This window comes from Dipodomys spectabilis, unplaced genomic scaffold (genome assembly GCF_019054845.1).
Source record: "Dipodomys spectabilis isolate Male_0828 unplaced genomic scaffold, ASM1905484v1 ptg000012l, whole genome shotgun sequence".
Lineage (NCBI taxonomy): Eukaryota > Metazoa > Chordata > Mammalia > Rodentia > Heteromyidae > Dipodomys > Dipodomys spectabilis.
In genome coordinates, this window is record NW_024870689.1 from 5,683,536 (window position 1) to 5,827,714 (window position 144,179).

At 40.4% G+C, this 144,179-nt stretch overlaps 1 non-coding gene and 1 pseudogene across 1 annotated transcript; one reads left to right on the plus strand and one right to left on the minus strand.

The window, feature by feature from the left end:
- Positions 1 to 34,940: 34,940 nt before the first annotated feature.
- Positions 34,941 to 109,534, minus strand: LOC122128390 (annotated as a pseudogene).
- Positions 56,143 to 56,306, plus strand: LOC122095020. The gene has a single exon (XR_006144997.1). It is a non-coding gene; the product is annotated as a U1 spliceosomal RNA (small nuclear RNA).
- Positions 109,535 to 144,179: the final 34,645 nt, after the last annotated feature.

The following is a 144,179-nucleotide window of genomic DNA, read 5'->3' on the forward strand; positions in this document are numbered from 1 at the left end:
TGCCTGTCTGCCTCTTTCTGACCTTGGATGGTGCTCCTCCTCCACACTGACCTTGCCCTTTAGCCCCCTGTCAGGGTCTACAACGAGTCCTAAATTGCCAGAGGCCTGCATTCCAGTTTTTCTTTGGGGCCCAAGTCCGGCCTGTCCAAATCTTTGGGCGCCTCCAGGGGATTCTGGATTCTGGGTCAGCATGGCCAGCTAGCATAGGGTCTCCCCTGCCTCTGGGGGGCCTCAGTCATGCGATGTCCTGTCCTTTTCCTTAGCTAGGTCTCTGGCTGCATGTCCCTCCCTGCACGCTGGCAGTGGAGTGGGGGATGGAAGTTTTCTGGTGGCTCTGGCCAACTCGAGCTTGATAGCTGACGGAAGGCCGCTCAAGCAAGGAGGATCCGGAGCTACATGTGTGGTGAGGCCAAGGTGGCTTGGAAATATCCATCAGTGTCTAGGAAATGTCAACATACCTTGTTGCAGGAAAGTCTATCTCACCCCCCCCCCCCATGCTTGGCCGCTCAGGCCCTTCTAGGCAATTTGGATGCCCAGAATACAGATGCACACACTTTAGATTCTAAGTCCAGGCAACTGGGAGATGAGAAAACAGTATGGCCAATACCTCAATGTTCTGGGGCATTAGCCTTGACCTGGCTCTGCTCCCCTTGTTGTACGTTCACTTCTTAATCCAGTGCTGGCCCCACACCGGCCACTTGTGCCAGTGCTGTGAAAGTGGCAGGAGTGGAAGTGAGATCCAGGGTGACCAAAATCTGGATTTATGGCCTAATTGGGGGTGGAGTGGGGGCAAAGGGTGTCTTAAAAAAATTGTAGAGCTGGACTCAGGGCCTAGGCACTGTCCCTGAGCTTCCATTGCTCAAAGCTAACACTCTACCGCTTGAACCACAGCTCATCTTTCATCTTTTTTAGTAGTTTAGTGGAGAGATGAGTCTCACGGACTTTCCTGCCTGGGCTGGCTTCTTATGTAGCTAGGATTGCTAGTATAAGCCATTGGGATCTGCTAAGGATGTTTTTGTGTGTGCTTTGTGTGTGTGTGTGTGTGTGTTTGTGTTTGTGTTTATGAATTTACCAGGGCTTGAACTCAGAGCCTAGGTGGTATTCTTTAGCTTGGTTACATAAGATTGGTGCTCTACCACTTGAACTACAGTACACTTCAGCTCCCAGAAGCCCCTGACTATGTGGAGAACATAAAGCTCAAACCTGATCATATTTCTTTGTCCTCAGGGAAGGGTATGATCCCTCTGAAGCCTGGAGGAGTAGGGGTGGAGTAGGAGGGGTAACTGTAGATGGGTGCTAGGCTGGTAGAGAGGTACTCTGGTTTTAGCCAAGAAGGATAGTGATGGCTCATGCTCTCATATTCCTAGCTACTCAGGAGGCTGAGATCTGGGCAAGGAGGGGCAGAAGCTGCAAGATGGCAGGGTAGGTAATGCCCACTCATCTAGGGATCACAAGAGTGCAAATCTGTCAGGCACACCTCGGGTGGGTATTGAGTTGGGCTCATGAAAGACTTGTGTGCTCACAAATCCACAGCTGGCTGGCTGCAGCTTCTAGCAGCACGTGGAGTCCCAGGGCTCAGAGCCCTTCTTTCCTCATCAGTGCTTGGGGGCAAATGAAGGTCTGCAATCATGGGCCAACTACAAAGGCGCATCTGTAGTGTTCTTTCCCTAGGTCCTGTGGCCCCATGCACGGATGGAGGGGCAGGTTCCCTGGAACTTACTGCCATGGCCCAGACCCCTCAGCCCAAGAAGGACTTAGGGAGAAACCACATGATCTGGCTTGAGAGTTTACTATGACTATGCCTCAGGACTGCCCCCAGTTCTGGCTCAGCTCATCATTACCACCTTCCTGTGTGTGTGGGTGCATCTTGGTACTAGGGCTTGAACTCAGGTCCTGGGCTCTGTCCCTCAGTTTTTTTCATTCAAGGCTAGCACTTTACCACTTGAGTCCCAGAAGAATATGTCTCACCAGGTTCACTTTTTTTTTTGCCAGTCTTGGGGCTTGAACTCAGGGTCTGGGCTTGCTTCTGAGCTTCTTTTGCTCAAGGCTAGCCACAGTGCCACTTTTGGCTTTCTCTGTTTCTATGGTACTGAGGAATAGAACCCAAGGCTTTGTGTGTGCTAGGTAAGCACTCTAATGCTAAGCCACATTCGCAACCCAAGGCTGAATTGTAACAGGAGTTATGAGGGTGGGATTTATTGGCTTACCCCATTCAGCATAGAAATCGCTGACTATGTCATATCTTTGCCGAGATTTGGGACCAGTCTGTGACTCGGCAATGAGGAATGATGAAAGAGTGAGAGCCACCAGGCCCCAGAGGTCTAGGCTCACATACTACGGAGGGATACAGAATATGGATCCAGAACCTTCGACCACTCCTACAGCCTAGGAACTCTGAGGGCTTGTCCCAGCTTGCCCAGCTTGGGTGGGCTGAGCATGAACAACCTGCTGAATGCCCATCATTCATATATCATCCATCCATAAACAGAGACATGGAGTTACTGCTGCATTTTTTTTTTTGGAGGGGGGTCAGGTCTGGGGTTGAACTATGAACCTAGGCCCTGTCCCTGAGCTCCTTTTGCTCAAGGGCAGTACTCTGCAACTTGAGTCACGATCCCACTCATATTTTTCTTGTTTTTGTTTTTGTTTTTTTCCTGTGATCTCTTAGAAATAAATGTCACCTACTTTCCTGCCCTGGCTGAATTCAAATTGGCATTCTCTACATCTCAGCCTCCTGAGGAGCTAGGATTACAGGCAGGAGCCGCTGACACCTAGCTTTCTTTTCTTATTCTTTTTTTAACCATGACAATCTGAAATCTTCACCGTGTCATTCCAATGGTTTGCATTTGAAGTAAACTACCCTGGAGCTTGATTGCTAGGACTGTCACCCACAAATGGAGGGAGATCCTGACAAACTCATTCCTATTTGTGTGAATGTTAATGAAATATTAGAAAAATAATAATTAAATTTGCAGTTAATTCATGATTCTATTTTAGAATGCCACACAAATATTATTGGATTTATATCTTCCATTCTAGCACTATGGTATGATTTCCCTAATTGAAGGATATTGACTAATTTTTAATTAATGCTTGTATAAGTATCCAACCATGATACTTCATTAAATGGTGGCATAATGTAATAACTAATAATTGGTAATTATATATATATATAATTTAATATCCTCACATTCCCTCTCTTTCAGTATATATATATATATATATATATATATATATATATATATATACACACACACACACACATATACATATACATATCTATCAATGTATATATTGGGCACTACTGTGGCTTGATCAAAGGTCTTCAGAACTTCCTGGCAGCTCAGTTTTCTGGAGGCTGGTGTGCTAAGACTGTGACCCCCATTTATGGATTGGGCATTGTAGGCCATGAGTTGAAATCCCAGCATGGCCAAAAACTTATTCGTGGAGTATGAAGCCAACTTTGACACATTTTTTTTCCTTCTGTGTGAAAGTCCTGGGTCTCAGTATAATGTATAATCCATATGCAAATATAATCTAGGTGATATGATGTAATAAATGTGTTACATGTGTAACAATACTAAATAAATAAGGGTAGTAAACGTCATACACAGTAAACCCATGTATGTAAATAGATCTCATATGTGAATATTATTTTTTCCAGTGCTGAGGCTTGAATTCAGGCCCTGGGACCTGATCTGAATTTCTTGTTTTAAGGACAATGCCACAGAATTACCCAGACCCTGAGTTCAAATCCCAGGCCTGCCAGAAAAATGGTGCAAATTCCAAGCCAGGGCCTTATTATTTATTTATTTTTTGGCCAAGCATTTAGGTCTTGGCACCTCTGCCACAGCTGACCCTGGGATCCTAGGACCCGAGTTCAAATCTTGGGGCTGGCAAAAAAAAAAATAATAAGGAGAAGGATAAAACTGAGAAGTTCAAGGAGGTGGTTTTACTATTTTTTTTCCTTTGTGTTGTGACCATCCTGGGTCTAAATGACAAGGCCCAGAAAGTGCACCTTGCATTGCTGATGTTTGGTGGGCTATTAGGGAAGCCATACCCAAAACTGGAAACTTAGGCCTGGAGGTCAAATCCCAGGACTAGCACTAATGAATGGTGGGCGGTTCTAAGAAACCCATTCTGATGATACATCCATAAAAATGGAATGTTATAAAAGTAACAATTAAATTAGTAGTTAGTGTATGATTTTCATATTATAAAATTATACACTATTATACTACATTAACTAATTTTCAATTACTACTTTATTATGTATTCAATCATGATACTTAAAAAAGGAAGGAATAATTTAGTTGCCAATTGTAGTACTATCGTATATGCAATTTCATAATATATAGACATCTCTCTTGTTTTATACATATACATCTATCTGTCTATCTATCTACCAATCTACACATTTATTTGTATATATACTTGTCACTGCTGGGGCTCAGTGTAGAGTGCTCCACTAGTACATACAAAGCCCTGGTTTCTATTCCTCACTACCACATGCACAGAAAACTTCGGAAGTCGTGCTGTCTGGCATCAAAAAAAAAAAAAAAAAGAATGTTCTGAGCACAATGATATAAGGATAGGATTGCAAATACCTCATCACAGAGCAAGCTGGGAGTCTGGTACTGACAACTGCCATCTAACCTGACTTAGCCAGAAGTAAACCACTGCAACCCAGCTAGCTCCATGGAACCAGATGCTGCTGGCTCATTCACCCCTGTCATCTAAGATACCTGGGGGCTGAGATCTGACACTGGTGGGTTTAAAACCCAGCCCTGGCAGGAAGTCTGCAAAAGTCTGAGCTGTGGCTCAAAGTTTTAGAGCTCTAGCCTTGAGCTAAAGATCTTAGGACAGTAGCCCCAACCCTTGAGTGCAATACCCATGGCTAACTCCCCCCCAAAAAACCCCACCCCTCTAAACCATTAGATGTGAACTTGGTGCAGTTTGTGACATGTTTCTGAAAGAATGGTGATACTGATGAAAACACCCTAATTCTAATGACAGCTTGTGGGATACAGCTATGTGATGAGACCTTCATGAGATGTTTTGTGCTGTCTTTCAGGGGGTGCATGCTTTTTTTTTTTAATTTAATTTTATTTTATTTGAGAACATACTGTACAGAGGGGTTACAATTACATGGGCAGGATAATGTATACATTTCTTACAAGCTTTGCAGCCTCCTCCTTTGTTTACCCTTCACCTCCCTTCCCAGCCTCCCCCCTCCCTCCCGCCCAATCATACCACCCTCCCCCACACCACACTGACATTGTAAAGCTGGTTTTGACATGACATTTTGTACTTCTCATTGTTGCAACAGGTCCACCTGAATCCTTAAACGACTTGTTTGTCCCCGTCTCCTCCACATGTTATACTGACATCAAATATAGTGAAAGCAGGGGTTACACTGTCGGGGAGGGACATACAAAGCAACAAAGAAATAATCTTATAAATGCGTTAGAAACACATGCATGAAAGAAACAAAAACATTAAAATACATATTTGAGGGTTTGTTTTCCTAACATCACATTATCTGACTTTTTCTGCTTGACTCATACATATACTAGATATTGCAAATAAGGGAAACCATGGGAACTATGTTTCTTTGGGCCTGGCTTACTTCACTTAATATAATTTTTTCCAAGCCTTTCCATTTCCTAACAAATGGGGAAATGTCATTCTTTCTGATGGAGGCATAGAATTCCATTGTGTATATATACCACATTTTCTTGATGCATTCATCTACTGAAGGGCATCTGGGTTGGCTCCATATCTTAGCTATGGTAAATAATGCTGCAATAAACATAGTTGTGCTAGTAGCTTTAGTGTGGTCTTGTTTGTGATTATTTGGGTAAATGCCCAAAAGTGGGATTGCTGGGTCATAGGGGAGTTCTATGTGAAGTCTTTTGAGGAACCTCCATACTGCTTTCCAAAATGGTTGAACAAGTTTACATTCCCACCAACAGTGAAGTAAGGTTCCTTTCTGTCCACATCCCCTCCAGCATCTGTTGTTGTTAGAGTTCTTGATTATTGCTGTTCTAACTGGAGTGAGGTGATATCTCAATGTTGTGTTGATTTGCATTTCTTTTATGGCTAGGGATGTTGAACATTTCTTCATGTGTCTATTGGCCATCCTTCTTTCTTCTTCAGAGAAGCTTCTCTTTAAGTCTTTCGCCCACTTACTTACTGGGCAGTTGTTTCTTTGAGGGTTTGTTGTTGGGTGGTTTAATTTTTTGAGTGCCAAGTATATTTTAGATATGAGACCCTTGTCCGTTGTATGTCTAGTAAAGATCTTCTCCCAATCCGTGGGCTTTCTATTGATCTTGCTAGCTATGTCATTTGCCCTGCAGAAGCTCTGCAACCTCATGCAATCCCATTTGTCCAACCTTTCTTTGATTTGCTGTGTTTCCGGGTCTCGATTCAGAAAATTTCGGCCTGAGCCAAGGAGACCCAGGGTTTCTCCTATTCCATCCTGTAATGTTTTCAGAGTGTCTGCTTTGAGTTCAAGGTCTTTGATCCATTTGGAGTTGATTCTGGTGCAGGGTGATATATAAGGATCTAGCTTTAGTTTTCTACATGTAGTTAACCAGTTTTGCCAGCACCATTTACTGAAGAGGCTGTCTGTCTTCCATTCTATTGTTTTAGCTCCCTTATCGAAGATTAGATGGCTATAGGTCTGTAGGTTCATTTCTGGGTTTTCAATTCTATTCCATTGGTCCTGAGGTCTGTTCTTATGCCAATACCAAGCTGTTTTGATTACTATGGCTTTATAGTAGAGTTTGAAATTTGGTATTGATATTCCTCCAGCAGTGTTCTTTCCGTTGAGGAGCGTTTTTGCTATTCTGGGTCTTTTATTGTTCCATATGTATTTTTGGATTGCCTCTTCTATTTCCTTGAAGAATGAGGTTGGAATTTTGGTAGGTATAGTGTTGAATTTGTAGATAGCCTTGGGAAGTATTGCCATTTTCACGATGTTAATCTTTCCAATCCAGGAGCATGGGAGGTTTTGCCATTTTTTAAGTGCTGTGTTGATTTCCTTTTTCAAGATTTTGAAGTTTTCATCATAGAGGTCCTTCACTTCTTTAGTTAAGTTAATTCCTAGGTATTTTATTTTTTGTGGGGCTATTACAAATGGAGTTGCTTTCCTAATTTCAGCCACACTTTTCTCATTGTTGGCATACAGAAAAGCCATTGATTTTTGGGGGTTAATTTTATAACCTGCTACTTTGCCAAAGTTTTGAATCAGCTTGAGTAATTTGGGAGTGGAGTCTATGGGATTCTTTAAATACAAGATCATGTCATCTGCAAAGAGGGAGAGTTTTATTTCTTCTTTCCCTATTTGGATCCCCTTTATGTCTGCATCTTGTCTTATTGCTGTAGCTAGGCATTCTAATGCTAGATTGAAGAGAAGTGGAGAGAGTGGGCATCCTTGTCTTGTTCCTGAGTTAAGAGGAAATGGCTTTAGTTTTTCACCAGTGAGTATAATGCTGGCTGTAGGTTTGTCATATACAGCCTTTATTGTATTGAGGAATGTTCCATGGATTCCTAATTTTTCCAAAACCTTCATCATAAAGGGGTGTTAGATCTTCTCGAATGCTTTTTCTGCGTCTATTGAGATAATCATGTGGTTCTTATTGTTGCTCCTGTTGATGTGATGAATAATATTAATTGATTTGCGTATATTGAACCAGCTTTGCATCCCTGAAATGAATCCTGTTTGATCGTGGTGGATGATTTTTTGGATGAATTGTTGAAGTCGGTTGGCCAAAATTTTGTTGAGAAGTTTTGCATCAATGTTCATCAAAGAAATGGGTCTATAGTTCTCTTTCTTTGATGAGTCCCTGCCTGGTTTTGGAATGAGGGTTATGATGGCTTCATAGAATGTGTTCGGTAGTGAGCTTTCTCTTTCAATTTCATTGAAGAGTTGGAGGAGAATTGGTGTGAGCTCTGCTTTGAAGGCCTTGTAAAATTCCGCTGTAAAACCATCTGGTCCTGGACTTTTCTTAGCTGGGAGGTCTCTTATGGCTGTTTCTATTTCAGTGCTTGATATGGGCCTGTTAAGATAGTTTAACTCATCTTGGCTTAGTTTTGGCATGTCAATATTTGCTAGGAAGAGGTCCATTTCTGTCAAGTTCTCAAACTTATTACCATAAAGTTTTGAGAAGTATTCCCTTATAATGTTCTGAATCTTGGTTGTTTCCGTGGTGATGTTTCCATTCTCATCTCTGAGTTTATTAATTTGGGTGTGTTCTCTTCTTTTTCTGATAAGATTTGCTAAGGGTCTGTCAATTTTGTTAAGTTTTTCGAAGAACCAACTCTTTGTTTTGTTGATTCTTTCTACAGTTTTTTTGGATTCTAATTCATTTAATTCTGATTTAATTTTGATTATTTCTTTCCGTCTACTTGATTGGGGTTTATCTTGCTGCTCTTTTTCAAGGAGGTTTAGATGTGTCATTAGATTGTTAGTTTCAGATCTCTCCAATTTGTTGATGTAGGAGCTCAGAGCTATAAACTTGCCTCTGAGTACTGCCTTTGCTTTGTCCCAGAGGAGCTGGTAATTTGTGTGTTCATTTTTGTTGAATAGCATGAACATTTGAATTTCCTTTCTAATCTCTTCCATGACCCACTCATGATTCAGCAGTGTGTTGTTCAGCCTCCATGTGATACTGGACTTTCTTTGGTGGCTTTTGGTGTTGAGTTCTAATTTTATTCCCTTGTGGTCAGAGAGAATGCAAAGTATAACTTCAATGTTTCTGAATTTAGACAAGTTTGCTTTGTGGCCTAAAATGTGGTCTATTTTAGAAAACGTTCCATGTGCTGCTGAGAAAAACGTGTATTCTGATGCTGCTGGGTGAAATGTTCGGTAGATGTCTGTTAAGTCTAGTTGATCTATGCAGCTGTTTAGATCTGCGGTTTCTCTGTTGAGTTTTTGCCGAATTGATCTATCTAGTGGGGAGAGTGGTGTGTTAAAATCCCCAACAATTAATGTCTTTGTATCTATATGGGATTTGAGGTAAAGTGGTGTTTCTTTGATAAATTTGGGTGCTACATTGTTTGGCGAATAGATATTTAGAATTGTAATATTCTCGTGAAGGAGAGATCCTTTAATTAGTATGTAGCGACCTTCTTTATCTCTTTTCACGAATTTTAATTTGAAGTCTATTTTATCTGATATTAGGATTGCAACTCCCGCCTGTTTATGGGGGCCGTTTGCTTGGTAGATTTTGTTCCAATCTTTAACATTGAAAATGTGTTTGTTTTTACGGGCAAGATGTGACTCCTGCAGGCAGCAGATAGAAGGGTCTTGTTTTTTAATCCAACTAGACAGTCTATGTCGCTTAATTGGAGAGTTCAGTCTATTAACATTAAGAGATAGGACTGAGAGGTATTTGGGAGTTCCTGCCATGTTATCTACCTTCTTGGGGGCTGCGAAAACTGGGTTCTTCCTATGGTACTTGGATTCTCAGTTTGGGTGCAGTTTCTTGGCCTTTATTGCGGTCTTGTTGGTTTTCTATGTGTAGGACATCTTTAGGGCTGGTTTGGTGGAGATGTATTGTTTCAATTTTTCTTTGCTATGGAAGGTTTTTATTTGGCCTTCAGTTATGAAGGAGAGTTTAGCTGGGTACAGTATTCTTGTTGATAGTTGTTTGTTTTTAGGGCAAGGCATACATCATTCCCGGCTCTTCTTGCTTTGATTGTCTCTGCTGAGAAATCTGAGGTGATTCTAATTGGTTTCCCTTTATAGGTGATTACCCTTTTCTCCTTGACAGCTTTAAGGATCTTTTCCTTGTTCTGAGTTGATCCTGTGTGGATTATAATGTGGCGGTGGGATGTCCTATTCTGGTCTGGTCTATTTGGGGTTCTAAAGGCTTCTTGTATCTGGACAGGCCTATCTTTTTGCATGTTTGGGAAGTTCTCTGCTAGGATCCTGTTAAACAAATTTCCTAGACCATTAACTTCTGTTTCTAGGTGCTCCTCTACACCCATTATCCTTAGATTAGGCCTTCTGATGGTGTCTTCCAGGTGTTGGATAGATCTATCATATTTCTTGGACTTGTCTTGGATGGTTGTATGTTCTTTCTCTATAATATCTAGGCTGTCTTCAATCCCTGAGATTCGATCTTCTGAATGGTCTAACCTGCTGTAAAGACTCTCTACTTTGTTTTTTATCTCTTTTCCTTCTAATTGGTCAGCTTTGATGGCTTCAAGTTCTTTGTTGAAGCTCTGTTTTAGGTCTTGTATGAATTTCTTTACTTCCTTAATTTGGTGTTCTGTGTTTGTCCTCAAATCACTTAGTTGATTGGTTATGGTTTCTTTGGGCTCCCATTCCTTCTGTTGAGTTCCATTCATCATTCCCTTTGTGGTCTCCCTGACTTCCTTCAGCTCTTTGTTAATGGATTCCATGAATGCCTTTAGTGATCTTTGTGTGTTCTCTACCTGGTCTCTCAATTCCTGTATTACTCTTTGATTAGCTTCCTCCCGTTCGTGGGATTCCTGCAGTTCTCTTTGAGTGTTCTCAGCCTGCTCACGCCATTCCTCCCTTTCTCTTTGAGTATTCTCAAGTTGTTCACGCAAATCCTGTATCAGTTTTTGAGTAGCTTCCTCATGCTTATGATATTCCTGTATAAACTTCTGGGATGCCTCCTCTCTCTCCCTATCACGCTCATACAGAGTCCTTTGTACGTTGTCAAACTTCTCGTTTATCATGTTTGCCAGCATTGTTTGTAGAGCTATTTGGGAACTCTCCTCTGGATTATTCATTATCTGTTCTAACCCCTGATTATCAAGATTGGGAATTGAGATACCCCAATTTGCCATTTTTCTTGTGTTTTTCCGGCTTACTCTGCCCATTTGAGATGAAGATAGCACCAGTTTTGTGCTAGAACACTATCTTAAGGCAACCATCAACCAAAGTTTACATTTGTACAGTCAATAGTCTACAGATACAATCTAGTTCAACAGATACATCTATTCGACATCAAACAACTATATGTTAAAGGACTTTGAACCGCAGAGAAGAATTTGGAAAACCAGAAATTATTAGGGTTGGGGAGAGATGTGGGTAAAAAATAGGAATAGATTGGTGTGGGGAGGCACAGGGAGAGTTAACTATGTTCTAATCACAATGCAGGAAATAGGTTGGGTAGGATGCAAGTAGAGAGAGAGAGAAAAAGAAGAAAGGGAAAGGGGAATGAAAAGAGACCAGAAAAAAAAATAGAAACGTAAAAATTAATGTTATTATAGAGATTAAAAGACCATCTATTTAGAGAGGAATGTGAATATGTTGAGAGAAAGGGAGGGACATAGAGGAGATGTGAAAAACTTTAAAAATATGCTTAAAATATTATATAGGTATAAAGAGGTAGTACTGCTATTAATGAATTTAAGTCTCAGAGGTTTTGAATTGAGTAATAAGTTTGTGGATTGTGTACACAATGGGGGATAGGGTCTACTAGTTAACTACGGGTTTATCTGAGGATGTGCAGGACAAGAGTTAAGTCACATAAAGAAGAACAAACGAGGAAAATGTGGAAATGATAGGAAAGTGAGAATAAAGATCAGAAGTTCAGTAGAGCTAGACAAAAAACAAAAAGATAATTAAGAATGAAAGAAAAAGAGAAGGAAGACAAGAAAAGAAAGGAAAACACACATTCACGTATTCCTAAAATAAAAATTATAAGAGGAGAAAAAAAAAAGTTACTGGAAAACAATTATTTTTTCAGAAGAGGCAAAAATTAAAGATTAATAAAAGTTTTAGAAAAGGAAAATTTTTTTTTATATATATAAGGTAACAAAAAACGAAAAAAAAAACAAAACAAAAAAAAGTAAAAAAGAAAAGAAGAAGAAGAAAAAAAAAAGTTCTTTGATTTTTTTTTGGGGGGGAGGGGTGGGAAGAGTCCTGTATCTCCCTTTTGTCTGTAACCAGAGTCTGGTTGGAGTCTCTGGTCAGCTTGAGGTCCTGTGGCTTGATTGGTTTCTTAAGTCAGTTTGTTGGAACAGGCAGAAAAATGCTCTGCTTCACCCAAGATTTTGAGATCCCCCTCCCAGGTTAGTTTACTGGGAGGGTGATCTGCTTTGAGAATCACAAAAGAGGGGGATGCAGTGATGAGGCTAGGTTCTGGGTAGAGTTGAGGCCTTTCAACAAACTGTAGCTTTTCCCTGGGGCTATTTTGTGAAAAAAAAACTCACAGCACCCAGCCTGGAGCCATCTCCAGGTTTCTGTTTTTCAATCGATTGTGATGGCTGCTCAAGGGAGGGGCAGCCTCTGGCTCTGGTTACCCAGTGAGGAGAGCCACTCCAATGGCTGGCGCCTGAGCTGGGTGACTTTTCCCTGGATGGAACTGAGTCTGTGAGGTCACTTCTCCGTTAAGTTCTTGTGACCTGCTATATGACTTGTGTTATTCCAAGTCCTGAGCTGGAGCTAGCCACTCCTCCAAGCTTTGTCGGTATCCAAGATGGAGATCACCGATGCTGGGGGGGGGAGGGGTGGCCTTCCCTCCTCTGCTCCCTGAGAAGGAGTGAGGAAATCGGGCTTCTACTCATGCCTAGTCTTGGATCCTGGGTCGTCTCTGGTCTGCAAAGTGCAGGATGCAGTTGTCCGCTCCTTGTCGGTTCTTGCTGGTGTTGAGTAGAATCCGCTTGTCCGCTGCGTCTGGCTCCTTCATCCCGGACTGTGTCTCAGGTATGCCCCCGTGGCGGTGGTCGCCACCGCGACCCTGCTGCCCAGCGGCAGCTGCTGGCAGGCGCTCAGATGTGTCTGCTTGGCTTCCCCTCTCTTGACTAACTCTCTGTCCTGTGATGGCACACTTGGTGTGATTCTCTGGCTTGGGACTGTTCATTGGAACTCTGAAACTGCTTTCTATGCAAGAGATTGTTCAGATTCCAGCTGCTCCTCCGCCACCTTCCCAGAACTCTCCACAGGGTGCATTCTTTCATCTGGTCCACAAATAAGATGATTGTGCACATAAGAAAGTTGAAGCTCAAATATGTCCCCATATCAGGGCCAAAATTAAGTATGTATTGAACTCTAATGAGTTGTCTCCTGGCTTATTTTTCTCGGTTGTGACCCTTCCCTGTTGGGCTCATGGCTAGTGCCCTATCACGTGGAACCAAGGACCCTAGGCATCTGTCATCCTGCCTACTCAGGAAGCTGAGATCTGAGGATCTGGGTTCAAAACTATCCGGGACAAAAAAGGTCCCATGAGACTATTATCTCCTACTCACCACTTAGCAACTTGAAGTGGAAGCCAGCGTTGCTGACTCGTGCCTGTTATCCTAGCTACTCAGGAGGCAGAGAGCTGAGGATCACATTCCAAACCAGCCTGGGCAGGAAATTCCTTGAGATGGTTATCTCCAGTGAACCACCAGAAAGCCTGAAGGAGTGCTGTAGCTCAAGTGGTAGAGCTTGAGCTGAAGAGCTCGGAGACATAAAAGAGGCCTGACATGGGAAGTGGCACAAATGAAGGCTTCCTGTCAAAACAGAGCACTGGGGAGGGAAAGAGCTTGGGGTACAAAGAGGCCTTTTTCTCCTGGACTTCAGAGCCCACCCACATTCATCCTCACCAATTGCCCCCAGATGAATTGCTACAATGCTGTACAGGAGTGAGGCTTTTGTTCTGCCTGTTCCAACAATGAAGCAGACTTCCTCCAGCTGCCTGGGGTGCACAGAAACACTCAGGCTACACTGGGAACAGTGAGGGGAGCCCCGGAACATGCACTGTCTTGAAAGCACTCTCTGTGCTATGAAATCATTCTATTCAAAGCAAATTTCCTAGCTGGGTGCTTTTCTTCATAGAGAATCTGGATGTTCACCAATAGAAATACATGCATACATACACAGACACATGGAGTTACTGGCTTTTTTATTGTGTGGCAGGTCCTGCGGCTTGAACTGTGAACCTAGACATTTTCCCTGTGCTCTTTTTGCTCAAGGAAGCATTTTATTGTGTCTTAAACCATGATTACTCTAGGCTGGGGTGCAGCTTTTACACCCACAGATGATCCAGGGATCCTAGGATCCGAGTTCAACTCCCAGCACTGGCAAAAAAAAAAAAAAAAAATCAAACCAACACAAATGGAGGAGGAAAAAACCAGGAAGTTTTACATAACTGTTTTACCTTTGTTTCCTTTGCACTGTGACCATCCTGGGTCTCAATGACTTGGCTTGAAAATTGAACGTGACCTTGCATGGCTGAAAGCTGGTGGGCTATTAGTGAAGCTCAACTGACACATCTAGGCCCTGAGTTGGATTCTGGGACTGGCACCTACACACTGCTGAAGATCCTAGGAAACATGTTCCTATGTATAGGAACACTAATAGGATGTTTGAAATGTGCTAACTGAATTACTAATTAGCTTGTCATTCTATAAGTTTGTATGCAATAAATACAACTCATTGATAATTTAATATTTATTAAGTCTTGTACTGTGATTAATTAATGGAGGCATAATTTTAGACCAAATAGTTGGTAGTATTAGAATATATAAAAGTAAGATATAGACATCACTTTATATAGAGTTATACACTAAAATCTACATAAATGTCTATCTGTCTCTGTATACATTTATGGATGCATATACATACGTAAATACACACACACACACTGAAATCTACACATCTATGTGTTTGTATATTGGCCACCCCTAGGGCTTGATCTCAGGTCCTCAAAGTTGCCCGACAGCTTCACTTGCATCAGACTGGTGTGCTAACATTGACTCATTCATGAAGTGGGCCTTCTAGGTCCGGAGTTCAAATAACAGAACTGCCAAAAACTTGATCCTGGTGGAAGAAGCCAATTGTCACACTTATTTTCCTTATCGGTGAAAGTCCTGGGTCTCAGGAATGATGTACAATACATAGGCAAATTTATGTCCTACGAAATAGGATGTAAAAAATGTTATATGTGTAATCATACTCACTAAAATACATAATAAATAAATAAAACAGAATAAAATGAATAACTACACTAGCTGCAATATGCAGTAAATGTGTATGTAAATATAAACCATGGATTTAAAATGTATATGAGTGCTAGGACTTGAATTCCGGCCCTGGAGACAGGTCTGACTTTCTTGTCTTCCAGCATGGTGAGCTTCCCCTCCCCCACAATGCTGCAGATTTACCCAGACCCTGAGTTCAAATCCCAGGCCTGGCAGAAAAAATGGCCTGAATTCCAAGCCAAGGAGCCTCAAAATATTTTATATATTTTTCATGTATGTATGTATGCATATATGTATGTATGTATGTATGCATTTTTATTTTGTCAAGCACAAGGCTTGAACTCAGGTCCGTCAACTCTGCCTCAGCTTCTTTTACTCTAGCCACTGGACCCACAGCGGAACCTGGGTTCCTGGGCCCCAAAGGCTGATAGGAAAAAAAATAACACAAGAAAAAAAAAACCCTGGCAACTTGCATATGGCTGAAAGTTTTACATTTGTTTTCTTTGCAAGGTGACCTTCCTGGGTCGGAATGACACAGTTGAAAAGTGTTGGTAACCTAGCATTGCTGAAGGCTGGCAGACTATCAGGGAAGCCATAGGCCAACATGCCAACATAGGCTCTGGGTGGGAAGCCCGGTCCTGACCTTATCAATGGCAGGAGATCCTAAGAGTCTTGTTCCTATTCATAGGAATACCGATGGAAGGTTATGAATTTCAAGGTTGAATTGGTTGTTCCTGAATGATACTACTATAAAATTAGAGTTATTTTAGGAGGCCGATGGAGTTTAATGAATATTTTTGGCACACTAAATGAATACTATTAATTACATGGACGCAATTATTTTGGGACAGTGGTTGATTTAATTAATAATTCATTAAGGATGAAAACAATATTAATTACATGGAGGCATAATAAGTACCCAATAATTGGTAGGAAGGTAGCATATATAACTGAATATTATATAGACATCTCTGGCACTCTATAAAGATCTATATTTATTTGTGTATTACCATCTGCATGTCAATCTGTTCTTATTTTGTCAACCCCTGGGGCTTGATCTCAGGTGCTGGGAACTACTTGTGGGCTCAATATGCACCAGGCTGGCATGCTGACATTCACCCATTCATGCATTGGGCCTTGTAGGCTGTGAGTTCAGATGTCAGCACTCACAAAAATTGAATCATGGAGTAAGAAGCCCATGGTGACACATGTTTTCCTTTTCTGTGAAAGTCTTGGATGTCAGGTGTGAAGTTTCATACATAGGCAAATCTATATCCTCTGTAATAAATGTAATAAATTTTCCATGTTTAATAACAGTCAATAAAATAAATGGCAAATAGATGCATAAAAGAAAAAATTTAGTGAATAGATACACTAAGCACAATATGGAGTCAACATATGGGGCTTGATTTCAGGGCCTGGGAACTGCCTAGGAGCTGAATTGGCTGCTGTGCTTACAATCACTCATTCATGAACTTCTAGGCCATGAATTTAGATCCCAGCACTGCCAAAAGTATAATCTTGGAGTGAGAAGCTGAGCATGACACGTTTTCTTTTTCTTTGAAAGTGCTCAGTGTCAGGTAGGATGTATAATTTGGATGCAAATCTATATGCTATGTAATAGGATGTCATAAATGTAATAAATGGCATAGGTGGAATAATTGTCACTACAATAAATGATAAAGGGTTGAATTAGTGAATCATTCTAGATTAAATTAGATGCAACAATTATAGGAAGTGTGTTAAGTTTTATTAATATTTTATTAAGCATTACCAGAATAAAAATTACATGGAGATATAATTAAATACCTAATAATAGGTAGTGACACATGATGCATAATTTAATTATATATAGACATCTGTCTCATTCTATAAAATATGTAAATATATGTATATATGTACATATATAATAAACAATAACAGGATATTGAGTAATTATTAATTAATGCTTTATTAATTGCTCAGCTGGGATGCATCATTAAATGGAGACATAATTTATTTATTTATTTATTTATTTATTTTTATTTTTATTTTTTGGTCGGTCGTGGGGCTTGAACTCTGGGCCTGGACGCTGTCCCTCAGCTCTTCAGCTCAAGGCAAGCGCTCTACCACTTGAGCTACAGCGCCACTTCCGGTTTTCTGGTGGTTTATTGGAGAGAGGAGTCTCACGGTCTTTCCTGCCCGGGCTGGCTTTGAACCGCGATCCTCAGATCTCAGCCTCCTGAGTAGCTAGGATTACAGGCATGAGCCACCAGCGCCCGGCTGGAGACATAATTTAATATCTAATAATTGGCAGTAATTCCTGCAACTACTGCTGCTTCCTTCTTGCCCTCATCACTGGCCTGTCAGTGCCAAAAAAGGCCTCCAGGAGAACCCCTGCACCCCTGCTCCAAATGTATCCTGTACTTCCAGTGACTCCTGGTGGTCAGTATGATCTACATGACCACAGAAGAGCATGAGGATAAACGTTACACACAGACATGAAGAACTAGTATGATGGCTTGACCTTCATGGCCTCTGAAAATGAAGGTTTAACCTGCATAAATTTTGCTTCACTATGAATTTTCTATTTTCACACTGAACACCATATACTTTCCTTGTGCTTCCTTTATTGGTTTTTGTCTTATTCTCTCCAAACAAGTATATTATCATGGGTTGATACCACGTCTCTGGTGATGGCATCAGCAGATCCAAGTGGAAAAGGAAGTGGGACATAGAGTACCCATCCTTTTCACAAGAGTCCACCACAGGTCAGAAGAGCAAGTATCAGGAGAGTGGGCACAGCTGCTGCTTCTCTCTCTGAAGCATGGCTCAAGTTTGGAGAGGGATTTCAGGACATCTGAAATATTGAATTATTGAAATATTGAATTATCTCCAAGACCAAAGAAACAACCACATCTAGTAATTGAGCTCACAAGTATACCATGGAGATCCAGTGAAAATGATCAATCAGATGAAGATAGGACACTGTTTAAAATACAGAGAAACAATAGGATTGGCACTATTGGCAGGAACAATTTGTGTGCAGAAGGTAGGGCCAAGGAAGATGAACTGTAGTTGATTGACTAGAAAATGGTGGCAGAGAAGAAACCAGTAAAGGCAATGAATGTGAAGATGGAGAGGGTGCCATGGGAATCTCAGATGGTGCTTCTACTGCAAGTAGTTATTCTTTGGCAAGTGATAGTAGGAAACCTGAGCTTCCTAAGGCAAGACCTGGCTTTATTGCCTAGCTGGACTAAAAGTCAAGATCCTCCTGCCTCACATTGCAGAGTTCTAGGATTACAGTCATGCATAACCACATTTCTGTTTGAAACATTTAACTTTCATGTTAGATTATTTCTTTTTCACCTGTGGCCTTTATAAGCCTGACTTGGACATTTTTGGACCTTGGCATGAACATTTGTCTGGATTATGAGGAAAGAATAATTATTCCAACAGTTTCCCATATTGAAACATCCACTCCTTGGGTACTTGTCAACTCACTGTGTTCATCTGGCCTGTGTGGAGATTGTCCATTCTGCTCTGGTCCTTAAGAGGTCTGCTAGATTCTCAGCTGTGTACCAGAAGAACACAGAGATGGAGGGTTTTAGATAGCAATGAGAAAAAAGAAATTTACTTCACTGAAACTCGGTTATTTGCCTTATTTTTGCCTGTCATATTTACCTTGCTCACAGTTTACATTCTTTTATGGTATAATGAAATAATAACATTTATTTTCCCCAGCATTTAAGTTTAATTCTTTGTTTTCATTGAGACAAACTTCTGAGAAAGAACAACTAACCTCATGCTCATTTCCACAAATGGATGTTTTTATTTTCATATTCCCTTGTAAGACAATAATTCTTGGTGTGGAAAGTTAGGAAATAGAAATAGATTAAAATTTTAAACATGATACATTTATTTGTGATGTCAGTAGGCTTTGGAATTTTAGTCACTAAAATGTGTGTGACTACTACGCTTACTCTTGCCCACTCTGGTGAGAGCATCCTTAATTACTAAGTTATTAACAAGTGAATGGATTGCCAGGCAAACCTTGAGAGTTTTTGTTTTCTTGGCAAACCATTAAACATTTCTTTAGAGGAAAAAATACCACACTATTTCTTCTCTTCATAGAGTCTACTATACTTCTGTTAATTCATCTGTAACTATTAGTATACAACTGAGTGAATTTGCTTTTGGGTTTATTGGAGCATTCTAGCAGCCACAAATAAGGGAAACCATGAAGCTTGTGTTCTCTGGGTCTGGATTACTTCCCATAATATAATGCTTTCCCAGTCTTTCCACATTATTACAAATGGTAGTGCATCATGCTCTCTGATGGATGAGTGGGATTTCTCTCTGTTTGTGTGTGTGTTTATACATACATTTATATATATGTATATATATGTACATATACACACATATATGTATATATTTATATCTATATATACATATATGTATATAAAATGTGGTATACATGTATGTAACCTCATACATACATACATACATACATACATACATACATACATACATACATATATGTGTATATATATATATATATATATATATATATGTAACCTCATACATGTATGCCACATTTTATTGATCCATTCACCATATGAGGGTTTTCTGGGTACTGGAAAGTGAGAGACATGAGCCTTATCCCTCTGTTTGTGGGAAGACATGAGCTCTTGTAGCAGCAGTACTGAGCCTTGTTACCCTTTTTTATGGCCTGAAGTGGTAAAAGCTGATCAACAATTTGTTCATTTTTGCAATTCCTGGGGCCTGAACTCAGTGCCTGTGCACTGTCCCTAAGCATTTTTTGCTTAAAGCTAACATACTAACCTTTGAGCCACAGCAACATTTCTGGCTTTTTCTGGGTATGTGGTTACTGAAGAATCAAACTCAGGGCTTCATGCATGCTAGGCAAGCACTCTACCACTATGCCACCTTCCCAGCCCAAGATTTTATTTTTTAAAAGCTAACATGTAAAAGAACCAACTACATGAACAACTGTATTACAGGAGGCGAGCTCCATGACTAGAACCATGACTTCCCTGGCCAGAAACCTGGGAGACCAGGCCTTTGCCACAAGTCTCCTGTGTGGTCAGCTTCCAACCACTGAGCATCGTTTCATTGGCCTGAAAGGAAGGAGAGTTTTGAGATGTGAAACATGATGCAAACAGACAGAGGGGGCCTCATCCCCCACTGTCAACACTGAGGATGGGTACTCACAAACCCCAGACCCTGTGGCACACATGCTAGTAGACACTAATTATGAATTGTGTGGAGTCATGATCCAATGGGCAGATGGGCTGGGCTACTATGAGAAAGGCATAACCTCTTTCAGAATCATATGGACTCCAAAAATGTGAACTAGAAAAGGTCTACTTTGTGTTTGAGATTATTGTTTTAACTTCCTTTATCTGCACTCTGTCCTCTAAAGCCAGCTCCCATGTGTGAACTCTTCATATGCAGAAAATGAGCCATAAATAAGGGCAAGTAATTGTTAATCTTATGGAAGTCAGCCAGGCATAGAATGGCTGTCTGGGGTTTCTTTTCCTCTCTGAGTTACAAAAAGTGACTTGTTCCTGAGACACAGAGCCCATGTTCTAATGGCTGAGCTATTACTGCTGGATATCACATTTCACCATGTGGATATAACTATAAGAGACAAAGCAGCCAGGACTTTGATGTTCCCAAAATTATTGCCATGCTGAGTGAGTCTGACACATGACTTCGAATGACTGCATGAAGGAAGTGGACATTCTTTTGTTTTTACAATATGTAATAGTGTATACATCGATACATGCTTATTCACTTTACACTGACTTTAATTTTGTCCCAGGTTTTCATTTTGGTTTCAGAGGAAAGTGTCTGGATTTACCATTCCAGCAACAGGCTCCCAGATGCTCATGGAGGGTGAAGAGGGGAGAATGGGTTGAAATGATGACTTCCTTCTGTGTTTCCCTGGCAGTGCTGAAAACCAGACCCAGAGATTCTGGGCTTCAGGTAAACAAGCAGTGGATAGAGTCTCCCTTCTCAAGAGATGAAATCTTCATGAAAAGTGCCCAGAGGACACTACAGTTTCCACTGTTTTTTTACTTCCACGCAGTGCACAGAGCACACGAGCAAATGCTGGAGGGCACAGGTATGGCTGACTCACCACCCTTCAAGAGAGTCAAAAAAGATGAACACAGTGGCAGGGGACCTGTTCCTCAGCAGAAAGCCTTGCAAGGTTCTGAACATCACCCTAAGTGAGGCTGGCATTTGAGCACAGTCTTGGACAGGTCATGAGCATCTGAAGAGTGTGGAATGTTCTGCTAATCCCCAGGTTGACTAAGCAGCCTCTCCTTGGGGGAAAAGGATCTACTATAAGTAAACACTTATCAGAAATCTCACTAAACCTTGTTCTTTATATTAAGTCAGTTCTTCAAGGCAGACAAGTGAGAATGGATAAAGGAGAAGGGCCCTAGGACCACTGAATTTTCCCATCTTAGAGCATCATTTTCTTTCTCAACATACAGTAGGGAAGCCACAGCCTAGTCCAGCTAGCCAATAGAAATATATTCTCAATAGTATATGCCAACATGTTGAGGTCCAGAGAACTCAGTGATAGTGGTTCCACTCTGTTCTCTCAGTAACTTCTCTTCTCTTTTTTGAGATAGGGTCTAATCTAAGTAGGACTTTGGGCTAAGCTCCCTGTGTATGCAGATCATAGGCATGTACCACCATGACTAGCCTCATTACTTCTTTTTGTTTTCTTCCCTTTGAAAGTCAGCCAATAGCTCTAACATCTCTCTCTTCCATTTACATTCTATTCACGCCCTTATCTGGTTCTCTCCATCTGGTCTAACTGGAGCCATCTGTCTCTAGCCAGCACACTGTCATGGTGGTCCATCTTCCTTCTTCCCAGCTAGCTCCATACACATCTGTTTGTTACTAGGGAGTCTTTCCTGACTTGTGCTTTTCACTTTTCCAAATGACTGGATGTGCAAGACAATAAAAGGAGTTCCTGAATTTTGCCAAGAGTGTGAATGACATGGCTGATTCAAGGCTGTTAACTATTTTCCACTTAAACACACAAGCAGTGGGCCAGGATTGGTGGCTCACACCTGTGATCTTAGCTAATAAGTAGGCTTAAATCTGGAGGATGGTGGCTCCTAGACCAGCCTAAGCAGAAAAGTCTTGAGATCCCACCTTCAAAATAATCACAAAAGAAGGGCTGGAAGTATGGCTTACGGTGAGCATACAATCTGAGCAAGAGCTATCATAGTGTAGGTCACCTTGGGCTGCTGGTAGCACAGGCCCTTTAGTCCCAGGTCTGTACTAATAACATCTCTTCAATTCCAACTTTGTGTATGAGTGTGTATGTGTACAACTTCACATACTCATGCACTTGTTGTGTACACTGATAATATTAAGTTGCACGTGCTTATGTTGCAGAGACTTCAAACCAATTTGAATCTTTCCAAACACAATGAACCATCAAGAATTCTACCACTGAAACATTCAGTACAAAGATTCCACTTCCAAAATGCCATTTGGTTAGATGGTGTTTACCTATCCATATTTACTTAGTCTTTCCTCTAGTTGACCTTCATCCTCCCATACCATTGCACCTCCACACATTCCCCCAGATTATTGTTTACAATGATCTTAACAGTTTCCTGGAAATAAAGATTCTTTAGTGGTAGAATTAGCATTTAATTGTTAGCAAGTCACCTTCTTCAGTAATAACTCACAATGAGCTTAAAGATCTACCCTTAATCAGGTAGGGATAGGTGGACACAGCATAGTAAAATGGACAAAACAGCATTTCAATGCCAGGTGGAGCACTATGGGACCTGACCCGATACCATCATGTGCTAAACATGGACCTCCAAGGTGAGGGCAGAATACCCTCTTGTACTTATGGGACTCCTGGATATCAGGAAAGTAGGAGGCTGAGACCTGAGTCCAACCCTTACTCTTCTCAAATTGCTGGCGAAGTTTCAGAAAAACTCAGTAATCTGCCCAAGGAAGGTATGCTAGGCTACAGGTGAAGAAAGACAGGAGCCTAAAACGTAGCATGCAATTTCTGAGAAGACACCTTCATACTTACTAAGAACTTATGAGCTTATAGAAATGGATTGGTTGTGGTCAGACAGTGTGGGTATGCAAGCCAAGGAGGGGACTGACCACTTCCTTACAGTATCATCCTATAGTGACAAGAAGAGGAAAATAACCCCAAATGGGACTGCACTGGTCATCTACTTGATGTCAAAGTATTAGGGCTGAACAATACTGAGTGTTAACCTGGACTGCTGGTCAGAGAGCTGGAAAAGTAGGGAGTAGGATGTGAATTGAATGATAAATAGAGGGATGAGTTGATGGAAAGAATTGTCAACTGCAACATCACATTCAGATCTACCAGAGATCTCTCATAAAGGGCCAATACAGTCAACCATGTGAACCCATTAGCACTGGTCATTCTTGTTTGCTAGCCAATCACTTTCTGACTTATCAGACATACACACACACCACAAATGGCCATGGTTTGGTGGACACAGAGGGCTAGAATATAAATGTCAGTAAATGCCTACATGTTAGCAGAGAGTATCAAGGTTTAGCCACCCTGCACTGTTCATTTCCAAGATTCTCAGCCTGTTAGGTCCTTGTGGCAAACTCAGCGCTCCAATGGGAATAGATGCTGCCTCCAGGCCTCCCTTTCGTATTCTCCAGGTCTCAGAAGTCCCCAAAAGGCTGGTCTGGAAGTGTGGGGGAATAATGCAGGCAAAGCCCAAGTGTTGGAGGCTCCAATTCATAGCAATGATAGGGTGATGCAGAGCTCTGGATTGTTTTGTGCCTCCAAGGGAAGGAGGCACTGTTGGCACATGAGTGCATCAGGGCTTCCTGATCCTCCCTGCCCAACAGCAGCTGTTCTGGATTGAGCAGCACACTGGGATGGGGTATGAGGCACCCTGGGGACAAGTACCCACCAGTAGAGGGATGGATAGGGCAGGTAAATCTACAGACAACAGTGCCAGTACTGGGGAGCTGTGCTCTTTTATCAACTTCTCCACATTTCAGTTTTCAAAAACAACTTAGACTTTAGAGTAAGTTTCAACCTATGGAAAATTTACACAAGTGTGTTTCCCTCACTGCCCTAGCTCTCCCTTGATTCACATGTCATAAAACATATTATTCAAAGTCAGAACATTTCCACTGAAGCCATATTAGTCATTAAACACAAATCCCATACCAACCTCAACATTGCCTCCTTCTGCCCTTCTCTCACTCAGGAGTCCATCTGGTCCTGCAGATCATTGCTCTCCTCCCCTTTGAGGGGCCAAAGTTCCAACCAAACCTCCATCCTTGGCCATTGTGAGGGGTTCTGCTCAGCATTTGCTGTCTTGGTAGACATAGATTGAGGGATGTCGACGGACTGTTCCTCTTTGGCAGGAGTCTACAGAGCAACAGATGCTGCAGCCATCTCAGTGAATCACACTGGGGCACCGAGGTCACCATGCTTATCCTTGTTCATGGTACTCGTGTTAGAACTCAGAGTACTGTACTTGCTAGGTAGGTGAGCTATATGCCTATTTTGTGCTGGTCATTTTTTAGTTATGGTCTTGCTTCCTATCCAGGTACATGCCTGGGCCTGGACTCACCTATTTTAAGCTTCCTGTTGTAGTGAAGTTGATATTCATTGCTAGCTGAAGAGGAGATGTCACCCAGTTTTTGGCCTGGGCTGGCCCTGAATAATGATCATCCAAATCTCAGCATCTTAAATAGTTAGGATTACACATGTGACTTCCAGCTCCAATTTGCCTTCCTTCTCAACCCTACCAACTCAGCAGTGACTGACAGCTTGCTCTCCTCAGTTACTCTTACCCTCTGGAATTTCAGAGAGGAGTCATGCATTTTCTTTTTCACTGTACTCTAATTGCTCCCAAGATTGCCTGAAATTGTACTATCTCCCCTCATTGTAGGCTCCCCAAGGAAGTGATACCCTTGGATACTGGATATTTCTACATGAGGAGGTAAACTTAGCTGTGAACCCCAAAGGGAGATCCTGTTATTTCAGCTGTGGGCTGTCAGTTCCTTCCGCAATTCCCTCAGCTACAGTCATTTTCCATGACACAATGGTCTTCCTGCACTCCCCACACTGATGGGTACAAAGACAGCATCATGCCAATTGGCCAGGTCAAACTATGGGACACTCAGTGGTGGAGCTGGAGGAGTTGCACTTGTCCCCTATCCAATCTGACATCCAGTCCCTCCCTTCAACAGAATTCAATCTCTGTGCATTCACCTCTTTGCCAACACTCTCAGTCTGTCTCTAGAACTAAGGAACAAGGTATATGTAATTGAGAAAACACAAACACAATCTCTCATCATGAATGCACCAATTTAAATAGTGAAAAAAATGAACCACAAAATTATACTGAACCCCTCTCCCCGCTTCTTTTATTTGTGCAAGTTTGCTCCCTAATTGCTCTTGTGTGTTTGTTGGGGAAGGTGTGTGGGTACGGGTGTGGGGGACATTGTGTATAATAGGATTGAACTCAGGGCCTTTGGCTCTTAACCTGGCTCTTTTTGTTCAAAGCTGGCACTCTACCATTCCAGCCACTGATCCCTAGTGGCTTTTTCCAGGCTAATTGCAATAAGAATCTCTTGGGTTTCTCTGCCTACACTGGCTTCAAACTGCAATTCTGGTATCAGCCTCCCAAAAGGCTAATATTACAGGTGTGTGTGAGCAACTAGTGCATGGTCTCCCACTGCCACTTTAAAAGGGCAGCTTTTAAAGTGAAGTAAAAGAAAATTCTTGATTGAAAACTTAGTATCAGTGTGATTTAGGTAAATCTGGAGGCTCCTCATGGGAGGAAAGGCCTACATGAACCAAGTAGGTTTGATGAAATGTCCCCAGAGAACACACAAGATACCCTGAGTGGAACAACACCCAAAGCACAGGTTCTTAGGACATTGTCTAGAATAAGTTTTTAACCAAGGTACTCACAGATGTGCCTCCTATATCCTTGGGAAAGATACCAGTAGAGCAGCCATCTGAATCCTGTCCTACGGGGGTACAGAGTGTTTGGAACCAAGCCTTTTCCTTGGTCCAAACCACATCACAAAGAGACAATATGGATGCTTCTAGTCCAATGGCTGGGCCCTTTACTGCTACAAAATTAGGCTTCTTAGACTGGATGAATGTATTCACTAAGTTTCTAAAGTTAAAAAGAATACACAGGGAACAAGTAAAAACATTGCATATGTGAGCAGATGACAAAAATATATTCTAGATTGGAAGTTGCCAAGCAGAAACTGTGCAAATCATAAAAATAGATTTCTTAAAAAGCCTCTTCCCAGAAAAGGTAGACTGTGGATCTACCTGCTGCAGGTTGTAAAGGCTTACCTACAGCCTGGATATTACACAGTTGTGGCTGCTGCCACCGATTGTAGGTGACATAGCCAGAACGGCTTTCGTATTTACAGTGGCTCTTGGCCACTCTGACTATTGCATATAGCATTTCCAACTTTTTCTCTTTGAAGACCCAAAGATCATACTGATTTTAGGGAGTTCTTTTTTTTTTTTTTTTAGGGAGTTCTTGTATCCAAGAAAAAGGAAAATTCAGAGTGAACTTGGCACTAAGATTGTCTGGTACTGACTGAAGGGTTATTGACCAAGGGATATAACCTGCCCCTGCAAGGAGACTTTACACATTGAATTGGAAACACGTATTTTCTAAGGTCTTATAAACTGGACTAAATTAACTTATGGACATGGAGATAAGCTAATTTAAGACATAAGGTTGGAAAGAAAGATCAGCAAGCATCTCAATGCCTGTATCCCATTATGTGTTGGTGGATGCTTCTGCCACAGGAAATTGGAGAGCAAAGCAGACATGGGAGAGGGTGGCCTTTGCAGGGGACAAGAACTTGCCATAAAACACAGCCAATGCTGTGCTGGAATTTGTTTTATAGGCTTTGTAGTTCCAGGGAGGTTGATGCTATACTATATAGGGAATCTGCTTCTTCCTCCCTACCATACAGCTGATTCTGTTTTCAGAGGTAGTTTCTTGTTCTGATTTCACACAGTAGATCAAAGCATAAACTTATACCTACATACATATAAAGTTATTCTTTATAGGTAGTTTGAACCTGACCATTGAACAATAACTACAACTTTTCATATACAGAGTTCTAAGCCAGGGCTTGACTGACAACAGCTATTGAAGCACTTCCTACTAGTTCCTCATCCTCTGAATACTATCAGATGGAATATAGTGCTGCATCTCCCCTCCCCCCTTCCTCTCCCCCCCCACCCTCCCTCTGCAAGTCCTGCAGTTGAACTCAGGGTCTTCTGCTTAGTTGGCTGGCACTTGGCTACTTGAATCACACTTTCAGTTCTGTTTGTACTAATCATTGGAGGCTCAATTTTAACAGACTTTTCTAATTGATCTGGTCTTAACACAAATCCTCTGGATGTATCTCAGACTTTTGAGTAGCTAGAATTACAAGTGTGAGTCAATGCTTCCAGCTAGATTATATTGTAAGGAGGGAGGTTGGGAGGTTTGTAAGGAACACAGGAGAACAGGGCTTGCAGATGCAGATTCCAGCAATTGGTGTGAGGTGTAGTCTGTTAGGTGAGGCCGACCTCATCTCAGCCTTGCCAATTGCCCCCAAGGTAAGTAATGTTTTGCATTATGCAAGAATTGATCCTTTAAAAGAACAAGCTGCACTAATATCTAAGGTTTCTAAATGAGATGGCCCAAGGCATTATTCGAAAGCTCACAATGGAGTTTAATGATAAAGCTGTGGTACATGAACACATAAGAATCAAAAACTGTCCACGATTCCATGCTTCTCCCATGATATATTTGTACATATATAAAAAATTCTCATCTCAAGCCCAAAGAAACACAGGTCCCATGGTTTCCCTTATTTGCAATGACTAGTGTATGTCTGAGACAAGCAGAAATGTTCAGAGGAGTTGATGTTAGGTGAAATGAACCCCAAGATAAGGACTCACATTTCTTTTATTTCTTGCTATTGTTTTAAACATATTTATAAGATGATTGTTTGTGGTTTTTTATGTCCCTTCTCCTCAGTATAAACCCTGTTTTCACTGTATTTGATGTTGCTATAATTTGTGGAGGGGAAGGGAAAAAACAAATTGTTTAAACAGGGATACAGGTGGACCCATTGCAACAATGAGACGTACAAGATGTTATGTCAAAAAATGAACTTTACAACTCTGGTGTGGTATGGGGAGGGAGATGGGAAGGGATGGTAAGGGGAAACAAAGGAGGAGGGAACAATGCTTGATAAGAAATGTACTCATTTGGGCTGGGAAGGTGGCTCAGTGGTACAGTGCTTGCCTTGCATGCATGAGGCCCTGGGTTTGATTCCTCAGCACCACAGAAGCAGAAATAAAAAGCTGGAAGTGGTGCTGTGGCTCAAGAGGTTGAGCGCTAGCCTTGAGGTGAAGAGCTGAGGGACAGTGACCAGGCCCAGAGCTCAGGCCCACGACCGGACTCCCCAACCCCCCAAAAAGAAATGTACTCATTACCTTGCTCATGTAATTGTAACCCCTCTGTACTACATTTTCAAGATTAAAAAAAAATTCTGGTTTCAAAGTCTTTGAGGAAAATCAATACCAGGATTTCAATAGGATTGATATATTGTTTTATAACTGGAATTTCAATTTTTGCCTGGAATGGTAATAATGTCAAATGAAATTATGTCTCTATTTCAGAGGTCCATGCTAAATTCACCAGCAGCCCTGCTCAGAGGAAGGGTGCAATGATGATGTGTAAACTCATTTGTAAACATGAGTTGAACAGAAACTCAGTTTGTTAAAACACAGCCACCCACCAAATCTTTGTAGAAATGACCTGTCAGGAGAGACCTCTCCGGTCCACAAAGCTGTACGATCATGTACTACAAAAATCCAGCGGCAGTGTGGCTAGTGGTAAGAGATCATGATGGACCTAAAGAGGAAATGTGTACAGTTTTGTTAAGTAAGTATACATGTGGTTGTGTTTGCTAGCCATGGGGCTTGAACATAGGGCCTGTGCACTGTCTTTGAGCCTCTTTGTGCTCAAGGCTAGTGTTCTACAAACTAAATCCCAACACCACTTCCAGCTTTTTCTTAGTAGTTTATTGGAGATAAGAGTCTCATGGACTTTCTTGTCTCAGCTGGCTTCAAACTGCAATCCTCAGATTTCAGCCCCCTGAGTAGCTAGGATTACAGGCATGAACCAGCAGGCTCCTGGTTTTTATACTTATCCTTTAAAACTTAAAATGAAAGCCCATAAACATTAAGAGGTGTACAATGCAGCATACACAATTTGTATTTGTTCCCATTGGATCATCTGTGAACTGAGTTAAAGGCTGTCTTAGATATGGAAGGGAAGGAAAGATTTTCCACAAAGTTAGTTTTTGAAGACATTATTATTCAATAGAATTCCTTCTGAGAAGACACTTGACAAGATCAGATGTTAGGTCAAACACTCATGGAATGGTGTAGGAATTGTCTGGGGAAACCAGGCAACAAAATTTGAATTAGGAGGTAGTGTGCTTCCTTCCTCAGCTTACTCAGCTTTATTATCTGAAGAAGAAAGGAATGAGTAGGAAGAGGTCAAGTTCTAGGGCCAGTTTATGGGTTTGTTTTGTTCTCTCTCCAAATCCTGTAAGATAGGAGTGCTGAGTAATAGCCTCTTCCTTTGGAAAGTCCCCACATTATCTCACTCTATCATGAGAGGAGACCTCACTTCTGTGGAGATAAGCTTGCTCTTGGGTCCTTCAGACACATAGTATACAGACATCAAAAGTCCAATGCTATAAAAGGAACCCAAGATACTCAGTTTTATCAATGATGTAAGGGCCATTTCATGACAATGAATCTGCAAACTGGGTATCATCAAGTCCAATCGTGGAAATAGCAGCCCTGGACAATTGACGATGTAACATGTTAGTTGATCTCCATTCTCTCTTCCATTCTGAATATTTACGACAATGAAGATCTTTGCCTCAAAAAGTTTAAGGAATTTGGGTACAGACTACTATAAACATATTACTAGTCGACAAACTAGACTACAGAAAACTCATGCCCAGACTGATGTGCTTTGCTTTGCATAGAACAGCAATAAACAGTCTGTACATTGCTTATTTTCTGGAAGGAGAGACATATGTGCTGGGGACAAAATACACTGTAACTATGAAACAAGAGGAATATCATAGGAAAAGAAAGACCCATCTCTACGGTATTTTCACAATAATAATAATAAGAAGAAGAATGAGAAGAATGAGAAGAATGAGAAGAAGAAGAAGAAGGAGAAGAAGGAGAAGAAGGAGAAGAAGGAGAAGAAGGAGAAGAAGGAGAAGAAGGAGAAGAAGGAGAAGAAGGAGAAGAAGAAGAAGAAGAAGAAGAAGAAGAAGAAGAAGAAGAAGAAGAAGAAGAAGAAGAAGAAGAAGAAGAAGAAGAAGAAGAAGAAGAAGAAGAAGAAGAAAGCCTTTGTTTCTCTGAAGGTTACAAGAAATGGGTATTTCTGCAGTTTGAACAGCAGGTGGCACTTTTAACTGCTTTACAAGTGAGTCCAGTCTGTTTGTTGTTGTTTTTGTTATTGTTGTTGCTGATTTAGCTTAGGATAGAAACCTAAGTGATATGGTGAGAGGGCACAAAATCATTTAAAATGATCTTGGAAACATTAAAAAACCTCACCAGTGAACAGATTGCAGTCTAAAAATGTACCAAAAATCAAGCCCTGAACTAGTTCTGTATGAGTGTAGCTAGCACACAGACCTTCTGTAGGTAGCTTTCCTTGTCTGGAACAACCTACTCAAGCTGTGTACAAAGGAAAAGAAACAACACTAGAACTTAAAATTTGGAAATGCCCAGTGCAAGTTGAGATGTATGCATTTCTAGAGTCTTCCTAGCACTAGGGGCTTTTGAACAACAATCTCTCCAACAACAATCTCCTTGGCCTTTGCAAGCTGCCTTTTCAGGTATTGCATAGAAAGCCCCCTTGCTGTGTGCTCTGCCACAACACTAAGACCATCAGTGTTGTAGGATGATGGGGAAACTTCTCCCAGGACAGAATGTGGCCATTGTTATGTTTAGCAAATAATTAACCTGTCAAACTGGGCACCAGTGGCCTTGACTGTAAACCTAGCTACTCAGGAGGCAGAGATATAGTATGCCAGTAAAAAACCAGCTTGGGCAGGAAAGGCCTTGAGACACTTATCTCCAAGAAACCACCAGAAAACTGGAAGTGGCACTGTGGCTCAAGTGATAGAGAGCTAGACTTGAGCTGAAGAACAGAGAGACAGCCCCTAGGCCTAAAGTTCAAGTCCCATGACCGACAAAATAAAGGAAAAAAAAGTAAAAGAAAGAAAGGGAAAAAGGAAAGAGAGAAAGAGAGAGAGAGAAAGAAAGAAAGAAAGAAAGAAAGAAAGAAAGAAAGAAAGAAAGAAAGAAAGAAAGAAAGAAAGAAAGAAAGAAAGAAAGAGAGAGAAAGAAAGAAAGAAAGAAAGAAAGAAAGAAAGAAAGAAAGAAAGAAAGAAAGAAAGAAAGAAAGAAAGAAAGAAAGAAAGAAAGAAAGAAAGAAAGAAAGAAAAAAAGAAAGAAAGAAAGAAAGAAAGAAAGAAAGGAAGAAGAAAAAGTCGAAAGAAAAAAACCTGTCATGATGAGAGATATGGCAAAGCTCCAGCCTCTGCAGATAAAGACATCCTGACCTGGGAGATGGCTCAAAAACAGAGGCACTGTTACCTTCTCCTGGTAAGAACCAAAGCTCCCACTGGAGCCCATACCATTAGAATGGAGCAGATTCGCAGCACATGCCTACAGCCCCAAGTCAGTGTGGCCAGAGTGATCAGCAGCCAAGCTTCCAAGTCCCCTTTGATTCCTGCCTCCTGGGCACATTGTGGGCCAGCTCAGAAGGAGGTTTCAGAAGAGCATAAAGAGCCATGAAGCAAAGCAGTCGTGTAGAAACACAAAGCACATGACTCTCACCTCTGGTCTTCCAGAGTTATTCTCAGATTATTTTGTGGATAAGAAGATGTGAGTGAATCATCTTGCTTCCTGAAAAATATCTCTGTATAGGTAGGCATTATTTGCCTCACACTGAAAGGCAACCACTTGTCAAAAGGCTGGTCTCATCTGTGGCCAATAAATTTCCTTTTCCCGGCCATCATCCCTTTAACAGACATCTGTATGTTGGCTGATAGCACATCCGTGAATGGAGATGTACCTGCGAAGGTTTTGAATCCATAGTGGTCCATGATGTCCTATCACCATTTCTCTCCCACTGTCATCTCAGAATTAGACCAGAAGCTGGTTGCAATCACAGCACATATCAACACAAGACTGTCAATACCTGAACCTTGTCAAAGTCTACTTCAAAAATAGCTTTCAGTTTCAATCTATGTCTGACAGAGTATCTACCCCCTACTTTTGTGGTCTAGGATATATGGAGCTATAAACTGGGAGACTTAGAGAATAAGATTAGAGAGAATGGGTCTCCTGGACAGGATCTGCTATAGGTATGACAAGTTAGAAGGAAAAAGAAACAGCATAAGGAAATATTAACATGGCGAAAGTGGTCAAAAGACATCTCTCCAATGCAAGAATGTGTTTCTGACAAACCTGTTCTTGTTGGGCCATGGTCTGGTATGATGGTGCCACTTTACACTCTGGTCCCAATAGAGTAACATACATGTCATGGCTTCTTCCTTCCATGGCCTAGGCTGACTACCAGAGGTTTATTCCCTGTTTTTACCTCTGCTTTCTAAAAGGGTACACACATCAAGGGGCTCTCTTCTTTCCCCCTACAAATATTCTACCAATGTTCCCTCATTTCACAACTCCTCATTGCCAATCTAGGTGCTGCTGTTCTATGAGTCCTAATGTATCCTCTCCTGAGCCTAACATTTGTTGCCTTTCCTCCTTTTGGTGCTGGGGACTGAACTGAGAGTCATGTGCATGCCAGGGATGTACTCTACTACTGAGCTGCATCTTCACCTCTGAACTTTGTTTATCAAACTTGTCAAGAACTCTATTAAGTATTTGATACAATTACTAAGGTACATGAGAATAAGGGAGATGCTGCACTTAGCAATTGGACAAAAATTCACCGATCTATAGGAATCACCTCCACATTAGCTTGTGTGGCAATGAATGCAGAGCTCTGGCTAGGAGAAAACGAAAGTCATGCCTGAGAAATACATGGTGGTCTACTGGTAAAATTATCAACAGGAGTTTTCTAAGGAGTGAGGCATGAGTCATTAATTATGAACCAAGAACTACTTCTTCAAAAGTGTAAAGAAATAAGCCAAAGCCACCAGAAAAGACTCATGAAAAGACTCATAAATGGGTACTTAAGAGAAAACAAAAATGTTCTTAGTCAAACACTGGTAGATAGGATGGGTGGTGCCTCCATCACAGCTTGGCCTCAATCCTTAACCCACTGAGGAATGAGAGTGCCTTGGCCAGGCCTGCCTTCAGTTCTGACCCAGCAGCCTTAGAAGATTTGGGTTCATCCAACCTGGTAAGTTCTAGGACAAGAGACCCAGGGGTATCAACACTTACTCCCTAGGACTCCCACAATGGAAGCTATTTGCACTTTGATCTCCCTGGGGCAAGGACACAAAATAACCTGCTTCTAGTCACAGATCACTCTCTGGGACAGTTTACTTTCTAATGAGTGAGACCAGCTTGGCTTAAAGATCTCTATCCCACCCCTCCCCACCCTACCCCAACCTCAGGGCTGGTAGAGGAAAACTTACGGAACTTACCATCTCCCAACTTTACTAGCAACAAGGTACTTGCACCTCACCCAGAAGTACCTTTTCCTTAGAGCTTTCTATAAGTTGCAGTATTCCCATAGCCCTGTTTCTGAAGAAAAAGGTACTCTTACAGGTTATTGGTGGCCATGGAGGAATGCTTGGCACAGACAACCTGCCTGGAGCCTCACTGAAAGAAGAGTGAAAGATTCTGGCAAAAAGAACCAGTGATTGATTTGGCCTCCAGTGAAAACAGAAGTGTTCACCCTCTTCCTGGCCATTGTAGGTTCTAAGCAATTGAGATTTCTGTTTCACTCATGTAAAGTAAACATACCCAACAGGCTAGATCCATCCATCCCTTATATCCTTACAACACCCTGTGGGCCTCAGACAGCTTTGACTGCTGGAAAAATGAACATGAGAATGGGTCATTGGGAGAGGCCATGTCTCCCCTCCTCTGTTTGACTTGGAAGTACTGTGTCAAGCAGTTCTTGATACACTATGGGATTGGTCAGCTTCTCAGCCTCTCACTCCCTCAAACAGCTAGAATCACTTCTGTACTTAAAGCTGCCAGACACCTTGAGAAACTACCCTGGCAACCAGGAACTTGCACTCATCCTGTGAGTGCTGCTTCATTGCCAACTGAACTCTAAACACAGGGATCAGTGATCCTGATACTGTTTCTGGGGAATGTGACTGAAATCCCTCTGATGGGACATGAGACAAGAACCTTTGGTTGTCTGAAGGAGAAGTAGCTTCTGGATCTAGTTTTCTTTCTCTTCAAACTGCTTTTTTGCTACTTGCATGCTTTTGAGAGATTGAAAACTATAAAACTGGGCCAGGGGGAAAAACAACAACATTGGCACTTGTCATCCTCCTCTTCAAAATAGCAGAAAAACCATGAATTTAATACTCCTCTTGAGCACCAGTCCTATATTGCTAAGATTAAATCCTTCTGGCCAAATTTATATTTCAAATACACTGAAAGAATAAAAAGGATTCTAAAGAAGAATAATGGCTCAGGGTATAAAATGTATACTTCTTTATTTATACAAATAGGGTTTTAAAACAATCATATTTAAAAGAAATCTGCATTTTTACATTCACTGTCAGTGAGTTCCTGACAGAGAAGGCTGAGCATGATGATACATAGCAAGGTCCCACTGCAGGACAACAGTAGCTCAGGAAAGCACCATTTATTTGAGAAGCAGTAGGCAGGCTCTGGCATTCCTGTTGCACTGCTAGCAATGGGAAGTCTTAAACCTCTTCTTCCACAAGACTTCTTCAAATTCCCCCTGTTCATCAGCAGTGGCATCTTTGATTTGCTGGTACTTGGACACCGGGTCATTGATGTTGCTTTCAACCTCAGTGAACTCCATCTCATCCATGCCCTCACCTGTATACCAGTGCAAGAATGCCTTGTGCTGCAACATGGCACTGAACTGCTCTGAGGTGTGCTTGAAGGGTTCCTGGATGGCCGTGTTGTTGCCAATGAATGTGGCCAACATCGTGAGGCCATGTGTGGGGATGTCACACACAAGTGTCTTCACGTTGTTGGGGATCCATTCTGTAAAGTAGCTGCTGTTCTTGTTCTGCAAGTTGAGCATCTGCTCATCCACCTCCTTCATGGACATGCGGCCTCGGAAGATGGCAGCCGCTGTCAGGTAGAAGCCATGGCGGGGATCACAGGTGACCATCGTGTTCTTGGTGTAAACATCTGCTGGGTGAGCTTGGGCACTGAGAGAGCATTGTACTGCTGGCTGGCACGGCTAGTCAGGGGTGCAAGGCCAGGCATGAAGAAGCGCAGGCAGGGCAAGGACACCGTGTTCACAGCCAGCTTGCGCAGGTCTGCATTCAGCTGGGCAGGGAAGCGCAGGCAGGTGATGACCTTGATCATGGTAGCCAACACCAGGTGGTTCAGGTCTCCATAGGTGGGCATGGGCAGCTTCAGAGTGCAAAAGCAGATGTCATACAGGGCCTTGTTGTCAATGCATAACGTTTCATCTGCATTTTCCACCAACTGGTGGACAGACAAGATGGTGTTGTAGGGTTAGGTGAGGATGATAGGGTTAGGTGGATAAAGGCTCAGCCCAGCACTGGGAACTAGAGTGTCTGGATGTTAGGGAGGAGGGGTGCCCGTTAGCCATCTCCCATGGACTATGATGACATATCAAATATGAAGTTGTCTGGTCTGAAACTCTGGCCAAATGGTTCCAATCTCACTGAGTCTAAGGTGCCAGTGTCCAACATCTTGGGCAAGGGCATGACACTGAAGGTGTTCATGATGCTGTCTGGGAACTCCTCTCGGATCTTGTTGAGAATCAGGGTGCCCATGCCTGACCTGGTGCCACCTCCCAGGGAGTAGGCCAGCTAGAAACCCTGGAGACAGACACACCTTTCTGCTCACCACTTCCAGCACTGACTCCACCAGCTCGGTTCCCTCTGTGTAGTGGCCCTTGGCCCAGTTATTGCCTGCTCTGTTCTGGCCTATCAGACACAAAGACATGATGAGACACATACTCCAGGAATAATGACTTTGCTATATGCATTGTGAAGACTATAGGCTCCTCTGAGCAACTTTGGCTATTATTTTAGATACACTGGTGAAATAAAGGAAATGTTTTCTTTTTTGGGGTCCAGTCGTGGGCTTGAACTCTGGGCCTGGGCGCTGTCCCTCAGCTCTTCAGCTCAAGGCTAGTGCTCTACCACTTAAGCCACAGCACCACTTCTGGCTTTTTTTCCTGATTATATGGTGCTGAGGAATCGAACCCAGGGCCTCATGCATGCAAGGCAAGCACGGTACTGCTGAGCCACCTTCCTAGCCCCCAGGAAATGTTTTCAATGTATCTGGGACCCTACAAATCAACCAGGTTCTAAAGAAAGTAAAGACAATGTGGAGGAAGATACATTTTAACCCAAACCACGTACTTCTAAAAATGAACAGAGCCTGGTGATGGGAAGGGGTCTTAGTGGTAGAGTGCTTGCCTCACATGCACAAGGCCCTGGGATCGATTCCTCAACACCACATAAACAGAAAAAGCCAGAAGGGATGCTGTGGTTCAAGCGGTAGAGTGCTTGCCTTGAGCTGAAGAGCTGAGGTACAGTGCTCAGGCCCAGAGTTCAAGCCCCACGACCGACCAAAAAAAATGAACAGAGCCTGCCTCAATACTGGAAAAGTACTTACTTTCACAGGAGGAACAGGAGAACAGAATGGTCAGAGGGAAGCTAAGCTGCAGGCACTTGTCTGCACCTTGCTCACACATAGCTGTGCTTTGATTTCTGGTGTCCTGAAATGGTTCCCTGTTATTGCCAGGTATTTGAAAGGGCCAGCAGCGCTGAAACCTTGTTGGAGGCGTTCCCTGCTCGCTGTTCATTCCCTTCAGAGGCTGTTTGCAGACTGGTATTTATCTGTGCTGATTGAGTGGACAGGGACATGACTCCCGTGGACTGAAATAGGTGGGTTAGGTGAGGATGATATCTAGATGAATAAAGGCTCAGGTCAGCTCTGGGAACTGGAGTGTCTGGATGTTACGAAGGAGGGGTGCCTGTTAGCCATCTTCTATGGACCATGCTGACGTACTAAATATGAAGTGTCTGGTCTGAAACTCTATGGTTCTGATCCTACTAAGTCTAAGGTGCCAGGCTCTAGGTCCACCATGATGGCCCGAGGAACATATTTGTTGCCTGTGGGAACAAGAGTTGACTTGGGCCTATACTTGACAAGGAACTTAGGAGCAGAGCTTATGATTCTAAGTGGCTCTCAGCATTCATTATAGAAATTACAGCATTTCAGACATGGAAACAGAAAAGATATCTTGAGAATGAATCACCATGCAAGAGGCTTCAGCAACTTTAAGGACGTTTGCAGTTGTCTATTTCCATGCATTTTATTCCTTTGCTTTGGGCATGGTGGCTGAAATCTCAGCTACTCAGGAGGCAAAGATGAGCATCAGGCTTTGAGTCTAATGGGGCAAAAGAAAGATGACAACACCTTTTTTTTGTTGTTGTTGTTCATGGTGGGGCTTGAACTCTGGGCCTGGGCACTGTCCCTCAGCTCTTCAGCTCAAGGCTAGCACTCTATCACTTGAGCCACAGTCCAACTTTCAGTTTTCTGAGTTGTTTATTGTAGATAAGGTTCTCAGGAACTTTCCTGCCCAGGCTGGATTTGAACGATGATTCTCATTTCTCAGCCTCCTGAGTAGCTAGGATTATTGGTGTGAGTCATCATTGCCTATCAGCAAGAAGCTTTCTCTTTTTTGTTAATTTTATTTTTATTGTAAAGGTGCTGTATAGAGGAGTTACAGTTACATGAGTAAGGAAATGAGAACATTTATTGTCGAACATTGTTACCCACTCCTTTGTTGTTCTCCCACTATCCCTTCCCTTCCCCAATTAAAAGTAGCTAGGTGCAGAGCACCAGTGGCTCATGCCTATAATCTTAGCAACTATGTAGTTGGAGATCATCACTGTTCAAAGCCAGCCTGGGCAGGAAAGTCTGTGAGACTCTTATCTCCAATAAACTGATAGAAAACCAGAAATGGCACTGTGGCTTAAGTGGTAGGGCTGCTTGTCTTGAACAGAAGAGTTGGGGCACAGTGCATAGGCCCAGAGTTTAAGTGCCACTGCCGACAAAAAAACAAACAAATAAAACAAAAGAGCCAGGTGTGGCTCTTCAGCAAGTAGATGTAGGGGAAATTCAAGTATAATGCTTTCCTGGGGAAAATACATAAAATTCATATTTCTTGTGTTATAATTTTTCAATAATTGTTATCAAATAGCACATTTCCCTGTATTCAAATACTCAGAGCAACCTTGGGCAATTACTTGCAATTTGCCATTTAACCTGATTTTTCAAAAGGGATATCAGTTAAAATGATATAAGCATGAGTTTGAGACTGCCCCCTTCCTAAACAATGACATGAAGAAAACAGGCCATCCTGCCTGATATACAGGATCTAATAAAGACACAACATAAAATACTGTTCATAGCAGTGACACAATTCCACACAACGACTCTCAACCAAGGAACCACAAGATTAAAGTCTTATATCTTACTTAAGCAATATCACCACAAAATACGAAGGTGAGGACATCCCCAAATGTAGATCTATAAAACTCAAATACATTAAATAGCTCTGTCCTTTTGTTTGCACTTTTTCATTGGTTTATTACACAGGAAAACCAATTATCTACGATTCTGTTTGTATACAATGATGTAGAATGGAAACTCTTTATATAAAATTAAATGAATTTCACATTGACAGTTACAAAAACTGACAATCTACTCTGTAGACTTCAGTAAGGTTGTTTGTATTAGGAAAGACAATATATATCACTTAAAAGCAGTGTTTACACATTATTATTGGGTTTTTCTACATCACAACAATGTTTTTTACTTTAAAAACCTTAAAAAGAATTTATTGTTGGCTAAGTATTCATATTCAAAATGCTGAAGTCCAGAAGTGTTATAGATTTCAGGGTGAGACACTTTATTTATGCTTTATGATTTGGACTATTCACATATATATTAGTGACTGAACATCCCTCTTTAAAATTTTAAAATTTTCAATTTCAAAATTTTTTTTTAGAAATTTAATCTGTATTTTAAAGAGGGCAATGCAACTGGGCTCTGGTTGCTGAAGGGTGAAATTCTAGCTACTCAAAAGTCTGAGATCTTAGGATCGCAGATTGAAGCCAGCTGGGGCAGGAAATTCTGGGAGACTCTCATTTCCAAGAAACTACCTGAAATAGTTGGTGTCATGCCACTTCCTGCGGAGTCTGCATGAGATAGCCTTAGACAAAGAGCTTTAAGGAAGCATGCCTGCAGGAAGGGGGTGTTGGTTCAAGGCTTCCCATACACTTGGCTGCACCTTTATAGCCTCTACCTTTATTCTTACTATATTCTTCTTGGCTGTACATTCATTGCTTTTATTCTCGTTTTGGCTATTTTTCTATTGATCCGTGAACAGAGCATGTTGTTTCTTTCCAGTCCAATAGAGATGACTTCTCTAAATAATAAAGACTAGGACCAAAGATTAAATGTGGGCGATGCCCCAATCAATCATCTGATGTGACGCTGCCTCCAAAAACTCCTACAACTTCACAAGCGGTTTTGCGGCTCACGCATAGTAAACATAAAAACTTAAAATTTCCAAATATGTTACAACAAGCAGAATTAATTAATTAAACTAAGCTAGAAGGAGTTATCCCAGAAGCCCAGAGAGTTCTAAAAAAAGGAACCCCTGGTAATAAAAGGAAAAGAAAGATTGAAGAGATGAAGGACAATGCCTATGCCCAGAGTTGAAGCCCCATGACAAAAAAAAAAAATCCAGGTGTGGCTAGTCAGCAAGTACAGGTAGGGGGAATTCAGTAAAAGGCTTTCCTGAGGAAATTCTCAAGTGTATACTCAAAAATTAAAACAAAATATATGGTGGAGGGGCTCAGGTGGATACAGCACTTGACTTACAAGATTGAGGCCCCAAATTCGAACTACAATACCACCCTAAGAAAGGCAGGAACTCCTTCCTTGTCATTAGTATTCCCCAGGGACCTATTCTGCCACAGTATTGGAAGCCAGACAGGAGACACTCACTAGCTGCCTCGTTGTAATATACCTCGATTCTCTGCAGCTGTAAGCTGCTGTCTACATAATAGTTGCCAGTGCAGTCAATGTTGTGCTCATCGCTTAGCATTTCCCAAAACTGAGATGGAACTAGAAGTGTATTATGGCCTAGAATGTTAACTGTCCAAACAATGGATTTTAAAATAACTATAAGAAATCCAAGTCCTGTTGACACAAATATTTTTGTAAAAAAATTAATTTTTTAAATTAAAAAAAGCACAAAAATTGATGGCATTTTAGTTTTGTTAATCTCTTTGCTATCTGGCTGAATAGAAGACATCTGGGTTCTCCTATGTTTATTCTATCTTACGGGATACCATATTCTGTTTGGATTCTATGATGAGAACCTGGCCTTATATGGACATGAAATTGCCAAAGCAGTAACTTGAAGACTCAGCTAGAAGGGTCTCCAGAACCCCAAGGGTCCTCAGAGCATACACCGACAACCACGGATTTAGAAAACACCCAACTTAAGGGAACTGAGATAGGGCATGAAAACTCAGAGAAATTTGCATTAAGGTTGATGAACTGTTCTCAATTATCTAATACTCATCAGTTGACAAAAAGGGAATCCTCTGTATCTGTCAGCTCAAAGACACTGCACTCCTTTCTTTCAAATCAGACCAAAAATGCATTAGTCTATTCCCAGGAAACTAAGTACAATGACTTGAGTCTCAGGTAAGACTAAGACATGCAAGGGATTTGAAACCACCCCAGCCTTGCTTAAAAAACCACACCCACCTGGGCCACACAAATTAGGGAAATTGGGGAAACTATCTGGGGGACTTGATTTCTAGGAGGTTAGGGACTACTATGGAGCCCCACCTACCTCAGCCTAGACATGACCACCACCACCTGCACCCTCCAACCCCGTCCTCTTCCTCCTTATCCCCCTAAATTTGAGACTAGGATCCTAGGCCAGTGTCATGCTCCCCTTTGAGCCAATCTGGTTGCCACAGTGGCTTGCCTGTATGTACACGATCTCCCTCACGGTGTAGGGCTGCAAAGCAGTTGGATGCGTGTCCTCAGCAGTGGTGTACACCGAGGAAAACAGGTAGGGCTGGGGAGCAGGAATCTGACACAGCCAACTCAGATCCCCATTTAAACCTCTGGTTGTTATGGGGCAGAGGAGATGGGGTGGACTTGATAGGCAGAGCCAGCAGGTGCTCCAACTCAGTCTGCCTACTGCTGGGTAGTCAGAGATAGCTACCTGTTATCACTTAGCCCTGGCATCCAGCTGTCAGCCTCAAGTCAATTAGCACAGCTGCCACTCTATTTGGAACCTCTTGCCACACTGCCATCCACCTCCCACCCTGACTCACAAGAGAGGCTGAACCCTGGGATCCAGGAAGCAAGAGGAGGGGCTTCCTCTACACAAGGTACTTGTGCCAGAAGCCAAGAACAAGCCTACCATCTATTTTTGATAGGAGGGCCTAGAACTGAAGGGGCACGTTCTGTTGGATTCCATGACTGATTTCCATTCTGGGAAGAGTCAGGGGCTTAGGGCCTTGCCTTCATACTCAAGTTTTCTTTTCTTTTCTCTTAAAAGCAGCTTGCTTTATTACTTAAGCCATAGGTCTACTACAGTCTACTTTTTGTTTCATTTGGCTTCTGCTCCAAGAGTGAGAACTCAGCTCCTGCTCTGTGTGTGTGTGTGTGTGTGTGTGTGTGTGTGTGTGTGTGTGTTTGGCTGGAGTTAGGCACGTTGGTGTTAGGGCTTGAAATTAAGGCCTGGTGACTCTTTCTGAGATTTTTACTATTATTGAGATTAGGTGATTACCTAAATTTCTCTTATTTCAGAATATTGTGGAATAGTGATATTTAGTTGAAGTCACAAACATACTTTAACCTTCACAATGCAAATTGTCATTATTATGGTCGATAAAGTTTGTGAATTCTATAAGCTTTGACAATACAATTCTATAAGCTTTGACAATACAATTATTTCTTCCAGGTGATATATACATTTCTTTCCTTTTGCTTATTGTAAGACGTTCTGTCTTTCATTCTCATTCCTCTCCTCTCTTTCTGAGGTTTTATTGATTTACTTAGTTAACTGAAGGGTAGATGGCTCTACTACTTGAGCCACAGCTAAACTTCTCCCTTTTTTAAGTGATTAATATGAGGCAAGAATTCCATGGGTAGTCCAGGGCAGTACAGAGAGGCTTGAAATCTGAGGATCAGAGTTCAAAGTCAGCCTGGGCAGGAAAGTCAATGAGCCTCTTATCTCCAGTCAACCTAATAGGTGGAAGATAGTAGAGCTGTAGCCTTGAGCAAAACACTTCAATTTTAAGTCCCTCGACTGAACACACTGAAGCAAGTTTCATGGACTTTCCTGTCCAGTATGGCTTTGAACCATGACCTACAGATTTCTGTTTCCTTAGCATTCAGAATTATAAGTGTGAGTCAACATTTACAAATCTTTAATTACCTCTTCTTTCACCTTTTCAGTTATTTATTATTTCTTTCTTTTTGGCATTTGTTATTAGGCACTAGCTATTATGCTGATTTTTTGTTTCCCTTGAAACTAACATGACCTACAACTTTGACCACAGGTAAACTACAGGCTGTTTTTCTTTTTTGCAGCTCTTTTTCTAGGGCTTAAACTCAGGTCACAGTGACTGAGGTTCTATTTTTTTTTAATTGAGTAGTGGTTCTTAGGTCTTGAAATTAAGTCATGATGACTTTCCTTGAGGTTTATTTATTTTTACCTTAATAGTAGCTGGTTTCACTACTTGAGCCACAGCTCAACTTTTGCATTTTTTTGTGGTTAATAGGAGATTAGAATATCAATAGAAAGTCAAGAGCATTACAGAAAGGACTGAAATCTGAGAATCATGTTTCAATGCCAGTCTTGGGCAAGAAAGTCAATGAGACAATTATCTCTAATAACCACCTAGAGGTTGGAAGAAGTAGACCTGTAGCCATGAGCAAAACATAGCAAGTTCAAGCCCCCATACTGAACACAGTAAAATATGTCTCCTGTACTTTCCTGCCTGGGCTGGCTTGAACCAAAGTCCTCAGTTTTCAGTAATCTGAGCAGGTAGAATTACAGTTTTGATTTAGAAGGCCTTAATATGCTCCCTTTCCACCTTTTCATTTATTTGATTGTCCCTTCCCCCTTTTTCAAAGTTCATGTCCTTTATTATTAGGGCCTACTCATTTATGCTCAGTATTTAATTAATTAATTTATTGATATTGTCAGTTTTGGGGCTTGAACTCAATGCCTAGGAACTGTCCATCAGGGACACAGCAGGCACACTACTATTTTCAGACATAGTGCCACTTCTACTTAGTTGGAAAAAACAGTCACCAGGGGACCTTTTAGCCGAGGCTGGCTTCCAAATGTGATTCTCAGATCCAAGCTTCCTGAGTAGCAAGGATTACAGGCATGAGCCAGAGGCACCTGGCTTGTTTTTTTTAGATCAAAACTAGCAGGCTCTATATTTAGGCCACACTACTTCACTGTCCATGAGATTTTTGGCCTTTTGTTTTTTGCTCAAAGCTAGCAGGAACAAAAACTCAACTCCTGAGGTCTTTTTTTGGCGGGGGGAGGAGGCTTGAATTCAAGGCCTAGTGACTCTCGCTGAGGGTGGTTTTGTTTTGTTTTGGGTATTTTGTTTTTCATTTCAAAGCTAGCAGGCTCTACTACTTGAGCCTCAGCTCAACTTCCGCCTCTATTTTTCTTTTAGTGGTTAATAGTAAATAAGAGTCCCATGGGAACCAAGGCACTACACAGTATCCTAAAATCTAAGGATTACAGATTAAAGCCAGCCTGGGCTAGAAAGTCCATCAGTCTCATCTCCAATTCAGCACATGATACAGGAAGTAGTATTTTTAAACTTGAGTAAAAACCCTCAAGTTCAAGCCCATGTCTAGCACACTCAAAAAGAAGTTAGTTGGACTTTCCTGCCCAGGCTGGATTCGAACTGTGATCTTTACATTTCAGCTTGGATTAAAGATATGAGTCTATATTATAAAAAACTAATTGGCTCTTTTCTTCTTCAAATACATTTATTTATTTGTTGGTTCTCTGTCTTGTTTTTAGGGCCTCACCAATCCTGCTGAAGGATAGAATGCTCTAAAACTTTAGTAACAGTTGCAATTTGGTTCATTTTTTGGTTTTGGTGGTTAGTAGGAGGTAAGTATAGACACTCCCACAAGGTCCTGACTTATACTGATTGCGGTTCATTGTCAGGAGACAAGGAAAGTTCATGAGACTCTTATCTCAAATTAACCTCCAAAAGATTGGAAATGGTCAAGCAAAAACTTGTAGATCATATCCCAGAAAGGAACACACACACACTCATACACACACACACACACACACACACACACACACACACACACACACACACAATGGGCTTTCCTGTCCTGGTTGGCTTGGAATAGTAATGCTCAATTTCAGTGTTTGGAGTAGCTAGAATTTCAAGTGTGAGCCACCAGTTTCTTGTTAATTTTTATCATTTTTAAGACTCTTTGTGCTCTCTTGCACTTTTTAAAAAAATTTATTTTGTGGTAGTCTTAGTGCTAGATCTGTTTTTCACTTACCTTTTTTAAAACTTTTTTTCTTAGCTTTTTCTTAGCTTTTTTTATGCTCAAGGTTGCTGCTCTACCACTTCAGCCACAGTTCCACTTCTTTTTGCTGATTAGTTGGGAATAGGAGGCTCATTGATTTTCCTGCCCAGGCTGGCTGTGAACCACAGTCCTCAGGTTTGAGGATACTGTGTAGTGCCCTTGGCTTCCTGTGGGAAACTTCTGTCCTATTTACCACCAGAAGATAAAGAGTGTGGGGCAGAAGTTGATCTGTGGTTCAAATAAGAGAGCCTGCTAGCTTTGAATTAAAAAAAAATACTTGGAAGTCTAATTCTGGTACTAATTGTACACTATTCAAACAAAACAAAACAAAAAAACAAAAACAACTTATGCACAGTGACCAGGTAATAAGGATTCCTAACTGATAACCTGAACTCATTTCCCAAAGCCTTTTTTAGATATATATGGTCATTTGTGTCAGCAGAGGAGAGATTAAAGAACAAGGCTTTACAGGCCAGTTACTCAGGACTTGGAAATCAGGATCCATTGGCAAAGCTTTTCAGAAAATGACTAAAAACTCACTCTTCACAATTCCAAATGGTTCTTCCCTCTGTGCAAGGGAAAGAGGGATGAGAAGGAAGAAATATGGGAACTAAGAACCCTCAAACAAGGTAAGTTATGTTAACTTTATTAGATAAAGTAAAACATAGGTGTATGGTGTGCAATCCAGAAAAGGACATGTCACCTCTGTGTGGATCCCAGTTAATTTAGTTAATCGATGGTAAGGAGTAAAACCCACTATTGTATTTATAGAAAGGAGGTACATGGCAGGCAAGTCAGTTCACTAACCTCAAGGATTTTGAACATAAAGGAGTGAAAGTGTTGACTCTGTTTGGGTAACAGGAAGGAACAGAGCTGAGGAGGACTGAGATGTGCAGACATTCCCCAAGAAAGATCTCACTGACATCAAGTCTTCAGATGCATGCTGGTTGCCAGTGGCTTATGCCTGTAATCCTACTCAGAAGGCTTAGATCTGAGGATTGTGGTTTGAAGCCATCTGGGATAAGAAAGTTTGTAAGTCCTTTATGTTTTACAACTCAAGAATATTCATATTTGTTGCTAATTGCAACCCAAGGCAGTGCAATAGGATACCAAGCTGAAGAAAATTAGAAAATACACGGACAGGTATAGAGAAAAAGAAAAAAAAAATCAATGAGGACCTGGGGTCCCAAGGCTTACTGGCACTTGGGCCCCAGGTCATACAAGCAATCATATTTATTTGGATTCACACTGGGAAGGTTACCATGGATACATGCAAAAATGAAGCTTCTATATTGCAATCAGAACCACCACAGTGAGTGAGAAACACTGGTTCCCTTTTTGTTTTGAGAAAGGAGAATGCAACCTAGAGAAAATCCAGACATTTGGTCTATTTTATCTAGCTTCCTAGGTTAAGTTGTCAATTCTTTTACCTCCCAGGCTTCAAGGCCTTTAAAGCACTATGGAAGGGGGCAATAGCTTAACACTCTCCACAGCTGTGCTTTTTTTTTAAATTGTGAAAATACCATACAGAGGAGTTACAATTACATTGACAAGATAGTGAGTACATTTCTTATCAAGCATTGTTGCCTCCTCCTTTGTTTCCCCTTACCATCCCTTCCCCTCTCAACCCCCCTTCCTTACCCCCACCCCCTACCGAAGTTGTAAAGTTCATTTTTCAACATAACATCTTATACATTTCATTGTTTTAATGGGGTCACCTGTAACCCTATTTATATATTTGTTTTTTTTTTATTGTGAAAATACCATACAGAGGAGTTACAATTGCATGGGCAAGATAATGAGTACATTTCTTATCAAGCATTGCTGCCTCCTCCTTTGTTTTCCCTTCCTATCCCTTCCCATCTCCCATCCCTCCCCATGTCGCGCCCCCCACCCCTCCCTCCAGCTCTTCCTACCTCCCCCTCAAAGTTGTAAAGTTCGCTTTTCGACATAACGTGTTGTACATCTCATTCATGCAATGGGTCCACCAGTATCCCTATTTAAACAATTTGTTTTTTTTCCTTCCTTTCCACAAATTATACCAACATCAACTACAGTGAAAGCAGGGCTAATTCCATGGGGAGGTACATACAAAGCAACAAAGAAATCATTTTATAAATATGTTGGAAACAATCTCAAGAAAGAAAAAAAAACCATTTGAATCCTTATCTTGGGGTTCATTTCACCTAACATCAACTTGTCTGACAGTTTCTGTTTGTCTCAGACATATACTAGTTATTTCAAATAAGGGAAACCATGGGACTTATATTTCTTTGGGCCTGGCTTACTTCACAGAGCTGTGTTTTAACCTTTGCATAGTCAGCTCTCAGCTTTCTGAGTACTATTCAGGTGATGTTCCAACTTCTCAAACCTTTTCCAGGTTCAACAGCTCAGCTTGAGTCTCCTACACCTATTAATATTAATAGTATGGATTACAAACAGTAAAAAGAGAAAAATAACATTATACATTTAAACAGAAATAACTGACTTCATTCATTTATACAGGACAAAAAATTTAGCACTGCTGTTTAAGTCACTAATAACACTTTTTTAAGATATACTTTCATGGCTTTCATAAAACTTCCTATATAGTCCTTAGAGTGTCTTTTTACCTCCTATTTTTATTTATTGCATTTGCATAGTAGTATATCATCCTTAAAATCATATCACCTCATAATTAAAGTTTATCTTGTAAGTAAATACTTGTGAGACTTCAATAAAATATCAAAAAAGCTGAAAGTGGAGCTGTGGCTTAAGAGCTATAGTACAAGCCTTGAGCAAAAGAGGCTCAGGGGCACTGTCCAGACCCAAAGTTGAATCTCTAGTGTCCACACATACACCCCCCCCACCCCAGACCCCACACACAATCAGATGATAATGTCTACGAAGTTCTTCCTTAGGATGATCTTGGTGATGTCATCAACTGTATCAAGTTTCTCTCTCTTACATGCCTTTGTGGTAGTAGACAGCAGAGTCACTGTAGTATAACACATGTCTAAGACCTGGCATTAGCAAAGGCTATCATGTAACATATCCAACATATAGTCCAGCTCTCTTGATGGTAGATCTGCACATCTTGGGAATTGATGGGACCCATGTATTCTTCAACTAGCTTTCCCATCCTCTGTGCCACCTGCTGCAATGATTCATTATCCACACCAAATAGGCTTTCATAACCTTTCCCTAATTATCTGAATACTGGATGCCAGAGATGTCACGGAGACACTCTGTGGCTATTCCCCTCCCTGACAGTCCATTTTACCTCCTATGCTCTCCTCACAGATGTGGGCAATGGTCTCTGAGAGACTTCGTGCCTGATCTTGGAGAGATTTAGTTTTATTGTATCCATAAGCTTTGGGAAATCATGCAGTGAAGGTCCAGGTTAGGAACATAGCTCCTCCTTCTGGAGGTTTTCCTGTATGTTCTCTTGGCCATTGAACAGAAGTGGGGTCTCTGAAAGGGAACTTATATGGTGTTCTCTGTCTGTCTTGGTCCATATAACATAGAACCACTTTCCCATCCCTTTAATGATTTAGACATGCTCCATGTGATTTGTGCTGCACTGCTCTCAATGTAGTAACAATGTAGAGGACACAACTGGATGTTGTGTGGATAGCTGTCCATACTTGGGCATGAGTCCCCTTCCAGGCAGGACCCATAACTCCATGCTGGGAAAGTGAGAGGAAGATTAGCTGGCTTATATCTGTGTAATCTGAATGACCCCAGGAGGCATTGAGGCCTCCTCTTCATGCCCATGGCCCCTCAGCATATTGATAAAGAATGACACACCATGCCCAATCATCACCAAAATGCTCACCTGGTCCTGGGCATTATCACCACCGTCTCACCCACTTCTAGCAAATTCTCTTTTTCAAGGCCTTGCCAATCCTCCTCCTTGCATTCTCAGTTAAAATACTGCTGTCCATGAATAAAGAGCAGAAGACAAGGAAACAGGTACCCTAGGGAAAGTAAATACTGGACCTCTTCCATGGTGAGAAGATAATGCAACCTGCAACTATAGAATAGCGAAGGAGTTAAGATGGTTGTGCACACAGTTTGTGCAGAAAAAATGCCAGACCTAGTATGCCCTGTTCAGAGTTTCAGTCCATAATCGTCTCTAACAAGGACATCTCAGGTACAGATAAACCAAGTTCATAGTGTCTTTCCTTCTTTTATTCTGTGCCTTTCTGGGGCTTGCACTCAGGAAATGGATATTATCCCTGTAGTTTATGTTTTTCCCCTCAAGGCTACTGCTTTACCACTGGAGCCACAACTCTACTTCTAGGTTTTTTTGTACATAATTGGAGATAAAAGTCGTATAGGCTTTCCTACCCAAGTTGGCTTCAATCACTGATCCTCAGCCTCATGAATAGCTAGGATTACAGGCTTGGCCACTGAGCCTGGCAGCAATACTCTTCCTTTTTTATTTCCTTTTCTTTTTTTTTTTTGTAAGTTATGGGCCTGAATTCTGGGCTTGGGCACTGTCCCTCATCTCTTCAGATCAAGGCTAGTGCTCTACCACTTGAGCCACAGTGTGCCTTCCAGCTTTCTTTCTGCTTATATGGTACTGAAGAATTGAATTCAGGGCCTCATGAATGCAAGGAAAGCACTCTACCATTGAGCCACCTTCCCAGACTCATCTTTCCTTTTCTTAAAAAAATATTATTAGGAATATGACGTTCAGAGGGGTAACAGTTAAGTCAGTTAAATTAAACAGTTGTCAGGTAATGAATACATTTTTTGGGGACAATTACACCCCTTCCCTTGCTCTCAGTTTATCCCTTCCACTGTGGCTTTTTTGTGGTTAACTGGAGATAAGAGTCTTCCAGACTTTGCTGCCCAGGGTGACTTTGAACCACAATCCTCAGACATCAGTCTGCTGATGTGCTAGGATTAGAGGCTTGAACTTTAAAGTCAGGATGACTGTTCTGAAGATTGTTCTATATTGCCTATGGGCTGTGGGCCTGAATGGACTTAGGCAGTGAATGCCAGGCAGGTCTGTCATCCGGAAGCATGTGTCCTACTTAAGCCTGACTGGCTCTCAGAACAGATAGGTGATGCTTTCAGAGCAAGAACCAGTGTGTACTAGCTCAACAGAAGTCCTCACTATATTTATCTCATTCAACAACTACTGGGTTGCTTATATTATCAATACTTTCTTAAGAACATTTGTATTGTAAGATTGAAGTAACTACAGATTTGTAATGGCCTAGGAATATATGTGTGTTATCAGATTTAATATCCAAACTACATAACTGCTCTGAATCATGTTTTATTTATCTTAAAGTAGTTCTTGAATAATACTCTTTATTAGTAATGATATTATTAATATAAGTATTAAAGTTCTTCAAACAAGTTTCTCTTATTAGATGAATCCTTACAGTGACATTGATATTACTTTCTTTTTTGGGGGGGGGTCCAGTCGTGGGGCCTGAACTCTGGGACTGGGCGCTGTCCCTCAGCTCTTCAGCTCAAGGCTAGTGCTCTACCACTTGAGCCATAGCGCCACTTCCAGCTTTTTTCTTATGTGGTGCTGAGGAATCAAACCCAGGGCCGCGAGCATGCAAGGCAAGTGCTCTACCACTGAGCCACCTTCCCAGCCCCAAAGATTCTTTTTTTTTTTTTTGGCTGGCCGTGGGGCTTGAACTCTGGGCCTGGGCGCTGTCCCTCAGCTCTTCAGCTCAAGGCGAGCGCTCTACCACTTAAGCTACAGCGCCACTTCTTACAGTGACATTGAAAGCATCTTCTGGAGCAGCAATGGAAAAGATACTTGGTGAATACTAAGAATGAGGGATGAGAAGTGTGAAAAACAGAACTAAGAGACTTACAAGTGTGACTGGGAAACATCTTCCACAGAGCAGAATCCCAGACTTTTGAAGGTTAGTCGGTCTGAGAATAGGTCTTCAACCAGTTCACGTGATCACATGGGTAAGTCTCAATGTTGCCACATAGATATTATTTTGATTCCTATATGAAACACTCATGTCTGATGGGGTTTCACAACACCAGATTTATGAAAGTTTGCTGTCTTTTTTCCTTCAATATTACTTCACACTTCAATATTGAGTGCATTTTTTCTTTTAAAACATGAAAATTCAACACCATCTTTTGGACTGAGGTGTTTCCTGTCTCCCTAAAAATAGCTCTGTTATTTAAGAGGCTTCCTGACAGGTTCCAGTGCCTCACTTCTTTAATACTAGCTACTCATGAGGCTGGGATTTGAAGATCAGAGTTGAAGCCTGCCATGGTAGGAGAGTCCATCAGAATCTCATCTCCAATCAATTAACAAAAAAGCCAGAAGTGGAGCTGTGGATGAAGTGATAGAGCAGCAAAAAAGGCATAAGGGCAGGTTGCACTCAGCCTCAGCCTAAGCCCCAGCCCAGCCTTCAGGCACACACACACACACACACACACACACACACATACACACACACACACACACACACACACGTGTCTTCCTGCCAGGCTTGTCCATGGGGTCCCATTAAATCGTTGGAGACCTGTCTTTAAATGGACTCACCCTTGTATTCACATTAATGTGGAAATTGGCTCTCAGTCACCTATAGATCTATTGGTTCAGGTTGTGTATTTTGCATCCCACTTCCTCTGCTTGTTTTCTGAGGTGAGTTTTGTAGCTCAAAACAGCTGTCCATACACTTCAAGATGCTGCTTATGGTCCCAGGGCCTGCATTCACACTCCAAATGGAAAAATAAAATATAACCTGAGACACTCTGCTTACTTTGAGGACCATCTATCCAGGCAAGGGCAGCTCCCTATGAATGGCATACTGGAAGCCAGGCTCAGGGTGTTCAAACAGACAGAAGCGAGGTGTGGAGGGCTTGAGTTGTTCTGAGGAAAAGCAGAGAATGGAGGAAGACAGAGAAACTGGGAAAAGACAATCTACCTTCCCATGTTTCCTTGCAGTTCCTGATCAATAGTATAACCTTTGCTAATTGTTCTGCTGTGTGTGTGTGTGTGTGTGTGTGTGTGTGTGTGTGTGTCTCCGTGAATGTTTGCATGTACACAGTAGTTCTGGGCCTTGAATTCAAGGGCTGGGCACTGGGATGTCAGGATGAATGTGAGCAAGTATATCATATGCGTGTGTGGAAGTAACTCCATCAAACCTCTCAGTGTGTGCAACTAGTATATACTAATGAAAGTGAAAAAATGATTAAGCAATGCTCAAACTCCTTCCTAAGCTATTTAGAGATAACTTTAAAAAGTATGAGAAAGCATTGTTGGTAGGGGATATGAAAACAGCTAGTTAAAACTATGGGATTATTCAAGCCAGGTCCTAGTGGCTCATACTTGTACTCCTAGATGCTCAGGAAGCTGAGAACTAAGGATCATTATTTGAAACCTGCCTAAGCTGGAAAGTTATGACACTCTATATAAGATATACTACTCAGAAAAAGCTCAAAGTGGTGCTCTGGGACTCAAGCGGTAGAGTGCCCTAAGTTCAAACCACAGGACTGGCAGAAAAAAAAGAAACAGTCCAAACTTAAGATGTCTAGGGAGTTTTAGAATAAATATCCTATAAAAACAAGTTACTATATCTTGGGGTTCATTTGTTGTTGTTGTTTTAGATTTATTATGTAAGTGTTTGGTTTCCTTTGTATATTCTTCCCCCTGTGGTATATCCCCTGTTGTCACTGTGCTTGACTTTGATACCCTGCATCTTGTAGATACATTTTTCTAATTTGGGGAGGGGAAGGGAAATAACAAAATGCTAAAACAAGGACACAGGATGACCCGTTGCAACAATGACACCCATAAGACAGTATGTTGGAAATGAACTTTACAACTTCGGGTGGGGAGGGGAGGAGTGTGGGAGGTGGGGAAGGTAAGGGATAGTGGAAGATAAACAAGGGAAGGGGTAACAATGCTTGACCAGAAATGTACTCATTGCCTTATTTATGTAACTCTAACCCCTCTATAGACTCTTTACAATAAAATAAAATTTAAAAAATGAAAAATAACTAGTTACAGCTAAAGTAGGAAAGGAAAAAAAAACCTTTCACCCACTGGCCTGTGGCAACAGTAATTAGAAATATACAGTCAGTACAAATAAATTGCAATCCCCCTACAGATTCATGCCTATGGCTACTTCACCTTCTTTGTCCCCAGGGGAAAGTCAGGAGAAATCAGTACAAGCTTCCTATCCTGTGACTACTCAATACCTGTACCAAGATTGTCATCTGTAGGATATCAGATGGAAAAAGTCAACATTCCTTCCAAAAGGGTCTCAAATGAGTCTTATAAACCATAGCCTCCTACTGTCCTGATTTAAATCTTATTTCCCTTCCCAAGCTACAAATACATATAAACTTGTGGAGGCCTCTAGAGAGATGGACAAAGACTTATAAAATATATACTATATTTCACACCTGTAGAAAACTAAAACTAGATCCTTATATAGCACCCTGCAACAGAATCAACTCCAAATGGATCGAAGACCTTGGAGTCAAAGCAGATAGCCTGAAAACATTTCAGGAAGGAAGAGGAAAACCTCTAGGTCTCCTTGGCACATGCCGAAAATTTCTTAATAAAGGCCCAGAAACACATAAAATCATAGAAAGGTTGGACAAATGGAATTGCGTGAAACTGCAGAGCTTCTGCATGGCAAAGGACATAGCTAGCAAGATCAATAGAAAGCCCAAGTACTGGGAGAAGATCTTCACTAGCCATACAATGGACAAGGGTCTCATATCTAAAATATATTTAGAACTCAAAAAATTAAATTCCCCAAAAACCAATCCTCAAAGAAACAACTGCCCCATGAATAAGTGGGCTAAAGACTTAAAGAGAAAGGTCTCTGAAGAGGAAATAGGAATGGCCAATAGACACATGAAGAATAAAAATGAAAATCAAGACAATGTTGAGATTCCACCTCACCCCAGTTAGAATGGCTATAATCAAGAACTCTAATAATAACAGATGATGGAGGGGATGTGGTCAAAAAGGAACCTTACTGCATTGTTGGTGGGAGTGTAAACTTGTTCATCCACTTTGGAAAGCAGTATGGATATTCTTCAATAGACTCCACATAGAGCTTCCCTATGACCCAGAAATCCCACTTTTGAGCATTTACCCAAATGATCGCAAACAAGGCTATATTAAAGCTACCAGCACAATTGTTTATTGCAGCATTATTTACCATAGCTAGGATATGGAACCAACCCAGGTGTCCCTCAGTAGATAAATGGATCAAGAAAATGTGACATATATATGTATATATACATATATATATATATATATATAATACACACACACACACACACACACACACACACACACACACACATACACACGTACACAATGGAATTCTATGCCTCCATTAGAATTACATCACCCCACTTGTTAGGAAATAGAAAGACTTGGAAAAAATTATATTAAGTGAAGTAGGCCAGGCCCCCCCAAAATGTAGGTCTTATAGTTTCCCTTTTTTTCAATATCTAGTATATGTCTAGGACAAGAAGAAAAAATCAAAAGCTATGTACATATGACCATATAGGATGATGTTAAGTGAAATAAACCTCAAGATAGTAACTCAAGTGCTTTTTTCTTTCTTGCTATTGTTTTTAACATATTTATAATGTACTATGTGATTTTTTTTGTTTCTCTGGTATGTTCTTCCTCCAGGGTATTACTCTGTATTCACTGTATTTGTTTCTGGTGACCTGCGTCTTATATGTACATAACAAGATGTTTAAATAAGGATACAGTTTAACCCATTGTAACAATGAGATGTACAAAACACTATGTTGAAAACAAACTTTACAACATTTGTGGTGGATGGGAGGGGTTGGGAAGGTGGGGAGGGAAGGGATGTTTGGGGAAAAAGAAAGGAGGAGGTGACAATGCTCACTAGGAAATGTGCCCACTACTTTACTCATGTAACTGTAAACCTTCTGTACAATATTTTTACACTAAAAATATTTTAAAAACAGCTTAAAGAATATATACTATGTTTCAATAAATTGAAAGAGGATTCATAAAAGGCATGTTTTGAATTTTATTTTTAAAATAAAATGAGGGCTGGGAAGGTTGCTTAGGGGTAGAGTGATTGTCATGCATGCATAAGGCCCCGAGTTCCATTACTCATCACCACATAAGTCGGAAAAAGCCAGAAGTGGTGCTGTGGCTCAAATGGTAAAGCACTATCCTTCATCTAAAGAGCTGAGGGACAGTGACCAGGCCCAGATTTCAGAGTTCAGGCCCCATGACTGACAAAATGAAAGAGAGAAAGAAAGAAAGAAAGAAAGAAAGAAAGAAAGAAAGAAAGAAAGAAAGAAAGAAAGAAAGAAAGGAAGGAAGGAAGGAAGGAAGGAAGGAAGGGAGGAAGAGAGGAAGGGAGGAAGGGAGGGAGGGAGGGAGGGAGGAAGGAAGGGAGGGAAGGAGGGAGGAAGAAAGTTGAGATAGTGTCCAGGGCCAAAGTTCAAGCCCTGAAAAAGTACCCCCTCACCAAACACAAAATCATACACAGGGCTGAGATTCAGCTTAGCAACTTACCATGCATGAGTTTTGATCCCTAAAACAAGGAAAGGGAGGGATTGGGTGAGGGAAGAGAGAGGGAGGGAGAAAAGTATAGGGAGAAATAACAGCATATAGAAAAGAGGGTAGCTCTGCATAATAAATGATATTCACTAGGGTACATGGTCAGGCAAACATTTTCTGTAAAGGAACAGAGTAAGTACATCCAGGCCTTGGGAGTCACATGATATGCCTTAAGTATTCCATTCTTCTGTGGCAGTGTGACAGGGGACACAGATAAAATGAATGCATTATAACTTTACTAACATTCACTGAAACTTGAATTCTATTTTTATTTGAAATATGGCTAGTGTAAATGTGTGTCTGAATTTTTAATTTTATGTAATTTTGCTTACTGTAAGTATTGTCACTTACAACTTTGTGGCTGGCTACTCCACTGAGTAGAACAAGTCTGGCCTCTGATGAAGTCTTAGAGCACCTCCAAAGTAATCCAGGAATACAAGCCACGGAAGTCACTCAGCTTTTTGGTAGTCACAGTAAGAAACAGTAAAATAAGAAAATAAATAAAACCTTCAATTAAAAACACCAAAGGAGCTTTAATAAAAATTCAGCAAAATTTATCTAGTATTTAAAGCTTAATCCTCAGATTTCAGCATTCTGAGTAGCTAGGATTACAAATGTGAACTACTCTCATGTGTTTGTTAGTTTTTTAAATACCAAGTCAGCCTTGTTACTTACCTGGCACTTGTTACTTACCTGGCAGGGGAGATACTATGATCATGAAGATGGTTTTCCCAGGGCCAGGCTTATCTATTGCACTTCAGATGTGCTGACCCCTGAGATTTCCCCAAATGTGGGAAATTCGACTGTATAATTTGTGGTAGTGGGGGACTGTGTTAGTTCTCTCCACTGGATAGATAGATAGATAGATAGATAGATAGATAGATAGATAGATAGATAGATAGATAGATAGATAGATAGATAGATAGATAGCATTGTATTTTATATTGGCCTCATCTGCTTTCCTGCACTCAGCAGTCACTTGGTCCTAAGGACTACTATAAAGGATGAGGTACCTCTAGGACTACTTTGTAGTTGCTAGGAACTACAAGGAGTAGGGAAATCAGCTACAACTCACCATGAGAAAATAAATGAGGAAGTTGGGTGCAGGTGGCTTACACATGTAATCCTGAGATCTGAGGATTGCAGTTCAAAGCCAGCCCATATAGGAAAGCTCATGAGATTCTTATCCTCAATTAACCACCAGAAAACCAGAAGTGGGCTCTGGCTCAAGTGGTAGAGCACTTCACTTGAGCTGATGAGCTCAGGGACAGTACCCAGAGTTCAAGTCCTATGACTTACAAATAAAAAGAAAGAAAACAAATGAGTGACCAGAGCCAATGGCTCATACCTGTAATTCTAGCTAGTTAGAAGGCTGAGATCTGAGGATCAAGGTTCAACACCAGCCTAGGAAGGAAAATCTATGAGATTCTTATTTCCAATTAACCACTGAAAACCGTAAGTGACAATGTAACTCAAAATGGTAGAGCACTATCCTTGAGCACAAAAGATCAGGGACAGGATCCAGGACCTGAGTTCAAGCCCCACAACCGACCAAAAAACAAAAAAAAAGGAATGAGAAGCCACCTTAATGAAATAGCTAGGCAAGTACAATATACAGAATAACTCCTCCCTTCCTTCTTTTCTTCCTTCTATTCCTTCACATCCTTTCCCCCTTTCTATCCTAGAACTTAAACTCAGGGCCTCATGCATTTTAGGTAGGTACTTTACCAGATGAGCCATACACCTGCTTTTTTTGGCTTTAGTTATTTTTCTTTCTTTCTTTCTTTTTTTTTGGGGGGGGAGTCCAGTCGTGGAGCCTGAACTCTGGGCCTGGGCACTGTCCCTCAACTCTTCACTTGAGCCACAGCGCCACTTCTGGCTTTTTTCTTTTTGCTTATGTGGTGCTGAGGAATCGAACCCAGGGCCTCAGGCATGCAAGGCAAGCACTCTACCACTGACCACCTTCCCAGCCCTCATTTTTCTTTTGTTGGTTATGTAACTTGAACTCTGTGCCTGGGTGTTGTCCCTGAGTTCTTCAGCCCAAGGTGAAGGCTCTATTGTTTGAGCCACAGTACCACTTCTGGTTTTCTAGTGGTTTATTGGAGATATGAGTCTCACTGGGCTGCCTGGCCTGGCTTTGATCTGTGATCTTCAGATTTCAGCCTCCTGCGTGGCTAAGATTACAGGCATGAGCCACCTGCGCCTGGCTTGGCTTTAGCTATTTTTGTGGTAGGGTTTTATGTCTATGACCAGACCAGCATGGACCATAATCCTTCTTTTTACCCTTTCTGAGTAGATGAAATAAGAAGCACAATGCATTGGGTTCAATATTGATTGAGATCCAATATTTTGAATGCTTTTCCTGGGCTAACATCAAATCATAATCCTCTCTGTATCTGTCAAGACCCAGCAGCTAGCATTACAAGTGTGAGCTCCCATCCCTGGCTCAAATTTCTGATGACTAAAACATCTGAACAGAGTTTTAATAATTTTAAATGTTGAATTTGGGGGCAATCTGTGCTCTTACTTGCCTAGTTGCAAATTGCACCAAAAATTCCAAATATTAACTTTTGATTTCCTAGAGTACATTAAATAAGCAGATAAACTTTAAAAAGCAATTAACTAAAGAAAAAAGCTAAACAGAATACATCCTTACCATTGTAACTTTGGACTAACACCTTGTCAATCATTGCTTCCATCATAGGTTTTTGTCTGGGCAGTATATGCCATACACGGATCATCCCACCCCCAAGGTTGTGGGCTAAACAGCCTATATCCACAGGAGTGAAAGCCAGGCTCTAGGCAAACACACCAAAGGAAGGCAGGGTCCAGCAGCATTGTACGTGGCAATGTCCCAACATATGACCCAAAGTTTTAGGGCAGCTTAAATAAAGCTTTTTCCTTAGGAATAATACTGTATTAAGGCATACCTCTTCTTCTGGGTTTATCACTGCTTAATTGGAGACAAGTCTCATGGACTTTCTGCTTGGGCTGGCCTGAAATCATGTTCCTCAGATCTCAGCCTCCTAAGCAGCAAGGATTATAGGCATGAGCTACCAATGTCTAAATTGATTATTCCTTTAATAAAAATCAAAATGGCTACAGTATGGTTTAACAGAGAGCTTGAATCCTTTTCTGAGCCTTATAAATTTTCTGACTAGAAGCAGAATGACAAACTGACATATGGGAAACATTGTACCATATTAAACCATTTTTCAGAAGAGTATCTGGCTCATCAATTTGGCTCTTGTCCTCCTATTCTAATGTTGACTTTTCTGCCCGGGCTGGATTCAAAACACAATCCTTACATCTCAGCCTCTTGAGTAAGATTATAGGCATGAGCCACCTGTCCCTGGCACCATCCACATTTCTGTACAAGTGAATAAAACTCAGTGATATAGTGTCTACCTCTTTAACCCAAAGCAGGTAAGAAACCAAAATTGAATTTGAAATTCAGTTGAATATGAGTCTATATTCTTAACAACAGGGTTGTAAATTATTTGGTCTTTGCACAAGTCTCTTAGTAGATACAGCGCACATGTCATGATTTTTCTATTTCAAATGGTCCATGAGAGATAGCTCGGCATGGTATGGTAAGCCTGTAATTCCATCACTTGGGAAGCTGAAGCAGAAGCAAAATAAGTTCAAGGCCATCTTGGCTATGTAGTGAGATGCCATTTCAAAAGGGCAGGAAGTAAATGGCTCCTGATTATATAAGCCTTGGCAATTACTTTCCCATCTTCTGTGTCTACAAAGAGAAGCCTAAGACTCCAAGGCCAAACAGAAAACATGACCCAAAGACTAACACAAAACAACTGGATACCAGCTGTGTCGACTCATTCTTGGGCCAATAGAGTGTCAACCAAAGGCACTCTTGAACAGTTGAGTCTATGTCCCCTCCTCTTCTCTTCAGAAAGGGTCATTTCAAAATCATCATTCCTAGAAATTAAAAGACATCAGTGATATTAGGATTTCCATTCCAGCATATTTACAAGTCAGTGAACACTTAAGACATTGGCAACTATACAATTAAGTGACTAGCAAGTGGAACATGGTACATGAAGACACTAATAGTTCATAGTATATGGTCTGTGAATTAGAACTTATTAAATTTGCTACCATAGCTGCAGCAGGTGGAGTAACACTTGGGGGAGGCAGCAGCAACCTTGGCTCCAGCCCCTTGACCTCCGGAGTGCATCATGGAACCTAGCAGCCCTTCACAAAGGCTGGGAGAGAAGAGAGCTGCCATGGAATGCTAGGATCATGCCTCTGGTGTGGCATGCGACCATCACCTCACTTCTGCTTCCTGGCTAGATGAATAGGGGCCGCATGCCTGTGTCACCTCACTCCTGCTTCTGGTCTGGGTGGGTAGGAGCCGTGTGCCTGCACCACCTCACTCCCACTTCCAGTCTGGGTGAGTGTGGGCTGCATGCCTATTTCACCTCACTCCTGCTTCCACTCTAGGTGAGTGGGGGCCACGTGCCTGTTTCGCCTCACTCCTGCTTCTGGTCTGCATGAGTGGGGGAGTAAGGGCCATGCTGCCTGTGTCACCTCACGACAGCCTCCGGTCTGGGTGGGTAGGGGCCATGTCCTTGCATCACCTCACTACTGCTTCCTGGCTGGATAAGTCTGGGCTTGGTGCCCTTGTCACCTTACTCTGTCTTCCGGTCTTGGTGAGTGGGGGCTGCTTGCCTGTGTCACCTCACTCCTGATTCCAGTCTGGGTGAATAAGGAAGTAGGGGCCATGTGCCTGTACCAACTCAATCTTGCTTCCGGTCTGGGTTGGTCTGACTGGCTGTGAGCTAATTACTATGTCCAGATGCTGTTTACCAGCCCACGCCAGACGTTAGACTTTTCCAGTTCTCATAACAAAGCATGACATTAATGGATTAGGATGGCACCTTGCTAGGTTTGAGAACCATGTTATTAAATTGTGTGTGTTTGCATGTGCACTGGTCTTGGGCCTTGAACTCAGGGCCTGAGGTCTATCCCTGAGGTATTTGATCAAGGTAGAGCTCTACTTCTTGAGCCACAACTCAACATATGGCATTTTTTTGTGGTTAATTGGGACTAAAAGTCTCCCAGATTTTCCTATCTGGGCTGGCCTTGAACCACTATCCTCATATCTCAGACTTTTCAGTAGCTAGGATTTACAGGTGTGAGCTACTGGTGCCTCTGTATTTGCTTGATTACCATCGAGAGAGACCTGTGCTTGGTAAGTGTTCTGGAGGAAAAAGAATTGAACTCTTCCAATGAGCAAAGGTGAAAATACTCAGATTCTAGCCCGGCATTGGTGGATCAGGCCTCTAATTCTACCAATTCAGGAATGTGAAATCTGAGAATTGCAGTTAGAAATCAGTGTGTGGAGGACAGAGTTCTTGAGACTCTTTATCTCCAACAAACTATCACAAACCTGGAAGTGGCACTGTATCTAAGTGGTAGAGCACCAACCTTGAGGGAAAATGCACACAGACAGCACTCAGGCCATGAGTTCAAGTCCAAAGACCACAAAAAAAAAAACAAGAAAAAGTTGGGTTCTTCAGTAGAAGTTTATCATTATATATATCTCTTTCCCATTACATTTAGATCTGTCATAGATGTATGAATCTTAGGGGAATAAGAAACTTGGCTAAAAAATATAGTAAGCATTGTGTGTGTGTGTGTGTGTGTGTGTGTGTGTGTGTGTGTGTGTGTGTGTGTGTGTGTTCTGTGTGTGTGTGTTTGCCAGTCCTGAGGCTTGAACCTAGGACATTAATCTCTTGATTGGCTTCCTTCCATCAAGGCTGGTACTCTGCGACTTGGTACACAGTCCTACTCCCAGATTTTGAATTGTTAATTGGAGATAACAGTTTTACACACTTTTCTGCCTGTGGTGGCCAATTTTGGAATGTGATTATTTTGAATCATGCTGTAAAAAATGTGTGTGCAAATAGCTGTACTATAAGGCTGACTTACATTTCTTCAGGTGTATATGTAGGATTTCTTGTGTGGAACTTCCACACTGATTTCTGTTGGGGCTGCAATGATTCACTTAATTGCCATCATTGTGTAGGGTATCTTTCCCCACCTCCTTGCAAGTATTTCTGTTTTCTTTTTTAATAGGCATTCTGATTAGGCAGACATGAACTTCAACATAGATTTGATTTGCATTTCCTTGATTACTAACGGTGTTGAATATTTTCAGGTATTCCTTAGACACCTACATCAGTTTTGGGGAACTATCTAGTCAATTCACTTGCCTATTTATTGATTAGATTATTTGTTCTTAGGGTGTTTCATTTTTTGTCTATATATTCTAGATATTAGGATTTCTTCTGTTACTCAAAAGGCAGGAGTTTAGGCTTATTTTACTTAATCTTAACAAAAGATGCCTGTGAGCTTCAAATTATTTAAATGATGATTGATTTAAAAATGAGAAGGATGTGGCTCACAGAATAGAGTGTCTGTCAACATGTACAAGTTCTGAACTCAGAGTACAGTGTCTACAAAAAAAGAGATTCTATTATTTTAGAACAATAAAAGCTAATAAGCTACATTTTCTCAAAATATGTAATTCTAAATATTTCACTATTCTTCGTGGTAAAACTATTGCAAATTTTAGCACAAAATAATAATTTTAGGTTCTATTTTTTCCTTGGTAATCATTCAAGCCAGCAAAACTGAAGAAAATACAAGTTTGGCTAGGTGCTGATGTCTCATGTCTGTATTCCTATCTACTCAGGAGGCTGGGACATGAAGATTGCAGTTCAAAGCCAGCCTGTGCAGGAAACTCCATGAAGCTTATCTACAAATAACCACCAGAAAACTAGAAGTTGTGCTGTGGCTCGAGTGCTAGAGTGCTTTCCTTGAGCTGAATAGCTAAGGGACTGCCCCTCGGCCCAGAGTTCAAGCCCCACGACTGACAAAAAACAACAAAAAAACAACTTTGTATAAAGAGTAGAATCTCCAAGTTTTTATTCAAGTTTTTTAATTCTTGTGGCAAATGTTTTCATTGGATAGAAAGTGGACAGATTATATGTCATTGTGATAAACTTGCTACTATGTGGTTGCTTTTCTCCCATTTATAATTTCATCCATCTAACATTGTTGAAGATGAAAAATCCATCAAGGACAAGACATACTATTTGGAAAAACTGGTAAGTTGAAATGACTATTACTTTCTAGTTTGGCAAAGAAGCTGTGATTTTCCTTCCCTCCCCAGGATTTGAACAATGAAAAAAAAATTGTCTTGGTTTTTCCAAAAAGTGAGGAATACAGCTCATATTCAAATAATTAGAAGATAATGAAATGAATGTTTAGGATACATAATATGCTTAATTTTGAACCTTCCTCTCAAGAAACTTCCAAGAAACTTAGCACACATTGGTTAGATATTGATATCAAAGAGCCCACTGCAGGTACTTCATACCTATAATTGTCTACTCAGAAGGATGAGATCTGGGATTGAGATTGGTGCCAGCATGGATGAAGTCCCCTGCTGTTAGATCATATGTCTCTTCCTCCCATCCTCAATGTGAAGTTGTCTCCCCAGATTACCATCTTTCTGATTCATTGATATTATCATTGGGATTTCTGGTTTTCTCCTTCAGCATGAAATGTGCATGGAGAAAGCCATTTATAGCTGCATTCACATGTTTCTCCAGTTGCCTACGGCTTAGTAGCTTTGTGTAGAGATGAGCCTTAGTGCTTAGTACTCTTGTATAGAGGTGAGCCTGCTCTGCTCATGTAATATCAGAATTCAGTCAGGAAAACTCATCAAGCTGTGGTCTTGTAGTTAATAGTCATTTCTTCTAATTATTTTTTTCCTCCTTGTGTATCTAAGTCCACATAAGGGTGAGATCAGTGGCTGACACCTATCCGTTGTGATGGAAAAAGAGGTTGTGACATCATAGAAGTTATTGTGAAGCTGCAGGATGACCCCACCATGAAAGCACCCAAAATGGCAGGTTCCCACATTCACGAATACATTAAACAAACCGTCATTCACTCTCTGCTAGGTTTAGACTCAGCGTTTCCCTTTCCTATTTAAATTAAAGAAAAATTCAAGACATGCCTTTTTTGATTTGTCATTGAATTATTGATATGTCCCTCCAAACAAAAGAAATAAGAATGCCATTTAATGGAATGTAAATGTAAGGCATGGAAAAAAACAACATAAAAGTTCCTAGGGAAAACATCAAAAGTGGCAGCTGCTACAAAAGTTGGTTCTTAAAACCAACTGGTGTCTCACACCAGTATTCCTAGTATAATATAAGTTAATGAAAGTTTTCTTTTTGTGCCAGTCCAAGGGTTTGAACTTGAGACCTGGGCTCTGAGTTTTTTGCTCAAGTCTAGCAATTTACTACTTCAGTAATATCTTCACTTCTAGTACATTTGGTAGTGTAGTGGAGATAAGAATTTCCAAGATTTTTCTGCCTGTGCTGGCTTCAAACTGTGATCCTCGATGTCAGCCTCCTGAGTAAGATAACAGGCATGAGCCACCAGCTAAAAGTTACTTTTGTGAGATATAAAAATTTACTTATGTAAGATATAAAAAGCAATATAAACAAATGAAACATTAGAACAAAACTGGAACAAGTTATATAGAAGACATAAAAAGACCAACACCAAAGCCCCAAGTTAAAGCCTAAGGATCACCACAAAAGAAATAAAGAAGTGTAGAAGAAAAGTAATAGACAGTGACAGAGTTTTAAATTAATCAATCACAGGTGGCTTACACATGTTATATTAACTACATAGGGGACTGAAGTCAGAAAATACCATTTAAAAGGCAAGCCCAAGCAGGGAAACCCATTGGCCATTTTTCTGTGTGTGCCAGTCATGAGAGTTGAATTTGTTCTACTTTATTCAAGGCTGGAGTTCTATCAATCTCAGCTTTTTGGTGGGATCACTACCGGCTAACTGGAGATAAAGAGAATCATGGAATTTCCTTTGCAGGCTGGCTTCAAAACTGTGATCCTCAGATTTCAGCTTCCTGAGGTATTCTGTGCATTGCATGAGACTCTTATCTCCAATGAACCACCAAAAAAATAAAGAAAAGAACAAAAAAATACAGCTGGAGGTTGAGCTGTGGCTCCAATGGCAGAAATGAGACTGATTTCTGGGACAGCACCCACATCTTGAGATAAGCTTCAGGACCAGTACAAACAAGAATAAAATAAATAAATGAAAAGAAAGGTAGAAGAAGAAAAGGGAGAGCAAATTTCAGAGGATAAAATAAAAACTGAGGTAGCTTACACTTGTTATTAAAGTTACTCAAGGGTCACACATCTGAGACTCAGTGTTCAAGGCCAGCCAAGGCAAGTGAGTCCATGGACTCATCTCTAATTAGTCAACTACAGTTTTTTAAAAAATCCACAAATTGTGCTGTGGCTCACGTATTAGCATGCTAGTATTAAAAATGTACTGGGACGGGGCTGGGAAGTTGCCTCAGTAGTAGAGTGCTGCCTTGCATGCATGAGGCCCTGGGTTCAATTCCTCAGCAACAAATAAGAAAAAAAGCCAGAAGTGGCACTGTGGAACAAGTGGTAGGGCTCCAGCCTCAAGCTGAAGAGTTGAGAGACAGTGCCCAAGCCCAGAGTTCAGGCCCCATGACTGGCAAAAATAAAAAGTACTGGGACAATACCCAGGCTCTGATTTATAGCCCTAAGCCCAGCATACATATAGAAATAAAAAATAGAAATTAAAAAATGTATTGGAAAATCCAATTAAATTTTCCAAATGAGCCATGAGTTTTTGTTTCATGTGTATAATCCTAGAAACTAAGATAGATGAAATCTGAGGATTATGGTGTCTCATCATCAAATCACCAACAAAACAAACAAACAAGAAAACAGAAGTGAGGCTGTGATTGGAGTTGTAAGGCACCAGCCTTGAGTGAGAAAGCTACAAAACAGTGCCCTGAGTGCCTCAGAGATCCAGCCTCTGGATCACAAAAAAAAAGATAAGAAAAATAGAACCCAGCGCTGGTGACTCATGCCTGTAATTCTAGAACCTCAGGAGGCAGAAATATGGGGATCCAGTGTAAAGACCAAACTTAGCAAGAAAGCCCAGAAGACAGTTCTTTGTGGCACATCCTAGGGCTGGAACTGTACTACTCCCAGATTTGTGGCAGTTAATTGGAGGTAAGGATCTTAGACTTTCTGCTCAGCGTGGCTTTGAAGCATGATGGTCAGACTTCAGCCTCCTGAAACAGGCCAAGCCTTGCATGAGTTCTAGCTCCAGGACCATCACCCACAAAATAATGAAATGAATAAATGTAAAGAAGGGTAGAAGAAGAACCAATAACCGAGGCTTCAATGAGCCAATCAGCCAATCATTGGTGGCTCATAACTGTAATTCTAGTTACTCAGGAGGCTAAAATATGAGGATAATATTTAAAGACCAGACCAATTAGGAAAGTCCATAAGACACGTGTGTGTGTGTGTGTGTGTGTGTGTGTGTGTGTGTGTGTGTGTGTGTGTGTGTCTATATGTCTGTGTGAGAGTCCTGTTGCTTGAACTTGTACTGTTTTTCTCAAGGCTCTATTATTCTCAGCTTTTTAGTTGTTATAATTGGAGATATCATGGACTTTCCTGTCCAGGCTGGTACAAACGTTGATCCTCAGATTTCAGCCTCATGAATGTGGACTGGCTCTACTCATTTCTAATTAACCACCAAAACAGAAAAAAAAAAAAACCCTGGAATTGAGCTGTGGTCAACTGGCAGAACTGGGCAATAGTATCTGGTACAGCACTCAGACCCTGAGTTCAAGCTGCAGGACAAACACAGAAGAAATAAAAGAAAAGGAGGATAGAAGTACAAAACCTCTATCAGTGATAGAGGTTGAAATGAATCAAACATTGGTTGCTCACACATGTTATACGAGGTACTCAGGAGGATGAAATCTAAGGATCACAGTTCATGACCAGCCAAGGCAGGAGAGTCCATGAGACTCATGAGACTCATCTATCTAATTTGCCACCAAAAATAAGCTACAAGCTGTACTTTGGCTCATGCGGTTGAGTGGTAGTCTTAAACAGTAAGCTTGGAACAGCACCTAAGCACTAAGTTGAAATCCTAGACACATATTTTAAAAAACAAAAAAAAAAACCACAAACTAAAAATGATGGGAAAAAAGAAAGCCAGTTTCAAAATGAGCATTGGTTTTGGTTCATATGTGTATTCCTAGCTATTCAAGGTTCAAAGCTAGACTGGGCAAGAAAGTACATGAGACTCTTATACCCAACTACCCAGTGTAGATATCATTGTAGTTGTAAAACATTGTATTTGTTGAAAAAGCTAAAAAAAAAATTGTTTATTGATCCAGGGATCAATTCCTGGTGCTAAAAAAATGTAGGAGAAGAGAAGAAAGGCCAATTGTAAATTGAAACATAAGCCTGGTGCTTGTTGATCGTGGGGGCAGAAATCTGAGGATCAACTTTCTTTTTTTCTTTTTCTTTTTTTTTTTGGGTCCAGACGTGGGGCCTGAACTCTGGGCCTGGGCACTGTCCCTTAGCTCTTCAGCTCAAGGCTAGTGCTCTACCACTTGAGCCACAGCGCCACTTCTGGCTTTTTTCTTTTTGCTTATGTGGTGCTGAGGAATTGAACCCAGGGCTTCATGCATGCAAGGCAAGCGCTCTACCTCTGAGCCATCTTCCCAACCCCTGAGGATCAACTTTCAAGGCCAGGTCAAGAAGCAAAATCCAGGAAACTTTGGGTGTATGTGTGTGTGTGTGTGTATGTTTGTTTGTGTGTGTGTGTGTTTGTATTTGTGATGTGTGTGTTTGTGTACCATACTTTGCTAGTACCCTAGCATTATCAGATTTTGGGTGGTGAATTGGAGATAAGAGTGTCATCGATTTTCTGCCCAGGCTAGCTTTGAAACGTGGTCCTCAGATTTCAGCCACCTAATTCAGCTGGAATTTGAGCTATGACTTAAGTGGCAGAACTGGGAAAATATTTTCTGGGACTCCACCTAAACCCTGAGTTGAAGCCCCAGGACATGCACAGAAGAAATAAAGAGTAGAAGTAACCAAGGAAGAGTGAGTGACAAAGGCTTAAATGAATCAAGCATTGGTGGCTCATACATGTTCTACTAGCTATACAAGTGGCTAAAATCTGAGGATGATGGTTTATGTCCAGCCCTGGCAGGAGAGTCCATGAAAATCTTGTCTGTAATTAATCACCCTCCCCAAAAAAGGGACAAAAAGTTATAGTGTGTCTCATGTAATAGAGGACAGCCTTGAATAAAAACTTCTGGGACAGAATATGAGCCCCAATTTGTAGACCCAGTAACAACACACACATGCAAAAAAAGAGTAAACAACAGTAGATAGTGGAAAGCACATGTTAAAGTTTTAAAATGACACAAGGGTTGTTGGTCCTGTGTATAATCCTAACTCCACAAGAGGCTGACATCTGAGGATTGTGATATCAAGTCAGCCTGGGCATAAACGTGCTTGAGATGCTTATCCAAGCTACCTAGCACAAAGCCCTGAGCTGAAGCTGAGGTGATAAAGTAGCAGCCTTTGTTTAAAAAGCTAAGAAATAGTCCCCAGAGCCAGAGGTCAAGCTGTAGGACCACTAAAAATTACAAATAAAAACAATAAATAAAAAGGACAGTGGAAGAAGAGAGACTGAAATCTGAGGATCAGAGTTCAAAGCTAACACAAGCAAGAAAATCCATGAGACTTTGTGTGTGTGCATCTCGGTGCCATCCTGCAGCTTGTGTGTGCCATCCTTGAACTTGTGCTGGTTTGTTCAAGGATAGAGTTCTACCACTCCCAACTATTCAGTGGTTAATTGGAGGTCATAGTCTCATGGACTTTCCTTCCCAGGCTAGCTTGATTTATGCTAGGCTTTGTCTCAGACTCTTATCTCCAATTAATTGTCAAAAATAAAAGAAAAAAAAACCTGGGAATTGAGTTATGGCTCAAGTGGCAGAATTGGGCAATCAGTTTCTAGGACAGCAACCAAGCACTGAGTTCAAGCCCCAGGACAATCACAGAAGAATTAAAGGAGGGTAGAAGTGCAGAAGGAAGATCCAATGACAGAGTTCAATGACAGATCCAATGACATTGGTAGCTCACTGATGTTCTATCAGCTACTCAGGAGAATGAAAGCCTAGGATCACAGTTGAAGGCTAGCCCAGGTAGGAGAATCCCTGAGATTCTTATGTCTCACTTGTCACCAAAAATATGCCACTAGCTGTGCTCTAGCACATGTGGTAGAGTGCTAGTCTTAAACAGAAAGCTCTGGGACAGCACACAGACCCTGGTGCTGATGCCCTAGCACAGACACTTACAAAGAAAAGAAAAAAAAGCACAAATTATAAAAGATGGGAGAATGAGAAAATTATAGTTTCAAAATGAGTCATGAGTTATTGGTTTATGTGTGTATTCCTAGCTACTCAGAAAGATGAAATATGAGGATCACCGCTAAAAGCCAGCCTGGGCAGGAAAGTGATTGAAATTCTTTTCTCCCACTACCCAGTAAAAGCTGGAAATGAAGGTGTGATAGTAGTTGTAAAGTACTGAAATTTCATGAAAAAAAACTGGGAAATAGTTCCCTGGTCCATAATTCAGCCCAAAGTCGACCAAAAACAAAACTGAAAGAAGAGGAGAAATGACCATTTGAGATTTGAAAATAAGCCTGGGGCTGGTGGTTCCTGCTTATTATTTTAGCTATTCATGGAGCTGAAGTCTGAAGATACATTTTAAGACCAGTCCAAACAGGAAAGTCCATGGGGCTTTTTTACTGTGTGCCTAGGGCTTGAATTTGAGTATTTAGTTGATGCAAATAGTCTCATGGACTTTCCTATCCAGGATAGCTTCAACTTCAATCCTCAGATTTCTGCCTCCTGTGTCTTGCTGGGCTTTACATGATACTCTTATCTCCAATTAACCACCAAAAGGAAGAAAAATAAAACCTGGTGATTGAGCTGTGGCTTCAATGGCAGAAATGAGAAAATAATTTCTGGGACAGCACCCAGATCTTGATATTAACTTCAGGACCAACATACACACAAACAATAAAATAAATAATTGCAGAAAAGTTAGGAGAATAAATGACCAATTCCAGAGCTTAAAATGAGCCAAGCATAGGTGGCACACATCTGTGATGGTAGCCACACGGGAGGCTCAAATCTGAGGATCACAGTTGAAAGCCAGCCCCGGTAGGAGAATTCATTGACTCAAATCTAAGTAGCTACTTAAAACAAAACAAAAACTAATAGCCACAAGTTATGCTGTGGTTCATGTCTTAGTGTGCTAGTCTTGAATAAAAACTTCTGGGACTGCAACTGGGCTGATTTTTAGACCCAGGACCAGCATACACAAGAAAATAAAAATACAAATAGAAAGGTGTAAGAATGGCTGGGAATGTGGCTTAGTGACAGAGTGCTTGCCTACCATGTTTTAATCCCTGGATTTGTATCCTCAGTACCTCATAAATAAAAAAGGCTAGCAGTGGCACAGTGGCTCAAGTAGTAGAGTTCTTACCTTGAGTAACAGAAGTTCAAGGACAGTGCCCAAGGCCTGAGTTCAAGCCCCAGGATTAGGAAAAAGAACCCCCCCCCCCCCCCCCCGTGAGAAAATCCAATTAAATTTTCAAAATGATCCATGTAAGAATGTTTGGTCAATATGTGTAAAAAAATCCTACTGACTCATAAGAATGAAATCTGAAGGTTGTTGTTCATAGCCAGCCTGGACAGGGAAGTGCATAAGTCTCCAACTAACCAGCAAAAAACGCCAGAAATAAAGCTGTGGTTGTAGTTGTAAAGCACCAGCCTTGAAAGAATAACTTATTGAAACAGTGCCCTGGCTCAGAGATTCAGCCTCAGGATCACAATAAGAAAATTAAATGCTTGGAAGTAGAGAACCAAGAACTGTTGGCTCATGTCTGTAATTCTAGAAATGCAGGAGACTGAAATATAAGATCCTGTGTAAAGGCAAACCCAATCAAGAAATTACAGTAAACTGTTTTATGTGTGGTGGCCACACTGGGGATAAGTTTTTGTTGATTGAAGGGAGATAAGAGCTTCATGGACTTTCCTGCTCAGGCTGCTTTCAAACCATGATGGACAGATTTCAGCCTTCTGAATTAGGCCAGGCCTTGCATGAGTTCGAGCTCCAGCACCAACACACACAAAAGGAGTGAAATAAATGAAAAGAAGGGTAGAAGAAGAGAAGAAAGACCAAGTAACAGAGGTTTTGATGAGACAATCATTGGTGGCTCATGTCTGTAATTCTATATACTCAGGCTGACATATGAGGGTACTCTTTAAAGTGCAGCTCAGGTATAGGTGTTCATAAGATACGTGTGTGTGTGGGGGGGGGGGGGGGTTTGCCAGTCCTGGTGCTTGAACTTGCACTATTTTGCTCAATGGTCTACAACTCTCAGACTTTAGTGGTTAGTTGGAGATAGGAGTGTCATGAACTCTCCTAAATTTTCAGCCTCCTGAAATTGGCCTAGCTCTATATGATTCTTTTCTCTCCAATTAACCTCCCCTCAAAAGCCAAATGTTATGGTTGGTCCCATGTATGCCATGAGACAACATCTGAGCTTCAATTTCTACTCCCAGGACAAGCAAAAATGGAAAAAGAAAAAGAAAAAAAGGTGGAAGCAAGCACATATTAAAGTTTTAAAATGACCCAAATGTTGATGGCCATGTGTGTAATCCTTACTACACAAGAGGCTGATAACTGAGCATTGAAGAGTCAAGTCAGCTTAGGAAGGAACGTGCTTGACATTCTTATCTCTAGCCACATGGCACAAAGCCTTGAGCTGTGGATGAGGTGGTAAAGCACCAGCCTTGAGTTTAAAAGCTAACATATAGGCCTTAGAGTCAGAGGTCAAGCTACAGGACCAATAAAATTTTCAAAGGAGAGAGGATGAAGAGAGGCTGAAATCTGAGAGCTTGGGCCAAAGCTGGCCCATGCAAGAAAGTCCATGAAGCTTTCTCTGTATGTGCATTTGTGTGCTATCTTGTGGCTTGAACTTATGTTGTTTTGTTCAAGGACAGAGCTCTACCACTCTCAGGTTTTCATTGATTAATTGGAGCTAAGAGTCTCATGGGCTTTCCTGCCCTGGTTGGCTTTGAACCATGATCCTCAGAATTCAGCCCACTGATTCATGCTAGGCTTTGCATAAAACTCATCTCCTATTAACTACCAAGAAGTAAAAAAAACAAAAGCCTGGAGTTGAGCTGTGACCAAAGATGCAAACTGGGCAATCACTTTCTAGTACAGCACCCAGGGCTTTAGGTCAAGCACGAAGACAAAACAAGTATAGCCACAAATTATAGTTTGGCCCATGTGGTAAGCTACTAGTCTTGAAATAAATCTCTGGCATTGTATCAGGCCCTGATTTGTAGTCCCAGGACTAGAACATATGCAACAATAAAAGCAAGGAAAATTTTAAAAATAAAAGTGAATAAAACATATTAATATTTTTAATTGATCAATGGGTTTGTGGTTCATATGTATAATCAGAGCACCTCAGGAAGCTGAAATCTGAGGATCATGGTTTGAAGCCAGACTACCCAGAAAAGTACATTTGAAACTTATGTCAATAAACCAAAAAAAGCTAGAAGTGGAGCTGTAGTTGAAGTTGTAAAACATGATCCTTGAGTCAGAAAGCTAAGAAACAGAAGGGCACTGCTGGTTCTAGCCTGTAATCCTACTACACAGGAGGCTGAGATATGAAGATCATGGGTCAAAGCCAGCCTGGTCAGGAAAGTTCATGAGACTCTTATCTGCAGTTAAACACCAGAAAACCTGAAGTGACTCTGTGGGTAAACTGGTAGAGCATTTGCCTTAAGCTGAAGAGCACAAAGATAGCACCCAAGCTGAGAGTTCAACCCCTACCTCCCTTCAAAATAACTAAGAAGCAGCAATGTGGCCCAAAGATCAAGTCTACTGGACAAAATTTAAAAAAGTATTGAGGTTGAAGGCAAGAAAGAGATGGTTAAAAATAGTAAAATAAGCCAGGTACCAGTGGCACACGCCTGTAATCCTAGCTACTCAGGAGGTTGATATTTGAGGAACAGTTCCAAGCCACCCTGGGCAGGAAAGTCCGTGAGACTCTTAACTCCAATAAACCACCAGAAAACTGGAAGTGGTTCTATGGCTCAAGCGGTAGAGTGCTTGCCTTGAGCTGAAGTGCGCTGGGACAGCACCTAAGCCCAGAGTTTAAGCCCCATGAACGACCAAAAAAAATTAATAAGTCAGCAGTTGGTTTCTCATGCCTGTTAATTCTAACTACCCAGGAGGCTGAAATCTAAGGGCTGTAGTTCAAAGCCAGCCCAAGCAAGAAAGTCCATGAGACTTGTTTGTGTAATTACCAGTATTAGGGCTTGAACTTGCCCTGTTTTACTCAAGGCTAGAGTTCTACTACCCACCGCTTTTTGGTGATTAATTGGAGATAAGAATCTCAGACTTTGCTGCTCAGACTGACTTCAAACCAAGATCCTCAGATTTCATCCTCCTTAGTTGTGCTGGGCTTTGCATGAGACTTTTCAAAAGAATGAATCTGGAAGTTGATCTGTGGTTCAATTGGCAGAACAGAGAAAAATCTCTGAGAGAGTGGCCACTCCCTATATGCAGAAAAAAAAATGCTACAAGCTTTCAAAAATAAATAAAAGTAGTTGTAATATAGAAAAAATAAAAAAAAGTTTAATATGATATAAAGAAAAGCTATGTTTTTTTTAATGTGGCAAATGAGAACATAGTACAAAGTTTCAAAATGACATACTGAGAGTAAGGGAAAAAGGAAAATTTTTAAAAATCATGTAAATATTAAATACAAGCTGACATGACCAAAATATAATGTGATCAAAAGCTTATCTCTCTTTTATCTCTCACTGGTAATTGCTTACAAATAATTATCCCTCCAGTTTCAGCAGATACCACAGTGATTTAGACATGACCTCTCTATGAAGCCTTAACTGTGTAAGGATCTTCCTGCTTTAGCCTCTTGAGTTAATACTGCAAGCATTGCTCTCATTTTAATATATGAGGTTTCCTTTAAAACTCAGAATTAATATTCAAATAATGGATTTTCTGTAATGAATGACTAAACATCAGAGATCCACCAGAGATCCTCTGAGGAATACAATCAAAACAGTAGAAAAGCACCTACCACTCAAGGTAGGTAACAGAAGGAAGATTTAGCGTTTTTTTTGGATGTGCTGGGGGTTGAACGTAGGGCTTCATGCTTGCTAGGCAGGTATAAAATTCAGTGACATTAATTATATCCACACTGCTTTGTAACCATTACCTCTATTTGTGAACTATCTTTTCGATACTGATGGAATCCACACAATCATTGAGTAATAATCACCCCAATGACCTGCCCCAGAAATTTTAATCTTCCAGTTTCTCTTATGAAATGGTTTAGTCAATATGTTTCACATAAATAGTAGATTATTTTTGGTGTCCATCCATGACAGACATATATTAAATTGCAGCTTTTCTGTGGATGTCATAATCCATTTATGCATACCTCATATTTTATAAACCTGTTCATCTGATAGACACTCTAGGTATTTCCAACTTCTGACTATTGTAAATGTTGCTGTTATCATTGGCATATGAGCTATTAGTTTTTCTTTTCAGTTCTTTTGGTTATGCAATGAGCAATGGGATTGCTGGGTAATGTGGTCATGCTATGTTCTGTTAGAAGAATGTGTCAAATTCTACCATAATTGTTATATCACTTTTCATTACCACAGAAATGTAAAAATGGTCAATACAATACACAAGAGTATTTCAAATCTTCCACAGCTGTGCCCTAAAGGATCATTTTTCTTACTTTTTACTTGTTTTTATTTAGGTCATGCAGGCCTGGAACTGTGAAGCATTGTCTAGAGCTGAAGTGAGAACAATACCAAATGCCACTTACCTAGCCTCCAAAAAAATTTAATCTGGTAGTCATTTTTTTCTAGAGATAAATTTTAGTGATTATTTGCATTTTTTACTCTTTTAAAATAAGATTTTGAATTTTAAAATGACTTATATAAATGTAACATCTCTGTGTACCTTCTTTTTAATAAGAAGAAAAATTATATTTACAAAAAATATAAAAGGACAAAATAAGCTTCCCAGCAGGAAAATACATTACAATCACAGTCTGATTCTGACCCAAGCAAAATAATACAATAAGAACTCATCTAAAGTAAAATGAAGTACAGGGGCTGGGGACAGGGGTCAAAGGGTAGAGCACTTGCTTGCCCAGCACCAGCCTCTGAATCAAAACCACAGTACTGCCAAGGGATAAAATAAAGTATTAAACTTAAGGAAACATGCAAATAATAGTATGAGGGATAATATAGATGTACACACCTGTAATCCCAACACTTGGGATACTAGGCAGGAGAATTATGAAGTTAAGATCAGACTTGGCTATATAATGAGACTGCAAAGAATAAAATAAATCAAACTATATTTTTAAAGACTAGGGTGTATTTCAAGTGTAATTCAAGTAGTTTTGAATGTGCAAGGAACTGATACAATGCACAAAAATTACATGCTTTGATAACTACAACGTTCAGTTACACTGCAGTATAAGGTACCCCTTGGCTGGAATCTCTCCTGAGGAAACCTAAGGCAGTTGATGCATCTGTCTTCTTGGCTGGACTGAGGGTGTTGCTGGACAAAATGTTTTGATCTCCATTCTTGAATCCCACTTACAACTCTTTTTTAGTAGACCACCTACAAATCTCTCCCATCTCAATAACAGGGTCTTCTGTGTTTCAAGTGAAGTTATCTTTGATATCTCTTAGGGCTCTCCTCCCCTTTGTCTGGAACTGCTCTGTTCTTAGGCCCACATTCAATAGCTTGTTCTGAGAAGAGTGGTAGTTATTTTGCTAGCCTCCTCTATCCACTGCCATTTCCTCCTCAAATTAGTCTTTGGTATCAGTATGAGTCTGCACAGAGGGTAGAGCCAGTCTGGGCTGGCTTTGAACCGTGATCCTCAGATCTCAGCCTCCTGAATAGCTAGGTGTGAGCCACTGGCACCCAGCCATCATTTCTTTTTTCCAGGAAAATTTAGGGGGATTGAATAGCACAGCAGCACATATATTTGATAGCAACTGCCCCAGGGTGAACCAGATGCTCAGACCAAACCGCTGACCTTGATATTACCTTTGGTATCCAACAAGATGTTGTTGGACTTAAGGTCTTGGTGTGTGATTCTATTCTAGTGTGGGTAGTGAACAGCACTACCCACACTAGTGTGTGAAGAGCCTCTTGGTTTCATCCTCAAATAGGTTGCAGAATTTTCAGATCCAACCCAGGTGGTATCCTCTACTGACCAGTTCCATGATGAAATACACATAGTCTTCCTTCTCCATCACCTGGTACAACCTCATGATGTGTTTGTGCCATACCGTCTTAAAAATGTCCACCTCATTCTTTAACTGATGACTGGAGAACTCTCCTTTCAGGAGTATTTTAACTGCCACTGCCATGTGTGTGAGGTGAGGATGGGCCAGCTTCACTTGTCCATTAGTACCATGGTCAATGAGCTCTTTCATCTGGTATTGTTTGATGATCTCCTCCTTCAAAGATCTGGAGGATGATTCTTTGTATTCTTCCATGCTTCTGCTATGGTGGCAGGCAGCAAGTCTACCTAAAATTAACTGAATAAAATAATGAAAAACCCAGAAAAAGTAAAAATAAATACTAAAATCCAAATAACAACTCACCCCCCAGCCAAAAATATCATGGATTTAGCTTTGAGACAGTCCAGTGGGTCACCAATCAAGAGCTCCTAAAGGTGTTAACTGACATAGGTTGGAGTATAGTGGCTTCCTATATATCCTGCATGACCTCTCAAAATGGAGCTATCACAGCCCAGCATAGTGACATCATAGAGGAAATGGACCAATCAGAGTCTGGGCCAGTGAGGTCAGAGAAAAAGTGGACCAATCATAGCTTGCCAGCATTGCTACTGTAGCTCATAGGCTTCAAAGACTGTGGCTAAGGACTCCATGTGGGCTTGAGGTTGCTCTGGTCATATTATGCCATTCCTGAAACCACTAGGACAGTACTCAAAGTCCTCTGACCTTATAGAAAACTCCTGAATCTCATAAATTGCTTCTGTGGAGACACTAACCAATAGCCTCCATTCTTGATGCCCACCTTATCCTATATCTTGTTCCACCAATGAAATGGCAAAAAGGCCTCTGCCTTCTCAAGGACAGCTGTCCTACAACTTGCTCCTGAGGGGACAAGGTCCAGAATATCTGAGCCACAATCCTCACAATTCACCTTCCTGAGTAGTTAGGATTATATGCCTGAGCCATCGTTAGGTACTTAGCTCATCGCTCACATTTGGAGGAAGTATATATATTTGTTAGAAAGGTTGGTATTAGATATGTCCTTTAGCACCTTAAATTTGTTGCCCTTGCTGTCTAATAGTTAATCTAGTGTTGGATGAGAAATTTGTCATAATATCATTGAAGATCACTTGTGTGTGATGAGTTGTGTCTCTGTGCTTTGGGAGATATTCTGTCTTTGACTGTTTAATTAGAATGGGTCTTAGTGTGGACCTGTGTAATTATGTTAATTGACTTCTTTAAGCTGCTAGATTCCTGCATAGAAGGGTTCATGCTTTCAATCAAATTTGGGATGGTTTTGGTAATTATTCCTTCAAATACTATGTATTTTTTTCTCCCTGTATGTTATATACACACACACACACACACACACACACACACATTATACATACAATACATATTCACATTGCGTATGTGAATACACATGTATATGCCTACATATTTATATTATATATACATTTATATACATATTTTTTTTCACATGACATCCTCTTTTGTGATTGTTTATGGAGGAAGTCTAGATTGATCCCAGCTACTCCATCAGAGTTAGAGTTAGAAGTTTTCCATTTTATTTCTTGGTGAAAATTTTCTCAGCAAGGATATTTAAACTGGTACAAATCAGAGCTAGCCTCTCTCTCTCTTTCTCTCTCTCTCTGATTTCCTGCCTGTCAGGTCTCTGAGCACAGGACCATGGCTTACCAAGTTCTTCTAGTGTGTGCTGTGATCTTCTAGTGTGTCCACTGTCATGTTGTGCTTCAAAGGCCACCACGCCTGCACCTGGAAGAGGAGCTGTTCCAAAGTCAGCCTACACAGGTGTGCCTGCCTCTTTCTTTATGTCAAAGCCCCCATAGCTACTGGGGTGGACAGAGTAGATGCCAATGTGCCAGGACTGCTGACTGCTGACTGTGGGCGACTCAAGCACAGCCTTTTTTACCCAAGTCAGAGGTCTGCGTTGGATCCTGGGGGCATTGCCCTGTTAGTGACTGTGCTAGGAGCAAGGCTGTGCACTGCAGAAGCCTCACTGTGGCCTGACTTCTGGGGAACAACATATGTCAAAGGCTTCTCTGGGCTCTTTTCAGAATACATGGGCATGTTCAGGAAGCAGAAGCTGACTCAAGGGGCCCCTAAACACAGGGTGGGCAATGGACCTTGGAGGAACAGGGCTATCCAGTTTGGCAGGGGGACAGGTGATGAGCCTGTATTAGTAGACTGCCGGCTTCCTAATGAAAAGTTAGACTTTCTTGCTACCCAGAAATATCCCCCTAAAACTGGATGCACCAGAGAGTCCCATGCTGGTGAGGGGCAAAATCCCAAAGACCAAAGTAGACAGACCAGGAGTACATGGTGCTCTTGGTGGGCAATTCAACGCTGGCACTGGCAGGAGGAGCTGCGGGTTCCCTAACACTGCATGTCCAGGGAAGCCAGAGCTCAAGCAGACACCAGGATTGGCTAGCTGTACACTAGACAGGCTGGAAGGTGAAACCTTGCTGGATAGCTTTGCAGAGTCTGCAACTTGAGGCACCTGAAGGCACAAGAAGCTGCCTAGCATCTACTCAGACAAAGAACTTGGGGACAGCAGCTTTCCCAACTTGGAAATGAGTGTTCAGCTCACTAGAGGATGCTTGGTCAGTTTGGGTCTGGGAGGAATGGCAGGCCTGCTGCTGGATGGAGCAGATGCCCCTTCCAAGGCTTCTGGGGAAAGGGGAGCTCCTCAAAATGGGCTCATGGGAAGGCTGGTGTGTCTTTCCCAAAGAGAGCACCTCCAGCTTGTTTGGCTGTTTGCTTGGGTAGGGAGTCGCCCCTAGGGGACAGTGATATTAGGAGACAGTGTTTGTGAGATTATCCCCAAATGAAACAAACCCCTGAGGGAGCAAAAGAGTAAGGATTGCTGAACTGCCCACAGAAGGTGGAGTTGAGGTCATGGCTGCTTCTGTCTTGAAGGACCCTGAGGCTTTGTCACCAGAGGACAAATGAGTGGACACTGGCATGGAGCCTGATAATTTTAGGAAAATTATCAGAGAGCCCTACTTAGCTTGCATGTCACTCAGCAGGACTAATACTGGGTGGGGAGTTTGGGCTGTTGTCGGGAGCCCTAAAGGGAGTCTTTCTGCATGATAGGCTTGACTATCTCACTGGAACATCTCGAGGCTGTTTACAGAATCTGGTCTTTTCATCCTGCCCCAAACAAACACCAGGTAGCTGCTAACGACCACCTTTTCACACTGCCCTAAGCAAACATCCTGCAGCTGCTACCGCCAATGAAAAAGCTTCCTTATTCTAAGCATATAAATACCCCTGTGTGAAAAATAAAAATTTGCATCTTGATCAGAATCCTTGTCTTGCTGTCATTCTTCGTGTCTCTTGTCCCTTCATTCCTTCTTGCTTAGGTTCATTGCCCTCCTTGAAGTCCTGCGGGTGGGGATAGGCTGTAAAACTGGGTATTACAGCTTGTTCTTTTTGAAAGGCTGAGGACTCCTTCTGGCAGCGGTTAGAACTTTATGAGGTCTGAGAACATTATGTGATTAGGTGTGGTCCTCTGAGCTTCATCTTTGGGCTGTTATAGGGCTGAGCCCTCCCTCCCTGCTGTCCTGGTGCTCTCAGGATGTGGGCTGGTGTCTGGCGGGTAGAAAAGGGCAGTGTGTTTACCCCCTGACACTCACTGTGAAGAACTATAGTTGGCAGGGAGGATTGTGCCATTGGGAGGTCTGTATGTTCTTTGAGTAAGGGAATCTACACACCTCAGAGCACATCTTGACTTTCTCTCTGAACATTTGTTTTTCTTTTTTTTGGAATAGTAGTCTCTGAAATGCCTAAGAGTTCTAAGGCTCCAGAAGCTTTCTTGATTTCCAGACATGTCCCGGGCTTGTTCTTTTTCATCTTACACAGCTCTAACTTCCTCCTTTAGTCGTGGTCTACTGAGCCCTTTGGCTCTGGCATAAATGAGAAAAGACAGGCAGGGCTGTCTTGTTGCTAAGGAAAAACAGACAGGGCTGTCTTGTTACATAGTTTCATTTTATTCTCCAATGTTGGTAAATAAAGCCATCAGATTGGACTTCAGGAGCTGCCCAAGATCATTGCTCCATCCTTTTTCCCTGCTCTTACCATACTGCCTTTCCATTTAAATTTATTTTCATTTTCAATTTTTGTATTGGTGATTGAATTTAGGGCTTCAATAAGCCAAGCATAGTTATGTGAACCTAAAAGCTTAGCTTTTGGGGAGGCTGAGACTGCAAAAGTTGTGTTTTCAGATCAACCCAGGCAGAATTCTTTGAGACCTCATCTGAACAGAAGAAGCTGTGTACAGGGGTGTGCACCTCTCATCCCAGCAGTGATGGGAGAGGAAAGTGGGAGGACTGAAATCCAGTTGCACACCTGAGCAGGTAATGAGACCCTGTCTCAAAAACAGCAAAAATTATACAAGTGTGGCTCAATACTACAGTGTGTATCTGGAAAACATGAGGCCCTGAGTTCAAACCTCAGTACCATAAAAGGAAGACAACCAGTTATGTTTGGAAAGCTTATTAAAAGTAGTCTTTTTAAAAAAATGTATTTTGATATTGGGTTTGAACTCTGGGCATTGACATTTTACCTTAGTGAAAATTTTCACATAAGACTGAACTTTGTTTTTTTGGGATACAGTTGACCCAGTGTAACAATAAGATGTACAAAACACTAAGTTGAAAATGAACTTTACAACTTTGGTGGGGGTGGGATGGGAAGGGTATTTTGTGGAGGTGGGAGGGAAGGTAGGGTAGGGAGAAAACAAAGGAGGAGGTAACAATGATCAATAGGAAATGTACTCAGTACCTTGCTCATGTAAATGTAACCCCTCTGTCCAGCATTTTTACAATAAAAATGTACAAAAAGAGACTAATCTTATACTATTGAGCCACAGCTCCACTTCTAGCTTTTCGTGTGTGTGTGTGTGTGTGTGTGTGTGTGTGTGTGTGTGTGTGTGTGTGTGTGTCTGTGTGTCTGTGTCTGTGTGTCTGTGTGCCAGTATTAGGCTTGAACTCCAGGACTGGGCACTGTCCTTGAGCGCTTTTGTTCAAGGGTAGTACTGTACCACTTGGCCCACAACTCTCCTACTGGCTTTTTGTGGTGAAGGTGATAAAAAGTTTTGTGGACTGTTCTTGCCCCGGCAAGCTTTGAACGGAGATCCTCTGCTCTCAAACTCCTGAATGGCTAGGGTTATGGGTGTGAATCAGCAGTATATGGTAGGAGAAGTGTTCTTAAGCAGAAATAATGTGGATGTGCTGACCTTGTGCAATTTGGTGGCATGCTTTTTTTCTTAGAAAGGAATTCCTTTACTGGGAGGCCAGAGGTTACCCTGGAAGCTAGGAAGGCAGAGGAAATGCAATCTCCTATCTCCAGAGGGACCTTTGGTATGATGGTTGTAAGACCATCATCTTCCTTTATCAGAGCAGATATCTATGCTAACCTGAAGGTAACATTGTTTTCTTCATCAGCTTTGTCTTGGTTGCATTAAATAAGAAAATTACTTGATAACTCTCACCAAAGTTCACCAGAGAGAGGGGGGAATGAAGCTTTAAAGTGAGGCATTAGATACTACACGAATATACCAGAGGGGGCAAGGAGAAATGAGAGTTCATAAATACAGATTTTTATTTAAACAAAATAGGGAGACGACATGAATATATGTCAGTACTGGACAAGTGTGCTCAAAGCTTTCTAATAAACTAGCATTTAAAGGAAGTATTTTTGTGATGCAGGACTGCTCATATTACCTATGTAGATTGTCTAATCCCTTCACTATCTTCCCAAGGGAAGATACTGTCCCTCCAGCTCAGAGCAGAGCATCTAAGATAACATCTAGCAGTGGAAGATCATTCAAACAGCTGGTGAAGTGTGGACAAGCTGCTCTAATCCTGTTTCCACACAAATCTAGCCTTTGCTGTATAGAGTTCACAGATCAGGGGAGATGCTTGAGAATACTGATGGACCCACAAGTGTGTGTGTGTGTGTGTGTGTGTGTGTGTGTGTGTGTGTGTGGGTGTGTGTGTGTGTGACAGTACTCATATGCCAGCATGGGGCTTCTTTTGGTCTCACAGGTGTTTACTCCTTCTTCCCCAAGTCTACTGAAAAGATTTGTCTTTCACTGCCTGAAATGCAGCAGAGGAGGAAATGATACCCGAATTCTCAACTGGTAGATCAGATGGGTCCTTCTATGTGCTCTGATTTATACTAATGCTAGTGTTAATACTAACCCATGCCTGGGAATATTAGCTGACACTTTTTGTGTATTTTGGCACTAGTTTTTTTTACATGGATTAAGCAAAAAATTCTCATAAGAATATCAGGACATAGTGTTAAGTATAACATTCTGTATACATACAAACACACATACTTGGCAGCAGTCTTCATTATGTAAAGTGGACCACGAACTGTAGAGAAGTTCAATGAATGCCTCTCAGGGACCAGATCCTACAGTCAGCACTTTGGAGCAGGGACTCACAGGAGTTTGACAAACAAGTTGGAGAAAAGATGATGTGGATCACATGCCATTGTTGGCTACTGGCCTGATCTGGAGGGATGCAGGTTTTGCTATCCTAGCACTGTCCCCCATGGCCCGGCCTGGCCTGGCCTCACCCCAACCCCATCTAATCTTTGGCACAGGAAGGACAGTTTTGTCCTTTTGGCCATACGTTCATCTGACACATAAGGTTGGCTCCATAGAATTTCCAGAGGACAGCAGGAAGATATTTAGAAGATACATTAACTGAGGTCAAAAGGGCAAAGACTTACTGTAGGTCTCACATTTGGCTAATAGTGGGGGTTTTTGACTCCTTGATTCTCACAATGCTCCCTTAGAAAAATAATCTTGTAGATTGGAAAACAAAGAGGCAATTTAAAAAATCTATATGTAATGTTAATTTTTATTCTTGAATTACTAAAATGCATGCAGAACCTGTCAATTCAAGAAGCACAAAATGGCAGATAGTGTGAGCTTTACCCCTGTCCCTCTACTGTGGCTCTCTTGTTCCAACCTGGGGTGACCACTGCTACTAGTTAGTTAGGAATTCCTACATCTAAAGTAAATGTTCACAAAAGGAGACTTATTGTCCACAGCTACCAGAGGTCCACCAAACTGCTAGCTTAGAACAAGGCCAAATTTCCTTTCACACTATAGAGATTGAAACTTCTACACTCAGGTTCATAGCCCTGAGCCAAGTCTGTGCTGGAACCACATGACTGAAGGTGATAGCTCCTAATTCACCAAGGAAGAAATCTTCAATAGCTGGAAGTCCGCTCTCTGCCTTTCCCAATAGGTCACAGTATCAGCTATGAGGACTAAGGAGTTACACAGGATTTTCAGAGATTACTAGACATTGGGGCTTAACTTTTGTAATGGCAAGTTTTGCTTCAGATCAAATACTGGGCCTGCACAACAGCAGCAGCTCAAGTGGAAGTGATGTCCAGAACTTGTGTAAATGTCTCAGAACATTTGAATTTTTTTTTTTTTTTTACAGAATTGTCTTTTTTCCTACAATCCACAACTGTGGCCAACTGGGGGCTTTCTTACAGATAGCTGACAGAAGATACAACACTGGATCTAGTTTATACCTCTTTCTACAGACTTGTTCTGGAATATGACTGTTGCAGTCTTAGATTTACAAGTCCACTTTCTATCCCTCTCTCTTTCCCCACACTCTCTGTCCTTCAGTGGACAATTCAAATGTAACTTGTTGAAAAAGAATCTTGGAAAATTGTCTTAACGTTAAACAGTAGTGTCCACCTTTCAAGTCTGCCAATATTGTTAACCCAGCTGGAGAATAAGCAAGATAAAAAGTAAATGCACAAACAGATGCATACACCGACACACACACGTACAGCAGATAGTCACATACATACACAGAGACACAAAAATACCCCACAGGACATATAAACCTTGTTCTCTTAATAATTTAAATAGACAAAAATATGTGATTCAGGTAGGAAATCACTAGGGTGGGTGTACACCTGTGTGCACGCGCGAGCACACACTCTCTCATACACACACATACCCCCCACACACACACTGGAGCTTGAACACAGGATATGTGTAATGTCCCTGAGATTTTGTAATGAAAGCTGCCACTTTACCCATTTGAATCACAGCTCTACTTTGGCTTTTTGATGGCCAATTGGATATAAGAAACACACTGACTTTTCTGCCCAAGTTGGCTTCAAACCACAATACTCACATCTCAGCCTCCAGACTGGTTGAACAATTTATATTCTCACTAACAGTGATAGAGCTCCCTTTGGCCACATCCATGACATCATTTGTTGCTAATCACTTTAAAAAACATTTTTATTGGCCTTCCTTACTGGGGTGAGGTGGAATTACAGTGTTGTTTTGGTTTACATTACTTATATGTTCAGATTTGTTGAACATTTCTTCATGTATCAATTGGCCATTCTTACTTCTTCTGAGAAGTCTCTCTTTAGGGCATTACTTCATTTAGTAATGGGGTGTAATTGGGGTGTTATTTGAGGGTTTCTTGGGGGCTAATTTTTTGTGCTCTATGTATATTTTTTCTATTAGGCCTTCGTCTGATGCAAAGCTCAAAAAATTCTTCTCCCATTCAGTGGGTTTTCTATTTAGCTTGTTATGTCCTTTACCAGGCAGAAACGTTTAAGTTTCATCCAATACTATTTATCTAGTCTTTCTTTGATTTGTTGTAATTCTGGATCTTTACTTAGAAAGTTTGGACCTGTGTTCTAGGAGCCATGGTGATTCCCCTGCCACTTCTTGTAATTGTTTCATGGTGTCTGGCCTTATATTGATGGCTTGGGATATATGGACAGCATTAATTTGATCTTCTTACAATTCCTTGGTTCACAGAGACTGTAAAGTGGTACCCTTTCTAAGTAAGATGAGGTGGTTCCTGGTGGTTTGGAAGGAGGATGGCTTCCCAGAAGTGTGAATATGGAAATCATAAGTGGGAAGCTCAGGCATTATTATAGTAATTACATATTTATTTATAAGTACATTGAATCCCGATCAATGACACTTTTCTCATCATCTCCCCCATCCCTGAAACTCAATTCCTTCCCTTCAATTTTCCTAGTTTCATTGGATATGCATTGAAAAATATGACTTCATTCACCTGCTCCCCACTTTTGAATTTTCAGTTTCTTCATACTCATTTTATTGTACTGTTAGTTTTTCCAATTAATTACAACATTTAAAGTCTTTCTTACATTTACTGTACTTCGTGCAATATGTTTATGTATATGTGCACAAAACCTTTATGTGTTTACTTGTATATTTAAAAAGTGGACCTATCTTCCACATGTGAGAGAAAACATGCATCCTGACTTCACAAAAATTTTTCCAGGTCTATCCACTACTTTACAAATGATGTAAAAATCTAATCTAAGAGTAAAAATCCTCTGTGTATATATACCATATTTTCTTGATCCATTCATTTATTGAAGGCATTTGTGCTATATCTATACCTTGACAATAAACTGTTATATGGGTGGCCTTCCTTTATCCTGATTTGTAGTCCTTTGGGTAAATGCCCCAAACTGGTATTCTGGACCACAGGGTAGTCCTAGTTTGTTTGTTTGATTTTTAGTGTGGTTCAACAAGTTCACATTCCCACCAGCCCTGTTTTATGTTCCTTTGCCTGCACATCTGTGACAAACACTTAAGCCACAGCATTACTTCCAGCTTTTTCTGTTTAAGTGGCACTGTGGAATCAAATTCAAGCCTTCATAAATGTTAGGCAAGCACACTACCTCTAAGCCACATTCCAAGCCCTTGGGTTATCTTTTAAATGCCATTTTTTATCATGAGTTTTCCACTGTCTTGCTCATTCTGGCTTTGTACAGTGATCCTCAGATCTCAGCTTCCTAAATACCTATGATTACAAACAATGAGCCACTGGTGCCTGGCAAGTGGTGATTTTTAACCTACTTTTAATTTTCCTCATTAATGGAAGAGCTGATTAGGTAACATGAAGAAAGGAGAAAGCCAGAGGCAAAAGCAAAGTAGTGGATACTAGAAAAGGACAAAAAAGTGTTACAAAATTGGCAAAATGAAGTAAAGGTTGCAATTTATTTAACAATAGAAGACCAATGTTGCTTTTTTATTTTACAAACATCCAGTGGTTGCATACTGCTGGTACATTCCATTAACAGTAGGAGAATGAGGGGACATACAAAATGTTTACTACATTTGAACTTTTCTGTATACTAAACTTATGCCAACACAATTTATTGTAAAAAATGCCAAAAAGGCCAGGTGTGATAACATATGCATGTAATCTCAACTCTTAGGAGGCTAAATTGGAGGATTGAAAGTTGTTATATAGGTTATACCAAAAGTACGTCTCAAAAATAAAAGAAAGGGAAAGGAAAAAGATGAAAGGGAGAATAAACAACTCCAACCAAATATTTCATGGGCAATTGTGTCAAAGAAAATACCTTCTTTTTTTCCTTATTGTTAGGTGTCAAACCCGGAAAATTGCCCATTGTAAACAAGTTTTTTACTACTTGAGTATGCCTCGAGCCTTTTTATTCATATGGTGTTTTTTAATTTGTTTGGTTGGTAGTTTTCATTTCTTTTTTGTTTTTTTTTTCTTTTTATTTATTTTTTGTGAGGATAGGCCATGCTTAGCTCAGGTTAGTCTTCTACTTGTGATCCTCCTGTTTTTACCTCCTGAATAGCTGGAATAATTGGTATATGCCACCTCACCCAATATATCTCTTATTTGACTACTGCAAAAATTTTTATTTTTTATTTTTTAAAATTTTATTTTATTTTATTTGAGAACATACTGTACAGAGGGGTTACAATTACATGGGCAGGATAATGCATACATTTCTTACCAAGCATTGCAGCCTACTCCTTTGTTTACCCTTCACCTCCCTTCCCAGCCTCCCCCCTCCCCCCTACCCAATCCTTCCCCCCTCCCCCCCCCCCACACCGACATTGTAAAGCTCGTTTTTGACATGACATTTTGTACTTCTCATTGTTGCAACAGGTCCACCTGAATCCTTAAACGACTTGTTTGTCCCCATCTCCTCCACAAGTTATGCTGACATCAAATATAGTGAAAGCGGGGGTTATACTGTGGGGGAGGGACATACAAGCAACAAAGAAATAATCTTATAAATGCATTAGAAACACATGCATGAGAGAAAAAAACATTAAAATACATATTTAAGGGTTCGTTTTCCTAACATCACATTATCTGACCTTTTCCGCTTGACTCATACATATACTATATATCTCTTATTTGACTACTGCAGAAATTTTTAAAAAGAAGAAACACCTCCTAATTAACTTTATAATCCCCATGACAAAATGAGAATGTATTTATAGTAATTTTATTCATGAAGAGAAAGGCAAAAAACCCTAAGCAAAAGAAAATATGTATCAGAAATGAAAGACCATTTACATTTATCCTTTTTCCCTCTTTCCTATGCGTGTGTTTTCCTGAAGATTTAACACTGGATTTACACATGGTAATCAAGTTATTCTAACACCAAGCTGCAACCCTACTTACATAGTTAAAATTTAGAAAACCTAATGCAATTTATCATACTGAGTAACAAAGAAATCCCATATATTCATCTGAACAGATGATGACACAAAAGTATTTAATATTTTAATATTTCTGAAAACTCTGAAACTGAAGGAAAATAGCTTTAGCTTATGTAGAATATCTATCAAACACACACACTGTTTTTTAAAAATTAGCTGAGGTATTTCTGATGCAATCAAGAGATAAATTTGTTTTCAGTGATGGAATTCGATGACACATTTGATGTTTTAACGAAGAAGAAGAAGAAGAAGAAGAAGAAGAAGAAGAAGAAGAAGAAGAAGAAGAAGAAGAAGAAGAAGAAGAAGAAGAAGAAGAAGAAAGAAGAAGAAGAAGATCACAATGGAAAGAAAACACTGTAATTTGTGAGCAAGATGACATGGTAGTCTACATAAAAATTCAAACATGTTTACAGGTATACACCAAGAACTATTCAGTAAGTTGGTTTAACATGAAGTCAACCAATGAAGAAATAAAATCTATGCAAGGAATTTGTAGCTGAGTGGTAGAATATTTGCCTATTATCTGTGAAGGGTCCTTGATAAATCTCCTGCAAAATTGGAAACAGACCAAAAATTTAAAAACATAATACACGAAGGACAATAAAGCACAGGGTTTGGGGCAGGTAAGTGGTTTACTTCCAAAATAGAAGTAGCAGCAGATGATTTTGGTGGTACGTACTTGGAATCCAAACTTCCATTTCTTTGGTGGTTCAAATGTTCAAGACCAGTCAGCTAAAAAAAGCACAACAAATAAACAGGAGGAGGAGGAGGACCATGAAAGAAGAAAAAAATAGAGATCTGAAACAAATTAAACTTCATCTGGATGGTGGAAAGAAGTCTGTCAACTATATTGTTTTCTTTAAAATAAGTTTCTAGCCTTTCTACCATATGAGGACGCAGCAAAAAGTGAGCACATTAAACCTGGTGAAGCTGACCTCTCTGTATCTTGAATTTTCTAGGTTCTAGATCTTGTCCTTCAGAATGTCTGTTTACTACAAATACCTTGCTCTAAGCTATTGGGACCTGGAGTTTTGTTATAGCATCACAATGGCATTGAAACACCCAGATATATCTCTTTCTCTAAAGGATGTACTCTTTCTCTAGCTGTAGGAAAGACTGATGGATTTGGCAGTCGGAGAATTCAAGCTGAGGACCTCCAATTTGCTAGGAAGGGGTTCAACCACATAAGCCCCTACTCCATCCCTTGTCCTTCACTTTGAACATATCAACACAATAACTTATGGATTTCAAGGTTTCTGCTGTAAACTATCTGATAAGAAACTATCATGGGGTATGATGATGCTCTCTTTTCTCTCACTCCTATAGATGTTAGTAACCCACTCCATGGTGCTGTATGGAATAGGGAATTTTGCTACATTATCAGAAGATTCTGAAACGATACCACTATTTTTTTTTTATACCAGGCACTCCAGGTATAAAAAAAAGTCATTGAATATCTTGAGTAAATTGAAGAGGTTTTTAAAAGCCAAAAGTTAGAGCAGCTTTTCAGATTATAAATGCCATGTAGCATCCTACTGGATTTAATTTATAAGTAAGAAAATAGCAGCTTCCATGACCCACCTAAGCCAAAAACGTTCTTGGTCTTAGTTTCTTTGCATTTTAATGTAAATGAAAAAAGTGCCAGTTTATTGATGTATAAGAGGACTCTTAGCATTACATATTTAAATAGTTGTCAAAATTCACTGAGTTGAATAGAAAACATGCTTAATTTATATTAAAGTTGTAATGTGTTGTCATTAATACATGGATGTATTGTATTAGTAAATACTGAAAAGGAAAAACTTATTTCTACAGAGGATTCATCTTGGCAATAGTCATTTTATAGGAGGCTAATACTACTTACCTTCAAAAATATCTGGATCCACTTTAGTGAGAGTTTCCCAGTTGGACACTGTCATGCACCCCTTTCTCCTAGAAATACATAGGAATCTACTTTGTTATTTGAGTGTTGGAGCAAGCTCCAAAACCTACACATGTGGTGAATGGAAGCCACTGGTGGGTATGTGTTTGGTTCTTGCATATGGCCAGGGATCTAGCAGGATCAGGCCTAAGGAAATGGGTTGTACTCAAGGACAAAGTCTACTGGCTGATGTCCCCCTGGGAGCAAACACTAGGACCTGGCAGCCACCAAGGACAGAAGGCATTGGCTGATTCCCTTGTACTTCTTGCAACACTGCAATGGCAGCAGCAGTGGCATCCTATTCTACCCTCGCATCCCTGTGGAAACCTTGGCAGTAGTCCTCCAGGCTCAAGACCAAAAGAGCCAGTTGGCTCATGCCAAGCTGTGATTGATCTATTGCAGCCATTGTGAACAGTCTCTGCAATCTATTACAGTGCTGGAAGTTCCTGGTGACCTGCTTGACTCAGTGCTACGTTGACAATTGTGTGTGTGTGTGTGTGTGTGTGTGTGTGTGTGTGTGTGTGTGTGTGTGTGTGTGCGCGCGCGCGCGTACTTTTTGGGGCCAGTGGGAACTTTGTGTTGTTTGGGTTTGGCTATTTCCTTTTGGTTATTGCTCTGGGGTTTTTATTTTCTTAGCCAAGTTTAGGTAGATTTACTCTTTGCCATCCTAGCAGAAAGATGGGAGAACACAGTGAATTATCCTCAAACTCTTTAGAGGAGGAGACCTTAATTGAGCAATACATTATGAAGAAGATCATTGGCTATGGCAGGATGAGATTTTCATTGAATAATACAGTGTGAATGCAATCATTGGCTATGGATGGAAGAGGTTTTCACTGAACAATACAGTATAAAGGAGATCATTTGCTATGGTAGCTATCCAAATGTAAATTTGACCTAGCACCACCTCATAAACCTCAAGATGGTAGTGAAGGGAGAGTTCAACAATTGTCAGATCAAAATTGAGATGGATATTATTAAGACTTTCCATCACAGACACATGATTAGGTCGTACCAGGTGAGGGAGAAGGATGAGCACCAATACTTGGTAATGGAACTGGCCACCCAGAGACCTCCTGAGATAAATGTGAAAATCATACCGCCTATTCAATAATTAGGTTGTTCAAACAGACTGTGTGTACTGTGCATTACTTTAACAAAAATAGAAATGCACACTGAGACCTTAAACCCAATAGCATCCTGTTGGATGACAAATGCAATGTGAAGGTCAATGACTTTGGCATAAGCACAAGGATTACCCAAGGGTGGTTGCTTAAGGACATATTTGGTACCTTGATTTTGTCCCTATAAATTATTCCTGCAGGGCTGGGAAGGTGGCTCAGTGGTAGAGCGCTTGCTTTGCATGCATGAGGCCCTGGGTTCAATTCCTCATCACCACATAAGCAGAAAAAAAAGCCGGAAGTGGCACTGTGACTCAAGTGGTAGAGTGCTAGCCTTTAGCTGAAGAGCTGAGGAACAGAGCCCAGGTCCAGAGTTCAGACCCCACGATTGGACCCCCCCAAAATATTCCTGCATGAAAACCACAATGGCTGCAAAGTAGACATCTGGTGCTTGGGAGTCATCTTTTGTATTTTATGGAGATGGCAAATTTCCCATTTGAATATATGAATTTTAGCCAGATACAGATAATTGTCTTGGAGGTCACGTATATTGCTCCATTCACCTGTCTCCAAAAGGACAAAATATCATCTTGAAACTGTAAACTGCAGACTCAAAGCATAGGCAGAGTATAGAACAAATAATGGAGTCTAGCTCAACCAAGTCGAGGAATATTTCTTATATCCTGATAAACCACTATGTAATGAGCTGAACCCTATTATTCTTGCACTCATGTGTGACATGAGTTACAGCCTGCTTGATACCCACAAATCAATATTGGACAGGACATTCAATGAAATCACGGCCATCTATTTTTTTTTTATTAAAAATGACTTAAACTAGAATGCCAGCAGCAAAATTAAGTCAATGCCTACAATTGTTCCAGTACGCCCATCTCATGTAGAAATTTACACCTTTCCTGTTCCTCTTTCTTCCTGAGGAACAATGGGAGATGCTGGTAAGAGGACAAAGTCCTTCCCTTTGGATAGTTGGACAATAAGATCACAAATTCTATCTCAAATAAGAGACAGGATTGGAGGAGAGTTGCTAGCAGTATACCTATCACTATTTGCAGAATATGATGCTGTGTGCAGTCCTAAAAATAACATTCACAGATTACAAAGAAAGTTTTTTCAAGAGAAAGGGTTCAGAGCCCTTCCATAATAAAACAACAGTACCCAGGTCTTCAGTTCAATTTCACACTGGGGAATTCCAGCTTGAATCCTTATCTACAGACTTGGACAGTTCATCTAACAATCATTCATCATTTTGGATGACATGGACAATACCCATTGTCCAGGTAGGTGTTTTAGTACTTTAAATATTGGAGAAAAAAGGTCTAGGATGTATCAAAAATAAGGTTTTCCTTTTTGGTGGAAGATTTACCTTTTTAGACTACAACCCACATAATATTTAAAGAAAGGATGGATATGGGAGGAAATCTTTCAGTTCTTCGTTTTTTTCAAGTTTACTTATTGAATCTTTCAGTTACTGAACCTGGCTTAATTTGTGAGGTATACACACACATACACACAAACACACACACATGCACATATATATATGTCGGGTCTTCATCTGTCCCGCGAAAGAGGGACGGAGTCCGAGGAAAGGTAAGTGCGGCCTCTCACCCGTTCCTCATTCTCCCTCAGCCCTGGAGACAATCAGATGCAGCAGGGAGTTGTCAAGCAGGAAAACTCATTTATTAACACAGAGCAAGCCATTTTAAAGCAGAAAAAGAGTGGGTGGCATGGCAGGGGAGGAAGAGGAACAAGTCACTGTCAAGGTCACACCCTATCATGCACCTAAGCTTCCACGGGCTGTTTACACACTGAACATAAAGCAAATTGGACTCTGCCCACTCAACTCCCTCTCAGCGCCATCTTTGCTGCCCATGTGCTCTACAGATTCCCCCTTTTTTGTTTTAATGCAGACCCACCTCCCAGTTAGTTATCCTTTCCCCTCCACTGTAAAGGTTATTTTAACAGGATTACATTGGTAAGGATAGCATTGGCTATGCAGGGGGTTCAAGGCAAGTCTGGGGGGCGAGATTTGCCAGATAAGGATAGGGAGGGCCCTTGTGCATGATCTAAGGGCCCATCCCAGTTACCTCACATCCCCACCTAGCACAGTAATAAACAGTCCCACCGCAGAAATGTCTGAAGCAGTTCAATTAATTCCTGGGCATATATAAAAGTCAGTATCTCATAAGGTCATCCTCTTCAGAATATGGGAGCAGCTTGGGTATTGGGAGTTCCACACATGCGGCATGGTGCATCCTCGTGGGACCCCACACTCAGGCCATTCTACTATAGTCCAGAAAAACAAGGAAAATTTAAAACAAATTCTGCAGACATAGCAAAGGAATCCTGGGCAACTTGTGTCTTTTAAGTAAGACAGTTCCTTGTACGTACCTTTAAGCAAGCACAGGGGTCAAAATGACCTTTGAGCTTTACTGTCAGCTCCCAAAGGCTCCCAACATCTCCCTAGTCTTTGTTTAAAGAAGCGAACCCACCTGTCTTAGGTTGGGTGGACCACCTTGTCTGCCTTACCCATCATTGGGAACTTCTTCAAAGCGAAGCTGAAGGCCCTGTCTTAGGTTGGTCAGACTGACACCCCCTCTTATCCATCTCTGGCTGCGATTCCTCTCGGGGAAATTTATTCACTTGGAGCTTGATCTTATGTAACTGGCTGGCTAAGCTCATAAGAGTTTTGCAAGGAAGTCATAGAAAAACCATCAGCAAAAGCATTACCAGGCCAAAAAATGTCATTAGCAGTCCTTTTACATTAGTCAAGGATGGGATAGCAGTCTTTGCCACTTCAGAGTCCAGAGGGGGGTCTTGTTCTAATCCAGCTATTTGCCTGTGGGGTTGAAAAAGACCTAAACTGGAAGCATAACAAAAAGTGGTTGTTTAGCAATAAGTATGGATTCAATAATGCTGCTATACGAGCAATTAGTAAAAGAATAATTACAGCAGGTAACATTAAAATAATTGGCTCCTACAGAAATATTAAACAGTCGATACATAATGACATAGGTCATTATGTATCAAAATGAAGGTCAGGCCACCAGGTCGAAGGGACAGCTTCTCTTGTGGTGCTATTGATGATTTCTGCATTGCCAGTGCTGATCATTGCCCAGGTCACCCATTGAGGTTGATGCAGATTCCATAGGGCCACTGCCAAGACTGGGAGGGCCAGGACAGCCAACAGCTGGAGTATCAACAACTGCAATTGTTAGAGAACACAAGAGCTTCTCAAGGGCTGGTTGCCCTTGGGGATGGTTAGTAGTTATCTTTCTGGCTTTTCTCTTTTAAACACAAGCCTCGGCCACCATAACCATTTTTCTTTCCTTGTTGGTTAGCTTATCCTTAGGCATCCTACTGTATAGAGGAGATTGGTAAAAACTTAAGGTTCCTGGCAGGGATCCAAATGGGGGCTGTCTCCCCTATGGGAAAAAAGAATCCAAATCCCCTGCCCATAGTAACTAGGGGGTCAGGTCTTCTCCATTTTTGTGTCAGGGGGTCCATCCACCTGACTTTCACTTGGGGCTTAGAGTTTAGTTGTCCCCATTGCTTCCGTAATCTGGATTCAGTTGCTCCTTTTGAAAAATTTAAAATGTTAACGGTAAGCAAAACTATCTGTAACTGTATATGGGGGCTAACTCCCCCTTTTTGTTTTAATAATTGCTCCTTAAGACATTGGTGATTTCTTTCTATAATTTCTTGGCCTTGGGGATTATAAGGAATTCCTGTAATATTTAATGTGCCATTTGTCAAAAAACTCTGACATTGCTTTACTAACAAAACAGGGTCCATTATGGGTTTTAACTTGTGCTGGTAGACCCAAGGTGGCAAAGCATTGAAGAAAATGTGCTTATGAATGTTTAGTTCTTTCTCCTGTATATGATGTGGGCCACCATGCTCCTGAGTAGAATCTATAGAGACAAAGATATATTTAAACTTGCCTAAAGCTTGGAGATGAGTAACATCCATTTGCCAGAGGATGTTAGGTTTAAGGCCTCTGGGATTTACCCCTGGTGGTTGTAATGGGGGTACTTTTAAGAAGAGCTGGCATGTTTTACAGGTATGTAATATCCTTTTGAGGTCCTTTACAGGAATCTGAGGAGATCTATGCTGAACACCTCTCCAATTAATGTAGGTTAAATCATGCAAACAGGTAGCCTCTTGTAACATTAATACTTGCATGCAAGTCGCTAACTGGTCTGCCCAATTATTGCCTAGGGATAAAAACCCAGGAAGTTTTGGATGCCCTCTCAAGTGCTGAATATGAATAAGGGCTCCCGCCCTTCTAATAGGCCTTTAAGGATAACCATAAGAGGGGAAATATTGTTTTCATCCAGCTTACTATGTGCCTGGGGAATATGAGGAAGCAAGTTAATCATATATAGGCTATCAAAATACAAATTAAAGAGTTTTTGAATGTCCTGAAGAGCCATAATTACGGCCTGCATTTCTTTATATTGTGCTGACCCTTGACAAGGTTGAAATCTTTGTTGGCTCGGGGTCTTTTGTTGCTCCTCAAATGCTGCATATGCAGAGCCTGCTTTACCTCCATCAGTAAAAACATGGAGGGCTACAAGTTTAGGTTTGGTCAATGGCCACTGCTCCACCCAGATAGGGCTTCTGGGCTTCTGGGGACAGTGGCCTTTAGGATTGGGGGTGCACCGAGCGGGTCCCCTATGTTCTTCTCTGTAATTATGAAAGTTAAAAAAATCCTTTTCCTTAACTCCCTCTAGATCCTGTTTAAGCCTTTGTGCTTCTTCTCCATCCAGGATATCATCATAGGCTGCTCAATGGTCTGTAGTGACCACGACTTCCATTTGTCTTAGCGTGTCTTGCCCTAGTAAATTGGCAGTGAGGTTTTTTGCCACTAAAGGGCATATCTTTCCCTGTTCTCCATCTGGGCTAGTCCATTTCATAAGGGCGACTGTCTCTTTGGACTAGGAGTTGCCCCCTACCCCCCAATATCGGGGGCCCATGTGCAAGCTTAAAGTCCAAGGGTACTTCCTCCTCCCTGAGTATGGTTTGATCTGCCCCCGTGTCAATTAAACAGTGAAACCTCTTTCTGCCTATGAGAATACTCATTTTAGGGTGGATTCCTTCTACCAGGGGGACGGTCCAATGGACCTCGGTCACCCAGCCACGAGGCTGCCTGGGCCTCACAGCAGAGGGGGTTCCTCCTTGAGTTAACGGGGCTGGAGGATGCCCCTCCCCTAGTTTAAACGCTTCCCATTTACAAAATTTTTCCAATGGTACCCCTTCCTGCACCTGGGGGAGGGTGTAGGGAGCGGTTTGGACCACCCAGGCCGGTTGTCGGAGGGATTGTTGTGAATAGTCCCTCTTAAAGTGCCTCTCCTGCCCACATTTAAAACAAGTCCCTCTCCCCATTGGTCCTGGAGTTCCTCGGCCCTGGGCTTCCAGTGCCTGGGTAATAGCCTCAGTCATACCAGATGTCTGAACCTGTAAAGCTAAAGCTAATGATTGGGACTGGTCCTGTTGCATTACCACATCCTGTGAGGCCACCACCCACCTGCTCAGGGAACTCTCTCTCAATCCCTTGCAGGCCATGTGGTGGTCTGCATTCATCCCTTCCCAGACTAGCAGCTTTATAAACTGATCTCGGAGGTTTCCTGCTGGCAGCTTGTGGTTAATACTCTGTTAGAGTTGGTCTACAAACTCAGCTAGAGGCTTACCCGGTTTTTGTCTCACTCCTGCTATGGGGGACTCAGTAGTCCAATCATCCAGTTTGTACCAAGCAGCAAGTCCTGCCTGCCTCACCTGGTCACAGTATGGGCCAGGTATTGTGGCCTGTTGGACAACCAGTGTAGTACCCTTCCCCCGTCTCTGTTAACATGGCATAAATAATAGGTATCATGGGTTATTCTCTGCTTTCACTCTGCATTCCCCCTTAAAGAAAGCACACCGTTTAATAAACTGAGAACTAGTAAGGACAGCTTTGGCCACATCCAGCCTAGGGACACATGGGTGAAAAGCAATGTCCTGTAATAGGGTTTGAGCCCAAGGAGAATTTGGGCAGTACTCCACCACTGCCTTACAGAGCTCTTTAAGATCCTTAGCTTCCCATGGATACCATTCCAAGGACCTATAAGCTCCTGGTGCCAGAGTGACTGGATACGCTTAGAGAAGTGAATTCTGTGGCCTAGGGTCCAGGCTTTCCGGTGGCCCTTTACTTCCAGGGTCGGCCTCCGAGTAGGTTACTTCCCCAGCCCTCGGCCCCTCCCTGGAAGGTCGGTAGGGGTCCGAGTCTTGCAGGTCCCTCTCGCAGGTCACGTACCTCCTCTCCAATCAGGGGAATAGGGAGGGGGCCTAGGACCATCAGGGGCACCTGAATCAGAGGGGGTAACCTTCACCCTTGTTTTGACTTCCACTGTGTATGTTTCAGTGCGTTCTCCGTCGAATTTGACCCATTCCTTTTCTTTCTCACTTCCCAAGTCCTAATCCTCCTTTACTCCTTCTAAGCCTAATGTTGCCTCCTCCTCCTTCTTCTGTGAGATAGTATTACCCATACTAAGGGTTTCACTTACCCTGAGAGACCACTTAGCCTCGGCTGGTATCTTTTCCTTTCGTGCCCCAAGTTGGGCACCAGATGTCAGGTCTTCGTCCATCTATCCCACGAAAGATGGACAGGGTCCGAGGAAAGGTAAGTGCGGCCGGCCACAGACCCATTCCCCAGCCTCCCTCAGCCCGGGAGACAATCAGACGCAGCGGGGAGTCGTCAAGCAGGAAAACTCGTTTATTAACACAGAGCAAGCCATTTTTAAAGCAAAAAAGAGTGGGTGGCATGGCAGGAAAGGAAGAGAAACCAATCATTGTCAAGGCCACACCCTATCATGCACCTAAGCTTCCATGGTCTGTTTACACACTGAACATAAAGCAAATTGGGCTCTGCCTATTCACCTCCTTCTCAGCACCATCTTTGTTGCCCATGTGCTCTACAGTAAATCGGGCTCTGCCCACTCTCCTCCCTCTCAGCGCCATCTTTGCTGCCCACGTGCTCTACACACACACACACACACACACACACACACAGTATATATATATACATAGTATGTATATATTTCACAAATATATTACATATTAAATATATCATATAATATTATATATGTAAAAAATACACAGTTTTGGAGATGATATGTCATGGAATTCTCTGCCTTTGCTTTAAGGCAACATTCTCCTCATCTCAGCTTCCTAAGAATCTAAGATTATAGACCGGGACTAGGCAAAAAAGATTTCCTTTTAAATGCTACCGAGAGCCTGTCTTTAATTTCCAAGAAACACTAGAAACTTGAAGATAATAGAATGACGAAGTGAAATAGAACACTTCACTCACTGGAAAACTTTCAAAATTTATTTTAGATAAAAATTAGGGTCAGTGTTTAGATCTATCCTTGAAAAAATTAATAAAATATTAAAGACAGGTATAGATCCCAGTTGGAAGTGTGGAAGTAAGAAGAAGGCCCATAAGTTCAAGACCTAGTACTGGTCCATAACCATATATTTAATGAAAATTAATTTTGTAGGCAAGAACTTGTTTTTTTTTTTATCTTTTGTGTTCAGAGGAATGTCTGCATTATGTGTAAACAGACTGCTCTACAAGGTATCTTTCTGGGTTATACAGTAGTTATTACATGGCTCTATGTAGACATTCAGCTTTCTAATGATTTTTTTCTACATAAATCAATAATGTTAATTAAGTGTCACGAAGAACGCCAAACCTCCATTTTCGTGCCCATCTCCATCCTTGTCCTCCCTATTGTCCAGCAGTTTGTGTCAGTCAGCATAACTGAAGCTGGCACATGGAACAGACATGGACTCGATGGATCCTGGCTGTGATATGGTCCCAAATATAGCAAATACCAGAATCAATGAGATCCAAGCAGCAGTCCAGGGTTCCTAGTTGTATGAATGCCCTCAGCTTCCAATGGTCTCACCTGTCTCTACCAGAAGCCTGTTAATGGCCTGTCACCATCAAAGCTCACACTGAAGTTTAACTTCTCAATGTAGCAGTGTCAGGAGGTGGAACCTTTAATAGAGGATTCTGTCATAAATGGATTAAAGCCATCTCATTAACTCTCAAGGGACTAACATGATCACTGTTAGCAGTTGTAAAAAAACACCCTAAGAAATGGAAAAACTTGGAAAAAATTATATTAAGTGAAGTAAGCCAAGCCCAAAGAAACATAGGTCCCTTGGTTTCCCTTATTTGCAATATCTAGTATGTGTATGAGTCAAGCGGAAAAGGTCAGACAATGTGATGTTAGGAAAATGAACCCTTAGATATATATTTTAATGTTTTTTTCTTTAATGCATGTGTTTCTAATGCATTTATAAGATTATTTCTTTGTTGCTTTGTATGTCCCTCCCCCACAGTATAACCCCTGCTTTCACTATATTTGATGTCACTATAACTTGTGGAGGAGATGGGGAAAAACAAGTCATTTAAGGATACAGGTGGACCTGTTGCAACAATGAGAAGTACAAGTTGTCATGTTGAAAACGAGCTTTACAAGGTCGGTGTGGGGGTGGGGGGGTGGGGGGGGAGGATTAGGTGAGGGGGAGGCTGGGAAGGGATGTGAAGGGTAAACAAAGGAGGAGGCTGCAATGCTTGGTAAGAAATGTATGCATTATCCTGCCCATGTAATTGTAACCCCTCTGTACAGTATGTTCACAAATAAAATAAAATAAAATAAAAATTAAAAAAAAACACCCTAAGACCTTACTCACTCTCATTCTAGAACATGCCATGATTCCAAAATCGTATATGATGTGATGCACCTAGAGGCCTTGTCCCATGCACTACTATGCTATTTAGAATTTCCAGCCACCACTATTGTGAGTGAAATAGACCTCTTTTTCCGTATGAAGTATACAGCTTCGGGATTTTGTTAAATCATGACAAAATGGACTGAGATGCTATACTTTATTGTCTTTTCCATAGAACTGAGGATAAAACTGAGGGCCGTTCACTTACTAGGCCGATATTTTACCACTGGAGCCCTCTAAGGCTCCAACCTTTTTTTCTTTTACAGTTTGCTTTTCATATAGAGTCTTGTGCTAGCTTCACTCAAGCCAGCCTCAGAACCCAATCCTCCTATACCTCTGCCTCTCAGTAGCTGGGATTATGGGCCTGTGACACCATACTTTGCCACTTAAGAAGGCACTATTCTTTTGGGGAAAGATGATACAGACCACTGAGTTCCGTGTGTGTGTGTGTGTGTGTGTGTGTGTGGTGTATGTGTGTGTATTCATGGAAATTGGTCATGATGATTTATTTAGTACTGAGAGTGAATCTTCCTGGATGATCTGTATTCTTAATTCCATTCACTCAAAAAAATTGCTTCTCTGGGTCTAGTGAGTCACAGTTGTAATCCTAGCTCCTCAGAATGCTGATATTTGAGGATCATATTTTGAAGCCAGGTGAACCAGGAAAAGTCCATGACACTCTTATCTTCATTTAAACACCAAAAAGTCACAAGTGGAACCTTGGCTTAAGTAATAGAGTAGTAGCCTTGAGGAAGAAAAATAGGAATAACAACTGAGTTCTGATCAAGTTTCAGGACCAGCACCCAAACAAAATCTCTAGATAACAATGGGCTATTACAATGAGCTCTTGTGCTATTGCAAGACACAATGAGATGTATAAGTCGTTATGTAGAAAAATGAATTTTACAACTTTGGTGGGGAAGAGGGGGGTGGAGGAACCGGTGGAGGGGGCAGGGGGGAAGATGGGAAGGGATAGGAAGGGAAAGGAGGAGGCTACAATGCTTGATAAGAAATGTACTCATTATCTTTACCATGTAATTGTAACCCCTCTGTACAGTATTTTCACAATAAAAAAAAGAAAAAATGACACAATTATACTTAATGAATTATCTCTACAGGACAGTTGCACTAAAAAATTCTAGTATGACTTCATAAGGTATGTTCTTTCTGGATCATCTTTTTGCCCCATTGTTTCTCTGAGAATGATGTCTTGATTTTGAAATAGAGGAGAAAAATTCAGTGATGAATTTGGCCTCTGGATCCCTCCCTCATCTATTATTGACATGTTCTCTCTTTTTATTTTTTGGCAGTCCTGGGCATAAACTAAGGGCCTGGGCACTATCACTGAGCTTCTTTTTTCTCAAGGCTAGCACCCTCCCATTTAAGCCACAACACCACTTCCGGCTTTTTCTCTTTATATGGTACTGAGTAATCGAACCCTGGGCTTCATGCATGCTAGGCAAGCACTGTACCACTAAGCTACATTCCCACATGTTCTCTTTAAAAAATATGTCTAACCTGTTTATTTCTGTCCCATCTCTGAAGCCACTGCCAAAGCTCTTGAATCTATTTGTTTCACTCCTAACTGCCTTTCATTCACTGTAGCGCAAATTATTTTCTACTCCATCGAAAGAATTATCTTTCATTTTCTTAAACTGCACACTTGATAAGCTAAAATCAAACAACAACTCAATATTTCCAGTGTTTGAAATTGAGGACACTTAGATTAATAAATAGTTAATAATGAATAGCTAATAATCTACCGAAGTCAATGCACAAAAACCCAGATGCTTGGGAAGTCTTTTATTTTCTGCTAACCCCACAATATGCTCTGGTAGATAACAAATTTAAAGTCTACTGATGTAATTAGTTCCCACAAGAGGTGCTTATGAGTTACTTCCAAGGAGTGAGTGCAAATTAAGGCCTTTCTAGAAGTCAGTAACACAGAGTGAATGAAACAGTAAGGAGGGTATGTTTGTCAAGGAAGTATGGGGGTACCTGGCAGCTGACAACAGTGGCTGTATGATAGGTGTCCAGACAGCAGAAACCATAATCTTACAGCTAGAGGATCTAAAACCTACCAGGCATCCTTTAAGTTTGGAAGAGGTCCACACATTTCATGAGAGATTATAGCCTGGTGGCCTCCTGCTAGAAACTGAGCAACTGCTACAAAAAAGCCACACCCAAACTACTAGCTCAAACTTGTAGCCTACAATAGTTGGTATTCAGTGAGCAAACATTAAATTTCTGGTAACTTGCCACACAACATGACAAAAACATCACTCAGAATGCTGGTGGCTCACACCTGTAATCCCAGCTACATAGGAGTCTGAGATCTGAGGCTCTAGATTCAAAGGGATTTCAAGCAGCAATGTCTATGATACTCATATAGAAAAAAACCCTGGAAATTGGTATGGCACAATACCCTAAGTTGAAGACCAAGTACCAACATACACACACACACACACACACACACACACACACACACACACACACATACACACACACACACACACAAATTGAAAAATGAAAACATTTGTTGAAAACAACCTGGTATTTTCTTTGCTGTGTGTAAAACTCTAACATGTCTTAAACTTTTCCTTGTGCTTGAAGAAATTTATTAAAATTCTATAACTACACAACGACACAAATGTGTTGACCACACACTTTTTATATATCATATTGCAATTTTTACTGCAAACAGAGGAGTTTTCCTACTAATTTAACCTAATTATTGGCAGAAAGTGAATCTCATATCTTGGTATTTCTCACAATACCTTAGTTGAAATTAAACATAATGTTCTTAATTAATCAAAAAGAAAAACTTACACTATATCTAAGGAACATTCCTTTTTGTCATTTTTCCTACAAATGAAATTAATTGATTGCAGCACTTAAAAAATATTTTATGCCAAATTAGTACAAGATTCTGATTAAAACTGAAAAATTTGAAGTGCTCTCAATTTCTGCCTCATTTAGATAAAGTACTTAAAGATGTCTTTGGTTTTCCATAAAGATATCGTATCCAAAAATTCATCCATACTGTAGAAATAAGTTAACTATAGGCTACCTATAAATTCACATAGATGTTTCTCAATTCACTAGAGCAAAAACACAATAAATTCCGACCTAATTCTATAAATATCCCATGAAAATATCTAAAACATTCCATTTTTCTCAGAAAAATGAAAGCTGCCAACAAACTCACTAATAGTAAGAGAAGAAAAAAGAGCAAGGTTGTGATGGCTGACATTTTACAAAACCCTTATTCGCATATGGGTATACACACAAAGCCATACAATGTTCAGGTTTACCTGGTAAGAAAAAGAACTCACCCCACAGAGAGAGAAAGACAATTGGGAGGAAGAAGATAGACTTAAGAATTAACCTGAATGCATATCTTCCCATGTTTCCATCCATTTGCTTCGTAGAGTTTTCCTGGTGCCCCATTGCTCACTAAGTCAGACCTCAGTCATCCAGCGGAATCACTGGCACCCAGGACTTAGGTAACACCAATAATCTGCTCTCCCTGTGCAAAAATCACCAACTAAATGAAAAAGAAAACAAAGTGTATTTCAGGGTCACATAAAAAAGAACCCCACACACACACAAAGAACCACATGCTTTGGGGAGAAAGAAAATTGTGTGTGTGTGTGTGTGTGTGTGTGTGTGTGTGGTTTGTGTGTTGGTAGAGGTACTTAAACCCAGGACTTGGGAACTATCCTTTAGGTGCTACCCTTTAGCTTCTTTGCTCAAGGCCAGTGCTCTGACACTTGAACAACACTTCACCTTTTAGTCATGAAGACAAGAGTATCATAATGTTTCCTACCCAGGCTGGCTTTGAACCTTGATCCTTAGATCTCAGCCTCCCAGTAGCCAGAATTACAGGCATGATCCATTAATGACTGGCATTTGTGACAGACCAATGTATTGACTTCAAACCCCAATACCAGCACAAAAACCAAAAGCAAAACCAAACTTTATAGCATATAAATATACTGATAGCATATTAAACAAATATAATGAAATGTAGAGATCTTGGTGAAGGATATCAGAGAATGACATCATTATTAGCTTTTCTGGCTTTAGAAAACCTAAAATTACTTTCATAAAAGTAAAATAACTACAGAAACACCTAGTACCAAGGTGTATGTTTCAAATAAACCACCTGTTGAGAACAAACTGAAAATGCAGAGGAAAACTAAGAATTTTAGAATTAAGTGATTGCTACGCAGAAAATATACCTGATCATCTGTACCTTCCAACTCTTTCAAATAGGCTACAGTAATGACACAAAAACTATTCTCCTTCTCATTACTCCTTATTTAAAAAACAGGTCTACTTTATTCTCTTTAGGAATACTTTGAATATTTGATTCACTTTTCCCAAAATGTGACTAAAGAAACTCAGTCTTTCAACACTCCAAATTTTTTATCTTAGCATTTAAATAATTATATCATGTATCTTCTTTGGGTTGGGGGTATCAGAACAACTTTTAACTTGTTCTTTTACCTTTGCTGTTGGGTAGGTGTATTTTCACAAAAGAGAACAGGGAAACACTCAGTAGATCACCTGATTTAAATGTAAGTGGCTAAAGCTACCAGCACAACTATGCTTATTGCAGCATTATTCACCATAGCTAAGATATGGAACCAACCCAGTTTCCCCTCAGTAGATGAATCGATTAAGACAATGTGATATACATGCATATATAAATCTACATATAATGGAATTCTATGCCTCCATCAGAAATACTGATATTGCCCCATTTGTTAGGAAATAGAAAGACTTGGAAAAAATATATTAAGTGAAGTAAGCCAGGCGCTAAGGAACATAGGTCCTATGTTTTCTGTTATTTGCAATAGCTGGTATATATCTAGGACAAGCAGAAGAAGTCCGAAGCTATGTACATATGACCATATAAGATGATGTTAAGCAAAATGAACCCCGAGAGTACACACGTGGTGTTTTCTTTCTTGCCATGGTTTTAAACATATTTATAATGTACTTTATGATTTTTTTTATTTCTTTTGTATGTTCTTCCCCCATGGTATAACCCCTGTTTTCACTCTATTGATTCTGGTGTCCTGCATCTTATATATACATTTTTCTAATTTAGGTAGGGGAAGGGAAAAAAACAAAATGCTTAAATAAGGATACAGGTTAACCCATTGTAACAATGAGATGTACAAGACACTATATTGAAAACGAACTTTACATCTTTGGAGGTGGGGGAGGGGATGGAAGAGTTAGGAAGGTCTGAGGGAAGGGATGATAGGGGAAAAACAATGGAAGGGGTAAAAATGCTCCATAGGAAATGCAGTCATTACCTTACTCATGTATCTGTAATCCCTCTGTACTGTATCTTTACAATAAAAATATATGTTAATAAAAGGAAAACAATAAATTTAAGTGGTAACTTACTCAAGCGGCTGAGATCTGAGGATCATGGTTTAAAACCAGCTCAGGCAGGAAAGAGAAAGACTCTTATCTCCAACTGAAAACCAAAAAGCTGGAAGATGTAACTCAAGTGGGAAGGTGCTAACCTTGAAAAGCAAAAATTGGGGATGGGGACAGAGGACACCACCCAGGGCCAAACTTCAAACCCAATGACCACCACACATATACACAAAATTCTAACTAACAAAATTTCATATCTACATCATCTGAACTGCCTAATTGGAAATGTGCATAAGAACTTAAAAATATTTCTATTTTTAAGAAATACATTTTAATACATTTCTACTGTAAAAATACTGTATATAGGTGTTACAGATACATAAGCAAAGTAATGAGTACATTTCTTATCAAGCATTGTTGCCTCCTCCTTTGTTTTTCCCCTACCATCCATTCCCTCCCACCTCTACAACTACACTCCTCCTCCCTCCCCCCCTAAATTGTTAAGTTCGTTACATTGTTAAGTTGTACATCTCATTGTTACAATGGGTCAGCCTGAATCACTATTTAAGCATTTTGCTTTTTCCCTTCCCCTCCCCAAATTAGAGAAGTGTATATACAAGATACAGGGCACTGACATCAAATACAGTGAAAATAGGGGTAATACCATAGGAAAGGAACATACAAAGAAACAAAAAAATCACATGGTACATTATAAATATGTTAGAAACAATAGTAAGGGGGAAAATAACCTGTGTCCCTATCTTGGGGTTCATTTCACTTAACACGTCTTATCTGTTCATAAGAAATACATTATAAAAAAGAAACATATCAACACAATTTTTTATATGTGCAAAATCCATTATTATTTGGGACCATGACATTGTTTGAAAACTAAGAAAATAAAGGTTGATCTAAATATACATATACCTCTTTCATTTGCACACTTGTAATTTTCCCTTGGATTTTAAGAATAATATAGTGTTTTCATCCTAATGCAAACCAGATGACCCAACTAGTCACAAACACATCAAGATAACAAACAAGGAATGTGTAAGAACTAATTTTTTTGGAATCCTTGCAAAATGATCTAATTTTCGATTTAATTGTAATTTCCCTTTCAGTACAATATGTAATTGGGAATTACAGAGTTCCATCCTGTATATTTAATGTTCGGGATTTTGTGTTTCTCTCTCTGTATGTAATTTCCATGAGTGCATGAGAAAATGGAAGGAAATCCACTATGTGTTCTCTTCTTCTCCCTCTCCCTCTCCCTCTCCCTCTCCCTCTCCCTCTCCCTCTCCCTCTCCCTCCCTCCCTCCTTTCCTCCCTCCCTCCCTCTCTCTCTCTCTCTCTCTCTCTTTCTGCTTGCCTCTCTGCTTGTGCCCTTGAGAGGTGAAGTGCAGACGGGGTCTCAGGGAACCTCCTCTAGATTCCTTCTCAAAGCAAGCCATCCTGGCTTAAATTCTCTTATCTATAACTTTCTCTCTCTCCTCAAGTACATCCACATTGTGTTACTGTGTGATCTGTCTGCCTTTTTGTTTATATATTTGTCTGATTCCTATTTGTCTGCTTCCTGTTTGCCTGCTTCCTCTTTGCTTACTTACTTAATGTTCCACCAAGTTTTCTTACCATCCTGACATGTTTTTTGCCATCTTGGCCATGTGGTTCGTTTTTATACAACCCCACACTTTTAACAAGTACTTAAAGGTCAATTAATATGATAGTGTGTCTTATTATTAAAATTGTTTTAAAGGTTTGACTTTTACTTTGTTTGGTGTTGCCTGTTTTTCTAGCATTGAGCCCATGGTTTGATCATAAAATGGGCAAAATGTATTTTGCCACTAGAATTCTGAAGAACTTATGCCCGATTTTCATTTTTTTAAAAAAAAATCATGCCTTAAAATTTTTGTGCAAAAGTGTGTGTGTGTGTGTGTAAACATGTTTAAAGTACTTTCATTGTAATGGATAAAAATTGTTATCATGGTCTAAAATTATTTGCTTTTTCATTTAATGTAACTAATGTAAACCTGTGTTAAAGGACATAATTATTAATTTTGCTGTTTGTTAAAAGGAAAAACTTTTATCAACAGTAGTGGTGATGTGAGCCTAAAATCTACCAAACTGATCTGACCCTACTGCCTGACTAGGAAGGTCCAAAGTAAATTGTTTTGAGGCAGTTCTGAGATAACTGGCTCTACAGGCCAAAGTTAAAAAAAGGAAATGGTTTTAAATTCAAACCACAGAGAAGCTCATCAATTTTGGTGTAAACAAATGTGTCTACGAGTTATGACATTATATTTTTTTTAAAAAAAGAAGGGAAAAAGAAAGAAATTAACATTAACCACAAAACAGTTGAGTAGCATGATATGAGTACATCTTGAATTTTACAAGATAGGAAAAAGAGTGAAGCCTTGCTAAAGTCACACAGGGGGTGGACATTGAGAGGAGTGAAGCCCTGGTAAAAACGAAGCATTCTGGAAGGAAGGGAACAGAGCCTCATTAAAGTGGCTCCTGTTGGCTAGGCAAGTCAGAGAGGGACAGGGCTAAGGAAAGTAGCAGGAGTTGGCTAGGTGGGGCTATTAGGGGCAGAGCACTGTTCTCACAGTTGAAGGGTTTCCATTCACTGCAGCTTGCTGAGCAGGTGAGCTGGAGACTGAGGCTCTCGTGACTTTTGTAGTGGATTTAAATTCACAGGTAGTGATTTCAGATGCTGTGTAGAGAGAGGTCTTATTACCTCACCAGATCACAAACCCTCTGAATCTGGCCACCACCTGTCCACATTTAGCTGACTCATGAGACACTTCCCTCATTTGAGAGATGATTTCTCAACTTTTCCATTGAGTAAAAGAAAAAAAAAAACTCTGATGGCAGCACTTCCTATCAGCAATGGGCTGGTTCTTCATTCGCCTTCTCTGAAAATATCAGCACACATGAACATATAACAGCTCCTGTCATCTCTCATCTTCCAACCCCTGGTCTTTCTGAGCCCACTTGGTCCTTTCTGAAACCCGGAAGCTATTCAGGATGCCAAGAACAATATAAATCATGTAGAGTCTCAGCTCTAAAGAACACTTACCTGAAATTTCTGAGAAAATACAAAGAACATAAAGGAATGGAATGAATATCTTTTGATAACCAAAGGAACTGAAAGATGTGTGTGTGTGTGTGTGTGTGTGTGTGTGTGTGTGTGTGTGTGCAATATAACAGATAATGACAAACACTCCACTCTAACACCCTTTCTATTATCAGAGTTATGTAATACATAACACATGAACCAAAAGGTGTTAGAAATTTGCAACTCCAAAGACTTCAAACCCTGTTCTAATACCAAAAGGATGAAATTCTCATGCCATCTTTTGAGGCAGTACTCAATACCCTGGTGGTATTATTTATCAAGATTCATTATAATGTCACCTTCTTTTGGATTTTTTTTTACTTTTTCTGTGACTGGAATCATGAATCCTTAGAATTGTATGAATAAATGTCCCCAAACAATATCACAGGAGGCTTCTCTAGTCTGGATAGGTTTGTTCTGGGAGAAGCCATTCTGACAGCAGGCTAGGAACACATGAGAGAAATGGTCTTATGTCAGAATTGTGGCCTTAACAGGTTAGCTTCAAACTTAAATGGGATGGAGGAAGAAGTTCCATTAGAGGTCATCTCTCTCAAGGGTTTGGAAACCAAGAAAAGTGATGGTGGACTCAGTTGTTAATTGTTATTTGAGACCTCACTATGGGTAACATAAAAACAGTAGCAACAGCCAGGCACTGGTAGCTTATGCCTCTAATCCTAGCTACTTAGGCTATACGGACTACAGTTGGAAACCAGCCTATGCAGTAATGTCCACCACACTCCTATCTCAAATTAACCACCAGAATTCTGGATGTGGAGCTGTGACTTAAGAGATAGGCTGTAATCCCTGAACAAAAAAAAAAAGCTCAGGAGCATTCAGGGCCTGAGTTTAATCCCTAGCTCAGGCACAAAAATGTTAGCAGCAAAAACATGTCTACTATGGAGATTTCAGGACAATTTAGGATGTGGATGTTCCAAACTACCCTTGGAGACTGTGTTTTGATAGCGACTCTTACTTTGCCTATAAATGAAGTGTGCCTAACTTCAGCAATGAGAGCGGACATGGGTAGAATCCTTTCTGAATGTGGGAAGAGGAGAGGCTAGCTGGATGATGGAAGAAGTCTAAGTTTGCAGCCCTTAAACACTGCTCTTACATGGTGGCAATCACCTGATAGTCCCCAGGGTTACCTGGGAAGCATGGAGAATAATATGGAAGAAAGTACTTCTTCTTTTTTTTTTTTACTAGAGAGTTATAAGATGAATTGTTTTTCTTACAGCATAAAGGGAAAAGTTGTGTCCAGAAAAAGGAACCAATACCTCACCGTCCTGTGTTGATATTGTGACATCCTGAACCAGATTGTCCTCTAATTCAAGCTGCTTGTGAATGATTACCTGGTATGCAGCCCTGTGCTGGTTGCTAGGTGGGTACCCCCTTGGCCACCATAGAAAACTGTCACTTTCCACTTAGCAGGTAGTCCTACTGGAATCTGTGGCTGCCTGGATATGATCCCATGCCCCCAGGACTAGACTAGAGGCTGGACTACCAGGCTCTAACTGTGCAACCCTACACACCTATACATGCTGAAGTGGAAGCACTGGGACTGGAATGACATCCTTGGGCTGGAAGGAAGACCAACAGGTTAGGGAGAAATGGAAGAAATCTTTGGAGCCAAGATGAAGAAAACAAAGGATTCATTTTGTCTAAGAAAGGGAAGATCCAGCCTAAAGGCTCTCCTTGCATATATGAATGTATGAGGACTTGTTGGGACTATAGCTAGCAAGTGCAAAGTCAAGATGTACCCTATGCTGGTGGCAGAGCCATACCTGGGAGTATCCAACATCTTTGGGCCATTGAGTGGACCCTTTATGTCCTCTAGACATGGTAGCAATGGCTTATCATATCTAAGTGGAAGCTAGGCCTTAGACTCACCCCTCACTCCACCAGCTTCACCAATGTACTCTCCTCAGCATCCACGCCTGACAACGCAGAAGGTCAATGTATACTCTCTTGTGGCATCTGGGCTGGTCCACACGATGAGCACTTAGACTATGCAGATTCTCTCTGTTCTAAATCAGAGGATCTTTTCCAGATATGACCTCCCTATGGCACATGCTCATGTCAGTGAAAGCTGATTTCTGTGATAGTGTGTTAATAATTGTCTAAAGGGAATTGGGGAAAGTAGTATCATCCATTGGATCCATGTGGATTTAGATTATGGTTTGGTAACTAGCAACAAGCACAACAAATTTGGTCAATAAGTCAATATCAAGGACTACTAAAGCTCCACACTGGTTACACATACCTATAATCCTACCTCCTCAGGAGGTTGAGATGTTAGGCTCAGAGTATGAAACCAGACTGTCCAGAAAATTCCTGTAAAACTCATAAGTACAACTAACCATGAAAAATCTGCAATTGGTAGATCTCTGGCTTTGAGCTTAGGGATAGTACACAGAGCCTCCATTTCAGCATCAGTACTAGCATGCGCGCACGCACACCACACACACACACACACACACACACACACACACACACACACGTGTGTTTACATGCCCAGACACACATATGTTAAGTAGTTAGGCATGGAAGATTGAAATGTAAATTCAGTCTCTAGGCATATGCTATATTTTCCTATCAGACATTAATTACCAGGCAAGATTTGAAATTTACTGTAGCAAGCATTTTAATTTTTATTGCCCAGCTTCTGCCACTGCTGGGATCACATTTCTTTCAATCTCATATATCACCTCAATCTACCTTGCTCCTTTTAAAATATGTACATTGAGTATAATGATTGTATTTATCCACTCTTCCTTTCTCCATGCCTTTGCTCCTTTCCCTTGACTTCATCCTGCCACCACTCCTCACCAACAACACATGTTCCATCTTCCTGATATTTATTTTCTTAAATTGTAAAAATTACTCAAAAGAGTTACACCACTGCAATCCTCCCATGTATATGCTATACTGTAATTATTCAGCTTGTATAGAAATGCCTATGACCCTGTATGTGTTTTCACAAATGTGTATACTTTAAATCTAACGTCCATATGTGAAAGAAAACATGTTCCTTGTATCTCTGGTCTAGACCTACTTCTCTTAACATGATTTTGTCCGTCCATTTCCTTAAAATGATACAATAATATTCTTCCTGATGGATGAGTTAAATTCCATTGTGGATCTATACCACATTTTCTTGATCCATTTGAAGGCATCTAGGCTGATTCCTAACTTGGCTACAGTGAATAATGCAACAATGAACATGGGTGTGCAAATATCTTTAACATATCATGACTTGTAAACATTTGAATAGATTCCCAAGAATGGTATGGCTGGATAATCCTATGTTGGTTATTTTAAGAATCCCTAAACTGGGGCTGGGAAGGTGGCTCAGTGGTAGAGCACTTGCCTTACAAGCCTGAGGCCCTGGGTTCGATTCCTCAGCACCACATAAGCAAAAAGAAAAAAGCCGGAAGTGGCGCTGTGGCTCAAGTGGTAGAGCATTAGCCTTGAGCTGAAGAGCTGAGGGATAGCATCCAGGCCCAGAGTTCAGGCCCCACTACTGGATCCCCCAAAAAAACAAAATCCCTAAACTGCATTCCATAATTTCTACACCAGTTTATATTCTCACAAATAATGCATCCTCACCAGCATTTGTTGTTTGTAATTTTGATGATGACCATTCTCACTGGGGTGAAATGGAGTCTCACTTTTTCTGATTTGCATTTACTTCATGACCATAGATGTTGAGCATTTCCTGATGTGTTTATTGACCTTTTTTACTTCTCTTCTTAAGAAATCTGTATTTAGTTCTTTTGTCCATTTATTTATTGGGTTATTAATTCTTTGACTTATAATTTCATAAACCCTTCATTTCTGGATATTAGACCCTTATTGAATGTTCAGCTGGTTCTCCCATTCTCCTATTTTCTGATGCTATTTATTTCATTTGTGTGAAATATATATATATATACTTGCTGTACATTAGTTTCAAATGGAAAGCACAAGTTTAATTAAAATAATTGATTTTAGCTAGGTGCAGGTGGTTCACACCTATAATTCTAACTAGGAGGCTGAAATCTAAGAATTGTAGTTCATATATAGCTTAGGCGGGAAAAGTCCAGGAGACTCATCTCTAATTAATCAACAAAAAGCCAGAAATGGAGTTCAGGCTCAAGTGATGGTGCAGTAGACTTAAGATGGGGTGGAAAGCTCAAGGACAGCACCTAGACCTCTGAGGTTCAAGCCCCAGGCATGCACGCACGCGTGCGCGCACCCACCCACCCCCTACACCCCCACACACATATATACACACACACACAGTTGATCTTTATTATATTCATTTTGCTTCTTACAATATATTATCTTTTTTAAATTGGTTATTTTAAACAATTTGAGAAAATTGATAGAAATGATGCAGACGTTTTAATTTTCCTGAGTCTATTTGAGAGCTTATTGCTAATAAGCTCTGATCACCCTAAGTGTTTTATTTGATACCTCTCTAAATAAATATGTGTTTCTATATAGGGCCAAAACAAACAATCCAGGTCCAGAAATATATTCACATTAATACATCACAAGAAACTAAACTTGAAACTCCATTGTTTTACTATCAAACATAACCCTAATATTATTCAGTCTTGGCATTCTCACTTGCCAAAAGGATGGTTGGTATTCCTTTCTTATTGTTTTATTTTCATATTATTTAATCTTTAGGTAGTTTTGCACAGGGTATCCATCCAATTTGTCAGTTTCTAAGGTCTCTTTCATCTGTGATCACTTACCACTTTACTTTCCTACCCAAGGCATTTCCAGCCAGGCCCAGTGTTGTGGTGTATACTTAAGGAACCCACTCTCATTGCAGTATGATTTTCTCTCCTTGATACCATTCAACCTTGTTAATTGCATGTAAGATAACTTCTTGTGACACACAGTAGATTATGTCAGTGGTGTAGATCTTTAAAACACAAACTGGTTAAGACACAGAAAAGTAAACAATTTCTACTTAGAATAGTGCTCCCATCTTTACATGGTTATTAACTATTTAAACACCTTCATAACATATTCAACTGGAAAAGATTATAATTATATTATTATAGTTGACCTCTTTCTTTCTTTCTTTCTTTCTTTCTTCCTTTCGCTTTCTTTCTTTCTTTTCCTTTCTTTCTTTCTTTCTTCCTTTCTTTCTTTTTGTCATTCATGTGGCTTGAACTCAGGGCCTAACATTGTCCAGGCTTTGAACTGCCATCCTGAGCTCAGCCTCCTAAGTAGCTAGGATTACAGGTATAAACCACCAGCTTCTGGCTAAAATTGACCCTCTCATTGTAAGAAAATTCTCCTTCTTTATTGTTTTTTTTCATTGATTGCCATGTCATAGCTCCATTTCTGACTTTTATGGTACTTAAGATAAGTTTTACGGAGCCAAGTACATAGTAGGTACTCAGGAGGCTAAGCTTTGAGGCTCATGGTTCAAAACCAGCCCCAGGCAGCAAAGTCTGTGAGACCCTTAGTTCCAATTAATCACAGAAAAAAAATGTGAAGTGACTAGAGTTTAAGCCCCAGGACTAGGCAGAAAAAAAGCAAACAATCAGAAAAAAAAGTTTCATGGACTTTTCTTCCCAGACTGTCTTCACACACATCCTCAGACAGCCTCTTGAGTTGGTAGGATTATAGGCATAAGGTCCCAATAAAAGAGCTTGGTCAGTTTTTTAGTCATATATAAACATCACTACATCATCAGCCCTTGTTTTGTTCAAAGTTAAATTTCTGAGATCACCTATATTGCTGTGTGTTCTGGTGGTTTATATAATCTGATTGCAGTGTACTATTCATTTATGTAATTGTTCTACTCATCCATTGTAATGTAATTGATATTTGGGTGGTACTTAATTCCTAGCTGTTCTGAATAGTGCTCTATAAACATTCTTGTAGATATTTTTAGTGAACATCTTACACGCATTTTCCCTTTGGCCAATAGTGAGAACCATGTTTCTAGAAGTTAATGATGTTGCAACTTCCATTCCTAAGAACAATGTAAAGCATTCCACTGACTCCCAATTCTCACCTCACCAGGTTTTCATTACAAAATTAAATATTATTATTATTACTATATGCCTGTAGTTAAAGAAGCACATGATTTTTCTTTTTTTGGGGGTCCGGTAATGGGCCTGAACTCTGGGCCTGGGCGCTGTCCCTCAGCTCTTCAGTTCAAGGCTAGCGCTCTACCACTTGAGCCACAGCACCACTTCTGGTTTTTTTTCTTTTTGCTTATGTGGTACTGAAGAATTGAACCCAGGGCCTCAGGCAAGCAAGGCAAGCACTCTACCACTGAGCCACCTTCCCAGCCCCAAGAAACACATGATTTTTTGAAACACTGAAGCTTTAAATAACAAAAAGTATTATCTTTGCAAAAAAGCTCTCTCATGTTATATATTATATATATTATAGTATATACTATGTATACACAATTATACTATAATATATCATAGATATAATCTATGATAATCTATAATAGATTAAATATCATAGATAAAATCTATATTATTTTATGCCATATATAAGCTATGATATAAATTATATATTATAGATATAATCTGATATAGATTATATAGTGTTATTTATCATGTATAATATATAGTATATGTTATATACTATTATATATCGTAGATGTAACCTATGACATATATAGATATAATATTAATATTCTAGATATAATCCATAATGTAATTAATAATATAATATAGATACATAAGAATATAATTACTAAAGATATAATATTTAATATAATATAGATATAATGTATGATAAATATACTGCAAAATAAACTATAAATATTTTGTAATTATAAAGAAATATAATAATCTATTATATATATATATATAGAAATAAATCAGTCTTAACTGAAAGATACTTTTGTTCCAGTACTGGGGCTTGAAATCAGGGCTTCATGTTCTTAGATTTGTGCTCAAGTCTGGCACTCTATCACTTAAGTTACACATCTATTTTCACCATTTTGGTGGCTTGTTGGATATGAGTCTCATGGATTTTTCCCACCAGGGCTGGCATTGGAAACTTAATCCTTAGATCTCAGCTTCCTGAGTAGTAAGATTACAGGGTTGAACCGTGGATGCTTGGCTAAAATAAATCTTTTAGAAAGATGCAGTCTGTGGTTCACTGTAAATATGCTGCTTGTATGAGAAGGCACTAGGTGGTCATGTTGTTTTACTGTGGAGATCAGAGTCAGGGAGAGGAGGGAAAGGAAGAAGGGAAAAGAAAGGAGGGGAAATGAAGAGAAAATAAAGAAGGGAAGGGAAGGGAAGTGTCACGGTCGCACTATCATCATATAGAGATAACCTTATGATTGGTTCTTCATAATTAATTAATGGTTTAAATTCTTTATGTTAGCTGGGTACTTATGGCTCATGCTTGTAATCCTTGCTACTCAGAAGGCTGAGATCTGAGGATCACAGGTCCACCTAGGCAGACAAGTCAGAGAAACTTATGTCCAATTAACCACTAAATATCCAGAAGTGGAGCTGGTGCTTAAGTGGTAGAGTGCTCGCTTAGCCTGCAGGAAGCTCTGAGTTTGATTCCTCAGCACCACATACACAGAAAAAGCTGGAAGTGGCGCTGTGGCTCAAGTGGTGGAGCACTATCCTTGAGCAAAAGAAGCTCAGGGATAGTGTTCAGCATTAAGCCCCAGGACTGGCAAGGAAGAAAGAAACAAAAAGAAAGAGAGAGCAGGGGGAGAGGAGAAGAGAGAAATAAGAAGAAGGAAAAATGCTCAGGGACCGCACACCAGGACTGGCAGGCAGCAGGACAGAGTGGGGGTAGAAAAGACATGCATTCTCTTCCCTTTCCTTTAGATAAAATGATTCCTGTCAATATGACATTAGAGCCGATCATGAAAAATTGAACAATAGTAAGCCTCTGATTATATGTAAAGCAAAATATAAATGTCTATAATATAAAACAGAAGCAATAAATAAAATATAAAAATATAGTGATAATGGCTAAGCTTTCTTTAACACCTTCATTAGGGCAAGCACTGAAACTGCAATTTTACTTTTTTTTTTTGTCCGTCGTGGGGCTTGAACTTTGGGCCTGGGTGCTGTCCTTCAGCTCTTCAGCTCAAGGTGAGCACTCTACCACTTGAGCTACAGCGCCACTTCTGGTTTTCTGGTGGTTTATTGGAGATAAGAGTCCTACAGTCTTTCCTGCCCGGGCTGGCTTTGAACCGTGATCCTCAGATCTCAGCCTCCTGAGTAGTTAGGATTACAGGCATGAGCCACCAGAGCCCAGCTTGCAATTTTACTTTTAATGAAACCCCTAAAATCCTTGTTCCCTAATTCAGCTTGCCCCAGGCCGTTTGGCCTCAGTTTTGTTTAGAACTTTCATCACCAAGCTTTCTCAAAGAAAGTGGCTTTGAAGTGTGCAAGCTATCACAGTGGTTCACAAAAGATGTTCTCCTATTTCTATCTCAGCCACAGGAAGTGCCTCCATGAATTGCATGTCCAGTTTCAGTAGACTTTCCTTTGCAATGTCATATTCTGCAAATTAAATAATTGAGGACAAAAGAATACAGTACTAGATGATGGTGATCTAGATGCATTGAACTAATGAACAGCCATGTTGAATTGAAACTTTTTTGTAACTTTTTAAAAAAAAGGTCCCCTCATAATAAAAATAAATAATAAGGCCAGGCCTCGGTGACTCATGCCTGTAATCCTAGCTACTCAAGAGACTGAAATCCAAGGATCCCACTTCAAAGCCATCCCTGTTAGGAAAGTCCATGAGACTCTTATCTCTAATTCCCTACCAAAATATTTGGAAGTAAAGATGTGCCTCAAGTGATAGAGTGCTAGGCTTGAGTGATAAAACTCTGAGTTCGTGCTACAGTACCAGCACAAAAAATAAAACAATAAATGGAAAAAGATACAGTATTAACTATTCTTGATTAAAATTATATTTATATAAAATTCTAAAGCCTAAACTAGAGATGGTAGCCTGGATTCTGAGACAGAGCCTGAAGACCGAGATCTTAGAACTATAGGAACGACCATCTTAGCATTCAAGACATCAAATATTCAAAATGCATAATACAGACATAAATTCTGTGGATATAAGGGGAGAAAGCACTGCCTCAGACCCAATTTACCACAATCCTAATATTTGAGTTCCATAACTAGGGTTCAGATAAAATTGTATGGAATTCTAATAAATAAATACATACATAAATACATAAATATATAAATCTAGCTGGACCCTGGTGACTCAAGCCAATCATCCTAGCTACTCAGGAGGTTGAGATTGTGAAAATCAAAGTTCAAAGTTAGCCCAGGCATCAAAGTCTATGACATTCTTGATAATTAACCACAAAAAACAGGCAGTAGAACTGTGATTCAAGTGTTAGAGTGCCAGCCATGAGTGAAAAAGCTAAGAGTCTATACCCAAGCCATTGTACCAGGAGAGACAAAGAGAGAGGGAGGAAGGAGGAGAGAGGGAGGGACTGGTGGGGCAGAGGGAAGAAGAGAGGTTCGTGGGTCTTAGGAATTGTGTGACTTAAGGGAACGCTTGTCAAGGTGTTGCTGCAATTATGTTACTTCTCTAATTAAGAAATAATAACAAAAACAAAAGACAAATATGAAAGCAACCCAACTTCACTTTGAACTTGACCTCTCCTGCATTTTCTTTTCTTGTTTTATTCACAGGAAAGGGAGTTTAATGTAAATAATATTTCTAAATAAACAAGCCATGACACTACTTTTCTACCCCCATCCCTTTTCAATACATTTAACTTTGGCTACTACTTAAAAAAAAACTAAAGCAAAAACAAAAATTTAGTACTTGATATTTCTCTCCTTAATATAATTAAATATTTTAAAACTATCAAACTATAAGTAAATGTCTGAGCATTAAGATACATAGGTATCTAGGGATCACTTGTAGGTATAAAGTAGTTAAAATGACCCAAAGCTATAGCTCTCTTGCAAACAAAAGTCCTACACAAAAGTCGAAAAGAAAAGTTAAGCAAAGCAGACAGAAATGGAACTCTTATTTCTTTCAATGGTCAAAGCAAGAAAGATGCTCAAATTTTTATACAGAGATTAAAAAATAAGAACCACTGCAATACAAATAAGAATTTTTTCAATTTATAAGATGCTGGGTAGGAGAGAGAGTAAAAAGAATCAGAGGAAGAAATAAACGCCAGACAGGATGAGTCACATCATGCTCTCCACCTCCCGCATCATCAAATTTCCAGTCTCTAAAATAAACAACTTGGTTAAAACTCTTTTTACCAATGGTATAAAACCTTTAATTTATTCACAGCATGGCTAAACAGAAGCATGGTGTCTTTTTTGTTGTTGTTTTTCCTGAGAGCATGTTTCACACCATTCTTTTCTAGGACTTGAGATATAAGATCTTTTATTCCAGAGCAAATAGAACCTCTTGTTTGTATAAAACCTGAACTTGTTCCATGGTATCCATGAACTTTGAAGGGAAGAGTTACCTCCTAACTACAATAGTGAATCACTTAGTAGCTTTAACAATCCATTGAGTCATCCTTCCAGAATCTTCCTTGAATTTCATCAGTCTTTTCTTTTGTTGCTTAGAGAACTTGGGCTGTGGTTAGATGAATCTCATATAAGACATACTCCTTAATGGTTGAGCATCATAAACTTTCTCAAACAGGCAACTCTCTACATTAACCTAATTGGATTTTCTTGATATGCAAAGCTAGGAGGGTAGTGGGAGAATAAAAAGCAAACTAAATGACTCCAAACCCAAACTCTAGCACTAACTGTACCCATAAAAACAGATGGCAGCAATTTTAGTAGAGTAGAGACTTACAAGGGAATGGTAAATTAATACATCTTGGAAGCCCTGCATTCATGTACCCTGTAGTCAGACTGTAGTAGTTTTACTTACATTTTTATTTCTATATTTCAACTTTCCCACCTAGCATGTCACATTTTATTGACATTGAGGGTTTGTTTTTTTTTTTGCCAGAATAAAGACATATTTAAACTAATTGAAATAATATTGATTCCTCAGTAGGGAAAATGGTGCAGTTTTTTAAATTATAGTAATTTCATATCATGAAAGAAGTTGGGGTTATTTCTTCAGGAATAGTCACAAGTTCTTTAGACTTAAAGGTGTTTAAAAAGTCCTTAAATCACACTGGATCTGTATTTGTTGCCCTGCAGTCTCTTCCCCATCGCTAAAGGAGGGTAGACCTGGCTGAGCCAGTGGGACTGGTCTCTGCTCTGTGTCTGGTTTTTAATGTCCACAGGCTTGGCAGGAGCTCCTGAGGTGAGAAGTTTATCAGCCCTGGGCTCTTGGAAAAGTTCATCACCAAAGAATGTCCCCCAAGGGAACAGAACACAACGCAGCTCTGTCATCTGTCTTCTGCTTCTTATTAGAGAAGTCCTTTAAACAGCAGATTTGTTTCCCTAGCACTTGAGCATGCTCAGATGCATTGCTTCATTTGCTGACTATTTCACTGATGGGGGGGGGGGGGGCGGGGAAGCAAAAAAAAAACCTGCTACAAGAATTTCCTTAGTAACCCTGAAAGGTCATGGGGTTCATCAAAGCACTTCCCATTTGGAGCACTCTTTCTACCCAGCATTTTCTCTAATAATTTCTCTAATACTTCCAGCATTTCATCTCTGTGGCCTTTTTGAAAAAGTGAAAAAGGGCTGTCCACTCACCAAAAAAAAAAAAAAAAAGAAAGCAAAGAGGGCTGGGAATGTGGCTCAGTGGTAGTGTGCTTGCCTAGCATGCGTGAAACCCTCGGTTCAATGGCTCAGTACCACATACACAGAAAAAGCTGGAAGTAACACTGTGGCTCACGTGGTAGAGCCTTGAGCAAAAGATGCTCAGGGGCAGTGCTCAGACCCTGAGTTCAAGCCTCAGGACTTGCAAAAAGAAAGAGAAAGAGAGAGAGAGAGGAGAGAGATGGACAGAGAGACAGAGGCAGAGGCACAGAGAGAGAGAAAGAACGAAAGAAAGAAAGGAAGAAAGAAAGAGAGAGAGAAGGAAAGAAAGAAAGAAAGAAAGAAAGAAAGAAAGAAAGAAAGAAAGAAAGAAAGAAAGAAAGAAAGAAAGAAAGGAAGGAAGAAAGAAAGGAAGAAAGAAAGGAAGAAAGAAAGAAAGGAAGGAAGGAAGGAAGGAAGAAAGAAAGGAAGGCAGGGATGAAGGAAGGAGGGAAGGAAGGAAGAAGGAAGGAAGGAAGGAATGAGAGAGAGGGAGAAGGAAGGAAATGAGGGAGGGAGGGAGAGAGAAAGAGAGAAAGAGGAGAGGAGGGGGGAGAAAGATCCATTGGAAGAAACACATTTCTAATAATTCCAAAAATTTTCTTCCCATTCCCATTCCACATTCCCAATTAAACAATTCTAAAACTTGCATGTGCATGTGGAGTATCCACACTCTCTCAGGTATCGTTTTAAAGGAATAATCAGCTGGGTGCAGATGACTCATGCCTGTAATCCTAGCTACTCAGGAGGCTGAGATCTGGAAATCATGATTTACAGCCTGTCTAGGCAGTTAACTCTTTGAGACTCTTATCTCCAATTAACTACTCAAAAAAGTAAAAAATGGCACTGTGGCTCAAGTGATAGAGTGATCACCTTGAGCAAAAGAAGCTCAGAAAGTGTCCATTTTGCTTAACATCATCTTATCTGGTCCTATGTACAGAGCTTTTGACCTTTTCTGCTTATCGTGTACATGTACTAGTTATTGCAAATAAGGGAAACCATGGGACCTATTATGTTTCTTTGGGCCTGGCTGAATTCACTTAATATAGTTTTTTCCAAGAGTTTCCATTTTATAACTTTCTGATTGAGGCATAGAATTTCATTACATATTTATACCACATTTTCTTGATCCATTCATCTACTGAGGGGCATCTGGGTTGGTTCCATATCTTAGCTGCAATAAACATATTTGTGCTGGTAGCATTAGAATGGTCTTGTTTGTGATCATTTGGGTAAATACCCAAAAGTGGGATTGCCAGGTCATAGGGAAGCTGTATGTGGAGTCTAAGCGAAATGAACCGCAAGATAGGGACACGTTTTTTCTTTCTTTCTTGCTATTGTTCCTAACGAATTTATAATGTACTATGTGATTTTTTTTTCCATTTTTTATTTTATTGTAAAAATACTGTACAGAGGGGTTACAATTACATGGGTGAGATAATGAGTACCTTTCTTATCAAGCATTGTAGCCTCCTCCTTTGTTTCCCCTCCCCATCCCTTCCCATCCTTCCCCCGCCCCCCCCACCCAATCCTCCTCTCCCCCTCCAAAAGTTGTAAAGCTCGTTTTCGACATAACGACTTATACATCTCATTGTTGCAATGGGTCCACCTGTATCCCTATTTAACCAATTTGTTTTTTCCCTTCCCCTCCACAAATTATACCAGCTTCAAATACAGTGAAAGCAGGGGTTATACTGTGGGGGAGGGACATACAAAGCAACAAAGAAATAATCTTGTAAATGTGTTAGAGATAATCACATGTAAGAATAATACATTTGAATACATATTTTAGGGTTCATTTCCCTAACATCAACTTACCTGACCTTTTCTCTTGACTCAGAAATATACTAGTTATTGCAAATAAGGACAGAAGGGAACCTTACTTCATTGTTGGTGGGAGTGTTCAACCACTTTGGAAAACAATATGGAGATTCCTCAAAAGACTCCACATAGTGTTCCACTAAGACCCAGCCATCCCACTTTGGGGCATTTACACAAATATTCACAAACAAGACCACACTAAAGCTACCGGCACGACTATTTTTATTATTGCAGCATTATTTACCATAGCTAAGATATGGAACCAACCCAGATGCCCATCAGTAGATGAATGAATCAAGAAAATTTGGTATATATACACAATGGAATTCTATGCCTCCATCAGAAAGAATGACATTGCCACATTTGTTAGGAAATGAAAAGACTTGGAAAAATTATATTAAGTGAAGTAAGCCAGGCCCAAAGAAACATGTGATTTTTTTTGTTTCTTTGTATGTTCCTCTCCCATGGTATAACCCATTTTCACTGTACTTGACGTGGTTCCCTGCATCTTATATATACACTTCTCTAGCTTGGGGAGGGGAAGGGAAAAAGCAAAATTCTTAAATAGGTATACAGATTGACCCATTGTAACAATGAGATGTACAAAACACTATGTTGAAAAATGAAGTTTACAATTTAGGCGGGGAAGGGGGGAGGGAGAGAGTGTAGTTGGGGAGATGGGGAGGGAAGGGATGGTAGAAGAAAATCAAAGGAGGAGGTAACAATGCTCAATACCTTGCTTCTGAAACTGTAACCCCTCTGTACAGTATTTTTACAAAAAATGTATTTAAAAGAAGGAAAGAAACAAAATGTCCAGACCGAGTTCAAGCCCAAGGATTGGCAAAAAAAGGAAGCAGACTTCTATATGTAATAGCATTCAGGAATAATAATAATAATAATAATGGAAGAATGATATCTTGTTTTGGTTTTGGCTTAGTTTTAGTGCTTTTAGTTTTGGGTTTTCTTTTCGTGACAGGGTCTTGTAATACAGCCCAGACTGCCTTGATCTCTTAATCCTCCTGCGTCCAGAGTGCAGGGATTATAGACATGCATTACCAAATTTGGCTACTTTTTAAAATAATATAGTATACATAACCTTATTTTAATAATAGTATATATATATATATATATATAACCTTTTAACTATTTTAATAATAGTGTATATAACCTTTTAATATAGTGTATATGTATAACATTATTCACATTATGCTTTTTCTTTGGTTTTTGTTGTTGCTGCTGTTTTTGAGTGTGCTAGTATTAGGGCCTGTGCACTGTCCGTAAGATTTTTTTCCCTCATGTCTGGTGCTCTACCTTTTGAGCCACAGCTCCACTTCTGGCTTTTCTGCTGGTTGCTAATCCTATAATGGTAAATTGATTAAAAGCCTGTTTCTATGTGACAATATTCTAGTTGTATGTATGTATTCAAATGTATTTCTTAAAATTCATGTAATTCTTAGAAACTCTAATATTACATTTTATATTTTATATTATTATGTTACATAAGTTATATTACTAGTTCTTAAAGATTCTAATATTATATACGTTTTTTATTACCATTGATATATCTAGTTTGAATTTGTTGTTGTTGGTGGTGGTCATGGACCCTGAACTCTGGTCCTGGGAGCTGTCCCTCAGCTCTTCAGCTTAAGGCTAGTACTCTACCATTTGAGCCACAGCTCTACTTCTAGCTTTCTGCTGGTTAATTGAAAATAAGAGTCTCATGGACTTTCCTAACTGAGCTGACTTTGAACCACAAACCTCAGATCTCAGCTTCCTGAGTAGCTGGGATTACAGATGTGAACCATCAGTTCCTGCTTCGTGTGAGTTTCTGTGGATTTTTCTTTTCCCCAACTCCAGTGACTGAATCAGCACCTTCAAAGGACCCATGACCACATGTCAAGACTCTACCAAGTTCCAGATGCCAATGTATGGTACAGAATTTGGTCTCAACTCTGATATAAAGCAGCAAAGCAGGAGGAAGGTGGCTTTGTAGTCAACCTGACTCAGGTTTAAACCCTTGCACTGACACTTAATCTTCTAAATAACCTTGAGCAGGTTATTTTACAGTTCTCTGGCTTCTTGAAATAAAATTAATCACACTGAGTTATTGGTTCTATTGGTTGGTTTAAAGATAGTTGACAATGCAAAGTAATGCTTAAGTCTAACCTTGATCTGCTACTTTTTAATTCCTCAGCCTGAAGCATGAATTATTCTGTATCTAGACTCCTTCATTCTCAACATGAAGACACTCATTGTGATTTCTCATAGAACTTTGGAAAGATTAAAAATGGTGTGTGTGGAGGAGGCCAGTTGAGACTCATGTGTGTCTGTGTGTTTCTGTGTACTAGGGCTTGAACTCAGGGCCTAGCCACTATCTCTTCTTAGCTTTTTCCCTCAAGACTGGTGCTCTACCAGTTGAGCCGCACCTCCACTTCTGGGATTTTGATAGTTTCACAGACTTTCTTGTTCAGGCTGGCTTCAAATCTAAATCCTCACATGTCAACCTCCTGAATAGTTAAGAGAGATGACAGGTGAGCAATTGCCACCCAGATTGGTAGGATTAAAACTCTGCCTTACAACATTTGGAACATGTTAAGTGAACACTTGATGTTTTAGTTATTTATCTTCCACAAAATTTGTCTCAAGTTTCTAGCATTCGTAACTACGTGACACCTTAGAGACGCGGTCCCTTGAATTGTCCTGGGGGGAGGGGGTGCTGTGTCTAGCTGTATTCTAAGACTCTGTGCCCATAATGATGATGAGAGGAAAAACTGGCCAAGTGAGCAAAAGAAATTTATATTTGTACAATATTCTAGAAAATACACTTCATTCTTTATTCTAGGACTTGTTTATTTAAAAATGTTTCTTATCATTGGAATATCTGATCCTTAAAGAATGAATTAAAAAGCTGGGTGCTGATGTTCATACCTGTACTATCAGCTACTCAGGAGGCTGAGATTTGAGGAGGGAGGTTCAAAGCCAGCCTGGGAAGGAAAGTCCTTGAGACTCTTATCTCAGATTAGCCAGGTGTAGCTCAAGTGGCAGAGCTTCATCATGAATATAACAGCTAAGTGAGAATATGAGACCCTAAGTTCAAGCCCCAGTACCAGCACTCCCCCAATCCCCACCAAAAAGCTCATAACTCAGTTGCTTTCTGCACCTAAATATCTGTTTATTTTTGACTGAAGTAGTTGGAGCTGAAGTTGGAACTGCTATAGCAATTAGGTTACTTTGAAAATATTTACTATTTTCATTAAATAGTGTTTATGCTGGGAAAAATATTTTACCACTTTCAGCATTGCTTTTAGAATGATACATATTTATGTTCTAATGATATATCCAGATTTGGAACCTTTCTTATATTTAAGATTCAAAAAAATGATATTGACATAATTTTTCCTCAAGCATTTGTATAATTCTATGAATAATGATTTTCTTTTCTTAACTTTTCTTTTTCTTTTTCTATTGTGAAAATACCATATAGAGGGGTTACAATTACTTGGGAAAGATAATGAGTACATTTCTTATCAAGCCAATAATTACTTCAATAATCATCCAAAATATTCTGATTGAAAGAAGAGATAAATCTATCATTGAATGGGGAGAGAAATGTGAATATTTAAAATCATCATTCAGACATATACTAGTTATTGCAAATAAGTCTGAATACAATTTTGAATTTAAATTTAAAGCATAAGAGGACACCTCTTATAAGCATAAGAGGTGTCCTCTTATGCTTTAAATTTAAATTCAAAATTGTATAAAATACCAACTGGAAAATAGAAGTATTGTACGTATTAAAGCCCAAATCTTTGTTCACTTAGTTTCTCCAGAGTTGTTATGAGCAGTTATGACAGGGTTTTGCATTGTTGGTTACTGTCATTGCTTCTTTTTACAAAAAGGTCAAATACTCACCTGTCTGTTTTCCTTAGACTACATCAGTATAATGTCAGGTACTCTTTAGACCCATTTGATATGTTTTCTTCCTATTAATTAATTTCTGCATATTATTTCCAATGTTTAGAAAGTTCTTCATAGCCATTTGGCTATTTCCTATGAACCCTGCCTATTTTAAAAAAATATTTGTCTATCTAAGCCTGTGCAGTGTCATGAAGCTTCAAGTTATGACTGAGATGGATGGCCACAGTAGAATTGGAAGTGAACTTGTGACTTTGGGCAATAAATGTGTGCATTTTCGTGCTAGCTTTTTTTGTATAAGATAACTCTTAGAGATATACGTTTATTTATCTGTTGTACATATTTGATTACAATTTTAATGTTTGAATGATTGCACCCATTTGCTTTTGCTATGTACAAGTTACGATATATTTTCTGTTCCTAATAAGTGAAAATATAGTAAGTGAAGACTAATTTAAACAGGAAATAAACATTCTGTCTGCGCTTAAAAATGATAAAATCTTACTGTGTCATAATTCTTTTTTTTCCTCCTGGCTTCCAAAAGAACAGTGCTCAAGAATCAGCACCCTACTGCTGCCATTTGGGGCCTGAGTTCACACAGTGGAACATGGGCTGACAAAGGAGAAAGGCCAGTGTTGGCTCACGTAAGAGGGGTGGTCCTGGAAGTCCAGAAAGCAACTACAGCAGAGGAAAGAACTCGATTATACATTGCAGTGGCAGGAATAGGACCCACACATTCAAGGTGCCATCTGTGCACAGTCCTGCAGTGGTAGCCAGGGTTCAGGAGGACCAAGGCGTGGCATTTGTGTGATCTGAAATGACCCAAGTTCAACAACGGGGATTTCTGACACAAGCAGATCTTGGAGATTCTGGGCCATGTTTCAAGTCACGTTAACTGATGCATGGCTGAAGCACAGAGATTTGTGTCAAAGGCATCCGTGACATGTCTCACTGCCTAATGACCTGACCCTACCTGATACCGCATAGAGTGACAGATTCTGAGGTCACTGCCACCCTGTGCAGCTGCACTTAAGAAACCTGCCTAGCACGAGGATGCTTGGTTTGTCTCAATCCACAACAAGGAAGCCATATTCCAGTGGAAATCCTGCCACCAAGGAGAGTTACTCAGTCACCTCAAGATTCTCACAAAAAAATCAAATGAAGAAGAGAAACTAATACAAAGAAACATAGGCTGTGTGGTTACCCTCATTTGTGGGAGCTAGAATGTGCCTATAAATCTGTAAGTAAACACACTGGATGTTTTAAAAAAAACACAATTCACTAGGACATGATAAATTAGACACATCTCTAGGCAATCACACACAGTAAGACCAAAGGAGGATATCTTAGGAGAGGAACACAAAGGCACTATGCCTATGCACCTCTGATCATACAAAATGATATTTATCCAAATGAACTCCAGAAAAATGAAACAAGAGGTTTTTTCTCATTGCTGTTTTTGTTTTATTTTTTCTTGTCCATGTATCTGTCTTTTGGAGGGCATGCAGGGACATAGAAATGGAGGGACAAAGGAGAAACAAACGCAGCCGTGGTATTCACTGGACACTGTGGAAAATAAACTCTACAGCTTGTGGTTGGGCATGGGAGGAAAAACTGAGAGAGAGTGAGGGAAGGGGGGACATTGTCCAAAAAGAAATGGACTCATTACTGGACTTATGTGACTGTAAGCCCACCTGTACATCACCTTTAAAATAACAGTAAAAAATGCATTAAAGTAAAATACCTCAGTGGCTGGTAAAAGTGCAGTGGTGGCAAAGGTCATGTGATGGGACTCTGCCAGCCACAGAGGTCTGGAAAGCCTTAGGCCAATCGTGAACTCATGGCCTTATGCAAATACCCATGACACTCAGTCAGTCTCAGTCGTGAGTTGCAACTCTTATCCACACTTGTGGTCTGTTGTGAAGTGTTCATGCCCAAGATGTTCTCTTTCACCCCTGCTGACACTCGAGGCCCTGCTTTGTTCACTGAGGATGGCACTGATTCTGCTCTGTACTCTCTGTACTTCTGACCATGTTGTGACTTACAGTGGTTTTTTAGATTGTAGTCTTCCAATACATGTGTTTGCATCTATTAACATACAAACATTATTTGCATATTAAACACTTAGGCATGTTCTTCACTTCTCAAAATCCATGGTCTTCACATTTCTCTGTTTTAGTCACTGTGAGAAGAGCTCACGGGAAAAGCTTTGCAGGCCTTGGCTAGACAGCTGGTGGGTACAGAAGTGGGGGCCTCAGCTGGGGCTCCCCCAGGACCTGGTGCTGTGTGGGTAGCAGGTGGTAGGGGGGGCCTGGGGTATTTGCACTCCAGTCTGGAACCATGAGGGCTTGAAGATGAGGGGGTTCCATAACAGGGTATTGGCCTGGGGATCTGAGGCTCAAAAATAGTCCAGGAGGAAGTGGGCCAGATACTGCTGGGGGGAGGGGGTGCTGAGGGTGCCCTGAGGCCTTAGACTCCCACTGTGGCCTGAGGCTCAGACTCTAGGACCTAGAGCTAGAGGAGATTATGTGGGGACCTTGCAGCCCAGGAATAGGGGTTCCCCCAGTCTCTCCCAGCCCTTGCTATGGTACTGAAACTTGAACTTCGGGCCTTGAAATCTTGCTTTCCACTAAAGGCTGGAGCTCTACCCCTTGAACCACACATCTACTTCTAGCTTTTGGGTGGTTAATTGGAGATAAGAATCTCTGCCAGCCATCTGTCCTGTGATTCTCAGTTCTCAGCCTCTTGAGTAGTTCGGATGACAGGCATGACGCTCAGTGCCCAGCTCAACTTTCTTTTTATTTGTCATGTAGAGTTTTCATTTTCAGGAATTCAGTTTGATTTTTCAATAATTCCAACTTTAGTAAAATTATTTGTCATATCTTTCTTGTTTCTTGTGCTCTTAATTTGCATCTTCTTTGCATTTATTTATGGGTTTATTTACTCCTTTTTTTGTCAGTTGTGGGGCTTGAACTCTGGGTCTGGGCGCTGTCCCTCAGATCTTCAGCTCAAGACTAGTGTTCTTCCACTTGAGCCATAGCACCACTTTCAGCTTTTTCTACTTATGTAGTGCTGAGGAATCGAACCCAGGGCCTCATGCATGCTAGGCAAGCACTCTACCACTAAGCCACATTCCCAGCCCCCATTTGTATCCTTTTTTCAGCTCATTTAGTTATTCATTTATATTCCCTTTGGATTCAATTAGGTATTTATTTATCTTCTCTTGGATTTCACTGAAGTGTTTATACATACCTTCTTTTCTCTCATTAAATGTTCTTATCATCATTCTCCTGGTTGATCTCAGTGTGTGAGGTTCCATCCCCTTACTATCATGCAGAGCCTTTGTTATAATATCACTTACTTTTTGATGCCTCTAATTGCCTTTCATTTGTATAATTTGTGTGCTCTTTGTACTGAACTTTGCTCATCTGAAATTTGTTGTCATTTCTGGTTTGGAGTTTCAGTTATCTAACAACTTTCCATGGAATTATTCTGTCTGACTTGGCAGGTTTGGGTTGTGGCACGGTTTATGTGTCATTTCTCACCACTGGCTTGGGTATAACAAAGTCCCCAATTCAATACCAAGTACCATTAATTGCAATGCCAGATATATATCTGACATTGTACATATTCTATATGTAATAGAATACATTATTCGTACAACTGGTCATAACTATGGGAAAGGAACTAGTGTTCCTATATGCTATAGGAAGGGGTTAGACAAACAAAATTTATTTGTGTAAGAGTTAAAAATAAGGAACCATTCTTGTGCAAGAATATAGTTCAATTATTGTGGAAAAGAATGATATCATTAGATATTGCAAGGGACAGAAATGTTTAGAATTGTTTAAAAGAAAGGAGAATGACACAACTTAGTTCATTATGAAAGCTTGAAAAGTGAAATAAAAAATTAGAGAGAAAACTGGCACCAGTGGCTAGCAACTGTAATCCTAGCTACTCAGAGGGTTGAGATCTGAGGATCGTGGTTCAAATCCAGCTCAGGCAAGAAAGTCCATAAGATCTTATGTTCAATTAATCACTGAAGTGGCTATCTGGCTCAAAGTGGTAGAGCACTAGCCTTGAGGAAATGAGCTTGGGGCTGTGCCCAGGCCCTGAGTTCAAGCCTCATGACAGGGATAAAGAGAGAGACAGAGACAGAGAGACAGAGAGAGACAGAAAGAGCAATATATTAAAAAGATATAGGTAAAAGCAAGCAAGCAAGCAAGAGAGAGGGGAAGGGAGGGAGGGAGGAAGGGGAAGGAAGGAAGGGGAAGGAAGGAAGGAAGGAAGGAGGGAGGGAAGAAAGAAAGAAAGAAAGAAAGAAGGGAAGGAGGAAGGGAGGGAGAGAGGGAAGGAAGGAAGGAAGGAGAGGGAAGGAAGGAAGGAAGGAGAGGGAAGGAAGGAAGGAGAAAGAAGAAAGAAGGAAGGAAGGAAGGAAGGAAAAGAAAAGAAAACTACCAAGTTCTCATACTTGTAATACTAACTACTCAGGAGGCTAAGGTCTGAGGACTCTTGTTCAAAGCCAGCCAAGGCTAGAAAGTCTGTGAGATTCCTATCTCCAGTGAACCACCAAAAAATGAAAAAAGGAAGTAGAGCTGTGGTTCAATTGGTAGAGCATCAGCCTTCAGTGAAAAAGCCAAGCAAGAATAAGAAGCTCTGAATTTGGAGTACAGTATATTTATTTTCTTTTGGTACTTCCTAACTTTGTACTGGTAGCACTTAGCTTGCTAACTTGCCTTCCTGATTTCCCCCAGATACCTGTGCCCTTATTTCTGGCATGTAGAGACACAGGGACTCCTCATCCTGGCTTCTTCCTGCGCCAAGGTCTTAATGCTTTTTCCAATGACCCCAAGCTCCAACTTAGCAAGAAGACTCACCTGGACACCAGTGATTCAGACTTCTAATCCCAGCTACTCAGCAGGCTGAGATCTGCAGATCAAGGTTCAAAACTAGACCAGGTAGGAAAGTCCATGAGACTTTTATCTCCAATTAATCAGCAAAAATCTGAAAATGGAGCTATGGCTCAAGTGGCAGAGTGCTAGCCTTGAGCACTAAGCTAAGGGAGAATGCTTAGGCCTGGAGTTCAAGCCCCAGTAGTGGCATACACAAAAAATTGTTAAAATTCAACAGATTGATGCAAATGTGTATATTTTCTTCGGTAATATAATTTCATTTTCCTAAGCTTATTTTTGTTTCATTTTCTTCTGATTAAGTTGGTGCTCAAAAAAACAATTTTGCATATATGTATATATACATATCTGTGTGTATATGTATATACTTAAGTATATATGAGTGTTTGTCTTTCTTTACTCTATCCCTATTGAAGCTTTTCACACATTGTCTTTTGTTGTTGTTGTTGTTACCAGTACTCAAGCTTGAACTTAGGGCCTCATGCTTTTGCTTGGCTTTTTTGATCCAACTAGTGCTCCATCACTTGAGCTACATATACACGTCTGGCTTTTCGCTGGTTAATTAGGGATAGAGTCTCTTGGCCTTTCCTGCCTGAGCTGGCTTCAAACTAGGTTCCTCATACCTCAGCCTCCTGAGTAGTTAGGATGACAGGTGTGAGCCACCAGTGCCAGTTTCACATTATCTTAGTGAACATTTTAATTTCGCCTTCACACTGCAACTCACTCTGTTTGATTAAATAGTATGTTGATGTGCTCAAATTTCTGTTTACTCTAGCACAGGAATTCCAGCCAAGATAATTATATTCATGGCTTCAGGAACCTGCTTATTATAAAATATTGAAGTAGGAAAATTTGTCTTTGTGCTATCCAGCACAGGATTTTTATCAATTTTGTTTCCTCTTTCCTCCATTTTTCTTCCTTGCATATAACAACCTACTTTATTTCTTCCCATCAATTCATGGCTTTAAGTTCTTCCACCCATAGTCTTTGAGTCTAATTTTAAGCATGTACAGAGTTAAAAAATATAATAACATGGTCAAACACCTGTAATCCTGGCTACTAGGAATATTGATATCTGAGGATTGTGGTTAAAATCCAGCCCAGCCTGAAAACTCTGTGAGACTCATCTCCAATAAACCAGCAAAAACAGAATTGGAGCTATGGCACAAGTGGTAGAGTATCAGCCTTGAATGCAAAACTTAAGAGATAGTGCTCAGGCCATGCGTTCTAGCCCCAGTACTGGCACATGAAAATTAAAAATACTAAAATGAACAATATCCCATCCTACTATTTTCACTAAAATACTAATAAATATGACAATTGTCTGTTTTTGCTTTTGTTTATCAATATGATATATGTCATCTTTGATTCTAACAGTATATTTTTCTTCTTTACCAAGCTTGTGACATTGTCAGGAATTCAAGACTAAATGAGAATAATATTCTAAAGCAGCATGTCAGCATTTCTTGATAACTTAAGTTAATTTAAATCTGTTGAGAAAAACTACTTACTGTAGGAAAAATCAGCCAAGCAAGAATGCAAAAGCCATAAGTTCAAGCCCCATTACCCAGCACATACCACACACACACACACACACACACACACACACACAGAGTACTTACTAAATCCAAAGTTGTTTAAGGCACATAAGCAAATGCTAGTAAGTTACCAGTACCTATTTTGTATTCCAATGATAAAACAAAGGTGTAGATAAACAAGGCCACTTCCAACAAACCAGATTGTTGGTGTTCAAGACCTAACTTGAGTCCACTCCATTTGATGCAATACTGTTCAAAGGAACATTCATTCAGTGAGGAGTAAAACATTGTACATCTGTCAGAGATAGATGTTAACAGATATCCTTGACTTTTAACATTATAGGTGGTATTTGAGCCAGATGCTGGTGGCATATACCTGTAATCCTGTCTACTCAGTGTTCTAGTTTGAAGCCACCCAGGTCCAGAATGTCTGTGAGACTTTTATCTCCAATTAACCACAAATAAGCCCGAAGTAGAGTTGTGGTTCAAGTGGTAGAGCAATAGTCTTGGACACAAAAGCTCAGGAACAGCACCCAGGTCCTCAGTTCAAGTGCCAGAGCTAGCAAACACATACCAAAAATGTGGTATTTGCAACCAAGGAATACATTTTAATTTGATCTCTTTTTAGCCAATTTAATGTCTGAGCTCTTGATCTGCAAGCCTCTTGGCCACTCTACTCCTGGAGAATAACAATTATTCAAGTGGAAAAGAAGGATCTAGAATGATTCTCCATTAGAGATGCTGATGTTTGAAAGACTATGCGAAAAAAAAATACTTCAGTCTCTAAAAGAATATAGCACTCACAGTGGAACCTCTGAATTTGTTAATTGGTGTATCTAGGCTTGAACTCAGAACCTGGGCTTTGTCCCTCAAGGCTAGCACTCTACCACTTGAGACACATCTCCACTTCTAGTCTTTTTGGCAGTCAACTGGAGTTCAAGTCCCATGGATTTTCTTATCCGAGCTGGCTTTGAATAACGATCCTCAGATCTCAGCCTCCTGAGTAACTAGGATTACAGGCTTGAGCCTGTGATGGCTAATTGAAATTTAATGGTACCTACTACCAGAAATGGTAGTTAAGACATTTACATCCACCACAAAAGTCCAAGTTAATTTCTGCTTTGGTTTCTCCAACACACTTAAGAAAAAGATCATTAGAGATCTATCATTAAACCTTAATAGTAGAATTCAAATACTCTCTGCTTATTTTATTTTTTTTATAACTGTGAGAATACCACACAAAGGAATTACAACTACATGGGCAAGATCTTGGTTTATTTTGAGTCCTGCTAAATCCTAGATGTCCAGAGACAAATCCCAAAATACAAGTGTTACGAGGTCAGAGACAGGAGAGTTCCCTGAAATTGCATTAAAATTCATATTAACAATAATATCATTTATTTAACTAGCAATCTAACAAGTACACTGAATATAATTTTTTCCAAGCCTTTCCCTTTCCTAACAAATGGAGTAATGTCATTCTTTCTGATGGAGGCATAGAATTCCATTGTGTATATATACTACATTTTCTTGATCCATTCCTCTACTGAGAGGCATCTGGGTTGGTTCCATATCTTAGCTATGGTAAATAATGCTGCAATAATAAACATAGTCGTGCTGGTAGCTTTAGTGTGGTCTTGTTTGTGATCATTTGGGTAAATGCCCAAAAGTGGGATTGCTGGGAAATAGGGGAGCTCTTTGTGGAGTCTTTTAAGGAACCTCCATATTGCTTTCCAAAGTGGCTGAACAAGTTTACACTCCCACCAACAATGTAGTAATGTTCACTTCTCTCCACATCCCCTCGAGCATCTGTTGTTATTAGAGTTCTTGATTATTGCCATTCTAACTGGGGTGAGGTTGTATCTCTATGTTGTTTTGATTTGCATTTCTTTTATGGCTAGAGAGGTTGAGCATTTCTTCATGTGTCTATTGGCAATCCTTCTTTTCTCTTCAGAGAAGTTTCTCTGTAAGTCTTTAGCCCACGTATTTATTGTGCAGTTGTTTCTTTGGAGATTTGTTATTGGGGGATTTAATTTTTTGAGTTCCAGGTATATTTTAGATATGAGGCCCTTATCCATTGTATGGCTAGTGAAGATCTTTTGCCAATCTGTGGGGTTTATGAATCGTGCTAGCTATGTGCTTGGCCATGCAGAAGCTCTGCAATTTTGTGCAATCCCATTTGTTCAACCTTTCTTTGATTTGTGGTGTTTCTGGGTCTCTATTAAGAAAATTTCGCCCTGTGCCAAGGAGACCTAGGGTTTCTCCTATTCCATCCAGTAATGTTTTCAGATTGTCTACTTTGACTCCGAGGTCTTTGATCCATTTGGAGTTTATTCTGGTGCAGAATGATATATAAGAATCTAGCTTTCATTTTCTACAAGTAGTTAACCAATTTTGCCAGCACCATATACTGAAGAGGCTGTCTTTCTTCCATTCTATTTTTTGAGCTCTGTTATCGAAGATTAGTTGGCTATAGGTCTGTATGTTCATTTCTGGGTTTTCAATTCAGTTCCATTGGTCCTGAGGTCTGTTCTTGTGCCAGTACAATGCTGTTTTGATTAATATGGCTTTGTAGTAGAGTTTGAAATTTGGTATTGATATTCCTCCAGTCCTGTTCTTTCTGTTGAGGATTGTTTTTGCTATTCGGGGTCTTTTACTGTACCATATATATTTTTGGATTGCCTCTTCTAATTCCTTGAAGAATGAGGTTGGAATATTGATAGGTATTGCATTTGGCATTTGGAGATAGCCCTCGGAAGTATGGCCATTTTCACGAACTTGATCTTTCAAATCCAGGAGCATGGAAGTTTTTGCCACTTCCTAAGTTCTGTTTTGATTTCCTTTTTCAGGTTTTCAAAAGTTTTCATCATAGATGTCCTTCACTTCTTTGGTTAAGTTAATTTCTAGGTATTTTATTTTTTGTGGGGCTAATACGAATGGAGTTGCTTTCCTAATTTCAGCCCCACTTTTCTCATTGTTGGCATACAGAAAAGCCATTTTTGAGGGTTAATTTTATACCCTGCTACTTTGCCAAAATTTTGAATCAGCTTGAGTAATTTGAGAGTGGGGTCTGTGGGATTCTTTAAATACAAGATCATGTCATGTGCAAAGAGGGAGAGTTTTACTTCTTCTTTCCCTATTTGGATCCCCTTTATGTTTGCATCTAGTCTTATTTGTAGCTAGGCATTCTAATACTAGATTGAAGAGAAGTGGAGAGAGTGGACGTCCTTGTCTCATTCCTGAGTTAAGAGGAAATAGTTTCAGTTTTTCACCATTAATTAGAATGCTGGCTGTTGGTTTGTCATATACAGTCTTTATTGTATTGAGGAATGTTCCATGGATTCCTAATTTTTCCAGAACCTTCATCATAAAGGGGTGTTGGATCTTGTCAAATGCTTTTTCTGCATCTATTGAGATAACCATGTGGTTCTTATCCCTGCTCCTGTTGATGTGATGAATTATACTAATTGATTTCCGTATATTGAACCAGCTTTGCATCCCTGAAATGAATCCTGTTTGATCTTGGTGTATGATTTTTTGGATGAATTGTTGAAGTCGATTGGCCAAAATTTTGCTGAGAAGTTTTTCATGAATGTTCATCCAAGAAATAGGTCTATGGTTCTCTTTCTTTGATAAGACCCTGCCTGGTTTTGGGATGAGAGTTATGATGACTTCATAGAATGAGTTCTGTAGTGAACTTTCTCTTTCAATTTCATTGAAGAGTTGGAGGGTTATTAGTGTGAGCTCTGCTTTGAAGACCTTGTAGAATTCCGCAGTGAAACCATCTGGACCTGGGCTTTTCTTAGATGGGAGATCTCTTATTATTGTTTATATTTCAATGCTTGATATGGGCCTGTTAAGGTGATTTAACTTACCTTGGTTTAGTTTTGGAATGTCAGTATTTGCTAGGAAAAGGTCCATTTCTGCCAAGTTCTCAATCTTATTAGCATAAAGTTTTGAGAAGTATTTCCTTATAGTGTTCTGAATCTTGGTTGTTTCTCTGGTGATGTTTCCATTCTCATCTCTGAGTTTATTTATTTGGGTGTGTTCTTTTCTTTTTCTGATAAGATTTGCTAAGGGTCTGTCAATTTTGTTAATTTTTTCGAAGAACCAATGTTTTGTTGATTCTTTCTATGGCTTTTTTTGGATTCTAATTCATTTATTTCAGATTAAATTTTAATTATTTCTTTCTGTCCATTGGGTAGGGGTTTATCCTGCTGCTCTTTTTCAAGGAGGCTCAGATGTCTCATTAAATTGTTGGTTTAAGATCTCTCCAATTTGTTGATGTAGGAACTCAGAGCTATAAACCTGCCTCTGACTACTGCCTTTGCTGTGTCCCAGAGGAGCTGGTAATTTGTGTGCCCATTTTTGTTGAATATCATGAACATTTGAATTTCATTTCTAATCTCTTCCATGATGCACTCATGATTCAGCAGTGTGTTATTCAGCCTCCATGTGTTACACGAGTTTCTTTAGTGGCTTTTGGTGTTGACTCCTACTTTTAATCCCTTGTGGTCTGAGAGAATGCAAGGTATAACTTCAATGTATCTGAATTTGGACAAGTTTGCTTTGTGGCCTAAAATGTGGTCTATTTTGGAAAATATTCCATATGCTGCTGAGAAAAACGTGTATTCTGATGCTGCTGGGTGAAATCTTCGATAGATGTCTGTTAAAACTAGTTGATCTATGCAATTGTTCAGATATGCAGGTTCTTTGTTGAGTTTTTGCCAAGTTGATCTATCTAGTGGGAATAGTGGTGTGTTAAAGTCCCCAACAATTAATGTCTTTGGATCTATGTGGGATTTGAGGGAAAGTTGGGTTTCTTGGATAAATTTGAGTGCTCCGTTGTTTGGCGAATAGATATTTAGAATTGTAATATCCTCCTGAAAGAGAGCTCCCTTAATTAGTATGTAGCGACCATCTTTATCCTTTGTAAATAATTTTAGTTTGAGGTCTATTTTTTTTATATTTTTATTTATTTATTTTTTTATATTTTATTTTATTTTTGTGAACATACTGTACAGAGGGGTTACAATTTCATGGGCAGGAAAATGCGTACATTTCTTATCAAGCATTGCAGCTAGTTTGAGGTTCTATTTTATCTGATATTAGGATTGCAATTCGTGCCTGTTTATGGGGACCGTTTGCTTGGTGGATTTTGTTCCAGCCTTTCACATTGAAATTGTGTTTGTTTTTATGGGCAAGATGTGACTACTGAAGGCAGCAGATAGAAGGTTCTTGCTTTTTAATCCAACTAGACAGTCTATGTCTCTTATTTGGAGAGTTAAGTCCGTTAATGTTGAGAGATAGAACTGAGAAGTATTTGGGAGTTCCTGCTATTTTATCCACCTTCTTGGGGGCTGTGGCAGTGGGATTCTTTCTATGGTTCTTGGATTTTCAGTTTGGATACGGTTTCTTGGCCTTTTTTGAGGTCTTGTTGGTTTTCTATGTGTAAGACATCTTTAAGAATCTTTTGTAGGGCTTGTTTGGTGGAGATATAGTGTTTCAGTTTTTCTTTGCTATGGAAGGTTTTTATTTGACCTTCATTTATGAAGGAGAGTTTAGCTGTGTACAGTTTTCTTGATTGATTGTTGTTTGTCTAAATGGCATGGCATACATCATTCTAGGCTCTTCTTGTTTTGATTGTCACTGCTGAGAAATCTGAGGTGATTCTAACTGGTTTCCCTTTATAGGTGATTGATCTTTTCTCTTTGACAGCTTTAAGGTTCTTTTCCTTGGTCTGAATTGTTCCTGTGAGGATTATAATGTGATGCTGGGTTGTCCTGTTCTAGTCTGGTCTATTTGTAGTTCTAAAAGCTTCTTGTATCTGAATAGGCTTATCCTTTTGCATGTTTGGGAAGTTCTCTGCTAGGATCCTGTTAAATAAATTTCCTAGAACATTAACTTCTGTTTCTAGGTGCTCCTCTACACCCATTATTCTCAGATTAGGCCTTCTGATGGTGCCTTCCAAATGTTGAATAGATCTATCATATTTCTTGGACTTTTCTTGGATGTTTGTATGTTCTTCCTCTATAATATCTAGGCTCTCTAAATGCCTAAAACTTCATAGGAACATAGTAAATATCATTGAATACTAGATACATGGCTTTGTCACTCTCTACTAATACGCATTTATTGGCATACTACCACCTGCCTATCCATTTATGGCTATTTTGGCCACCTCTGGGGCTTGATCTCAGTGCCTGCCAAGAATTTCATCCTGGAGTAAGAAGCCAAGTGTGACACCTGTTTTCCTTTTCTGGGAGAGTTCTGGGTGTCAGGCGTGATGGAGAACAAGTCTACAAATCTCGCAGCTATGTGATAGTATGTTTAGGTGTCCTCACAGTCGGTAAAATAAAAGGTAAATAAATGAACAAAAAAACAAATACAATGAATAACCACACCAAACATGATATAGACTGAACATCTCTCTGGAAGTTCAATCCTATTTTTAAAATATATATAAGGTGTATGACTGGGGCATGAATTCAGGCCTAGGAAACAGGCCTGAATTTCTGGTCTTCAAGCATACTGAGCTTCCTCTTCCCCCACAGTGCAACATAGTTACCCAGTCCCTAAGTTCAAATCCAAGGCCTTGCAGACAAAAAATCGCACATTCCAAGCCAAGGGGATTCATTAGCATTTTTAATATTTTTTTTAAAGTTCACTTTGCCTTTATTTGAAACATTTTGATTTTATAAAATGAGAGTTTTTCAAAAAAGAGGTTTAAACTTTTACATTTCAGCATAGCACATTGGTGTTTTTGACCATCTGCCATAAAGAGTGAGAATGAAAATGAGGATATCATTTCTCCCTAGAAGGTTGGGACAGTTGATGTTATTTCTTCTTTTTTCTTTTTCTTTTTTTTGTCGGTCCTGGGGCTTGAACTCTGGGCTTGGGTGCTGTCCCTGTGCTCTTCAGCTCAAGGCAAGCTCTCAAGCACTTGAGCCACAGCACCCACTTCCAGTTTTCCAGAGGTTTATTGGAGGTAAGAGTCTCAGACTTTCCTCCCTGGCTGGCCTTGAGTCGCCTTCCTCAAATCTCAGCCTCCTGAGTAGCTAGGATTATAGGCATGAGCCACCCATGCCCGGCAGTAGATGTTATTTCTATTTAGAGTTATTTTTACAATTATAAAATGTCTGCAATTGTGTCCTGTGAGTTTTCCTCAGTGCCTACCACGAAATAGACTAGGGGAGTCCTCATACCACCAAAGTTTGAGTTTCTGAATAAACACTTCTGTGAGGACAGTAAGTACTTGTAAGCAATTTGGGAAGAAAATGGATTATAAAATGAAAAACAAAAACATTGGTACTAAGAGGTAGCTCAGCAGTGGAATAGTTGCCTAAAGAACATAAGACCCTGGAAGAAAAGTTTCCTAAAGCTTAGAATGTTACAATTTTGTATGAACAAACTTCTTTCCTTTTTTTTTTTTGTCGGTGGTGGGGCTTGAACTCTGGGATTGGCATTATCCCTGCGCTCTTCAGCTCTTTGCGAGAACTTTACAGCGTGAGCCACATTGCCACTTCTGGTTTTCTAGAGGTTTATTGGAAGTAAGAGTCTCCTGGACTTTCCTACCCAGGCTTGCCTTGAACCGCCATCCTCAGATCTCAGTCTCCTGAGTAACTAGGATTTTAGGTGTGAGCCACTGACGCCTGGTGCGTGAACAAACATTTTAAGATTGATTGTAAAGAAAGAAACTTCGAACATACTTTTGTACAAATAATTTATTGGAGGTAAGAGTCTCCATTAGTGCCATGGTTAAGGCACTAATTCAGAAGTATTTTTTCATTGGCTAGTTTCTTAGTTTATTTATATATATATATACATTATTAATTTATATATACACATTATTAAAAACATAGCTTTGAAGTGTACCTAAGAACATATGTGCTCATGTAAAATCATACAAATGCACAAGCTTGATATTTTTTTCAGTTTGTTGGTACCATAAATTAGGTGGGATTTGTGTACTGTTGTTTTGTTCTCTGTTTTTGGAGGATTTCTCTCCCCTTTATCCCCCTACCCCCCTCTCCCCGCACTTGAACTCAGCTTGCTCTTTCTTGGCTTGGTTGTTCGTAGCTGATTTTCTACCACTTCAGCCATACCTGTAGACTGGCTTTTTGCCAGTTAATTGGAGATGTCATCTCTCAGGCTTTTCTGCCTGGATTGGCTTTGAAACTTCGTCTTCTAGTTCTCACCTCCTGAGTAGTTGGGATTACAGATGTGAGCCATTGGGGTGCCTAGGGATAAATTAATTTGGTTGATGTATTCTTTCTGTTTTTCTAAGCATGGGATGATCTACTATAGTATTTCAATGAATGTCTTGGGTCTGAAGTAAGATATATAATACATATGCAAATCTCTACAGTTCTAATGAGATGTAATCAATTTAATACATGTTATAAGTGTAATAATAGTCAGTAAAATAATGAATGAATAATACAAAAAATAAAATAAATACACTCAAAGAAAATTACAATAAATATAAGTATGTAGATATTAATCATTATTTCAAATGTGGATGAATATTACATTAACAGGGCTGGGGATTGAATTCAGGCTTAGGGAACAGGCCTGAATTGCTTGTCTTCCAAGAGGGTGAGTTTCCCCATCCCCACCACCCCCAGTGAATTAGAGTTTCCCAGACTCTGAGTTCAATTCCCAGGCCTGGCAGAAAAAAAGGGCACGAATTCCAAGCCAGGGAGCTTCATTAGTATTGTATGTATGCATAAATGTATGTATGTATGTATGTATATATATATATACATATATATATATATATATGTATATATATATATATATCATGGGACTTGAACTCTGGCCTTGAGAGCTGTCCTTGTGCTCTTCATCTCAAGGCGAGTGCTATAATGCTTGAGCCACAGCACCACTTCTGGTTTTCTAGTGGTTTATTGGAGATAAGTGTCTCACAGACTTTCCTGCCCGAGGGCTTTGAACTGTGATGTTCAGTTCTCAGCGTCCTGAATTGCTAAGGTTACAGGCGTGAACCATAGCCGGTGCCAGGCTATTTTAAATATTTTTAAATTATTTATTTATTTATTTATTTTTATTTTTTGCTCAACATGAGGCTTGAACTGATATCATGGCAACTCTGCCTCAGCTAACATCACCCTAGGCAGGGATGGTGCAGCCTCTGGACACACAGCCCATCCTGGGATACTAGGCCTCGGGGGCTGACAGAAAAACAAAATAAAAATGGCACCAAAAAAAACCAGGAACCACCCACAGATGGCAGTTTCTTGGTTTTCCTTCCTTGCATGGTGACCATCCTGGGTCCAAATAACACTGCTGCAACCTGTAGGTCATCTGGCATTGCTGAAGGCTGGCAGGCTGGCAGCTAAGCCATAGGCCAACCTGCACACCTAGGCCCTGAGTTTGAATCCCAGTCATGCTACTTACAAAGGGCTGGAGAGCCTAAGAAACTATTGCCTGTCAATAGGAACACCAGAGAAATGTGATCATTGTCATGGTTGGATGAGTAGTTCATCAATCAGTCTAGTATAAATTTAGACCCAATAATCACAGAACACAGATTGATTTTAATTCATAGTTTATTATGCATTAAAAGAATGCTATTCATTAAATGGAGTCCTCACTAAAGACCTGAGAATCTGTATGAACATAGTATATGTCATTTAATTCCACATAGACATCACTGGCAGTATCAAAATATCTAAATATATATTTATCTGTATACCATCATCTGCATAGAAAGGTACTGCTATTTTGGCCAAACCTGTGGCTCCATCCTAGGTCCTGGGATCCATTTGGCAGCTGAATGGGCTAGAGGCTGCCATGCTGACACTCACCCATTCATGAATTGGGACTTCTTGGCCCTCAGTTCAGGTACCAGCATTGCCAAAAATTTCATCTCGGAGTAAGATTCCAAGTGAGACACCTGTTTTCCATTTCTGTGTAAATGCTGGGTGTCAGGTATGGTGTACATAGTATGTGTGCAAAGCTACATGTTACGGAATAGATTGGAATAAATGTAATAAATGATACAGGTGTACTCACAGTCCATAAAATAAAGGTTAATTCAATCAATCAATAATAATATATCACTCCAACAAACACGATACAGACTGAATATATAGATGTAAATATAAATCACATATTTAAAATGTCTATAAATGTTACATTTTTCGGGCTGGTGTTTGAATTCAGGCCTAGGAAAGAGTTGAGAAGTTCATGCATGATTCACATAAGAAATGATAGGCAAGACCTCTGGCACAACAATTATTTTTCATTAAGACCACGAAATGTGACAATAATAATTACATTCAGGAAATCGAGGCATTGGGAAAGATCCAAGAATTGGTAGTCACATGGCAGATAGAATTCCAACAAAGCTTGCCACATCTTCTCTATACAAGTAGGTATTTATTAGCATACTAGCTTCAGCTTTTGAATGGATGAATATGGTGCACAAACCCCACCCCGGAGCTCAATATCAGGTCCTGGGTAGGGCCTAGATACTTAATAGCTCAAAAGATGGTATGCTCATATTGGACCCATTAGAAAGATAGGCCTGCTAGGCCTGGAGTTCAACTCCCAGCAATGCCAAAAGGTTCATCCTGATGTGAGAAACTAATCCTTACAGCTGTTTTCCTGTCCTGTGAAAGTCCTGGGCCTCATCAAGGATGGAGAATACTATATAAGCAATTCCATAGCCATGGGAATAGGTTGTCATCCATGGCAGCACAGATATACATGCCACCATACTCAATAAAATACAAAATACATCCATGAATAAAACTCAAAATTAAAAAATAACTACATTGAAAGCAAGATGCATACCACACCTGTATATAAATAAAGATCCTATGTTTAAAAGAGGTAGGCTTCATATTTTGTCCACTGCTGGGGCTTCAAATCAGGCCCTGGACCAGGCCTCACATTCTAGTCTTCAGGGATGATGAGCTTCCCCTTCCCCAACAGTGCAACGGGGTTACCCAGATCTGAGTTCAAATCCCAAGCCTGACAAAAGATTCATCCTGATGTCAGAAGCCAGTCTTTACACCTGTTTTCCTCTCCTATGGAAGTCCTGGGTCTCAGCTAGGATGGAGAATGAAAGCATAGGCAACCCTATAACCATGGGAACAGGTCATCATACATGTCAGCAGAGTTATACCTGTCACCATACTCAGTAAAAAACACAATACCTCCATGTATTAGACACAAAATAAGGAGAAGGATTGCACCGAACGTAAGATGCTATCCACACATATATGTCAATACATATCCTATGTTTCAATTATGAATTTATGCCTGTTTATGACTTAGCTCCTTAGTTACTCACAGGCCGGTGCCCTCACCTTGCCTCTTTCGCCAATTGGGCCTGCTAGGCTCTCAGTTCAAATCCCAACACTGCCAAAACATGAATCCTGATGTGAGAAGCCCATTGATCCACCTGTTTTCCTGTCCGGAGAATGTCCTGAGTCTCAGCTAGGATGGAGAAGGTGTAGGAAACTCTATAAATATGGGAATAGGTTGCCATCCATGTCAGCACAGTTATATCTGTCATCATATGCAATAAAATACAAAATGCATCCCTGACTAAGACACACAATAAAAAGAACAACTACACTGAAAACATGATGCATTCCACACATGTATGTGAATAGAGATCCTATGTGTAACATAGGTGGGCATATGATTTTTGCCTGAGCTGGGGCTTCAATTCAGGCCCTGGGACCAGGCCTGACTTTGTAGTCTTCAACGATAATGAGCTTCTCCTTCCTCCACAGTGCAACAGAATTCCCCAGACCTGAATTCACATCCCAGCTCTGGCAGTAAAATTCTTAGCTAAGGTGCTTCATTCATCATTTTTCAATTTTTTTATATTTTTTTGCCAGACATGGGGCTTGAACTCAAGTTGTGGCAACTCTGCCTCAGGTCTGATCATCCTAGGCTGCAGCCTCTGGACCCACAGCCCATTCTCGGATCCTAGGACCCCAGGGTTTGTAGGAAAAAATAAAAAGCTGGAGGAGAAAAAAGCGGCGGGAAGTTCCACCTGGCGCTTTTAGGTTTATTTTCATTTGAATGTTGACCATGGTGAGACTGAACCCGGTGGACTGCAGACTGAAGGTGACCTGGTGTGGCTGAAGGCCTGCTGGCTATCGGGGGAGCCACAGGACGACCGGGCAACGGAGGCCCCGATGTCGAATCCTGGTCAGCCATCCTACATTGAGGGAATGGCAGGAGTTGCTGAGATACTCAATTCCTGACCTAGGAAGAGCCGTGAAATGTGATCAATCTCTTCCTTGAATGAGTAGTTCCTGAAGATTCGAGTAGGAAATGATAGTCAAGACTCATGGGGTATCGATTATTTTTAGTGAAGAATTGATGAAGCGTGACCATAATCATCACAGTCATTAAATAGAGGCATTGGGGAAGATCCAAGAATCTGTAGTCACAGGGTAGATTGGATTCCATCATAGGTCACCATCTCTCCTACTCTATACAGATAGGTACTTATTTGCTTACTACCTTCAGCTTATGAATGGATGACTATTGTGCTTCCCCTGCCTTACCCCTGGGACTCGATCTCAGGTCCTGGGA